Below are 144179 nucleotides of genomic sequence, written 5' to 3'. Positions count from 1 at the left end.
GCGTGCAAGGCAGCGGCTCAATGGGAGGAAAGCACAGGGCGGCTCGGGCTTGGCTTCATCAAGTAAGGTGACCACAGTTCCTGCAGCAGCAACAACAACGGGAGGCGGGTGAGCCACGAGGAACGAGGAGGCCACAGCGAGGCAAGACGACGGGGCGAGCAACCTGCGGGGCACCATGGAGAGACGAGCACGGCGGGGCGCCATGGGGAGCGGCGACGACCTAGGTGGAACGGTGCAGGCGACGCAGGAGATGCTGCTGCGGCTCGGGACGGCGAGCAGATGGAGGAGTGCAGGGACTGGAAGCTAGGGAGGAAGCTCCGGCGAGAGGAGGACCTCCGGCGGCAGGGGAGAGGCATGGGGCGGCGCGGGGACGAGGAGAGGTGGGATCGGGAGGAGAGGGAGGAGGCGCGGGGGGAGGACGAGATCGAGAGAAGGAGATGACGGCGCAACGCAGGGGAGGACAAGATTGGGGCTGGGCTCCCTAGCTCGCTAGGGTTTGGGGCCTGGTTGGCCTTGGGCCGGCTGGGCCTCTCTCCCTCTCTCTAATAGTTTTTTTAAACTTTTAAAACAGATAATTTTAAACAAAGAAAGCTTTTAAGAAAATATAAACTAAAATAAATGCTTTTGCTCCTTTGAAAATAAATATACCCAACTATAAAATAGCTTCACCATTTTTTAAAATGAATAAAAAATAAAAATAAAACCTTTTTAAGAATTAAAATAAAACCCTTTCTTTTTAAATAATAAATAAACCCCTTCTTTTTAAATAAAAGAGTCTCTAGTTTTAAAAAAAATAAAAGGAAAAATAAAGCAAACCCAAGGGGTTGCCCCCACATTTAATAAAAGGATTTTCTTTAAAAGAAGACAAACCCTTTTAAATAGGGGTTTAAACGAAGACTTTAACAAACCACAAAAACAAATAAAAGAGGAGAGGAGGGGAGAAGGTTTACGTCCTCGGTGCAACAGGGTTTTGAGGTGGCTATCACGCACCCACTCGCATCACTCCAACAAAACACCGCCACTCACTAGGCACTAACACCCAACAACACGGAGCAACAAGCAACACCGACAAAACACCGTTGACATGATGTCATGCATGATGCGATGATGCAAACTAAATGGCGATGCAACAAATAAAACTAATCACACGACAGAAACGGAAATAAAGGGGGAATCTTATGGGGCGTCGGCATCGGGCTGTCACACCCTTGCTACAAAAGGGATTGGGACACTTTGCTAAACCGTTGCTACTACTTGTCACTTGTTACTTTTCGCTTGCTACGTTTCACCTTACGACACCATCTCTTGTTACCGCTAATTTCAGTGCTTGCAGTTATTACCTTGCTGAAAACCGTTTATCAGAGCCTTCTTCTCCTCGTTGGGTTCGACACTCTTACTTATCGAAAGGACTACTATTGATCCCCTATACTTGTGGGTCATCAAGAGTCTTTTCTGGCGCCATTTCCGGGGAGGGAAGCGCCTTTGGTAAGTGGAATTTGGTAAGGAAACATTTATATACTGTGCTGAAATTTATTGTCACTTGTCACTATGGAAACTGTTCCTTTGAGGAATTTGTTCAGGGTATCTTCACCACAAACGGAAGCACGAGGAGTTGTTCCTCAACCTGAGGTACCTACTGAAAATATCTTTTATGAAATTCCTTCGGGTATGCTTGAGAAACTGCTGGCTAATCCTTTTACAGGAGATGGATCTTCACATCCAGACTTGCATCTAATCTATGTACAAGAAGTTTGTGGTTTATTTAAGCTTGCAGGTTTGCCCAATGATGAGGTAAAGAAGAAAGTCTTTCCTTTATCTTTGAAGGATAAGGCGTTGACGTGCTATAGGCTATGTGATGATACTGGATCATGGGACTACAATCGGTTGAAATTGGAATTTCATCAAAAGTTTTATCCTATGAATATAGTACATCGTGATCGGAATTATATTTATAACTTTTGGCCTCGTGACACGGAAAGCATAGCTCAAGCTTGGGGGAGGCTTAAATCAATGCTATATTCATGGCCCAATCATGAGCTCTCGAGAGAAATTATCACTCAAAACTTTTATGCTCGACTTTCTCATCAAGATTGTACCATGCTTGACACTTCTTGTACCGGTTCTTTTATGAAGAAGGATATTGACCACAAGTGGAATTTATTGGAAAGAATCAACGTAACTCTGAAGATTGGGAGCTTCAAGAAGGTAAGGAGTCAGGTATGAATTTCCAGTTTGATTGCGTTAAATCTTTTGTTGAAACAAACACTTCTAGAGATTTTAGCGCTAAGTATGGACTTGACTCTGAGATAGTAGCTTCTCTATGTGAATCTTTTGCTCCTCATGTTGATCTTCCCAAATTGGTTTAAGTATCATCCACCTGTAGAAGTCAACATAGTTAAACCCAATCTAGTTGAAGAGAAAGTCATTGCCTTTAGTGATCCTATTGTTCCTTGTGCCTACGCTGAGAAACCACCTTACCCTGCTAGGAAAAATGATTATTCTAAAGCTCCAACTGTGATACGTAGGGGTTACATTAGACAACTTGCACCCCCTGAGGAAATTAGAGTTGAACCTAGTTTGCTATTATCAAAGATCTCTAAGCCGAAGAGATAGACGGGCATGTTATCAAATTCTGTGAGGACTCCGCTAGAATTGTTAAACCTCACGCAAAAAACAAATACGGACCTGTAGTTGGCCTGCCCGTTGTTTCTGTCAAGATAGGAGATCAACGTTATCATGGTTTATGTGATATGGGTGCTAGTGTTAGTGCAATACCCCGGTCCCTATATGATGAAATCAAAGATGAGATTGCACCTGCTGAGTTAGAACCCATTGATGTCACTATTACGCTAGCTAATAGAGACACTATCTGCCCTCTAGGAATTGTGAGAGACGTAGAAGTCCTGTGTGGTAAGACGAAGTATCCTACTGATTTCCTCGTCCTTGCTACTGCACAAGATAGCTTTTGTCCCATCATATTTGGTAGACCCTTTCTCAACACTGTCAATGCTCACATTGATTGCATTAAACAGACTGTCACTGTTAGTTTCGAGGGTGTGTCTCATGAATTTAACTTCTCCAAGTTTGGAAGACAACCCCATGAAAAAGAGTCGTGTGGTAGGGATGAAATCATTGCTCTTGCCTCTATTGCCGTACCTCCTACGGATCCTTTAGAGCAATATCTGCTTTAGCATGAAAATGTTATCACTACTGGAATTCACAAATTTGTCGTCTTCCTATCCTTTGCCGTCTGCTGACACATGGCAAAGAGCTTCTTTGCCATCAGCTGGCGCAAAGAAGACGGCAAAGAGAACACCTAAGGCAAAAAAATTCTTTGGCGTCGGCCTTCCCTATGCCGTCGGCCAGCGGACGGCAAAGGTACCACAGGCGGACGGCAAAGGTGTGGTAGACGGCAAGGGAGGTGCCACGTACACCCCCTCCCACCCCATAACGGTTGCTCCCTTTGCCGTCTGCCCTCCTTCTCTTTGCCGTCGGGGGGCGGACGGCAAAGCGAGCCCCCCCCCTAACGGCCGTCTCCCTCTCCCTCTCACTCTCATCCGCTCCGACAGTCTCCTCCGCTCCGACAGTTACTCTCAGCCGCTCGTCCCCCGCCCGCCGGCCGCCTCCCCTCCCGCCGGCCGCCTCCTCCCCCGCCCCCTCCTCCCCTCCCGCGGCACCTCTCCTCCCCACCCGCCGACCGCCTCCCCTCCCGCCCCCTCCTTTCCGCGGCCTCCTCCCCGCGCCTGCCCGCGGCACCCCTCCTCCCCGCTCGCCGGCCGCCTCCCCTCCCACCCCCTCCTCCCCGCGCTCTCCTCCCCGCGCCCGCCCGTGGCAACCCTCCTCGCCGCCCGCCGCCCGCCTCTGCTCCCGCCTGCCGGCCGCCTCCACTCCCCCCCGCCGGCCGCTTGTCGCGCGCCCCCTGCCCCCCTGCCGTCATCCACCGCTGCCGTCGCTGCTCCCTACCGTCGTCCACCGCGATGAGTTGAGTTCTTCTTCTTTTTGTTTTTAAAAAAGTTAATTACTTTAGTTAGTTTATTAGGTTAGTTTTTTATTATATATAGGGTAATTTAGTTAGTTTATTTGGTTAGATTATTAGGCTAATTAGGTTAGTTAGTTAGGTTAGAAGAAAAAAAGAGGAAAAGAAGAAGGAAAAAAATGAAAAGGAAAAAAGGAAAAGAAGAAAATAATTAGAAGAAGAACAAAAAGAAGAAGGAGAAGAAGAAGAAGAAGATGAAGAAGAAGAGGAGGAGGAGGAGGAGAAAAAAGAAGAAGAAGAAGAAGAAGAAGAAGAAGAAGAAGAAGAAGAAGAAGAAGAAGAAGAAGAGGAGGAGGAGGAGGAGGAAGAGGAGGAGAAAGAAGAAGAAGAAGAAGAAGAAGAAGAAGAAGAAGAAAAAGAATAGGAGGAGAAAAAGAGGAGGGGGAGTAGCAGGAGAAAAAAGAAGAAGAAGAAGAAGAATAAAAGAAGAAGAAGTATAAAAAGAGGAGAGAGGAGAAGCAGAAACAAGAGGAAAAGGGAACCCCGACACCCCGAAACTGACCCCGACCCCTGACGCCCGACGCCACTGACCCCCGACCATCGACCCCCGAAGCCACTGACCCCCGGCGCCACTAACCCTCGACCCCCGACGCCACTGAACCCCGACACAGACCCTCGGCCCACGACTCCCGACCCCCGACGCTCGACGCCACCAACCCCCGACCCCCGACGCCACTGACACCCGACGTCACTGACCCTGGACCCCCGATGCCACTAACCCCCCACAACTGACGCCACTAACCCCCCGACCCCCGATGCCACCGACACCCGACACCACCAACCCTCGCCGCCACTAAGCCCCGACCTCCGACACCTCTTCTGCCTTCTTTTGAACGAGAAGGTGCTTTTCGTCCTTCCAGAGGCCCACGAGGTCATAGTTTTCTAAATTATGAGTTAGGTCACATATTTTCCGATTATGTTAATTATAAAATTATCGTATTTGTGTTGATCGTGTGAATTTCAATGTGCAGTTGTCCGACGACCTCCACGTGCGTTGGATGAGCTCCGCCCTTGCGTTTGTTGGTGAGCACAAATGACTTCTCCTCCTACCCCCTTAATTTTCTCTGTCCCGGTCTTCGTGCCGATGAAACTTGCTAGCTATAGGTTTCTTCAATCATGAGTATGCGTGACCAGTATGCGTCTCCCGTTCGAAAGGGCGACATCTAGAAATATGCATTTCTTTGCATATTTATAACCACCATCCTTTCGAATTGTCCAAAATTATCCATGGATAGCCCGAGTATGTGTAGATTGGGTTTGTTTTCCCGTATGCTGTGCTCCGGATCCGATGCATAATTTCGTCAGTGCCTCCCCTGTTGTTCTCCGGGTACACATCCTCTCTGCTTATTGCCGAGACGTGTATCTGGAGAACAGCGGGGAGGTGCTGCCGAAATTCTGCGTCGCATCTGGAGCAGAGCATGGGAAAACGAACCCAGTCTACACATACTCGGGTGGGATTAGGACCTATCTTTACCTATTAACCTATAGGTTGCATGGACGTAATAAAACTGACAAACTTGATTAGCGCATGAATATAAATGATGAATTATATATTTATTTCTTGTGCCCCCATAGGTAGCTAGGCAACATGAGTGATCGTGCTTGGATGTACACTGGTCACCCTAGTCAGAAAGACATGACCCATGAATGGTTAACAAAAACCAGGGGGTTTGTGAGAGCCGCATTTGCAAATGGCCAGCAAAAAACATGGTGCCCCTGTCCCTACTGCGACAACTGGAAAAAGCAGACAGAGTTTGAAATGGGTAAACACCTGCAGAAGATTTTCACTTTCTGTTTTATTTTCTTCGCATTTGAGTAATAGGAACACCGTACTGTTAAAGGGGGTCGAAGTTACACTATGGAATGAATTTCCTCATGATGCTCAACCCAAGCCTAATCCTACCAAACGCCTCAAGTGAGGAATACGAGTGACATGAGGACTCTCACAGTTGAGGGTTCCGACCGTTTCGATAGCCACGCCAAGTCATTGGTCTTATCCACTCCAACGGTCATATTATTTAAGGGCATTAGTGTCAAATCATGTCGGGATGCTCCCAAGCTATAAATAGCCACCCCCACAACCACTAGCTGGTTGGCTGCTCCGTTAGAAACTGACACTTGTCATAAGAGCAACCCAAATTCCTCAGAGCCTTCGAGAGTAATTCATCAGTGGGGAAATACACCATACACCGAAACCACAAACCAAACCTAGTGATTGAGCATCACTGAAGAAGTTGTTCCTGTGTGGGACTGAAGCCTTTTACCTTTGAGGATTGTGCATCCTCCAGACGGTTAGGCGTCCTGGTCTAGAGCTTTCCAGCAGTCAATTGTGGATCACCGGGTGACCAAGTTTGTGAGGGTTTGGAAGTCTGCCCTGAAGACTTACCACGAGTGTTGGGCGAGGATTGTGTGTCCTTAGCTCAAGGAGAATACGGTAGGGACTGTGTGTCCTTTCGTTTCAATACCAAGCCGCTCCAAACCAGATGTACGACTGTCACATCAGTTGGAACTGGGTCATCAATGACTGTCTTCACTGAGAATCGGGTTCTTATTCCTCAACTCCTTACTTTCCTTGTATTATGTGTTGATGACTTTCACTGCGACTCTTTGAAGAATTTTCTGAAGACTTTCTCTGAATTTCCTCAACCCCAAATTCTTCACGTCAGTTAATCCTCATCTCTATTCTGCGTGCCTCCTCACTGTGCAATCTGTTTTCACATTCTTCACTCTGAAAAACTGCTGTTGTGAAACTTTGCACTTCTGATCCTTTACTATTTCCGCTGTAAGTTAGTCATCAGTGAGGAATTTCCTCAAAAGGAATTTCCTCAGTGATGAAATTCTAAGAATCTCCTATTCACCCCCCTCTAGTCGATATAACGCACTTTCAATTGGTATCAGAGCAAGGTACTCCCTTGTTCTGTGTGATTTTGGTTTAACCACCTGGAGTTTTAGTTATGTCGACTGCAGGCATGTTTAAGGTGACGGCAGCTGTCCTACCAACGAAGGAAATAACTTTCCCTTCTGGAAGAACAAAATGCAAATGCATCTACAAGCTATTGATAATGATCTCTGGTATATTGTGGAACATGGCGTCCCCATCATCTCTGCCAGTGTCTCTGCTGCTGATGTGAAGAAATTCAAACAACTCGATTCTCAAGCGAAGAACATCATCTGTGGCCATCTGAGCCCAGGCCAGTTTGGAAGAGTAAGTGCTTTGGTCTCTACAACACTGATCTGGGAGAGACTGTGCAAGGTAAATGAAGGAGTATCAACCCAGCGTGACTCTCGTGTTGATATTCTTCGCAATCTCTTCAATCGCTTCAAGAGACATGACAATGAAAGCTGCCAAGACACCTTTGATCGCCTCACTGACATATCAAATGAACTGCAAGCACTGGGAGCTCGAGACATCACTGATCACGAAGTTGTGAAGAAACTACTGAGATCTTTGGATTCTTCATTTGATACTTTAGTTCTGATGATTCAAGAAAGACCAGACTACAAGATGCTTGATCCAGCTGATATACTTGAAAGGCTAAATACTCATGAATTCCAGCTAGAAGAAAAGAAAGATCTATATGGACCAAGCTATTCCAGACCACGTGCACTGAAGGCTAGAGAAATTTCCTCATCTGAAGACGAAGACACATATGACAACATTTGTGACCCTGAAGAATTTGGACAGGAGCTTGCAATGCTCTTGAGGAAATTCCAGAGATTTACACGACGTGGCCAGTTCGGAAAATCTTCAAGAAGAGACATGAGGAAATCAGAATCTTCATCTGAGGACTACAAGAAACAAACCTGCCACAAGTGCAAGAAATCAGGTCATTACATTGCTGATTGTCCCCGTTGGGCAAAGGAATCAAAGAAGAAGAAATACAAGGATGACAGTTCTGATGACTCGAAGAAGAAGAAGAAATCTTCAAAATCCTCATCTTCAAATCCCTCATCACAGAAGAGGACTAATTCCAGAAAGGCTCGGGCACTTATTTGCAAGGAAATGGACTCCGAGGCAGAATCAGAGGAATGTGATGAAGAAGAGGGTTCTGATGAAGACTCAGAATCCGGACAGGCTAGTCTTGCACTGGCAACCACTTTCGTCAGCAAGTCAATCTTCAATCTTGAAGAAAATGATTGCACCATCCATACTGATGACTATGCTGATGACTTCGCTCCAACCTATTGCTTCATGGCAAAAGGTTCAAAGGTACCAAATAATGCCTCCTCCTCTGGTTCAAGTGAGTGTGAACCTAATGATTATAAGAAACCCAGTTACAGTAAACTTGCTATCGTTGCCACTAAACAACAAACTGCTCTGGGAAAGCTTCAGAAACTGCTAGATAAAAGTGATGATCTGTTGAATCAAGAAATGAACCTTACCCAAATCCTCAATGAAGATGTGAAAAGTCTTCAGTCTAGATTTGATAATCTTCAGGATCGTTATGATACACTCCTCACTGATCATGAGAAGCTTTCCTATGAATTTCTTCAAAGGAAGCTTGATCTTGAGAAGCTGAGGATGTCTCATGATGAACTTCGTATGGAAAATGTTTCATTACTAGCTCAATAGATCAGCGATGGTCAAGTTGAATTTATTCCTCCATGTCTTAAATGCGTTGAACGCGAAACTGCTAATTCCTCACCAGAATCATCAAATGCTACCATTGCTACAAATTCTTCAACTGCACCTGCTATGTCTATTTCCTCACTTGAGGAAAACACAAATGTTACTGATGAAAATGCAGGGTATAAGGAATTGTACGTGACAGGATTATACAAAAGCCTCAAAGGACATCAAACCCTTTGTGATATGCTCAAAAAGCAGATCTTGAACAGGGACCCGAGGAAAGAAGGAATTGCCTTTGAGAGGAAATTAAATGTTGATGGATCTTATCGGAAACCTAAGCAGTATCCCAAAACCTCATGGGTTGCTGCTACCGGGCCTCCTTTTGATCCATCTAATATAAGTGGCTTTTCATGTGAATTACCCTATTCCTCAGATGAGTCATTTGAATCCAACTATAAACTGTTCAAAAATCAATCTGGTGAAGTATTTGCTCGATATGTTGGAACTAACTGCAGGAATGGCCCTCCTCTGAGGAAAATCTGGGTTCCAAAAAGCTGTCTTGAAAATCTTCAGGTGAATGTCCTCATGACAACACCACTGAAGAATCTGAACCCCAGATCAAATTCCTCAGGAGGACCAAAGTCTTCAAGAGGATCAAAGTCCTCAACTGGTCAAAACTATGCTCGCAGCCGTGTTAATGCGTCTAACATGCAGGGAAACTACAAGGAATATGAATATGAGCGTTACTCCTCAAATCATTATGTTCATAAATCCTCAAACCAGTTCTCTGCATATTCATATGAGTACTTTAATCCCCCTACTGTTAAGAGAAGTGCATTGGCTTCAATACCACCTTTCTCATATGGTGCTCGCAGGATGATGAATGCTTTGCCACCCCTTCAGATGTGGTTGGTGAAGAAATCGAACTAATCACTTCTGTAGGTCAGGTCTCCAGATGAAAATCATCATCTGAAGAATTTGGTGGAGACCTGAGGAAATGCTTGATAGGACGCAAGCTAATGATTGATGAAATAGAAATATTTCACACGTCCTTACATTTCTGTTATGATGAAATTACTGATCTGATGAAATTAGTATCATATTCTTCAAATCTGAAGCATATGAGATGGTAAGTTGTACTAATTCATCTGCAGGATGACAAACCCAAGAATTCTGAGTGGGTTCTTGATAGTGGCTGCACACATCACATGACTGGTGATAAAAGCTTACTGACGAATATGCCACGAACTCCATCACCTTTGAAGCAAATCACATATGCTGACAAAGGTAAAAGCAAGGTATTGGGACTTGGCAAAGTGGCTATTTCCAAGGATAGGCATATGGAGAAAGTGATGCTTGTTGAATCCCTTGGTTTTAACCTAATGTCAGTCTCGATGCTTTGTGATCTTGATATGATTCTCATCTTTGGTAGATATAGATGTGTAGTCATCATGGAATCTGACAGATCCAAAGTCTTCGAAGGTGTAAGAAGAGGGGATTTGTACATTGTTGATTTCTCTACAGGTCCTCAACCAGCCACTTTCTTACTAGCAAAAACCTCAGAAGGATGGTTGTGGCACCGAAGACTAGGTCATGCAGGCATAAGGAATTTGTACACGCTCGCGAAGAAGAAGTATGTCATCGGCATCGAATCAGTCAAATTCCTTAAGGATCATCTCTACAGTGCTTGTGAATCTGGGAAAATGACCAGATCCAAGCATCCCTCAAAGACTATCATGACCACTACACGTCCATTTGAATTGCTTCAGATGGATCTATTTGGACCTACTCACTATGCCACACTAACCAATGCAGCATCTTTATATGGCTTCGTCATAGTTGATGATTATTCCAGATATACTTGGGTGCATATCATAGTGTATAAAACTGAAGTGCAGGAAATCTTCAAACGATTTTCTTCAAGGGCCTCGACGAACTTTGGCATCAAGATCAAACATATCAGGAGTGATAATGGAACCAAGTTCAAAAACACTGGTCTTGATGATTATCTTGATGAACTTGGTATTACTCACGAATTATCTGCTCCTTGTACTCCTCAGCAGAATGGTGTTGTCGAAAGGAAGAATAGGACTCTGGTTGAAATGGCAAAACTATGCTTGAAGAATATCACACTCCTCGCAAGCACAACATCATCGGCACCAAGTGGATTTTCCGAAACAAGCAAGATGAGAATGGTCAAGTGGTGAGGAACAAGGCACGACTTGTAGCCCAAGGCTACACCCAGGCTGAAGGAATAGATTTCGATGAAACTTTTGCACCTGTTGCTAGACTTGAAGCTATTCGAATACTACTTTCTTATGCTAATCATCATAACATCATATTATATCAAATGGATGTGAAAAGTGCATTCCTCAATGGTAAGCTTGAGGAAGAAGTATATGTTGCTCAGCCCCCAGGTTTTGAGGATCCAAAGAATCCAGACAAAGTCTTCAGACTCAAAAAAGGCTCTTTATGGTCTCAAGCAAGCCCCTCGGGCATGGTATGATACATTGAAGGAATTCCTCATGAAGAAAGGCTTCAAACCTGGTTCACTCGATCCAACTCTTTTCACTAAATCCTATGATAATGAGTTATTTGTGTGTCACATATATGTTGATGATATCATATTTGGCTGTACTGACAAACGATACAGTGATGAATTTGCTTACATGATGAGTGAAGAATATCAGATGTCCATGATGGGGGAGCTGAAATTCTTCTTAGGTCTTCAAATTCGTCAATAAAGCAATGGAATCTTCATATCACAGGAGAAATACCTCAAGGATGTTCTGAGGAAATTCGACATGCATGAATGCAAAGGTGCCAAGACTCCAATGCCTACCAACGGCCACCTCAACACTGATAAAAATGGTAAAGATTTCGATCAGCAGGTATATCGTTCTATGATTGGCTCTTTATTGTATCTATGTGCATCTAGGCCACATATAATGCTTAGTGTTTGCATGTGTGCACGTTTTCAAGCTAAACCGAAGGAATCACACCATAAGGCTGTGAAACATATTCTTCGATACTTAGCTCACACACCAACACTAGGATTATGGTATCCCAAGGGCTCAAATCTTCATCTGGTAGGGTATGCTGATTCTGACTATGCTGGTGACCGTGTGGATCGCAAGTCAACTTCTGGCACATGCCATTTCCTCGGAAGATCACTAGTTTGCTGGTCCTCAAAGAAGGAGAACTGCGTATCACTCTCCATTGCCGAAGCTGAGTACATTGTTGCCGGTTCTTGCTGTTCTCAATTACTATGGATGAAGCAAACCCTCAAGGACTACGGCATCAACATGAAGAATGTGCCTCTCTACTGTGACAATGAGAGTGCTATCAAGATTGCATACAACCCAGTACAGCACTCGAAGACCAAGCACATCCAGATTCGTCATCATTTTCTTCGGGACCATGTCCTCAAGGGCAATATCCTCATCGACCATGTGAAGACTGATGATCAACTAGCAGATATCTTCACTAAGCCCTTGGACGAGAAAAGGTTTTGCAAGTTGCGGTGTGAGCTAAATATCTTAGAATCTTCAAATGTTTTGTAAAAACATGCACACATCCTAACACTTCTGCAAAGTTGATGACTTAGATGTGCAACACATGATGAATCGATTTTCTTCAACTAATGAAGAATGTCACTGTGAATGTGAAGAAATCAACGAAGAAATTGATTCTCAGGGCCCTACGACAATTGTACGCGGCGTCTGTAATCAACACTCTTATATGGTGGGTCACGCAACCACCCAATGTGAAATTCCTCAAGTTGATTTTCTTCAAATGTTCTATTTCCTCAAAATATGTTTTTCTTCAAAACAGCTATTCTTCATTGTGATGATTTATCACAAAATCTTCAAAAACACTTGATGACTTTCATTTGACTAGATAGACTATGATTTCAAGTCCTCAACAACATTCACTTATAGCTATTTCTTCAATTTGATATTTCGGCTAAGTGAATGTGATCGAACCCTACTTTCCCTCTATGCTATACTCATCCAGTCTATTCAATTCTTCATATGCGTTCTACTTGAAACTTTGTTCAAAATCCTCACTGCGTCCTTGTCAGCTGAAGATTTTGTAACGAAAATCCTCAAATCTTCAAAAAATTGTTTCTTTAATACACAGTAACTCAACCCCACTTCCCACGATCGGATAACCACGATCTCCACTATCTCCACCGCACTGTTCGGGAGCTACACGTGTCTTGCGGAGACGTAGAGGCAGGGGCTGTTTGGTCCGAAATTTTCGCGCCAACAGTAACTTTTGGCTATAAATATGTCCTTATCGCCCTCGGCATACTCTTCTTCGCTCCATCGCTCTTCTGCCACAGCAAACACCACCGAACCCTAGTGCCATCGCTGGTAGTCTCGTCGCCGGTGAGGAAGAGCTTCACTGCCTCGACTTCTCCGTCGACGAAACCACACCGGAGTCGGAGCATCTTCGTCCGCCGCCACCGTAGACGTCCTCTGTCGCCGGGTTAGGGTGCATTGGACACGCGACCGAAGAGCTTCTCCACACACACCTTTCTGTGTTCTTCGTGCGCACCTTCCAGGGTAAATAAATCCCATTTTTACCGCAAGTTAGATCTAAAATTTTACATCTTCTATGTGAAATCTGTTTTTCCTCAAGAAATGATAAGCACTTGATTCCTCAAACACTGCCTATCACCACATCATTGATGAACTATGCTAAGCATCTAAGATTTTCACGAGATTCCTCAATTGTGCGAATTTTCGGATCTGTACAACTCTGGAACCCAAGAACAGTATGCTTAGGCAAATTCCTCAACCACTGGTTATATTCCTCAAACTGTCAAACTTTTTCATTTTCTTCAAATCTGGAACGCATATGACCTCTCCAAATTCCTCGCAACTATACTCTGTTCACAGGTACACACATGTCAGCTGATGAATCTCTCGGTTCTCATCACATTAACTCATTTGCAGGGTTTCTGGAAGAAAATCTTCAAGTCTCATCAGAATCCTCAAGAGTTCAATCTCATCAGCAAAATCCTCAGCTGAAGAAAATGGAGGATGACAGAAAACAGAAGGGAGGAAAGAAACTTGAGCAAAACACAGTTGTGGATATCCCTGAGGATATTTACTTGGACTATTGCACGCCTGATGAAAATGAGACAATGGCCAAGAGAAAGATACGGCTGCAGAAGATAGAACGCCGATGGGCGAAGGAATGGAAGGAATAAAGGTTTGTGACTCCCAAGTATGCGAAGAAATTCGCTCTGAAGCCCCCTGGCAGACGGGCCCCACTTGAGGATCATCAAGTAGCACATCCTTCAAGCCTCATGACCATTGATGACTATCCAGATGAGAAGGACAAGCATCTCGCTAAGCTCAAGAAGTAGGCAGAAACTGCAGTGAGGAAATTCAATGAATCCTCAGCTGCTGCCTCAGCTGCTGCTACTTCCTCACCCGCAGAAACCTCTGGCTCAGAAATTCCTCAAATGCAGTCTGTGCCATCAAAGCCAAGGGCTCCAAAGCTTCAAGAGAAGTTTGCTCAGGCTTCAGTCACAAAAGCCTCAGCACCAAAACCTTCAACACCAAAACCATCAGCGCCAAAGCCCTTAGTACCAACCTCCTCAGCTCAAAAATCCTCAGCACCACCACCAAAGCCTCAAGAGAAAGCAGTACAGAAGCAAGTCATGAAGCCTATGACCGCCAGCTCCAGCTCTTCACTCCCAGCTGCAACCAACTCGGAGACAAAGTCTTCAGAATCTCCTGCGAAGACTCATGTACTTGCTGAACGTGCAACTCTGCCAAGCCCCAGCAAAATCATCACCATCCCGTCTGCATCAGAGGGTAGTGATGAATTTGATGATCAAACCCTGCAAGCAATCATCAGAAACAAGCAAGAAAGAGTAGCTCAAGCATCGGGTAGTACTTTTCCTCTGGCAATGGACCCCAAGGTCCTTCTTGACTACATCAACATCTGGTATGAGGACCCAAACACTCCGGTTGATGATTTGAAACTTCCCCCTGGCATCAGCCACATGGTGACCACTTTCATCAATGAAGCCAAGTGGAAAGAACAGTAGGCCAAAATTGCAAAGCTTAAAAAGGAGAAATTCCTCAAGCAGAATCTCCTCAACTTGACTCCTGATGCACTGGTATCAACACAGGCAGAGCTGAAGAAATTGACTGACAAGTACTCCAAGCTCTCAGATCGTAAAAGTCTCAAGAGAAATTTCATCAAGCTGGCCACTAGTGTTGTTGATGATTACAATAAGAAGGTTGCACCCCCAGCACCAACTTCTCAGCCCCTGATTGAGGAGCCAGCAGATGAATGTCCTCATGATGAGGAAACTCCTCAAGCTGAGGAAGTACACCAAGAACGCCGTGTGGATGAACCGGCTATTGAACAAATCATCATGGAAACTCCTGCTGATGAATTTGCTGCAGCTGATGAGACTGCCCCTGACCCAGCTGCTTCGCCAAAGCAAGCTGATGACTCTATTCCAGCTGGTTCCTCAATACCAGCTGAAGAATATGTCAAGAGAACCCCTTCACCAAAAGCTTCAACGGTGAAGAAGATGACTCCGTCTGCATCAGACGTGAAGAAAACCATGGCTGTTGAGAAGGAAGCCAAAAAGAGAAAGGCCTCCTCAGCAGAAGAAGAAACGGAGGCCAAGAGCCTCAAAGCACTTGAAGAAACTGCTCCTCTAGACCCTGTGCCCCTGAATGTCGCTCCTTCCTATGAAATGTTCATCATTGATGACCCAGCGAAAAAGGCACATGAGGAAATGAAGGATGCCGCCTCTGAGGAACACACTGACGAGGAAATTCATATAGATGACAGTCCTCGGCCTTTCATTCCTCAGAAAGACACTGTTCAAGCATGAGCTACACCAGCTGATGAAACTACATCTACCACCAAGCCAGTTGAGGAAGAACAAACTGAAAATCCTCAAGCTGATGAAAGTCAACGCTCTGAGAAGAATCCTCAAGATGAGGAACAGGCTGATCCAACTCCTCCAACTGAGCAAGAAGAAGCTATTCCTCAGCCTAATGCATAGCCACAGCAAGCCCCTCAACCTGACGCCCAGCCAGCACCATCTCCTCGGCCTGAAGAACCAGCTGCTGAAATTCCTCACCCTGAGGAAAATGCACCTGACCAAGAAAATGCATTCGTCGTGCTCAACCCAGAGACTGCCATTGTTGTCTCGCCTCCTGTTCCTCAGCAAAATTTGAAGCCAGTTCAGCGTTAGCCATTCTCCAAGCGTCCCAATTTTCAAAAGGAAAATTTCTTTGAAGAACGCATGTACTTCATTGGGGAGAACCCCTATGACAAGCCTCAAATGAGGCATCTGAAGTTTTGGACTAGGACTCAGATGAACTACTATGCCTCTGTGCTATGTGGACGAAACAACATATTCCAGCACAGGCATATACCTCATGTTGAACTTGAAGCAATACCGTGTCTGGAGCCAGTCGTCAGTGTACTCCATGATGCTGGTTTACTCCCAATGTGCTCCGACATCTCTGACTGGAACAGCGAGCTAATTCTTCAGTTCTATGCCACTCTTCACATATCTGGCAACCCTGAAGACATTGACACTTGGGTGTTTGATTGGATGTCACAAAACACTCACTACAAGGCTCCTGCTACTGAACTCCTCAGAGAACTGCCTATGCCAATTCCCTCAGATGAGGCTGTGAAGCTTTATGGTGAGCGTGAGCTGCCCAATAGGATGATGGAAGTCCTCATGAAGCCTTTGGCTGAAGGAAAACCTCCGAGAACAACCTTCCTCGTCCACGAGCTCAAGTACACACCCAGATCTATTTACAGAATCCTCTGCAGTGTGCTCGTGCCGATCAAAGGCCATGACGACGAAGAAGATGTTGTAGGCCTCATGAAGAATATCCTTTTCAACATCATTCATGGTATTCCTATCAACATCCATGATTCCTTCTTGAGGACTTTGGCCGAGAATGTTGTGTGTCCTTTTGATCACAAGATATATGCCCCATGGATCATGAGATTCATCAGGACAAGGACATGCATCAACTTCCACGCTGATTTCCAAAACCATGTTGGTTATATGCCTCCTATCCGGGTCAACAAGAAGACTTTCGAGTCCATTGAAGGAAAAGGCAAATCTGTGATTGAAGAAGGCAGTAGGCCCCTTGATGGCCAGTTCAGAGAGCCAGAAGCTTATTCTTCATGGGATGATACTGAGACTCGTCCGGCAAGCCCTGTTCCTCCTCGCGTGATGAATACAAGAGAGCTCCTCCTCGGTCTTCACCAGAAGGTGGATCGCAATCACAAGTGGGTCAAACGCTAGTTTGGTTCCATTGTGAAAACCCTCACTGAAACACAGAACTCTGTGAAGCTCAACCATCACTATCTGCATGAGGTTTTTGATCGCACCTGGGCTACACTTGCACATCTGAAGACTCAGACTGAGCTTGAAGAAATGGACTTTGAGCGAGACTTTGAATGGTCGTGGCCTCCCAAGAAGAAGTTCAGGCCTATTCCAGTGCCAGACCTTGAAGACAGCTCCTTTTCTTCATTCCGCACTGCTAAAACTGATGACGAACAGGTCGACACTGCTACCGGTCCAAGGAAGAAGACTACTCCCGAGAAGCATCACGGCTCTTCCTCAACTGCCACAAAGTGAAGTCTTCACGGACGTTAGTCCTCAGTTTGTCCCTTTTTGTCACTTGATGACAAAGGGGGAGAAACTTGAGAGTTAGTCTTCAAGCGGGATATTTTTGGGGCTTATGAACAATATTTAAGTTACAAACTCTTCGCTCTTCTGCAGTTTTTAAGTAATGAGTTGTAACTTAAGCCCGATGGTACTCTGACGCTTTTGAACGTTTTTCTTCGCATGCTTATTCCTCAAGTTTTAATGCACGCATGTTGGAATTCGTCAGATACCATCTGTCATCATGCATTTTCATTTTCTTCATATGATATATTATATGTATGCATGATTTACAAGACTCAGGGGGAGATCTCCATGATATAAATCATCAATGTGCATTAGCTGTCAAAAGCAAAATCCTCAAGATATGCACATCTATAGGGGGAGTCTCTCTGAATCTTGATTTCAAATTCCTCAAATGAGTATTTAAACTTCATATTTTTTATCCCTGTTGAAGACTTAGCCTAATTGTCATCAACCACCAAAAAGGGGGAGATTGTAAGTGCATCTAGTGCCCCTTAGTGATTTTGGTGGTTTGAAGACTTATAGGTTAAGTATCTAATGTGTTTGTCAGTGTACACAGGATCTATAAGTCATTGAGGAGTTTGAGATATTTGAAGAATATTGACCCCTAAAAATATATGTCTTCAGTTGAAGAAATTGGTCTGAAGCTGAAGAAATGAATCGCGAGGAATCTGCGATGAAATTGATATTCCTCATGAAGATACTGATATTGAGAAGTCCGGTGTGTCCTGAAGAAAATCACTCTGAAGAATTTGAAGCATGAAGATTTTCACTTTCTGTTTTATTTTCTTCACATTTGAGTAATAGGAACACCGTACTGTTAAAGGGGGTCGAAGTTACACTATGGAATGAATTTCCTCATGATGCTCAACCAAGCCTAATCCTACCAAAAGCCTCAAGTGAGGAATATGAGTGACATGAGAACTCTCATAGTTGAGGGTTCTGACCGTTTCGATAGCCACGCCAAGTCATTGGTCTTATCCACTCCAACGGTCATATTATTTAAGGGCATTAGTGACAAATCATGTCGGGATGCTTCCAGGCTATAAATAGCCACCCCCCACAACCACTAGCTGGTTGGCTGCTCCGCTAGAAACTGACACTTGTCATAAGAGCAACCCAAATTCCTCAGAGCCTTCGAGAGTAATTCATCAGTGGGGAAATACACCATACAACGAAACCACAAACCAAACCTAGTGATTGAGCATCACTGAAGAAGTTGTTCATGTGTGGGACTGAAGCCTTTTACCTTTGAGGACTGTGCATCCTCCAGACGGTTAGGCGTCATGGTCTAGAGCTTTCCAGCAGTCAATTGTGGATCGCCGGGTGACCAAGTTTGTGAGGGTTTGGAAGTCTGCCGTGAAGACTTACCACGAGTGTTGGGCGAGGACTGTGTGTCCTTAGCTCAAGGAGAATACGGTAGGGACTGTGTATCCCGGGACTGTGTGTCCTTTGGTTTCAATACAAGCCGCTCCAAACCAGATGTACGACTGTCACAGCAGTTGGAACTGGGTCATCAACGACTGTCTTCACTGAGAATCGGGTTCTAATACCTCAACTCCTTACTTTCCTTGTATTATGTGTTGATGACTTTCACTGCGACTGTTTGAAGAATTTGCTGAAGACTTTCTCTGAATTTCCTCAACCCCAAATTCTTCACGTCAGTTAATCCTCATATGTATTCTGCGTGCCTGCTCACTGTGCAATCTGTTTTCACATTCTTCACTGTGAAAAACTGCTGTTGTGAAACTTTGCACTTCCGATCCTTTACTGTTTCCGCTGTAAGTTAGTCATCAGTGAGTAATTTCCTCAAAAGGAATTTCCTCAGTGATGAAATTCTAAAAATCTCCTATTCACCCCCCTCTATTCGATATAACATACTTTCAGGACTCAACTATCTTTCCGCATTATGTTATGCGTTGGAACCAATATGATTACATTGCTAACAATGAGTTGTGTTGCAGGCTGTTATTCAGAAAGAGAGAGAGGCAATGCAGGTGGCTATGGCGGAGAAGGATAAGGAAATTAGGGAGCTGGAGGAGAGGACGACTGCATTGGTGGAGGCGGAGAGGGCACGGAATGATGCGTCTAACAGGGCCATATCCGAGCTCTTCGTTGTAAGTTTCTTCTTCATGTTATTTCAAATCTTGCATTTGAATGTCCATTTCATTAATAAATAAAAAGTTTGACTTGTCGAGACCAAATGTATAGTCTATGTGCGAGTAGAACGGCCAAGTCCCTCCGCCGATGCCAGTCATTAGCGTGGCGGGGGCGGTGAGTTTCATTTCAGTGGAGTGATATTAAGAGTGTCCTCATGCTAACTACACATTGCAAACTATGTTTGGTGCAGAATATCTCCCGAAACGCATCGCACGACCCTTCTACAATCGAGCCTTCTCTAGGGCAGCCTTCTCCAGGTGAAACAAGCCAGAGCCACCGTGCTTCACTACTGTGATGACGATAATGGTATGTTATTTCTAGTGTTTTAATAAAAAATAGCTAGACTTCCATCTAAATGACATAATTAGCTTAGTTAGCTCCAAGAAAGGCTAATTTGGCTAATTATCCTACGAAATGACATAATTAGCTTAGTTAGCTCCAAAATGACCTATTTAATAAAAAATGACCTACAGTTAGCTAAGTTCTCTCCTAAATGACATAATAAGGCTTACGTAGGTGCAAGATGACCTATTCCCGCTAACTTAGGAATTAAATGGCCTATAATTAGCCTAGCTAGATCCAAAATGGCTTAATAAGCATAGTTAGCTCCGGAATGACCTATTTTGCCAAAGTTAGCTCCGAAACGATCTATAGTTAACTAGGGTTCCACCTAGATGACATAATTAGCTTAGTTAGCTCCTAAATGGTTTATTTAATAAAACATGACCTATACTTAGCTAATTATCCTCGAAATGACATAATTATCTCCAAAAATGCATTCTTAGCAATTTTAGCCCGAAGAAGGGGACAAGAGGAGAAGAAAGAGGAAAAATGAAAGGAAGGAAGAAGAAGAAGAGGAGAAGAAGAAGGAGAAGGAGGAGGATAAGAAGAAGGAGAAGAAGGAGGAGAAGAAGGAGAAGGAGCTCCTCCTCCTTCTTCTTCCTCCTTCTTCATCCTTCTCCTTCTCCTTCTTCTTTTCTTCTTCTTCTCCTCTTCCTTCTCCTTCTCCTCCTCCTTCTCCTCCTACTTTTACTTCTTCTTCTCTTTCTCTTCATCTACGTAGCTTAGACTCATCCAAGAAAGGCTAAATTGGCTTATTATCCTGCGAAATGACATAATTAGCTTAGTTAGCTCCAAAATGACCTATTTAATAAAAAATGACCTACAGTTAGCTAAGTTCTCTCCTAAATGACATAATAAGGCTTACGTAGCTGCAATATGACCTATTCCCCTAACTTAGGTATTAAATGGCCTATAATTAGCCTAGCTAGATCCAAAATGGCTTAATAAGCATAGTTTGCTCCGGAATGACCTATTTTACCCAAATTAGCTCCGAAACAACGTATAGTTAGCTAGGGTTCCACCTAGATGACATAATTAGCTTAGTTAGCTCCTAAATGGTCTATTTAATAAAACATGACCTATACTTAGCTAATTATCCTCGAAATGACATAATTATCTCCAAAAAGGCATTCTAAGCCAATTTAGCCCGAAGAAGGGGACAAGAGGAGAAGAAATAGGAAAAATGAAAGGAAGGAAGAAGAAGAAGAGGAGAAGAAGAAGGAGAGGGAGGAGGATAAGAAGAAGGAGGAAGAAGGAGGAAGAAGAAGGAGAAGGAGAGAAGGAGCTCCTCGTTCTCCTTCTTCTTCCACCTTCTCCTTCTCCTTCTTCTTTTCTTCTTATTCTCCTCTTCCTTCTCCTTCTCCTCCTCCTCCTCCTCCTCCGCCTCCTCCTTCTTTTACTTCTTCTTCTCTTTCTCTTCTTCTACGTAGCTTAGATTCATCCAAGAAAGGCTAAATTGACTGATTATCCTACGAAATGACATAATTAGCTTAGTTAGCTCCAAAATGGCCTATTTAATAAAAAATGACCTACAGTTAGCTAAGTTCTCTCCTAAATGACATAATAAGGCTTACGTAGCTTCAAGATGACCTATTCCCCCTAACTTAGGTATTAAATGGCCTATAATTAGCCTAGCTAGATCCAAAATGGCTTAATAAGCATAGTTTGCTCCGGAATGACCTATTTTACCCAAGTTAGCTCCGAAACAACCTATAGTTAGCTAGGGTTCCACCTAGATGACATAATTAGCTTAGTTAGCTCCTAAATGGTTTATTTAATAAAACATGACCTATACTTAGCTAATTATCCTCGAAATGACAAAATTATCTCCAAAAAGGCATTCTTAGCAAATTTATCCCGAAGAAGGCTCCTCCTCCTTCTTCTTCCTCCTTCTTCCTCCTTCTCCTTCTCCTTCTCCTTCTTCTTCTCCTCTTCCTTCTCCTTCTCCTCCTCCTCCTCCTCCTTCTTTACTTCTTCTCTTTCTCTTCTTCTACGTAGCTTAGACTCATCCAAGAAAGGCTAAATTGGCTAATTATCCTACGAAATGACATAATTAGCTTAGTTAGCTCCAAAATGACCTATTTAATAAAAAATGACCTACGGTAAGCTAGCTCTCTCTTACATGACATAATAAGGCTTATGTAGCTGCAATATGACCTATTCCCCCTAACTTAGGTATTAAATGGCTTATAATTAGCCTAGCTAGATCCAAAATGGCTTAATAAGCATAGTTTGCTCCGGAATGACCTATTTAACCCAAATTAGCTCCGAAACAACGTATAGTTAGCTAGGGTTCCACCTAGATGACATAATTAGCTTAGTTATCTCTGAAATGGTCTGTTTAATAAAACATGACCTATACTTAGCTAATTATCCTCGAAATGACATAATTATCTCCAAAAAGGCATTATAAGCCAATTTAGCCCGAAGAAGGGGACAAGAGGAGAAGAAATAGGAAAAATGAAAGGAAGGAAGAAGAAGAAGAGGAGAAGAAGAAGAAGGAGAGGGAGGAGGATAAGAAGAAGGAGAAGAAGGAGGAGAAGAAGGAGAAGGAGCTCCTCCTTCTCCTTCTTCTTCCTCCTTCTTCCTACTTCTCCTTCTCCTTCTTCTTTTCTTCTTATTCTCCTCTTCCTTCTCCTTCTCCTCCTCCTCCTCCTCCTCCTCCTCCTCCTTCTTTTACTTCTTCTTCTCTTTCTCTTCTTCTACGTAGCTTAGATTCATCCAAGAAAGGCTAAATTGGCTAATTATCCTACGAAATGACCTAATTAGCTTAGTTAGCTCCAAAATGACCTATTTAATAAAAAATGACCTACAGTTAGCTAAGTTCTCTCCTAAATGACATAATAAGGCTTACGTAGCTGCAAGATGACCTATTCTCCCTAACTTAGGTATTAAATGGCCTATAATTAGCCTAGCTAGATCCAAAATGGCTTAATAAGCATAGTTTGCTCCGGAATGACCTATTTTACCCAAGTTAGCTCCGAAACGACCTATAGTTAGCTAGGGTTCCACCTAGATGACATAATTAGATTAGTTAGCTCCTAAATGGTCTATTTAATAAAACATGACCTATACTTAGATAATTATCCTCGAAATGACATAATTAGCTCCAAAAAGGCATTCTTAGCCAATTTAGCCCGAAGAAGGGGACAAGAGGAGAAGAAAGAGGGAAAATGAAAGGAAGGATGAAGAAGAAGAAGAGAAGAAGAAGAAGAAGGAGAAGGAGGAGGATAAGAAGAAGGAGAAGAAGGAGGAGAAGAAGGAGAAGGAGCTCCTCCTTCTCCTTCTTCTTCCTCCTTCTCCTTCTCCTTCTTCTTTTCTTCTTCTTCTCCTCTTCCTTCTCCTTCTCCTCCTCCTCCTCCTCCTTCTTATTTTACTTCTTCTTCTCTTTCTCTTCTTCTACGTAGGTTAGACTCATCCTAGAAAGGCTAAATTGGCTAATTATCATACGAAATGACATAATTAGCTTAGTTAGCTCCAAAATGACCTATTTAAAAAAAATGACCTACAATTAGCTAAGTTCTCTCCTAAATGACATAATAAGGCTTACGTATCTGCAAGATGACCTATCCCCCCTAACTTAGGTATTAAATGACCTATAATTGGCCTAGCTAGATCCAAAATTGCTTAATAAGCATAGTTTGCTCCGGAATGACCTATTTTACCCAAGTTAGCTCCGAAACGACCTATAGTTAGCTAGCGTTCCACCTAGATGACATAATTAGCTTAGTTAGCTCCTAAACGGTCTATTTAATAAAACATGACCTATACTTAGCTAATTATCCTCAAAATGACATAATTAGCTCCAAAAAGGCATTCTTAGCCAATTTAGCCCGAAGAAAGGGAGGAGAAGAAAGAGGAAAAATGAAAGGAAGGAAGAAGAAGAAGAAGAGAAGAACAAGAAGGAGAAGGAGGAGGATAAGAAGAAGGAGAAGAAGGAGGAGCAAGAGCTCCTCCTTCTCCTTCTTCTTCCTCCTTCTTCCTCCGTCTCCTTCTCCTTCTTCTTTTCTTCTTCTTCTCCTCTTCCTTCTCCTTCTCCTCCTCCTCCTCCTCCTTCTTTACTTCTTCTCTTTCTCTTCTTCTACGTAGCTTAGACTCATCCAAGAAAGGCTAAATTGGCTAATTATCCTACGAAATGACATAATTAGCTTAGTTAGCTCCAAAATGACCTATTTAATAAAAAATGACCTACGGTAAGCTAGCTCTCTCTTACATGACATAATAAGGCTTATGTAGCTGCAATATGACCTATTCCCCCTAACTTAGGTATTAAATGGCTTATAATTAGCCTAGCTAGATCCAAAATGGCTTAATAAGCATAGTTTGCTCCGGAATGACCTATTTAACCCAAATTAGCTCCGAAACAACGTATAGTTAGCTAGGGTTCCACCTAGATGACATAATTAGCTTAGTTATCTCTGAAATGGTCTATTTAATAAAACATGACCTATACTTAGCTAATTATCCTCGAAATGACATAATTCTCTTTAAAAAGGCATTCTAAGCCAATTTAGCCCGAAGAAGGGGACAAGAGGAGAAGAAATAGGAAAAATGAAAGGAAGGAAGAAGAAGAAGAGGAGAAGAAGAAGAAGGAGAGGGAGGAGGATAAGAAGAAGGAGAAGAAGGAGGAGAAGAAGGAGAAGGAGCTCCTCCTTCTCCTTCTTCTTCCTCCTTCTTCCTACTTCTCCTTCTCCTTCTTCTTTTCTTCTTATTCTCCTCTTCCTTCTCCTTCTCCTCCTCCTCCTCCTCCTCCTCCTCCTCCTCCTTCTTTTACTTCTTCTTCTCTTTCTCTTCTTCTACGTAGCTTAGATTCATCCAAGAAAGGCTAAATTGGCTAATTATCCTACGAAATGACCTAATTAGCTTAGTTAGCTCCAAAATGACCTATTTAATAAAAAATGACCTACAGTTAGCTAAGTTCTCTCCTAAATGACATAATAAGGCTTACGTAGCTACAAGATGACCTATTCTCCCTAACTTAGGTATTAAATGGCCTATAATTAGCCTAGCTAGATCCAAAATGGCTTAATAAGCATAGTTTGCTCCGGAATGACCTATTTTACCCAAGTTAGCTCCGAAACGACCTATAGTTAGCTAGGGTTCCACCTAGATGACATAATTAGATTAGTTAGCTCCTAAATGGTCTATTTAATAAAACATGACCTATACTTAGATAATTATCCTCGAAATGACATAATTAGCTCCAAAAAGGCATTCTTAGCCAATTTAGCCCGAAGAAGGGGACAAGAGGAGAAGAAAGAGGGAAAATGAAAGGAAGGATGAAGAAGAAGAAGAGAAGAAGAAGAAGAAGGAGAAGGAGGAGGATAAGAAGAAGGAGAAGAAGGAGGAGAAGAAGGAGAAGGAGCTCCTCCTTCTCCTTTTTCTTCCTCCTTCTCCTTCTCCTTCTTCTTTTCTTCTTCTTCTCCTCTTCCTTCTCCTTCTCCTCCTCCTCCTCCTTCTTATTTTACTTCTTCTTCTCTTTCTCTTCTTCTACGTAGGTTAGACTCATCCTAGAAAGGCTAAATTGGCTAATTATCATACGAAATGACATAATTAGCTTAGTTAGCTCCAAAATGACCTATTTAAAAAAAATGACCTACAATTAGCTAAGTTCTCTCCTAAATGACATAATAAGGCTTACGTAGCTGCAAGATGACCTATCCCCCCTAACTTAGGTATTAAATGACCTATAATTGGCCTAGCTAGATCCAAAATTGCTTAATAAGCATAGTTTGCTCCGGAATGACCTATTTTACCCAAGTTAGCTCCGAAACGACCTATAGTTAGCTAGTGTTCCACCTAGATGACATAATTAGCTTAGTTAGCTCCTAAACGGTCTATTTAATAAAACATGACCTATACTTAGCTAATTATCCTCAAAATGACATAATTAGCTCCAAAAAGGCATTCTTAGCCAATTTAGCCCGAAGAAAGGGAGGAGAAGAAAGAGGAAAAATGAAAGGAAGGAAGAAGAAGAAGAAGAGAAGAACAAGAAGGAGAAGGAGGAGGATAAGAAGAAGGAGAAGAAGGAGGAGCAAGAGCTCCTCCTTCTCCTTCTTCTTCCTCCTTCTTCCTCCATCTCCTTCTCCTTCTTCTTTTTTTCTTCTTCTCCTCTTCCTTCTCCTTCTCCTCCACCAACTCCTCCTCCTCCTCCTCCTCCTTCTTTTACTTCTTCTTCTCTTTCTCTTCTTCTACGTAGCTTAGACTCATCCAAGAAAGGCTAAATTGGCTAATTATCCTATGAAATGACATAATTAGCGTAGTTAGCTCCAAAATGACCTATTTAATAAAAAATGACCTACAATTAGCTAAGTTCTCTCCTAAATGACATAATAAGGCTTACGTATCTGCAAGATGACCTATTCCCCCTAACTTAGGTATTAAATGACCTATAATTGGCCTAGCTAGATCCAAAATTGCTTAATAAGCATAGTTTGCTCCGGAATGACCTATTTTACCCTAGTTAGCTCCGAAACGACCTATAGTTAGCTAGCGTTCCACCTAGATGACATAATTAGCTTAGTTAGCTCCTAAACGGTCTATTTAATAAAACATGACCTATACTTAGCTAATTATCCTCAAAATGACATAATTAGCTCCAAAAAGGCATTCTTAGCCAATTTAGCCCGAAGAAAGGGAGGAGAAGAAAGAGGAAAAATGAAAGGAAGGAAGAAGAAGAAGACGAGAAGAACAAGAAGGAGAAGGAGGAGGATAAGAAGAAGGAGAAGAAGGAGGAGCAAGAGCTCCTCCTTCTCCTTCTTCTTCCTCCTTCTTCCTCCGTCTCCTTCTCCTTCTTCTTTTCTTCTTCTTCTCCTCTTCCTTCTCCTTCTCCTCCTCCTCCTCCTCCTCCTCCTCCTTCTTTTACTTCTTCTTCTCTTTATCTTCTTCTACGTAGCTTAGACTCATCCAAGAAAGGCTAAATTGGCTAATTATCCTACGAAATGACATAATTAGCGTAGTTAGCTCCAAAATGACCTATTTAATAAAAAATGACCTACAATTAGCTAAGTTCTCTCCTAAATGACATAATAAGGCTTACGTATCTGCAAGATGACCTATTCCCCCTAACTTAGGTATTAAATGACCTATAATTGGCCTAGCTAGATCCAAAATTGCTTAATAAGCTTAGTTTGCTCCGGAATGACCTATTTTACCCAAGTTAGCTCCGAAACGACCTATAGTTAGCTAGCATTCCACCTAGATGACATAATTAGCTTAGTTAGCTCCTAAACGGTCTATTTAATAAAACATGACCTATACTTAGCTAATTATCCTCAAAATGACATAATTAGCTCCAAAAAGGCATTCTTAGCCAATTTAGCCCGAAGAAAGGGAGGAGAAGAAAGAGGAAAAATGAAAGGAAGGAAGAAGAAGAAGAAGAGAAGAACAAGAAGGAGAAGGAGGAGGATAAGAAGAAGGAGAAGAAGGAGGAGCAAGAGCTCCTCCTTCTCCTTCTTCTTCCTCCTTCTTCCTCCGTCTCCTTCTCCTTCTTCTTTTCTTCTTCTTCTCCTCTTCCTTCTCCTTCTCCTCCTCCTCCTCCTCCTCCTCCTCCTTCTTTTACTTCTTCTTCTCTTTCTCTTCTTCTACGTAGCTTAGACTCATCCAAGAAAGGCTAAATTGGCTAATTATCCTACGAAATGACATAATTAGCGTAGTTAGCTCCAAAATGACCTATTTAATAAAAAATGACCTACAATTAGCTAAGTTCTCTCCTAAATGACATAATAAGGCTTACGTATCTGCAAGATGACCTATTCCCCCTAACTTAGGTATTAAATGACCTATAATTGGCCTAGCTAGATCCAAAATTGCTTAATAAGCATAGTTTGCTCCGGAATGACCTATTTTACCCTAGTTAGCTCCGAAACGACCTATAGTTAGCTAGCGTTCCACCTAGATGACATAATTAGCTTAGTTAGCTCCTAAACGGTCTATTTAATAAAACATGACCTATACTTAGCTAATTATCCTCAAAATGACATAATTAGCTCCAAAAAGGCATTCTTAGCCAATTTAGCCCGAAGAAAGGGAGGAGAAGAAAGAGGAAAAATGAAAGGAAGGAAGAAGAAGAAGAAGAGAAGAACAAGAAGGAGAAGGAGGAGGATAAGAAGAAGGAGAAGAAGGAGGAGCAAGAGCTCCTCCTTCTCCTTCTTCTTCCTCCTTCTTCCTCCGTCTCCTTCTCCTTCTTCTTTTCTTCTTCTTCTCCTCTTCCTTCTCCTTCTCCTCCTCCTCCTCCTCCTCCTCCTCCTCCTTCTTTTACTTCTTCTTCTCTTTCTCTTCTTCTACGTAGCTTAGACTCATCCAAGAAAGGCTAAATTGGCTAATTATCCTACGAAATGACATAATTAGCGTAGTTAGCTCCAAAATGACCTATTTAATAAAAAATGACCTACAATTAGCTAAGTTCTCTCCTAAATGACATAATAAGGCTTACGTATCTGCAAGATGACCTATTCCCCCTAACTTAGGTATTAAATGACCTATAATTGGCCTAGCTAGATCCAAAATTGCTTAATAAGCTTAGTTTGCTCCGGAATGACCTATTTTACCCAAGTTAGCTCCGAAACGACCTATAGTTAGCTAGCATTCCACCTAGATGACATAATTAGCATAGTTAGCTCCTAAACGGTCTATTTAATAAAACATGACCTATACTTAGCTAATTATCCTCAAAATGACATAATTAGCTCCAAAAAGGCATTCTTAGCCAATTTAGCCCGAAGAAGGGGAGGAGAAGAAAGAGGAAAAATGAAAGGAAGGAAGAACAAGAAGGAGAAGGAGGAGGATAAGAAGAAGGAGAAGAAGGAGGAGAAAGAGCTCCTCCTTCTCCTTCTTCTTCCTCCTTCTTCCTCCGTCTCCATCTTCTTCTTCTTTTCTTCTTCTTCTCCTCTTCCTTCTCCTTCTCCTCCTCCTCCTCCTCCTCCTCCTCCTCCTCCTTCTTTTACTTCTTCTTCTCTTTCTCTTCTTCTACGTAGCTTAGACTCATCCAAGAAAGGCTAAATTTGCTAATTACCCTACGAAATGACATAATTAGCGTAGTTAGCTCCAAAATGACCTATTTAATAAAAAATGACCTACAATTAGCTAAGTTCTCTCCTAAATGACATAATAAGGCTTACGTATCTGCAAGATGACCTATTCCCCCTAACTTAGGTATTAAATGACCTATAATTGGCCTAGCTAGATCCAAAATTGCTTAATAAGCATAGTTTGCTCCGGAATGACCTATTTTACCCAAGTTAGCTCCGAAACGACCTATAGTTAGCTAGTGTTCCACCTAGATGACGTAATTAGCTTAGTTAGCTCCTAAACGGTCTATTTAATAAAACATGACCTATACTTAGCTAATTATCCTCAAAATGACATAATTAGCTCCAAAAAGGCATTCTTAGCCAATTTAGCCCGAAGAAGGGGAGGAGAAGAAAGAGGAAAAATGAAAGGAAGGAAGAAGAAGAAGAAGAGAAGAACAAGAAGGAGAAGGAGGAGGATAAGAAGAAGGAGAAGAAGGAGGAGAAAGAGCTCCTCCTTCTCCTTCTTCTTCCTCCTTCTTCCTCCGTCTCCATCTTCTTTTTCTTTTCTTCTTCTTCTCCTCTTCCTTCTCCTTCTCCTCCTCCTCCTCCTCCTCCTCCTTCTTTTACTTCTTCTTCTCTTTCTCTTCTTCTACGTAGCTTAGACTCATCCAAGAAAGGCTAAATTTGCTAATTATCCTACGAAATGACATAATTAGCGTAGTTAGCTCCAAAATGACCTATTTAATAAAAAATGACCTACAATTAGCTAAGTTCTCTCCTAAATGACATAATAAGGCTTACGTAGCTGCAAGATGACCTATTCCCCCTATCTTAGGTATTAAATGGCCTATAATTAGCCTAGCTAGATCCAAAATGGCTTAATAAGCATAGTTTGCTCCGGAATGACCTATTTTACCCAAGTTAGCTCCGAAACGACCTATAGTTAGCTAGGGTTCCACCTAGATGACATAATTAGCTTAGTTAGCTCCTAAATGGTTTATTTAATAAAACATGACCTATACTTAGCTAATTATCCTTGAAATGACAAAATTATCTCCAAAAAGGCATTCTTAGCAAATTTAGCCCGAAGAAGGCTCCTCCTCCTTCTTCTTCTTCCTCCTTCTTGCTCCTTCTCCTTTTCCTTCTCCTTCTTCTTCTCCTCTTCCTTCTCCTTCTCCTCCTCCTCCTCCTTCTTTACTTCTTCTTCTCTTTCTCTTCGTCTACGTAGCTTAGACTCATCCAAGAAAGGCTAAATTGGCTAATCATCCTACGAAATGACATAAATAGCTTAGTTAGCTCCAAAATGACATATTTAATAAAAAATGACCTATGGTTAGCTAAGTTCTCTCTTACATGACATAATAAGGCTTACGTAGCTGCAATATGACCTATTCCCCTTAACTTATGTATTAAATGGCCTATAATTAGCCTAGCTAGATCCAAAATTGCTTAATAAGCATAGGTTGCTCCGGAATGACCTATTTTACCCAAGTTAGCTCCGAAACGACCTATAATTAGCTAGGGTTCCACCTAAATGACATAATTAGCTTAGTTAGCTCCTAAATGGTCTATACTTAGCTAATTTCTCTCCGAAATAACCTATATATACACTTCTTCATCTAGTATTATTCTTCTAACTTTCTTATTTGTCATTTTGCAGATTACCTTCACTTCACGGGAAGCTTGGATTATATTGATGGAATGCTTGAAGATGATTTCTTGTACCATGGCTTGTATTGAAACTATTGTAGTATACAGATATATATGAAACTTTGTATGCATGTGGATGAAACTGGTGTAATATATGGTTTGGTACGGATACAACTTGCATAATATGTATGCACTATGGATGAGAGTTATTTTAATATGGTTATGAGTACGGAAAGAAATTTCTTTATGTTAAATATATATATATATATATCCTGATTATGTTTAAAAATGTTGGATATAATAAAAAATAAATTAAAAAGGGGCGGGTTCCCCCTTTTGCCGTCTGCCCCCACATGGCAAAGGGGGGAATCTGCCCCCTCTCTCTCCCCTCTTTGCCGTCTGCCCCCACATGGAAAAGGGGTGTAGGCAGACCACAAAGGGGGGGAATTTGCCCCCCCCCCTCTCACCCCTCTTTGCCGTCTTCTCCCACATGGCAAAGGGGGTGGGCAGACGGCAAAGGGGTGAATCAGCCCCCTCTCTCTCCCCTCTTTGCCGTCTGCCCTCACATGGCAAAGGGTGGGATGGCAGACGGCAAAGAGAGGAGGCCTGCCGTTAACACTTAACGGGGCCGTTGCAGTATATGCCGTCCCAGTTAATTTGTCGTCTGCCACCTCATGGAAAAGATTCTTTGCCGTCCGCTTTACAAAAGCAGACGACAAAGAACCTCTTCACCGGATTTTTTTTACCGTCTAGTTTGCCGTCTGCTAACCGACGACAAAGCCTTTGCCGTCCGTGATTCCCCCCTTTGCCGTCCGCCGTGGCAAACGGCAAAATTTCTGAATTTCAGTAGTGTATGCATATGGATGAAAGAGATGAGATAGATAAAATTATTTTATAACAATATCCTATTCTCAAGAATAATCTGCCTATTGAACTGCTTGGGGATCCTCCCCCACCAACGGGTGATCCTGTGTTCGAGCTAAAACAGTTATGAGATACTCTTAAGTATGCCTACCTTGATGAGAAGGAGATATATCCTGTTATTATTAGTGCTCACCTCTCGAATCACGAAGAGAAGAAGTTATTAAAAACTTTGAGGAAGCACCGTGCTGCTATTGGATATACTATTGATGATCTTAAGGGTATTAGTCCCACTCTATGTCAGCACAAGATTAAAACTGATCCTGATTCTAAGCGAGTTGCTGATCATCAACGGAGATTAAATCCGAGGATGAAAGAGGTCGTGAGAAAAGAAATATTAAAGCTTCTGGAAGTAGGAATCATTTATCATGTTGCTCATAGTGATTGGGTAAGTCCACTACATTGCGTACCTAAGAAGGGCGGTATCACCGTCGTTCCTAATGATAAGAAAGAACTAATCCCACACAAGATTATTAATGGCTATAGGATGGTGATAGACTTCCGGAAACTGAACAAGGCAACCAGGAAAGACCATTATCCTTTGTCGTTTATCGACCAAATGCTAGAAAGGCTATCTAAACACACACACTTCTGCTTTCTAGATGGTTATTCAAGTTTCCTAGGTCATGTTGGTTTCTATAGAAGGTTCATTAAAGACTTCTCTAAGATTTCTAGGCCTCTTACCAACCTCTTGCAGAAGGATGTTCCTTTTGTTTTCGATGAGGATTGTGAGGAAGCTTTCGAAATACTTAAGAAGGCCTTGATAACCGCACCTATTGTTCAACCACCTGATTGGAACTTGCCCTTTGAAATCATGTGCGATGCTAGTGATTATGCTGTTGGTGCTGTTCTAGGACAAAGAGTTGACAAGAAGTTGAATGTCATTCACTAGGCTAGTAAAACTCTAGACAGTGCCCAAAGAAACTATGCCACTACGGAGAAGGAGTTTTTAGCAGTCGTGTTTGCATGTGAAAAGTTCAGATCTTATATAGTTGACTCCAAAGTCACTATTCACTCTAATCATGCTGCTATTAAGTACCTTATGTAGAAGGACACTAAGCCTAGGCTAATCAGATGGGTTCTCCTGCTACAGTAATTTGATTTGCACGTTGTTGACCGAAAGGGTGCTGATAACCCTGTAGCAGATAACTTGTCTAGGCTAGAGAATGTCCTCGATGACCCACGACCTATTGATGACAGCTTTCCTGATGAGCAATTGAATGTCATCCGCACTTCACATAGTGCACCGTGATATGCTGATTACGCAAACTATATCGTAGCCAAATACATACCACCCAGCTTCACCTACCAGCAAAAGAAGAAATTATTCTTTGATTTGAGACACTACTTTTTGGATGATTCTCACCTTTATCAGGAAGGAGTAGATGGTGTTATTAGACGTTGTGTGCCTGAACATGAACAGGGACAGATCCTGCAGAAGTGTCATTCCGAAGCCTACGGAGGACACCATGCTGGAGACAAAACTGCTCAGAAGGTATTGCAATCAGGGTTCTATTGGCCCACTCTCTTCAAAGGATGCCTGTAAGTTTGTCTTGTCTTGTGACGAATGCCAAAGAATAGGGAATATCAGTAAGCGTCAGGAAATGCCTATGAACTATTCACTTGTCATTGAACCATTCGATGTCTGGGGCTTTGATTATATGGGACCGTTCCTGAGTTCCAATGGGTATACTCACATCTTAGTTGATGTGGATTATGTCACTAAGTGGGTAGAAGCTATCCCCACTAGAAATGCTGATCACCACACCTCTATTAAGATGCTTAAAGAAGTCATTTTCCAAAGATTTGGAGTCCCTAGATATCTGATGACTGATGGCGGTTCACACTTCATTCATGGTGTTTTCCGCAAGATGCTCGCTAAGTATGATGTCAACCATAGAGTTGCATGTCCTTATCATCCTCGGTCTAGTGGTCAAGTGGAGTTGAGTAATAGGGAGATCAAATTGATCTTACAAAAGACCATCAATAGATCTCGAAAGAATTGGTCTAGCAAACTTGACGATATACTATGGGCTTGTAGGACTGCTTATAAGAATCCCATGGGCATGTCGCTGTATAAAATGGTTTACAGTAAGGCATGTCATTTACCTCTTGAGCTGGAACACAAAGCTTATTGGGCAATCAAAGAGCTCAACTTCGATTTCAAACTTGCCGGTGAGAAGCGGTTGTTTGATATCAGCTCATTAGATGAATGGAGGGCCGAGGCATATGAGAATGCCAAGTTGTTCAAGGAAAAGGTTAAGAGATGGCATGATAAAATAATACAAAAAACGAGAGTTCAATGTAGGTGATTATGTCCTTCTATACAATTCTCGTTTAAGATTCTTCGCAGGCAAGCTTCTCTCTAAATGGGAAGGTCCCTACGTTGTCGAGGAAGTATATCGTTTCGGTGCCATCAAAATCAGTAACACGGAAGGTAATTTTCCTAGAGTGGTAAATGGGCAAAGAATCAAGCATTACATCACTGGTACTCCCATAAATGTTGAGACCAATATCATCAATATCATAACTCCAGAGGAGTACATAAGGGATGTTTATCGGCCTGTTTCAGACCATGAAAACGAATAGGTAGTGTTTCGGTAAGTAATTGGACTCCGAAACTTTTCCAATAGGAAATTTTCTCTGTTTTAGAATTGATGGAAAATTAGAAAATAAAAAGCGGTCCGGAGAGCGCAGGAGGCGGCCACAAGCTTGGTTACCGCGACCTCCCCCCTAGCCGCGACAACATGGCTTGTGGGTACCTCGTGTGCCCCCTGGACTCCGTTTTCTTGCGGAGCACTCCTTCTGGTCCAGAAAAATCATTATATATACGCCCGAGGGTTTTGATCTCCGTATCGCGCAGTTTTCCTCTGTTTTCGTTTCGAGCCTGTTGTCTGCCGCGGATTTAGAGCAAAGATGTCTCAGGAATTTGTTGGGGAGAATAATATCCCTCAAGTTCATGAAGAAGTAGATGCTGATCTGAAAAGAGTAGAAGTCACGGAAGCCAGGGACAAAGCTAAGGAGAAAACCCAAGCTAGGGAGGAAGTTCAACCTATGTTCAACATTGAAGACGCTGAAGGAGTAGATTTTCTCCAACCCTTCCTCCACATGCCGTCTCCATCCTTGATTGAACTCTTGAGGTTTTGTGAAACAACTCGTGCTCGCAATATTTCCCTTTCTCGTGAAGTTGTTTTGCTAGAAAACCATGTCGCAGATCTCAAAGGTATAAATCAAAGATTGATAGCTCTCTTGGAATCAAAGATGGAGGATCAAACTCATGTTAAAACTTCACCACGATCACCACCAAAGGAAGACAACTAAGCATTGGTATGGCAAGTCCCTTGGCTTATGCCAAGCTTGGGGGAGTTGCCCTGGTATCGTATCATCTTTTTATCTTTTGCTTTTACCTTTGTTTTAGTTCTTTCCTTTCAGTTTTATTTCTTCTCTTAGTGGAATAAGTCTTTAGTGTTTTTGTTTGAGTCTTTTGCCTTGTGTCTCCCCCGATGTATTCGAGCTTGCGAGCTATATAATAAAGAGGATCTTAGTCAAGGGCTTTGTTTTGTGCCATGCTCAAAAGTATGAAAAGAACGATAGCATGAAAGATCATGAGATGATCTTATGGAAAGTGATAGCTTCACATATAACAAGTATGATGATTGAAACCTGTTGAGAGTAGACCAACATAGACCTTAGTCATTGTTGCAATTAATAATAAGTAATAAGGAAAGAGAGGTTCACATATAAATATATCATCTTAGACACCTTCTATAATTGTGAGCACTCACCAAACTATTAGATGCTTAGAAGTAGATGTTGGACAAGGAAGACAACACAATGAATTGTGTTTGTTTGGTTCCAAACAATGTTATATGATTAGAGATCCCTTAGCATGTGACGATTGCTTCCTCCTCATATTAGCCAAAACTCCCGCACCAAGTAGAGATACTACTTGTGTATCCATAAACCTTCAACCTAGTTTTGCCATGAGTGTCCACCATACCTACCTATGGATTGAATAAGATCCCTCAAGTAAGTTGTCATCGGTGCAAGCAATAAAAATTGCTCTCTAATATGTATGATCTATTAATGTGTGGAAAATAAGCTTTGTACGGACCTGTGATGAGGAAGACATAAAAGCGACAGACTGCATAATAAAGTTCTTTATCACAGGAGGCAATATAAAGTGACGTTCCTCCGCACTAAGAGGACACACATCCAAACCTCAAAAGCGCATGACAACCTTTGCTTCCCTCTGCGAAGGGCCTATCTTGTACCTTTACTTTTTGCCTTTGTAAGAGTCATGGTGATCTTCACCAATTCCTTATTTAGCCTTTTTCTTGGTGGGCGTCATATGCTTGGGAAAGATCTATATTCATATATCAACTTGGAGCTGAGTACTTATGCTTTATTATTGTTGACTTTACCCTTGAGGTAAATGGTTGGGAGGCAAAATTATAAGCCCCTATCTTTCTTTATGTCCAACTAAAACTTTGATATCAGGAGTACCACGTGAGTTGTAACAATTGTGGAAAACAAACGAGATGATTGATTATGTGGATTTGCCTTACAAGCTCTTATTTGACTCTTCATACTTTGCTTTGTGAAGGAATTGCAATTTGATAAATTGCAATTTCTTCAATGACTATGGACTGTTGTTGGCTACTTCTCGGTAAGTTTTTTTTTGTTTCATACTTTGCTTTGTGAAGGAATTTTTAGTTTCCCATAAGAATCTCTATGATGTATTGTTGTTCTATGTGTGATCATGATGCCCTCATGTCCATATTATGTTTTATCGACACCTTCATCCCTAAACATGTGGACATGTTTTGGGTCTTGGTTTTCGCTTGAGGACAAGCGAGGTCTAAACTTGGGGGAGTTGATACGTCCATTTTGCATCATGCTTTCATGTTGATATTTATCGCTTTATAGACTGTTATTATACTTTGTGGAACCATACTTATGCCTTTTCTCTCTTATTTTGCAAGGTTTATTTGAAGAGGGAGAATACCGGCAACTGGAATTCTGGACTGGAAAAGGAGCAAGTCTGAGTCCTCTGTTCTGCGCAACTCCAAATGTCATGGAAATCAACGTGGAATTTTTTGGGAATATATAAAAAATACCGGGCGAAAGAAGTGTCAGAGGGGAGCTGCCAGGGGCCCACAAGCCTGGTTGCCGCGGCCTACCCCCCTGGCCACGGCAACAGGGCTTGTGGGCACCCTGGTGGCCCACGGGCCCCCTTCTTTTGCTATATGAAGGGTTCCATCCGAGAAAAAATCAAGGTGGAGCTTTTTCGTGGATTCGTCGCTGCCACGAGGCGGAACTTGAGTAGAACCAATCTAGGGCTCCGGCAGGACGATCCTTCCGGGGAAACTTCCCTCTCGGAGGGGGAAATCGTCGCCTTCGTCATCACCGACACTCCTCTCGTCGGAGGGGAGTCATCTCCATCAACATCTTCATCAGCACCACCTCCTCTCCAAAGCCTAGTTCATCTCTTGTAACCAATCTCCGTCTCGCAACTCCGATTGGTACTTGTAAGGTTGCTAGTAGTGTTGATTACTCTTTGTAGTTGATGCTAGTTGGATTACTTGGTGGAAGAGTTTATGTTCAGATCCTTGATGCTATTCATTACACCTCTGATCATGATTATGATTATGCTTTGTGAGTAGTTACTTTTGTTCCTGAGGACATGGGCTAAGTCATGCTAATAATAGTCAAGTGAATTTGGTATTCGTTCGGTATTTTGATATGTCGTATGTTGGTTTTCTTCTAGTGGTGTTATGTGAACGTCGACTACATAACTCTTCACCATATTTGGGCCTAGAGGAAGGCATTGGGGAGTAGTAAGTAGACGATGGGTTGCTAGAGTCACATAACCTTAAACCCCAGTCTATGTGTTGCTTCGTAAGGGGCTGATTTGGATCCAATAGTTTAATGCTATGGTTAGACGTCGTCTTAATTCTTCTTTCATAGTTGCGGATGCTTGCGAGAGGGGTTAATAATAAATGGGATGCTTGTCCAAGTAAGGGCAGTACCCAAGCGCCGGTCCACCGACATATCAAACTATCAAAGTAACGAACGCGAATCATATGAACATGGTGAAACTAGCATGACAGAAATTCCCGTGTGTCCTCGGGAACGTTTTTCCTCTTATAAGACTTTGGTCAGGCTTGTCCCTTGCTACAAAAGGGATTGGGCCACTTTGCTGCATCGTTGCTACTACTTGTCACTTGTTACTTTTCGCTTGCTACGTTTCACCTTACGACACCATCTCTTGTTACCTCTAGTTTGAGTGCTTGCAATTATTACCTTGCTGAAAACCGTTTATCAGAGCCTTCTTCTCCTCGTTGGGTTCGACACTCTTACTTATCGAAAGGACTACGATTGATCCCCTATACTTGTGGGTCATCACCTCACCAGCCCACTAAGGTCTGGTGCGCCACCCATGGGCCTATTAGGTTCTCTCCCGGGTGGGTGGCCCATCCCGGTAAAACCTCAGAACCCATTCGTCACTCCGGGTACTTTACCGGTAATGCCCAAAATCTTTCCGGAAGCCAAATGCAACAATACTATTTATCAATCTTCATTCCGGGCCCATTCCTGAGACAATCGTGACGTCCGGGATCTCATCTGGGACTCCAAACAACATTCGGTTACCAACATCAATAATTCAACTATACCGAAAACCTCACTGAACCTTAAGTGTGTTGACTCTGCGGGTTTGAGAACTATGTAGACATGACCGAGACACTCTCCGGTCAATATCCAATAGCGGGATCTAGACGTACATATTGGATCCTATATATTCTACGGAGATCTTACCGATTGAACCTCTATGTGCCAAGGATTCACACAATCCCGTATATCAATTCCTTTGTCCTTCGGTATGTTACTTGCCCGAGATTCGATCGTCCGTATCGCCATACCTATTTCAATCTCATTACCGGCAAGTCTCTTTACTCGTTCCGTAATACAAGATCCCGTGGCTAACTATTTAGTCACATTGCTTGCAAGGCTTGTTTGTGATGTTGCATTACCAAGTCGGCCCCGAGATACCTCTCCATCACACGGAGTGACAAATCCCATTCTTGATCCATGCTAACTCAACGGACACCTTCGAAGATGCATGCAGAGTACCTTTATAGTCACCCAGTAACATTGCGACGTTTGATACACACAAGGCATTCTTCCGGTGTCACTGAGTTACATGATCTCATGGTCATAGGAATGTATACTTGACATGAAGAAAACAATTGGAACAAAATGACACGATCATATGCTACGTTTATAGTTTCGGTCTTGTCCACCACATCATTCTCCTAATGATGCGATCCCATCATCAAGTGAAAACACCTGTCTATGGCTAGGAAACCTTAACCATCCTTGACCAATAGGTTAGTCAACTAGAGGCTAACTAGGGACATTGTTTTGTCTATATATCCACACATCATTTATGTTTCCATTCAATACAATTATAGCATGGATAATAAACGATTATTTTGAAACAGGAAATATAATAATAACTATTTTATTATTGCCTCTAGGGAATATTTCTAACAAGGGCATCTTAAGTACATGTACTATTTTGTCCGGATGTACAAGTTTGCAGGCATGACATGGCCTTAGGGTAGAAAGCGTCCAAATAGTGTCATCATCGCATCACAACATTCTCTTCCGAAGTTGAACTGAGACTTCAGAGCCTTAGGGTAAAGATAGGCGCTAATCCGACCCGAGTATGGGTAGAATGAGTACGTTCTCCATGATCTACCCCATTCTGACACAAAATTTCAGCAGCACCTCCCCACTGTTCTCCAAATATACGTCTTGGCAAAAAGGACAAGAGAATGTGCATCCGGAGAACAACGGGGAGGCATTGTCAAAATTTTGTCTTGGAATGGGGTAGAGCATGGACAACGTACCCTCGCTACACATCCTCATGCTGTTTGTGGAAATCGCTGGACAATCTGAATGAGTTATGGTGATAAATATGCAATTGAATGCATATTTATCGACAGAACCCTTTCGGACGGGAGACACCTAGGTTATGCGACTTAGAATGAAAATGAAATCTACTAACATGATAAAAAGAGCGTAGGAGGTGAAGGTGGATTCGTAGCTCACCCTCGGCTGTAAAGGAAGTAGTCGAACAACGATGATGACTCCAAAGCAGATGAAATAACAGAAAGCGTTAAAATTGTACCGAGTGAAAAAACTTTAGTACATCACGGCACATAAAGCATTGACAATTCAAACTACGAAAAAATTCATATTTCTAATGATATCTCCTTTTCTTCTCCTCTTCTTTTCATGCTTCTTCTTCTTCTTCTTCTTGCTCTTTCCTTCTCCTCTTCTTCTTCTCATCCTCCTATTCTTCTACTTCCTCTTCTTCTTCTTTCCTTCTCCTCTTCTTTTCTTCTTCTTCTTCTTCTTCTTCTTCTTCTTCTTCTTCCTTCTTTTCCTTTTTCCTCTTCTTTCTTCTCCTCTTCTCCTCCTCTTCTTCTTCTTATTCTCCTCCTCCTCCTCTTCTCCTCTTCTCCTCCTCTTCTTCTTCTTCTTCTTCTTCTTCTTCTTATTATTATTATTATTATTATTATTATTATTGTTATTATTATTATTCCTTCCTTCCTTCCTTCTGCTTCTTCTTCTTCTTCTTCTTTTTCATCTTTGAATTAACTAAACCTAGCACTAACCTACCACTAAATCTACTAACTAACTAAATCTACCAACTAAACTACCACTAAATCTACTAATTAACTAAAACTAGCCTAACCTACCACTAAATCTACCACTAATTAACAAAAACAACAAAAAACAGCAAAAAAAGAACAAAAAACCTAGAACTAATTAACTAAACCTAGCACTAACCTACCACTAAATCTACTAACTAACTAAATCTACCAACTAACCTACCACTAAATCTACTAACTAACTAAATATATGAAGTAACCTACCACTAAATACAGCAAAAAAAGGAAAATAACTCATTTGCAGGGCAGTGGGCGGCCGCGCAGCCGAGCAGTGGGGTGCAGGGGCCGGGAGGGGCACTAGCTGCGGTAGTGGTGCCGGGCATGGCAGGGGGCGCCAGCTCAGGGAGACGGGTGGATGTGGAGGAGGGGGCGGTGATGGGCGTAGAGGAGGAGGTGCGCGGGGATGAGGGGGGTGCGGGGAGGAGGTGGCGGCGGTGGAGTATGGGCAGCGTGGTGGTGGAGAAGGGGGTCGCGGCGGTGGTGCAGGAGGGGGCGCGGGGAGGAGGGGCGGTGCACGGCGAGACAACGAGAGCCGTTATGGGGAGATAAGGGTTTGGGGTGAGGCCGACGACCGTTAGGTCGCCACACTCTTTGTCGTGTGCCCCCGACGACAAAGAGGAGCACCTAACGACCAATTAAAAAGCGGTCTAGTGAGCCTCTTTGTCGTATTCCTAACTTCTCTTTGCCGTAAGCTGGCAGACGACAAAGAGTTCACTCATGGCAATTAGAACCTTTGTCAGCAGTCAGCTCTTTGTTGTCTGCTTTCCATCTTTGTGCCATCAGCTGGTAGAGAGCAAAGTGATCAATGATGGCAAATAGAACCTTTGCCATGAGTCTGTCCTTTTTGTCGTCTGGTTTTTGTCAGCTGGTGGCAAAGAGGCTCTTTGCCATCAGCCAGTAGACGACAAAGAACAAGCTGATGGCAAATTCTCTGATTCGAGTGGTGTATGCGTATGTTTGTACTCAGCGTGTTTCACTAGTTCTACTTTACTCAGTTTTTTGTATCGTTTTCGTCAGAACTTTTCAAGCATTTGTCGCAATTGAGCAAACGATATTATTTTGTTACTATTCTCGAACTAATGTCTTGGAGCGGGTGTACTGAGGTATTTTTAGAGTAATCTTGAATGGCTCCAAAAAGAAAGTACTTGAACTATTGGTCGTATGGGTATGTACTCAGCGTGTTTTTCCAGACTAGACTTTACTCTATTTTTTGACATGATTTTCCTCGTAACTTTTCCACATTTTTATGGTATCATCGTCCTTGAACTTGCATGGTTTATATTGTTGAACTAGATGATAATTGCTTTCAAAAACAAAATGTTACGTGCTTTTTAACATGTTTTTTGCTATAATGTTTTGGATTTCTCTCATTTTGTGACTCGAACTTCCGTGAGTGTCCAGATCAAACTGATCGTTGGATTCGCACGCGGCGCCATTGATGCAACCAAGAAGCTTCAGGAAAAAATAGCACTCTTGTTGGTGGTGGAGAGCCGCGAGAAGGGGAGGAAGCAACTGGTTGCACAAATGACGGATCCAGCGAGTAGGTCCAAGGAGGAGTGGTTGTCGCCAGAGACAACAGAACCAACGAGATTAACTCTGGTGAGGGGGCGACTGGTAGTGGAGATCTCGTGAGGAAGAGGCGGTGACGGTGGATTTGGCCGATGAGCAAGGAGACAGCGACGGTTGATCCGTCAGAACCCGTCATGGCGATGGAGACTCCCTCGCTTCGGCTGCCGCCATCACTCACTTGCCCGCAAGGGCTACCCCTGGTGAAAGCACAACTTCTTCATAGGTGGTTTTGGTAGTTAATAACAACATATATTTTAGTGGACTAATAATTCTACCAAGTATATTTCAGGAAAAGTTCAATGAATGGATTAGCTAAGGATTGTGAGGAGATCCCAAAGATGCACGGAACATCTATTGGAAACAAGCTTCAAGACTCTACATTTTGCTGTTATGTGAGAAATCACAATTGTCTCCATAGGAAAGCAAATACTATTAAAAGGGGATGAGGTGTCTATCATGATCCGGTTTCTCAACTGCTTAAAGATTAGGCACCAAAAATACTCATGAAATTCTCCCACAAATATTATGTCCAACCCCTAGGTCCAAATTCGATACCACCAATATTTCCAAATCGGCCCTACCGAGTTTTAACCAAGAATGAAACCACATCCAACCCAACAATCTCGGTACCATCAAGTTTGATTTCATCCTAACCGTAAAACATTTAGCGATTCCCTGGATATCCATTAAATAAAATCAGAATCTTCGAGTTTTTCAAAACGGTGTCACCGAGTTTGGGTAACTCTCTAGGCCACCCAAAATCGGACCCTTCGAGATTTATATATCGGTCCCTCCGAAAAGCCAAAATTTGCCCCATTTTTCACAAATCGGTGCAACCGAGTCTTTACTTTGGTTCCACCAAGTTGGGAAATAATGTTGTAACGGTTAGATTTTTGGAGATGCCTATATATACCCCTCCACCAGCCTCTGATTGTAGAGGAAGCACTTAGAATGAATCAACACTTTCCCGAGGCCTTTTCTAAGAGAGCGCCACCTACTCGTGTGTTGAGATCAAGATATTCCATTCCTACCATTTGAATATTGATTTCTAGCCTCCCAAAGTTGCTTTTTACCCAATCAATATCTTGTACCCAAGTCAAATATGTGAGAGAGTGGTTGAGTTTTGTGGCGACTATCTTTTGAAGCATAAGAGCAAGGAGTTCATCATACTGCCACATCTATTACCTTTTGGAGAGCGTTGTCTCCTAGATTGGTTAGGTGTCGTTTGGGAGCCCCCGACTTCGTGTGGCATTGAACCAAGAAGTTCGTAAGGGCAAGGAGATCACTTACTTCATGAAGATCTACCCCGAGTGAGGCTAGTCCTTCATGGATGTAAGCCATGATGGCATGGACAATGTTGCTTCTCCATGGACCCTTCGTGGGTGGAGCCCTCCATGGACTCTCACGGCCATTACCATCCCTGAGTTGAAGTCTACATCAAAATAGACGTACGATAGTACCACCTATCGGAACCATGCCAAAAATCAATATGTTGTCCTTGCTTTTGGTCTTCCTATCCCTACCCTCTACTTACTGTTGGGGAACGTTGCATGGGAAACAAAAAATTTCCTACGCACACGAATTCCTATCATGGTGATGTTCATCTACGAGGGGAGATTAGATCCGCATACCCTTGTCGATCGCTAAGCGGGAAGAGTTAAGAAACACGGTTGATGTAATGGTACAACTTCGTGAATCAAATCACCGTCGTCCCACGATCCGTCCCACGATCTATTCCGATCTAGCGTCGAACGGACGGCACCTCCGCGTTCAGCACACGTACAGCTCGATGACGATCTCAGCCTTCTTGATCCAGCAAGAGAGACGGAGAAGTAGATGAGTTCTCCAGCAGCGTGACAGCGCGCCGGTGGTGGTGATGATCTACTCCTGCAGGGCTCCACCCGAGCTCCGCAGAAATCTGATCTAGAGGAAGAACTACGTGGTATAGGTTTGAGTTGCACGTGGCAAAAGTTGTGTCTCAAAGGCCCTAAAACAACCAATATATATAGGAGGAGGGGAGGGGCTAGCCTTGGGGCTCAAGAGAGCCCCAAGGGCGCCGGCCGAAGGGAGAGGTGGACTCGCACCCTAATTCGGTTTGGGGGAACGAGTCCACTCCTTCCTTCACACCTCCCTCTTTCCTTTTTTTTTCTTTCCTTTAGTATATTTCCCTTGTAGCGTCATAGCCCTCTTGGGCTGGCCTCAACAGCCCACTAAGGGCTGGTGCGCAACCCTAGGGTTACTCGGCTCACTCTCGGGTGGGTGGGCCCTGCCCGGTGAACACCCAGAACCCATTCGTCACTCCCGATACACTGCCAGTAATGCCCGAAAACTTTCCGGTAAACAAATGAAACCATCCTATATATCAATCTTCGTTTTCTCACCATTCCAGAAAATATAATAATATCCCGGGACTCCGAACAACCTTCGGTTACCAACACATATAACGCAACTATACTAAAACATCATCGAACCTCAAGTGTGCAGACCCTGCGGGTTCGAGAACTATGTAGACATGACCCGAGATACTCCTCGGTCAACATCCAATAGCGGGACCTGGATGTCCATATTGGATCCTACATATTCTACGAAGGTCTTATTGGTCGAACCTTTGTGCCATGGATTCATATAATCCCGTATAACATTCCCTTTGTCCTTCGGTATGTTACTCGCCCGAGATTTGATCGTCGGTATCCGTATACCTATTTCAATCTCGTTACCGGCAAGTCTCTTTACTCATTCCGTAATACAATATCCCATGACTTACACTATGAGTCACATTGCTTGCAAGGCTTGTATGTGATCTTGTATTACCGAGTGGGCCCCGAAATACCTCTCCGTCACACGGAGTGACAAATCCCAATCTTGATCCATGCTAACTCAACGGACACCTTCGGAGATACCCGTAGAGCACCTTTATAGTCACCCAGTAACATTGTGACGTTTGATACACACAAGATGTTCCTCCATTGTCAGTGAGTTACATGATCTCATGGTCATAGGAATGAATACTTGACACGCAGAAAACAGTAGCAACAAAATGACAAGATCACATGCTACGTTTATAATTTGGGTCTTGTCCATCACATGATTCTCCAAATGATGTGATCCAGTTATCAAGTGACAACACTTGCATATGGTCTGAAAACCTTAACCATCCTTGATCAACTGGGTAGCCAACTACACGCTTGCTAGGGACATTGTTTTGTCCATGTATCCACACATGTATCTATGTTTTCATTCAGTACAATTATAGCATGGATGATAACCGATTATCTTGAAACAGGAAATATAATAATAACTATTTTATCATTGCCTCTAGGGCATATTTCCAACAGTATCCCTCTTGCACTAGAGTTAATAATCTAGTCTCACATCGCTATGCGATTTACATTGGAATGAATCTATGACCCATAAAGTTCTGGTGTTGATCATGCTTCACTCGTGGAAGAGGTTTAGTCAGCGTGTCTGCTACATTCAGATCCGTGTGCACTTTGCAAATATTTACGTCCTCTCCTTCGACGTAGTCGCGGATGAGGTTGAAGCGTCGTTTGATGTGTCTGGTCTTCTTGTGAAACCGAGGTTCCTTAGCTAAAGCAATGGCACCAGTGTTGTCACGGAACAGAGTTATTGGATTTAGTGCGCTCGGCACAACTCCAAGATCCGTCATGAACTGCTTCATCCAAACACCCTCCTTAGCTGCCTCCGAGGAAGCCATGTACTCTGCTTCACATGTAGAATCTGCTATGACGCTTTGCTTGGAACTGCACCAGCTTACCACACCTCGTTTAAGAATAAATATGTATCCGGTTTGAGACTTAGAGTCATCCGGATCAATGTCAAAGCTTGCGTCGATCTAATCATTTACGACGATTTCTTCGTCACCTCCATAAACGAGAAACATTTCCGTAGTCCTTTTCAGGTACTTCACAATATTCTTGACCGTCTTCCAGTGATCCACTCCTGGATTACTTTGAAACCTGCCTACCATACTTATGGCCAGGCTGACGTCCGGTCTAGTGCACAACATAGCATACATGATAGACCCTATGGCCGAAGCATAGGGGACGGTACTCATCTTTTCTCTATCTTCCGCAGTTACTCAACACTAAGTCTTACTCAACTTTATACCTTGTAATACTGGAAAGAACCCCTTCTTGGACTATTCCATTTTGAACTTCTTCAAAACTTTATCAAGGTGTGTGCTTTGTGAAAGTCCTATCACGCGCCTCGATCTATACCTATAGATCTTAATATCTAGTATGTAAGCAGCTTCTCCTAGGTCCTTCATAGAGAAACACTTGTTCAAGTAATCTTTTGCGCTCTCTAAAAACTCCACATTGTTTCCAATCAGCAATATATCATCCACATATAATATTAGAAACGCCAAAGAGCTCCCACTCACTTTCTTGTAAATACAAGATTCTCCAACAACTTGTTTAAACCCAAACGCTTTGATCACTTCATCAAAGCGCTTATTCCAACTCCGAGATGCTTGCACCAGTTCATAAATGGATCGCTGGAGCTTGCACACTTTGTTAGCATTCTTTGGATCGACAATACCTTCGGGTTGCATCATATACAAATCTTCCTTAAGAAAACCGTTAAGGAACGTCGTTTTGACATCCATCTGCCAGATTTCATAATCGAAAAATGCAGCTATTGCTAACATGACTCAGACGAACTTAAGCATCGCTACCTCTGAGAACGTCTCATCGTAGTGAACTCCTTGAACTTGTGAAAAACCCTTTGCCACAAGTCTTGCTTTATAAACGGTCACATTACCGTCCGCGTCTGTCTTCTTCTTAAAGATCCATTTGTTCTGAATAGCCTTGCGGCCTTCAGGTAATACTTCCAAAGTCCACACTTTGTTTTCATACATAGATCCTATCTCGTACTTCATGGCCTCCAGCCATTTGTTGGAATCCGGGCCCACCATTGCTTCTTCATAATTCGTAGGATCATTGTGGTCTAACAACATGATTGATAAGACATGATAATCGAACCACTCAAGAGCAGTACATGATCTTGTCGACCTGCGAGGTCCGATAGGAACTTGATCCCAAGTTTCATGATCATCATCATTAACTTCCTCCTCAACCGGTGTCGCTTCGACAGGAGCTTCCTCCTACCATGCGCCACCATCTAGAGGGAGTAGAGGTTCTACAACCTTATCTAGTTCTATCTTCCTCCCACTCAATTCTTTCGAGAGAAACTCCTTCTCAAGAAAAGCTATGTTCTTAGCAACAAACACTTTGCCCTCGGATCTGAGATAGAAGGTGTAGCCAACTGTCTCCTTTGCGTAACCTATGAAGACGCACTTTTCCGCTTTGGGGTCCAGCTTTTCAGGCTAAACCTTTTTGACATAATCATCACATCCCCAAACTTTAAGAAACGAGAACTTTGGCCTCTTTCCATACCACAGCTCGTATGGTGTCGTCTCAACTGATTTTGATGGTGCCCTATTTAAAGTGAATGCAGCTGTCTCTAATGCATAACCCCAGAATGATAATGGCAAATCGATAAGAGACATCATAGATCGCACCATATCTAACAAAGTACGATTACGATGTTCAGACACACCATTAGGCTGTGGTTTTCTAGGCGGTGTCAACTGTGAAACAATTCCACATTGTCTTAAGTGAGCACCAAACTCGAAACTCAGATACTTACCCCCACGATCAGAACATCGGAACTTTATCTTCTTGTTACAATGATTTTCAACTTCACTCTAAAATTGCTTGAACTTCTCAAACGTTTCAGACTTGTGCTTCATCAAGTACATATATCCATACCTACTCAAATCGTTAGTGAAGCTGAGAAAATAATGATATCCGCCAGGCGCCTCCACACTCATCGGACCGCACACATCTGTATGTACGATCTCGAACAAGTCACTTGCACGCTCCATTGTTCCGGAGAAAGGAGTCTTAGTCATCTTGCCCATGAGGCATGGTTCGCACGTGTCAAGTGATTCAAAATCAAGAGACTCCAAAAGCCCATCGGAATGGAGTTTCTTCATGCGATTTACACCAATATTACCTAAGCGGCAGTGCCATAAAAATGTGGCGCAATCAATGTTAACTCTACATCTTTTGGTCTCAATGTTATGTATATGTGTATCATCACAATCATGATTCAATATGAACAATCCTCTCACATTGGGTGCATGACCATAAAAGATATTACTCGTAGAAATAGAACAACCATTATTCTCTGACTTAAATGAGTAACCGTCAAGCAATAAACAAGATCCAGATATAATGTTCATACTTAACGAAGGCACTAAATAACAATTATTTAAGTTCGTAACTAATCCTGATGGTAACTGAAGTGAGACTGTGCCGACGGCGATTGCATCAATCTTGGAACCATTTCCCATGCGCATCGTCACTTCATCCTTTGCCAGCCTTCTCTTATTCCGCAGTTCCTGCTTCGAGTTGCAAATATGAGCAACAGAACCGGTATCAAATACCCAGGCACTACTATGAGAGTTGGTTAAGTACACATCAATAACAAGTATATCACATATACCTAATTTTTCTTTGGCCGCCTTCTTATCTGCCAAATACTTGGGGCAGTTACGCTTCCAGTGACCCATCCCCTTGCAATAATAACACTTTGTTTCTGGCTTAGGTCCAGCCTTGGGTTTCTTCGTCGGATTGGCAATAGGTTTGCCGCTCTTCTTGGAGTTACCCTTCTTGCCTTTGTGGTTTCTCTTGAAACCAGTGGTCTTATTGACCATCAACACTTGATGCTCTTTCCGGAGTTCTGACTCTGCGACTTTCAGCATCGCGAATAACTCGCCGGGTGACTTGTTCATCCCTTGCATGTTATAGTTCAACACAAAGCTCTTGTAGCTAGGTCGCAGTGATTGAAGAATTCTGTCAGTGATAGCTTCTTGCGGGAGTTCAATCCCCAGCTCAGCCAGATAGTTTGAGTACCTAGACATTTTGAGCACATGTTCACTGACACACGAATTCTCCTCCATCTTGCAAGCATAGAATTTATCGGAGGTATCACACCTCTTGATCCGGGCGTTCTTCTGAAAAATAAACTTCAAATCGTGGAACATCTCATATTCCCCATGATTCTCAAAGCGATGTTGAAGTCCCGGTTCCAAACCATACAAGACTGTACATTGAACTACTGAGTAGTCCTCCTTACGCGATTGTCAAGGATTAAACATCTTGGTCAGACGTAGCAGGTGGTTCATCTCCTAGCGCAGCATCAAGGACATAATTCTTTTTCCCAGCTTGTAGGATGAGCCTAAGATTACATGCCCAGTCTACAAAGTTGCTTCCATCATCTTTCAACATAGCTTTCTCTAGGAACATAGCTTTCTCTAGGAACGTATTGAGCCATTGATCTACAACATAAAATATTGCAAAGTGGACTTAGACTATGTTCAAGATAATTAGAGTTTAACTAATCAAATTACTAATAAACTCCCACTCAAAAAATACATCCATGTAGTCATTTGAGTGGTGCCTGATCCAAATTCACTAACTCAAGTCCGATCATCACGTGAGTTGAGTATAGTTTCAGTGGTAAACATCTCTATGCTAATCATATCTACTATACGATTCATGCTAGACCTTTCGGTCTCTTGTGTTCCGAGGCCATGTATGCACATGCTAGGCTCATCAAGTTTAACCCGAGAGTTCCGCGTGTGCAACTGTTTTGCACCCGTTGTATGTGAACATTGAGTCTACCACACCCGATCATCATGTGGTGTCTCGAAACGACGAACTCTCGCAACGGTGCACAGTCGGGAAGAACACAATTTCATCTTGAAATTTTAGTGAGGGATCACCTTATAATGCTACCGTCGTTCTAGGCAATATAAGGTGCATAAAAGGATTAACATGACATGCAATTAATAAATGACATGATATGGCCATGATCTTGTGCTTCTTGATCTCCATACCCAAAACACCGGCATGATCTTCTTGTCACCGTCGCCACACCATGATCCCCATCATCATGATATCCATCATCGTGCCGCCATCGAGGTTGTCGTGCTATCTATGCTGTTACTACTAAATCTGGAACCTAGCAATATCGTAAACGCATCTGCAAACACAAACTTTAGTTTAAAGACAATCCTATGGATCCTGCCGGTTGCCGTAGCATCGACGTGCAAGTCGATATTAACTATTACAACATGATCATTTCATACATCCAATATATCACATCATGTCTTTGGCCATATCACATCACAAGCATACCCTGCAAAAACAAGTTAGATGTCCTCTAATTTGTTGTTGCATGTTTTATGTGGCTGCTATGCGTATCTAGTATGATCGCATCTTACTTACGAAAAAACCACAACAAAGATGTGCAAATTGCTATTTCACATCTCTCCAAGGACCGCCTCGGTAAAATCCAATTCAACTAAAGTTGCAGAAACAGGCACCCGATAGTCATCTTTATGCAACAAGTTGCATGTTGGTCATTGAAACCAGTCTCTCGTAAGCGTACGAGTAATGTCGGTCCGGGCCGCTTCAATGCAACAATACCGCCAAATCGAGAAAAGACTAAGGAGGGCAGCAAATTGAGCATCAACGCCCACATAAACTTTTGTGTTCTACTCGAGATAGCATGTACGCATGAACCTAGCTCATGATGCCACTGTTGGGGTACGTTGCATGGGAAACAAAAAAATTCCTACGCACACGAAGACCTATCTTGGTGATGTTCATCTACGAGGGGAGATCAGATCCACATACCCTTGTAGATCTCTAAGCAGGAAGCGTTAAGAAACGCGCTTGATGTAGAGGTACATCTTCGTGATTCAAATCACCGTCGTCCCACGATCTGTCCCACGATCTATTCCGATCTAGCGCCGAACGGACGGCACCTCCATGTTCCGCACACGTACAGCTCGATGACGATCTCGGCCTTCTTGATCTAGCAAGAGAGATGGAGAATTAGATGAGTTCTCCAGCAGCTTGACGGCGCGCCGGTAGTGGTGATGATCTACTCCTGCAGGGCTCCGCCCGAGCTCCGCAGAAATCTGATCTAGAGGAAGAACTACGTGGTATAGGTTTGAGTTGCACGTGGCAAAAGTTGTGTCTCAAAAGCCCTAAAACCACCAATATTTATAGGAAGAGGGGAGGGGCTAGCCTTGGGGCTCAGGGGAGCCCCAAGTGCGCCGGCCGAAGGGAGAGGTGCACTCCCACCCCAATTCAGTTTGGGGGAAGGAGTCCACTCCTTCCTTCCCACCTCCCTCTTTCCTTTTTTCCTTTGGTATTTTTCCCTTGTGGTACCATAGCCCTCTTGGGATGGCCTCACCAGCCCACTAAGGGCTGGTGTGACACCCTAGGGTTACTAGGCTCACTCCTGGGTGGGTGGGCCCCTCCCTGTGAACACCCGGAACCCATTAGTCACTCCCGCTACACTGCCGGTAATGCCCGAAACCTTTCCGGTAAGCAAATGAAACCATCCTATATATCAATCTTCGTTTCCGGACCATTCTGGAAACCCTCGTGACGTCTGTGATCTCATCCTGGACTCCGAACAATCTAAGGTCACCAACAGATATAACTCAACTATACTAAAACATCATCGAACCTTAAGTGTGCAGACCCTGCGGATTCGAGAACTATGTAGACATGACCCGAGACACTCCTCGGTCAATATCCAATAGCGGGACCGAGATGTCCATATTGGATTCTACATATTATATGATGATCTTATCGGTTGAACCTTTGTGCCAAGGATTCATATAATCCCGTATAACATTCCCTTTGTCCTCCGGTATGTTACTTGCCCGAGATTTGATCGTCGGTATCCCTATACCTATTTCAATCTCGTTACCGGCAAGTCTCTTTACTTGTTCCGTAATACAAGATCTCGTGACTTAAACTTTGAGTCACATTGCTTGGAAGGCTTGTATGTGATGTTGTATTACCGAGTGGGCCCCAAGATACCTCTCCGTCACACGGAGTGACAAATCCCAGTCTTGATCCATGCTAACTCAACAGAAACCTTCGGAGATACCTGTAGAGCACCTTTATAGTCACCGAGTAACGTTGTGACGTTTGATAGACATAAGGTATTCCTCCCGTGTTAGTGAGTTGAGATCATAGGAATGAATACTTGACATGCAGAAAACAGTAGCAACAAAATGACACGATCACATGCTATGTTTATAATTTGGGTCTTGTCCATCACAGGATTCTCCTAATGATGTGATCCAGTTATCAAGTGACAACACTTGCATATGGTCAGAAAACCTTAACCATCCTTGATCAACTGGCTAGCCAACTAGAGGCTTGCTAGGGACATTGTTTTGTCTATGTATCCACACATGTATATATGATTTCATTCAATACAATTATAGCATGGATAATAACCGATTGTCTTGAAACAGGAAATATAATAATAACTATTTTATCATTGCCTCTAGGGCATATTTCGAACACTTACATGTTCATGTCTTTACTTTCCGCTCCTATACTCTTAGACTTGCATGTGTAGGGTGTGCTTGACTTGCTACAATTGCTAAAACTTGCCCAGAAGTAAAATTGGGAAAACGCTAAGTTTTTATTTGGTCAAGTAGTTAATCATCCCCCTCTAGACATAGTTTGGATCCTACAAGTGGTATTAGAGCTTTGGTCTTCATTGCATTGGCTTCACAACCTAGCAGAGTATGGCGTCGAGTGAGGGAAATTTTCACCATAGAGGTCCATATTTTGATGGTACAAAATTTGCTACTTGGAAGCATAAATTGCATATCTATATTCTTGGTCATAACCTCGCCATTTGGGTTGTTGTTCATGTTGGATTGCAAGGTGAATTCTTTGGTGATGGAAGGGAACCAGATTGTGAAGCGACCATGGAAGAATTAAAGGTATTGCAATACAATGCTGAAGAATGCGACATTCTATTTAACTGCCTATACCCCGAAGATTTCAACAAGATTAGCCCTCTTGAGAATCATAAGGGAAATTGGGATACTTTGGTTGATAATATGCACGAAGGTACCGAATATGTCAGGGAACCTAAGTTGGATGTGCTACAAAGTCAACTTGACAAGTTCAAGATGAAGGATGGTGAAGGAGTCACAGAAATGTACTCTAGGCTTGCTCTCATCATGAATGAGATTGCCGGCTTAGGAAGCGAAGAGATGACCAAATAGTTCATCATCAAGAAGTTCCTTAGAGCCTTGGATTAAAAGTACGACATTGTGTGCACATTGATCCAAATGATGCCAAACTACAAAGAACCCAAGCTAAAGGGAGTCATTGGAAGGATTGTTGCTCATGAGATGTCACTCCAAGCTAAAGAAGAGCTTCATAACAAGTCAAGTGTTGCATACAAAGCTTCAAGTGACATCCTGCTACCTCAAGTGACAACCTTGTTACCGGTCAAGAAATTCCACAAGATCTACGAGAGTAGAGGCAAAGAGATAAGATCCAACTCAAGATAAGCATTCATCTAGTCATTACCGGAATTATTACAATTGTGGAAGGCCCAGACACTACTCCAGCGACTGCACGCCCCCCCCACACACACACACAAATAAAGAAGAGAATAGTCACCTGGAAGAAGAAGCTCTAGATATGAGTCACCTCGTAGAGAGAGAAGGAGTAGAGAAGATCGTATGAACGAAGACCCACTCGGAGAAGAAGGACAAATACACCAGGAGACACTCAAGAAGAAGACATCAAGCTCATGTTGGTGAATGAGTATCTGGTTCCGAATCCGACAACTAATCCAAGAGAAGCTGCTAATGCAACTCTGACTATAGTCAGGATGAAGGTGTTGCCGGACTAGCACTATTATCCTCCAATTCCTATGACATATTTGATTCACCAAATGAAGTAAGTGGAAGTTACTTCATGCCTAAAGGCCCCAAGGTATCACACACCTAGTACTTTGAATGTAATAGTGTTGAGGATGACTCACCTAGACATGATGACTAGCTCTTTGATAAAAACTAGTAATGTTAGTCAAAATGAACTTGATTATAATCATACTAGTCAAGATAAGTCATGTGATGATGATAAGGAGATTGAGCGTCTAACTAAAGAATTAAACACTCTTAAGTTAGCTAATGAATTTACTCTAGAATATAATAGAGAGATTGTAAGAACTCGTGAGAAGTTACGCTTCAACAAGCTAAATTTAGAGCAAGAGCATGGATTTCTTAAAGCTATCAATGACGATCTTCGAAAGAAGAGTTCTTCTTATCTAGAAAAACGATTACTCTTGTCTACTTTTGTTCCACAATTTAAACCTAAGCAAATTAGTAACAACGACAAGAAAGGTTCTTCATCTAGTAACAACAACACTAATGCTAAATCCAATGATGTTGTTTCTAGTAGCTATATTGATTCCACTAATGATTCTCTTAAACAAGTTACACTTGAGCAAGAAAACGATTTATTGAAAGGAATTATAGAGAAAGGTGTCTGCAAGAGTCTTGACGGAAGTAAGCAATTTGAAGAGACTATGCGCAAGCAAGGAGGGCACCAGAAGAAACAAGGCATTGGATACTTCAATGCCAATGAAGTTGAATGGAAACAAGGTCAATACCCCAACACAAAGTTTGTTCCCCAAAAGGACAAGTATGATCCTACTGTCCCCAAGGGAACAAATGCTCTAGATGATCTTCCACCACAAGACCACAAGCTCAGGGACAAGGACAAGCTTCAAGAGGAGATTGACTCATTTGAAGAATAATCCCAAGCCATGGTCAAGTGGGTTCCCAAGGCCACCACTAGCTCTACTCATCAAGCACTACGTCAACTCCAAGGATCCCCATCAAGTTGATGTGGTTCCCCAAGATGAACTAGAGAAGTTCTTAAGGGGTGACTACACCAACAAAATTCACTCTCATTCATTTTGGCAAGAACTATTTGCAATCAACTCCAACCTTATGCATTAGTTAAAGGAGTCACATATTCCCTCAAAGGTAAGCAATGGACAAGGTAATTACTATATCAATGGACATCATCTTATATGCTCTTCACTCCATGTCCATAGATATCCTTCTATTTGTTCCCTGTGGGGGACTAACCCATGTAGGTGACAAGAGTATCAAACAAGGATAGCTCCCACGTTAAGATGATCTTCATCAAGAATGAGCATCCATCACTACAACACCTACATGAAGTCTTCAACAACAAAACGCAAGGTTAGTTTGTCCCTCTTTGGGGGGATGTCACATCAAGGGGAGGCTTTACTATAAGACTTGAGTCAAAGCATCTCACAAGATGTGAACACATTCAAAGCTTTATGTAAAAGTGGTAACCCCACTTGTGCTTAAACGATGTGTATAAACTAAGATCAAGTATTCTTACCTGGCTCCTATGTCAATATACTCGTATATAGAGGACTTCGTCATCACCAAAGTGCTTGGTAGATACTAGAGTGGTTGTGCATGTTTGACATGATTATTTGATATCTTATTGTGTGAGCATGTTGGTATGCATATTTTTTCCCATTGGAGGACATCCAATTATTGTTATTTAGCATTCATTTTCTTTGGTCAATTGGATATACAAGAATGCCTAACCACCCCTCTCTAGTTATATATGTTTTCCCATCTCAAATTCTATTCATGCTTCATCACAAAAATTTGAGCAAGCACTTTTCAGACCCTCTATGTGAGGAACACTCGAAGTTCCATTTCGACAAGGGCTGACTCCCAAAACCTCCCATGTGCCACTCGGTGTAACCAGATCCAAAAACTCAGTTTGAAGGAAGCACAAGGGTTGATTTGGTTTTTGCACTGTCAGTGTCAAAACCGACGGATCTCAGATAGGGGGTCCCGAGTTGTGGACCTTGGATTGATGGGTTGCAGGAGACGAATGGAACAATGTTTTACCCAGGTTCAGGCCCTCTTGAGGAGGTAAAACTCTATGTCCTTCTTGATTATATTGACGGAGTATGAGGATTACAGAATTGATCTACCTCGAGATCATATGAGCTAAACCCTAGATGAATCAACTTGTCTATTGATACGTCCATTTTGCATCATGCTTTCATGTTGATATTTATCGCTTTATGGGCTGTTATATTACCTTGTGGTACCATACTTATGCCTTTTCTTTCTTATTTTGCAAGGTTTATTTGAAGAGGGAGAATACCGGCAACTGGAATTCTAGAGTAGAAAAGGAGCAAGTGTGAGTCCTCTATTCTGCGCAACTCCAAATGCCCCGAAAATCAACGTGGAATTTTTTGGGAATATATAAAAACTACTGGGCGAAAGAAGTACCAGAGGGGAGCTACCAGGGCCCCAGAAGCCTGGTAGCCGCCGCCCCCTGGCGGCGGCTACAGGGTTTGTGGTCACCCTGACGGCCCACTGGCCCCCCTCTTTTGCTACATGAAGGGTTTCGTTCCAGAAAAAATCAGGGTGGAGCTTTTTCGTGGATTCTCCGCAGCCACGAGGCGGAACTTGAGAAGATCCAATCTAGAGCTCCGGTGGGAGGATCCTGCCTGGGAAACTTCCCTCCCGGAGGGGGAAATCGTTGCCATTGTCATCACCAATACTCCTCTCGTCGGAGGGGAGTCATCTCCATCAACATCTTCATCAGCACCATCTCCTCTCCAAACCCTAGTTCATCTCTTGTAACCAATCTCCGTCTCACGACTCCGATTGGCACTTGTAAGGTTGCTAGTAGTGTTGATTACTCTTTGTAGTTGATGCTAGTTGGATTACTTGGTGGAAGAGTTTATGTTCAGATCCTTGATGCTACTCATTACACCTCTGATCATGATTATGATTATGCTTTGTGAGTAGTTACTTTTGTTCCTGAGGACATGGGATAAGTCATGCTGATAATAGTCATGTGAATTTGGTATTCGTTCGGTATTTTGATATGATGTATGTTGTCTTTTCCTCTAGTGGTGTTATGTGAACGTGGACTACATAACACTTCACCATGTATGGGCCTGGAGGAAGGCATTGGGGAGTAGTAAGTAGATGATGGGTTGCTAGAGTGACAGAAGCTTAAACCCAAGTCTATGCGTTGCTTCGTAAGGGGCTGATTTGGATCCACTAGTTTAATGCTATGGTTAGACGTTGTCTTAATTCTTCTTTCATAGTTGCGGATGCTTGCGAGAGGGGTTAATTATAAGTGGGATGCTTGTCCAAGTAAGGGCAGTACCCAAGCGCTGGTCCACCCACATATCAAACTATCAAAGTAACGAACGCGAATCATATGAACATGATGAAACTAGCAGGATAGTAATTCATGTGTGTCCTCGGGAGCATTTTTCCTCCTATAAGACTTTGTTCAGGCTTGTCCCTTCCTACAAAAGGGATTGGGCCACTTTGCTGCACCGTTGCTACTACTTGTTACTTGTTACATTTCACTTGCTACGTTTCACCTCGCTACACCATCACTTGTTACCGCTACTTTCAGTGCTTGCAGTTATTACCTTGCTGAAAACTATTTATCAGAGCCTTTTGCTCCTCGTTGGGTTCGACTCTCTTACTTATAGAAAGGACTATGATTGATCCCCTATACTTGTGGGTCATCAAGACTCTTTTCTGGCGCATTATCAGAGCATTAAACAGACTGTCACTGTTAGTTTCGAGGGTGTGTCTCATGAATTTAACTTCTCCAAGTCTGGAAGACAACCCCATGAAAAAGAGTCGTCTGGTAGGGATGAAATCATTGCTCTTGCCTCTATTGCCGTACCTCCTACGGATCCTTTAGAGTAATATCTGCTTGAGCTTGAAAATGATATGCATATGGATGAAAGAGATGAGATAGATAAAAATGTCTTAGAACAATATCCTATTCTCAAGAATAATCTGCATGTTGAACTGCTTGGGGATCCTCCCCCACCGAAGGGTGATAATGTGTTCGAGCTTAAACAGTTGCCTAATACTCTTAAGTATGCCTATCTTAATGAGAAGAAGATATATCTTGTTATTATTAGTGCTCTCCTCTCGAATCACGAAGAGAAGAAGTTACTAAAAACTTTGAGGAAGCACCGTGCGGCTATTGGATATACTCTTGATGATCTTAAGGGTATTAGTCCCACTCTATGTCAGCACAAGATTAAAACTTATCCTAACTTCAAACCAGTTGCTGATCATCAAAGGAGATTAAATCCTAAGATGAAAGAGGTCGCGAGAAAAGAAATATTAAAGCTTCTGGAAGCAGGAATCATTTATCCTGTTGCTCATAGTGATTGGGTAAGTCGAGTACATTGCGTACCTAAGAAGGGAGGTATCACCGTTGTTCCTATTGATAAGAATGAATTAATCCCACAAAGGATTATTACTGGCTATAGGATGGTGATAGACTTTCGGAAACTGAAAAAGGCAACCAGGAAAGACCATTATCCTTTGTCGTTTATCGACCAAATGCTAGAAAGGCTATCCAAACACACACACTTCTGCTTTCTAGACGGTTATTCAGGTTTCTTGCAAATACCTGTTGCACAATCTGATCAGGAGAAAACGACTTTCACCTGCCCCTTCGGTACCTTTGCTTATAAATGTATGCCTTTTGGCTTATGCAATGCACCTCCACCTTTCAAAGATGAATGTTGGCTATATTCTCTGACTTTTGTGAAAATATTGTCGAGGTTTTCATGGATGACTTCTCCGTTTACTGGTCTTCCTTTGATGATTGCCTCTGCAACCTTGATCGAGTCTTACAGATATGCAAAGATACCAACCTCGTCTTGAATCGGGAGAAGTGCCATTTTATGGTTAATGAAGGCATCGTCTTAGGACATAAAATCTCTGAAAGAGGCATTGAAGTTGATAAGGCTAAGGTTGATGCAATTGAGGAAATGCCTTGCCCCACAGATATCAGAGGTATACAAAGTTTCCTAGGTCATGTTGGTTTCTATAGAAGATTCATTAAAGACTACTCTAAGATTTCTAGGTCTCTTACCAACCTCTTGCAGAAGGATGTTCCTTTTCTTTCTTATGAGGATTGTGAGGAAGCTTTTGAAATACTTAGGAAGGCCTTGATAACCGCACCTATTGTTCAACCACCTGACTGAAACTTGCCCTTTGAAATCATGTGCGATGCTAGTTATTATGCTGTTGGTGCTGTTCTAGGACAAAGAGTTGACAAGAAGTTGAATGTTATTCACTACGCTAGTAAAACTCTAGACAGTGCCCAAAGAAACTATGCCACTACGGAAAAGGAGTTTTTAGCAGTCGTGTTTGCATGTGAAAAGTTCAGATCTTATATAGTTGACTCCAAAGTCACTATTCACACTAATCATGCTGCTACGAAATACCTTATGGAGAAGAAGGACGCTAAGCCTAGGCTAATCAGATGGGTTCTCCTGCTACAGAAATTTGATTTGCACGTTGTTGACCGAAAGGGTGCTGATAACCCTGTAGCAGATAACTTGTCCAGGCTAGAGAATGTCCTTGATGACCCATGACCTATTGATGACAGCTTTCCTGATGAGCAATTAAATGTCATCCGCACTTCACATAGTGCACCATGGTATGCTGATTACGCAAATTATATCGTAGCCAAATACATACCATCCAGTTTCACCTACCAGCAAAAGAAGAAATTCTTCTTTGATTTGAGACACTACTTTTGGGATGATCCTCACCTTTATAAGGAAGGAGTAGATGGTTTTATTAGACGTTGTGTGCCTGAACATGAACATGGACAGATCCTGCAGAAGTGACATTCCGAAGCCTACGGAGGACACCATGCTGGAGATAGAACTGCTCTTAAGGTATTGCAATCAAGTTTCTATTGGCCCACTCTCTTCAAGGATGCCTGTAAGTTTGTCTTGTCTTGTAATGAATGCCAAAGAATAGGGAACATCAGTAAACGTCAGGAAATGCCTATGAACTATTCACTTGTCATTGAACCATTTGATGTCTGGGGCTTTGATTATATGGGACCCTTCCCGAGTTCCAATGGGTACACTCCCATCTTAGTCACTGTTGATTATGTCACTAAGTGGGTAGAAGCTATCCCCACTAGAAATGTTGATCATCACACCTCTATTAAGATGCTTAAAGAAGTCATTTTCCCAAGATTTGGAGTCCCTAGGTATTTAGTGACTGATGGAGGTTCACACTTCATTCATGGTGTTTTCCGCAAGATGCTTGCAAAGTATGATGTCAACCATAGAGTTGCATCTCCTTATCATCCTCGGTCTAGTGGTCAAGTGGAGTTGAGTAATAGGGATATCAAATTGATCTTACAAAAGACTGTCAATAGATCTCGAAAGAATTGGTCTAGTAAACTTGACGATGCACTATGGGCTTATAGGACTGCTTATAAGAATCCCATGGGCATGTCGCCGTATAAAATGGTTTACGGTAAGGCCTATCATTTACCTCTTGAGATAAAACACAAGGCTTATTGGGCAATCAAAGAGCTGAACGTCGATTTCAAACTTGCCGATGAGAAGCGGTTGTTTGATACCAGCTCATTAGATGAATGGAGGGCCCATGCATATGAGAATGCCAAGTTGTTCAAGGAAAAGGTTAAGAGATGGCACGATAGAAAAATACAGAAACGAGAATTCAATGTAGGTGATTATGTCCTGCTATACAATTCTCGCTAAGATTCTTCGCAGGAAAGCTTCTCTCCAAATGGGAAGATCCTTACATTGTCGAGGAAGTATATCGTTCCGATGCCATCAAAATCAATAACACGGAAGGAAATTTTCCTAGAGTGGTAAATGGGCAAAGAATCAAGCATTATATCTCTGGTACTCCCATAAATGTTGAGACCAATATCATCAATATCATAACTCCATAGGAGTACATAAGGGATGTTTATCAGCCTGTTTCAGACCTTGAAAACAAAGAGGTATGTGTTTTGGTAAGTAATTGGACTCCGAAGCTTTTCCAATAGGAAATTTTCTCCGTTTTCGAATTTTTGGAAAATTAGAAAAATAAAAAGCAATCCGGAGTGCGCACGAGGCAGCCACAAGCTTGGTAGCCACCACCTACCCCCCTGGCGGCGGCTACAAGGCTTGTGGGCACCTCGTGTGCCTCCTGGACTCCGTTTTCTTGCGGGGCACTCCTTCTGATCCAGAAAAAATCATTATATATATGCCTGAGGGTTTTGATCTCCGTATCGTGCAGTTTTCCTCTGTTTTCGTTTCGAGTCTGTTTCTGTTGCAGATCTAGATCATCATGACTTCCCCAAAAGCTCCTAAGGACAAGATCTTCGAGAAGGTCATCAATCCCTATCTCACGGAAGTGCTGAAACACCCTCAATCTATCAAGATGAGCGAGGGGATGTTGCACATACGTGATGTTGAGGGCCTAAGAAGATCGGAAGCATGGAGACGAGGATCGAAGCAATGGAGCAACAAGTCTTCAAGTGCCAAGGGATGGTGGAGCGTGGACTCAATGCCAACCACATGATGATCGCGGAGTTCACCAGCAAGCACAAGATGGATGCCATTGACATTGGGAAACACCTCTCCCGGCTCTATGATAGGGTTGATCAACTCCAGGGCCAGATCTATGACCTGCAGAACCAAAACTGTGAGTATGAGTATAGATTTAAATCAATACGGTTGGCTGCAGATTTGAGGATTCCGGCGACTCGTTCATCCTACCATGATGGAGCACCTATGCCTTGGAAGACGGAGGATTAGACTACATCAACAACACCGCCACCATCACCACCAAAGGAAGACAACTAAGCATTGGTATGGGCAATCCCCTTGGCTTTCGCCAAGCTTGGGGGTTGCATGGTATCGTATCACCTTTATATCTTTTGCTTTTACCTTTGTTTTAGTTCTTTCCTTTTCAGTTTTTATTTCTTCTGTTAGTGGAATATGTCTTTAGTTTTTTAGTTTGAGTCTTTTGCCTTGTGTCTCCCCCGATGTATTCGAGCTTGCGAGCTATATAATAAAGAGTATCTTAGTCAAGGGCTTTCTTTTGTGTCGTGATTAAAAGTATGAAAAGAACGATAGCATGAAAGATCATGGGATGATCTTATGGAAAGTGATAGCTTCACATATAACAAGTATGATGATTGAAATTTGTTGAGAATAGACCAACATAGACCCCAGTCATTGTTGCAATTAATAAGAAGTAATAAGGAAAGAGAGGTTCACATATAAATATATCATATTGGCCACTTTCTATAATTGTGAGCACTCACCAAACTATTACATGCTTAGAAGTAGATGTTGGACAAGGAAGACAACATAATGAATTTTGTTTGCTTGGTTCCAAACAATGTTATATGATTAGAGATCCCTTAGCATGTGACGATTGCTTCCACTCATTTTAGCCAAAACTCCCGCACCAAGTAGAGATACTACTTGTGCATCCATAAACCTTCAGACCAGTTTTGCCATGAGTGTCCACCATACCTACCTATGGATTGAATAAGATCCCTCAAGTAAGTTGTCATCGGTGCAAGCAATAAAAATTGGTCTCTAATATGTATGATCTATTAGTGTGTGGAAAATAAGCTTTGTACGAACATGTGATGAGGAAGACATAAAAGCGACAGACTGCATAATAAAGTTCTTTATCACAGGAGGCAATATAAAGTGACATTCCTCCGCACTAAGAGGACATGCATCCAAACCTCAAAAGCACATGACAACCTCTGCTTCCCTGTGTGAAAGGCCTATCTTGTACCTTTACTTTTTGCCCTTGTAAGAGTCATGGTGATCTTCACCAATTCCCTATTTTGCCTTTGTCTTGGCTACCGTCACATGCTTGGGAAAGATCTATATTCATATATCAAGTTGGAGATGAGTACTTATGCTTTATTATTGTTGACTTTACCCTTGAGGTAAATGGTTGGGAGGCAAAATTATAAGCCCCTATCTTTCTCTGTGTCCAACTGAAACTTTGATATCATGAGTACCACGTGAGTTGTAACAATTGTGGAAAACAAAAGAGATGATTGAGTATGTGGGTTTGCTTTACAAGCTCTTATTTGACTCTTTCTGATGTTATGATAAATTGCAATTGCTTCAATGACTATGGACTATTGTTGGCTACTTCTCGGTAAGGTTTTTGTTTCATACTTTGCCTTGTGAAGGAATTAGTACTTTCCCATAAGAATATTTATGATGTATTGCTGTTCTATGTGTGATCATGATGTCCTCATGTCTGTATTATGTTTTATCGACACCTTCATCCCTAAACATGTGGACATGTTTATGGAACTTGGTTTTCGCTTGAGGACAAGCGAGGTCTAAGCTTGGGAGATTTGATACGTCCATTTTGCATCATGCTTTCATGTTGAAATTTATCGCTTTATGGGCTGTTATATTACCTTGTGGTACCATCTTATGCCTTTTCTCTCTTATTTTGCAAGGTTTATTTGAAGAGGGAGAATACCGGCAGTTGTAATTCTGGACTGGAAAAGGAGCAAGTCTGAGTCCTCTATTCTGCGCAACTCCAAATGCCGTGAAAATCAACGTGGAATTTTTTGGGAATATATAAAAAATACTGGGCGAAAGAAGTACCAGAGGGGAGCTACTAGGGCCCCAGAAGCCTGGTAACCGCCGCCCCCCTGGTGGCGGCTACAGGGCTTGTGGGCACCCTGATGGCCCATTGGCCCCCTCTTTTGCTATATGAAGGGTTTCATTCCAGAAAAAATCAGGGTGGAGCTTTTTTGTGGATTCTCCGCCGCCACGAGGCGGAACTTGAGAAGATCCAATCTAGAGCTCCGGCAGGACGATCGTGCCGGGGAAACTTCCCTCCCGGAGGGGGAAATCGTCGCCATCGTCATCACCAACACTCCTCTCGTAGGACGGGAGTCATCTCCATCAACATCTTCATAAGCACCATATCCTCTCCAAACCCTAGTTCATCTCTTGTAACCATTCTCCGTCTCGCGACTCCGATTGGCACTTGTAAGGTTGCTAGTAGTGTTGATTACTCTTTGTAGTTGATGCTAGATGGATTACTTGGTGGAAGAGTTTATGTTCAGATCCTTGATGCTACTCATTACCTCTCTGGTCATGAATATGATTATGCTTTGTGAGTAGTTACTTTTGTTCCTGAGGACATGGGATAAGTCATGCTGATAATAGTCATGTAAATTTGGTATTCGTTCGGTATTTTGATATGTTGTATGTTATCTTTTCCTCTAGTGGTGTTATGTGAACGTCGACTACATAACACTTCACCATGTTTGGGCCTAGAGGAAGGCATTGGGCAGTAGTAAGTAGATGATGGGTTGCTAGGGTGACAGAAGCTTAAACCCCAGTCTATGTGTTGCTTCATAAGGGGCTGATTTGGATCCACTAGTTTAATGCTATGGTTAGACGTTGTCTTAATTCTTCTTTCGTAGTTGCGGATGCTTGCGAGAGGGGTTAATCATAAGTGGGATGCTTGTCCAAGTAATGGCAGTACCCAAGCGCCGGTCCACCCATATATCAAACTATCAAAGTAACGAACGCGAATCATATGAACATGATGAAACTAGCATGACAGAAATTCCCATGTGTCCTCGGGAGCGTTTTTCCTCCTATAAGACTTTGTTCAGGATTGTCCCTTGCTACAAAAGGGATTGGGATACTTTGCTGCACCGTTGCTACTACTTGTTACTTGTTACTTTTCACTTGCTACGTTTCACCTCGCTACACCATCACTTGTTACCGCTACTTTCAGTGCTTGTAGTTATTACCTTGCTGAAAACTATTTATCAGAGGCGTCTGCTCCTCGTTGGGTTCGACACTCTTACTTATCAAAAGGACTACGATTGATCCCCTATACTTGTGGGTCCATCATCTATGCAGATGAAACCATGTGGCTTATATAGACACCAGGTGTCCCTAGGGTTATACACAACCGACCTTTAGTCGGGGGCAGAGGTGCCAACCTAGACTACTAAACTTGGATGATACGCCAGACTTTGAAGCTTCCCTTCTTGAATAGAAAGTCGTCATGTAGTCCGGTCTTCGATAATACGGCCCATATGGTCGACCTGTAAAAGTTGGGCCGACCATCTAAGGACCCGTGTTTCCAGGACTCCCTCAGTAGCCCCCGAACTTGCATCCAACACCAATGTACATGGTCTTCGCCAGCTTCTTGCAACTAGGGTGATCGACTTGCGAGGTGAGTTCCTCCTTTTCCTCTTATCTGTGGAATGACGATCCTAGTCATTGACCAGATCTCGATTACCGAAGCATCACGGGGCCCACGGCCTCCGAACTTTCCACTCGAGAATCGATAGCAACACTCGATTTCTGTGCACATTAATGAAAACAAGCAATCTAGCAGGCCCACTCAGAACTATTTCTCGTAAGCGTGAGGGGGAAATACCCTTTACAAACAGATCCAATCTGTTCTTGGGAAACCGTCAACCCTCAGGAACCACCAAGAGAAAACCCTAGAGCTCCATCTCCCAGAGCTATGGTGGGTTCCTCCTCGCGTCCCTTTGGCCCCCTCCTAGGAGAATGGGCAAGCAGTTCTTTTCCCCTTCTCTAGCTGTGCAACCTTGAAGTACAAGGATATCTTCCCACGTCAGATTTCGCGCCTACCCGTGTTGGACTGACCTCGGCCAACAGCGCGCGCACCCCTTGTGACGCTACAACAGGACAAGCGAAACCACCCATTCCAGGCGACAGGGGCTGGATAATTAAGAGGCTTTGGCGGACATTTTGGCTACTTATCGTCAAGAGAATTCCGCCCACCTTATCGTCAGGGACGGCTACTTGCCATACAATCCTATTGAATGGGTAAGTGTGATTATAATTCCATAGTCCGGACACTTATGCTTGGTCTTGCCGATCAATAAAGAAATTATTGAAAACTCTAAGGAAGCTCCGTGCTGCTATTGGATATACTCTTGATAATCTTAGGGGCATTAGTCCCACTCTATGCCAGCACAAAATTAAAACTGATCCTGATTCCAAACCAGTTGCCGATCATCAACGAAGATGAAATCCTAAGATGAAAGAGGTAGTAAGAAAATAAATACTAAAGCTCCTGGAAACATGTATTATCTATACTGTTGCTCATAGTGATTGGTTAAGTCCGGTGCGTTGCGTCCCTAAGAAGGGAGGTATTACCATTGTCCCTAATGATAAAGATGAATTGATCCCACATAGCATTATTACTGGCTATAGGATGGTGATTGATTTTAGGAATTGAATAAAGCCACTAGGAAAGATCATTACCCTTTTCCTTTTATTGACCAAATGCTAGAAAGATTGTCTAAACACACACACTTCTGCTTTCTAGATGGTTATTCTGGTTTCTCCCAAATACCTGTTGCACAATCTGATCAGGAGAAAACCAATTATACCTGCCCTTACGGTACATTTGCTTACAGACGTATGCCTTTTGGCTTATGTAATGCACCTGCTACCTTTCAAAGATGTATGATGGGTATATTCTCTGACTTTTTTGAAAAGATAGTTGATGTTTTCATCGATGACTTCTCCGTTTACGGGTATTCTTTTGATGATTGCCTCAGCAACCTTGATCGAGTTTTGCAGAGATGTAAAGACACCAACATTGTCTTGAATTGGGAGAAGTGCCACTTTATGGTTAATGAAGGCATCATCTTAGGACATAAAATTTCTGAAAGAGGTATTGAAGTCGATAAGGCTAAGGTTGATGCGATAGAGAAAATGCCATGCCCTACAGACATCAAAGGTATAAGAAGTTTCCTTGGTCATGCTGGTTTCTATAGAAGGTTCATTAAGGACTTTTCTAAGATTTCTAGGCCTCTTACCAATCTCTAGCAAAAGGATATTCCTTTTGTTTTTTTACGATGATTGTGAGGTAGCCTTTGAAATACTTAAGAAGGCCTTAATAACTACACCTATTGTTCAACCACCTGATTGGAACCTACCTTTTGAAATAATGTGTGATGCTAGTGATTATGCAGTTGGTGTTGTTCTAGGACAAAGTGTTGATAAGAAGTTGAATGTTATTCACTATGCTAGTAAAACTCTAGACAGTGCCCAAAGAAACTATTGTACTACTGAAAAAGAATTTTTAGAAGTCGTGTTTCCATGTGAAAAGTTCAAATCTTACATTTTTTATTCCAAAGTTACTATTCACACTGATCATGGTGCTATTAAGTATCTCATGGAAAAGAAAGATGCTAAACCTAGACTTAACAGATGGGTTCTCTTGCTACAAGAATTTGATTTGCATGTTGTTGATAGGAAGGGTGCTGAGAACCCCGTAGCAGATAACTTGTCTAGGTTGGAGAATGTTCTTGATGACCCACAAGCTATTGATGATAGCTTTCCTGATGAGCAATTGAATGTCATCAATGCTTCACGTAGTACACCTTGGTATGCTGATTATGCAAATTATATCGTTTGGAAATATATACCACCTACTTTCACATACCAACAAAAGAAGAAATTCTTCTTTGATTTGAGACATTACTTTTGGGATGATCCTCACCTTTATAAAGAAGGAGTAGATGGTGTTATTAGACGTTGTGTACCTGAGCATGAACAAGGACAAATCCAAAGAAGTGTCACTCCCAGGCTTACGGATGACACCATGCGGGAGATAGAACTGCACACAAGGTATTGCAATCCGGTTTCTATTGGCCTACTCTCTTCAAGGATGCCCGTAAGTTTGTCTTGTCTTCTGATGAATGTCAAAGAATAGGTAATATCAGTAAACGTCAGGAAATACCTATGAATTATTTACTTGTCATTCAACCATTTTATGTTTCGGGTTTTGATTATATGGGACCTTGTCCAAAGTCCAACGGGTATACTCATATCCTAGTAGCTGTTGATTACATTACTAAGTGGGTAGAAGCTACCCCAACTAGTAGTGCTGATCACAACACCTCTATTAGGATGCTTAAAGAAGTTATTTCCCTAAATTTGGAGTCCCTAGATATCTAATGACTGATGGTGGCTCACATTTTATTCATGGTGCTTTCCGTAAAACGCTTGCTAAGTATGGTGTCAACCATAGAATCGCATCTCCCTATCATCCTCAGTCCAGTGGTCAAGTAGAGCTAAGTAATAGAGAGATTAAACTAATTCTGCAAAAGACTGTTAATAGGTCTAGAAATAATTGGTCTAAGAAGCTTGATGATGCACTGTGGGCTTCTAGAACTACTTATAAGAATCCCATGGGCATGTCTCCGTACAAAATGGCTTACGGTAAAGCATGTCATTTTCCTCTTGAGCTAGAGCATAAGGCTTATTGGGCAATCAAAGAGCTCAACTTTTATTTCCAACTTGCTGGTGAGAAGAGGTTATTTGATATTAGCTCACTTGATGAATGGAGAACTCGGGCATATGAAAATGCCAAGTTGTTCAAAGAAAAAGTTAAAAGGTGGCATGATAAAAGGATACAAAAACGTGAGTTCAATGTAGGTGATTATGTCTTGCTATACAATTCTCGTTTAAGATTTTTTGCAGGCAAGCTTCTCTCTAAATGGGAAGGTCCTTACATTGTTGAGGAAGTATATCATTCCGGTGCCATCAAGATCAACAACACAGAAGTTTTCCGAGAGTGGTAAATGGGCAAAGAATCAAGCATTATATCTCAGGTACTCCCATAAATGTTGAAAGCAATATTATTAATAGCATAACTCCGGAGAAGTACATAAGGGATATTTATCAGTCTGTTTCAGACTCCAAAAACGAAGAGGTATGTGATTCGGTAAGTAAACCGAGTCCAAAACTTTTCCAGTGGCAATTTTTCTCCGTTTTGGAATTTTTAGAAAAATAGAAAAATTTAAAGTAGTCCAGAAAGGGCACGAGGAGGCGACAAGCCTGCTAGGCGCGGCCTACCCTCTGGCCGCACGTGGGTGGCTTGTGGGCACCTCGTGTGCCTTCTGGACTCCGTTTTCTTGTGGAGTACTCCTTCTGGTCGGGAAAAATCATTATATATTCTCCCGGAAGGTATGACCCTCGTATCACACGAATATCCTCTGTTGTCGTTTCGAGCCTGTTTCTGTTGCAGATTTAGAGCAAGATGTCTTCTCAAGATTCAGAGGGGAGAGCTATGTGGCCGATTACCTTGCTAACCCCAAGGTCTATGGGGACTTGGATCATTATGGTTGGACCACTGATGAGGAAGAATATTATGATCCCAAGGGGAAGGAAGGAACATGTTCCGATGAAGAGGAGGCTCCTCTACCCCAATTTGGAAACACACATGTGGAGTTCAAGAAGTCAAGCCTCCCTGACTCAAGGAAGAAGCCTAAGATTTTTTTACCCCTTCTCGTCTTTTGCAGGAGAGTAAGCAAGAATTATGCCAAAGGGTGTTGAGGCTTGAAGAGGAAATTAACGATCTGAAGGAGCAGAATTTTGTGCTCAAGAGGAAATTAAACAAGTTCAAGAACTCTGCAACAACTCCACCACCATCACCTTCGAAGGAAGACAACTAAGCACGGGTATGGGCACTCCCCTTGGCTTGTGCCAAGCTTGGGGGAGTTTCCCCGGTATCGTATCACCATCACATCTTTTGCCTTTACCTTTTTCTTAGTTCGATCCTTTTTGGTTTTATCTTTCTCTAGTAGAATGAAGTTCTTAGTATGTTCTAGGCTTGAGTTTTGCTTTGTGTCACCCCCAATGTATTCGAGTTCGTGAGTCATATAATAAAGAGTGTTTTAGTTAAGGTCCTTGCCTCATGCAATGATCTAAAGAAAAAACAATAAAAGAACAAAAGCATGAAAGATCATGTAATGATCTTATGGGAAGTGATGGCTTCACATATAAAAAGAATGTTGATTGAAACTTGTTGTGGGTGGACAAACGTCGACCTTGGTCATTGTTGCAATTAATAGGAAGTAATAAAGAAAGATAGGTTCACATATAAATATATCATCTTTGGCACCGTCTATGATTGTGAACACTCATTAAACTATTACATGCTTAGAAGTAGATGTTGGACAAGGAAGACAACATAATTAATTATGTTTGCTTGGTTCCGAACAATGTTATATGACTAGAGATCCCTTAGCATGTGACGGTTGCTTCCACCTCATATCAGCCAAAACATCCGCACTAAGTAGAGACACTACTTGTGCATCCGTAAACCTTCAACCCTGATTTGCCTTGAGAGTCCACCATACCTACCTATGGATTAAATAAGATACCTCAAGTAAGTTGTCATCGGTGCAACCAATAAAAATTGCTCCCTAAATATGTATGATCTATTAGTGTGTGGAAAATAAGCTTTGTACGAACCTGTGATGAGGAAGACATAAAAGCGACAGACTGCATAATAAAGTTCTTTATCACGGGAGGCAATATCAAGTGACATTCCTTCACACTAAGAGGTCACACATCCAAACCTCAAAAGCGCATGACAACCTCTGCTTCCCTCTGCGAAGGGTCTATCTTGTACCTTTACTTTTCGTCCTTAAAAGAGTCATGGTGATCGACACCAATTCCTTATTTCGCCTTTATCTTGGCTAACGTCATGTGCTAGGGAAAGATCTATATTCATATATCAATTTGGAAGTAAGTATTCATGAGTTTTTATTGTTGACATTACACTTGAGGTAAGTGGCTGGGAGGCAAAACTATAAGCCCCTATCTTTCTCTGTGTCCAACTGAAACTTTGATCTCATGAGTACCACGTGAGTTTTAGCAATTGTAGAAGACGAAAGGATGATTGAGTATGTGGATTTGCTTTACAAGTTCTTATTTGACTCTTTCCGATGTTATGATAAATTGCAATTGCTTCAATGACTAAAGGCTATTGGTTGTTAATTCTCAATAAGGTTCTTGACCCATACTTTACTTTGTGAAGGAATTGTCACTTTAGCATAAGAGTTTATTTGACGCTATTGCTGTTCTAATTATGATCATGATGCCTGCGTGTCCGTATTTTGTTTTACCGACACCTCTATCTCTAAACATGTGGGCATATTTATTGATCTCGGCTTCCGCTTGAGGACAAGCAAGGTCTAAGCTTGGGGGAGTTGATACGTCAATTTTGCATCATGCTTTTATGTTGATATTTGTCACATTATGGGATGTTATTACACTTTTGTGGTACAATACTTATGCCTTTTCTCTCTTATTTTATAAGGTTTACATGAAGAGGGAGAAAGCCGGCAGCTGAAATTCTGGTCTAAAAAAGGAGCAAGTTTGAGATACCTATTCTGCACAACTCCAAAAGCCGTGAAAATCAATGAGGAATTATTTTGGATTTTATAAAAAATACTGGGCCAAAGAAGTAACACAGGGGAGCCACCAGGAGGCCACAAGCCTGCGAGGCGTGGCCTACCCCCCTAGTCGTGCCTGGGTGGCTTGTGGGCCCCATGTTGCCCCTCCGGCTCCCATCTTGTGCTATAAGGAGGGTTTCGTTCCAGAAAAAAACAGGAGGAGGCTTTCGGGAGAAATCGCCGCCGCCACGAGGCGGAACTTGAGAATAACCAATCTAGAGCTCCGACAGGGCCGTCCTGCCGGGGAAATCCCCCCCCCCCCCGGAGGGAGAAATCGTCGCCATCGTCATCACCAACACTCCTCTCATCGGAGGGGACTCATCACCATCAACATCTTCATCAACACCATCTCATCTCGAAACCCTAGTTCATCTCTTGTAACCAATCTCCGTCTCGCGACTCCGATTGGTACTTGTAAGGTTGCTAGTAGTGTTAATTACACTTTGTAGTTGATGCTAGTTGGATTACTTGGTGGAATATTATATGTTCACATCTCAAATTCTATTCAATACCTCTCTGGTCATGAACATAATTATAAATTGTGAGTAGTGCTACTTCTCAAACAACAGCGCCAGAAATTGACACGTTGACGGAGATTGGGCTTGCGTTGGTTTTTCCCTTGAAGAGGAAAGGGTGATGCAGCACAGGAGTAGTAAGTATTTCCCTTAGTTTGAGAACCAAGGTATCGATCCAGAAGGAGGGTCTCGTCAAGTCCAGAGTACCTGCGCAAACACAAACAAGCTTGCACCCAACGCTTCAAAGGGGTTGTCAATCCATTCAAGATTGTTTGCAAAGTGAGATCTGAAGGCGGAAAGTGCAACGAAGTAAAAAGGTGTAAGGCTGAAAATATGGTGTGGAGTAGACCCTGGGGGCCATAGTGTTCACTAGAGGCTTCTTTCAAAATAGCAAGTATTATGGTGGGTGAACAAATTACTGTCGAGCAATTGATAGAGTCGCGCAGAGTCATGGAGATATCTAAGGCAATGATCTAGCATATAGGCATCACGTCCGAGACAAGTAGACCGATACTTTCTGCATCTACTACTATTACTCCACACATCGACCGCTATCCAGCATGCATCAAGTGTATTGAGTTCATGACGAACAGAGTAACGCTTTAAGCAAGATGAGATGATGTAGAGGGATAATCTCAAACCAATGATGAAAACCACATCTTTTTACCCTTGATGGAAACAACACGATACGTGCCTCGCTACCCCTTCTGTCACTGGGTGAGGTCACCACACGGTATGAACCCAAACCAAGCACTTCTCCCACTGCAAGAATCATAGATCTAGTTGGCCAAACAAAACCCACAACTCGAAGAGAATTACAAGGATATGAAATCATGCATAAGAGAGATCAGAAGAAACTCAAATAAGATTCATGGATAATTTGATCATAAATCCACAATTCGTCGGATCTCGACAAACACACCGCAAAAGAAGATTACATCGGATAGATCTCCATGAAGATCATGGAGAACTTTGTATTGAAGATCCAAGAGAGAGAAGAAGCCATCTACTCCCTCTGTTCCTAAATATAAGTCTTTTAAGCGATTTCACTAAAGGACTACATACAGAGCAAAATGAGTGAATCTACACTCTAAAGTATGTCTATATACATCCGTATGTAGTCGTCTAGTGGAATCTCTAAAAAGACTTATATTATGAAACGGAGGGAGTAGTTACTAGCTTGGACCCGTAGGTCTATGGTGAACTACTCACGCATCATCGTAGAGGTCATGGTGTTGATGGAGAAGCCTTCCGTGTCCGAATCCCCTCTCCGGCAGGGCACGAGGACGTGCCCCAGATGGGATCTTGCGGAGACAGAAGCTTGCGGTGGCGGAAAAATGATTATGATGCTCCCCTGATTTTTTGGGAATATTTGGGAATTTATAGGTGCAAGATCTAGGTCATGGGACCTCCAGGGGGCCCACAAGCCTGCATGGCGCGCCCCCCTGGCCGCGGGGTGGGGGCTTGTGGGGCCCGTGGGGCTCTTCCGGCTTGGCCCCAAAGCTCTCCGATCTTCTTCCGATCCGGAAAAAATCTTTTCGGGGATTTTCTTCCGTTTGGATTCCGTTTCAAAATCTCCATTGAAAGGGGTCAAAAACATTGAAAAAACAGGAACTGACACTTGGCACTGAGTTAATAGGTTAGTCCCAGAAAATAAATAAAACGCATGCAAAACATCCAAAGTTTGACAAGATAACAGCATGAAACCATCAAAAATTATAGATACGTTGGAGACGTATCAAGCATCCCCAAGCTTAACTTCTTGCTCGTCCTTGAGTAGGGAAGTGATAAAGAATGAATTTTTGATGTGGAATGCTACCTAGCATAGTTGTCCTTCGCAACTTCTTTCACGTGGCATGAATATTCAGATCCGTATGATTCAAAACAATAGTTTTCTATTGACATGAAAACAGTAATACTTCAAGCAAACTAGCAAAGTAATCATGAACTTTCAAAATAACAAGGCCAAAGAAAGTTATCCCTACAAAATCCTCTTTGGGTACCTAGCACATGGGACAACTTTCATAGCATAAGCCAACTACCAAATCACGGACCGTCGTGCTCTAAAGATATAAGTGAAGCACAAGAGCAAAAGTATCTAGCTCAAAAGATATAAGTGAAGCACAACAGCAAAAGTATCTAGCTCAAAAGGTATAAGTGAAGCACAATGAGCATTCTAGCAAAATCACGATGAGTGCATGTCTCTGTCTCTCAAAAAGGTGTGCAGCAAGTATGATTGTGACACAACAAAAAGAAAAGACTCCTATGATACAAGATGCTTCAAGCAAAACACATATCATGTGGTGAATAAAAATATAGCTCCAAGTAATGTTATCGATGGATTGAAGACGAAAGAGGGGATGCCTTCTCGTGGCATCCCCAAGCTTAGGATTTTTGGTGTCCTTGAATTTGTCTTGGGGTGCCTTGGGCATACCCAAGCTTGAGCTCTTTCCACTCCTTATCTCTTTGTCCATGAGAACGTCACCCAAAACTTGAAAACTTCACAACACAAAACTTAAACAGAAACTTGTGATAACATTAGTACAAGAAAACACACTACCACTTCTTTTGGTACTGTAGCAAACTTGAATTCCATCTATATTGAGGACGGGCTACTGTATTCTCACTTTCACATGGCTAGTACCCCCGATACTAAACATAGTTTCATCAAAACAAGCAACCAACTCAACAAAAACAGAATCTGTCAAAAACAAACCAGTCTGTAGCAATTTGTATAGTTCGTATACTTCTCTTACCTCAAAACATCTGAACAATTACGACGGTGTGGGGAAAAAGCATATCAATCAGCATAAAAAAGAATCAACTCAAAATCTCTTTCTTAATAAAAATGAAAAATCATCTCGTGAGCGAAAAGTTTATGTGTTTTTCCAGCAAGATCAAACAACCATTACCAAGACCAATCATAAAGGTTTTGCTTGGCTCAAACACCAAAAGAAACACAAAAAACACAATCACAACAGAATTATGAAAGTGTGGACACAACAAAACAGAAAGAAAAATATAAATTCATTGGGTTAGCTCCCAACAAGCGCTATTGTTTAATGGTCTTAGTTAGGCATAGTAGCGATAGAATCACGTATCGTCGTCTTTGGTGCTCAAACCATAAGTGGCCCTCATCATGGATTCATAAGGCAATCTTATTTTCTTTCTAGGAAAGTGTTCCATGCCCTTCCTTAAAGGAAATTGGAATCTAATATTCCCTTCCTTCATATCGATGATAGCACCGTTAGTCCTTAGGAAAGGTCTACCAAGAATAATAGGGCATGTAGGATTGCAATCAATCTCAAGCACAATGAAATCCACAGGTACATAGTTCCTATTTGCAGTAATAAGAACATCATTGATCCTTCCCATGGGTTTCTTGATAGTAGAATCAGCAAGATGCAAATTAAGAGAACACTCTTCAATCTCATTAAAACCCAGAATATCACATAAAGACTTTGGAATCACCGAAACACGCACCCAAATCACACAAAGCATTGCACCCATATTTTTGATTTTGATTTTGATGGTAGGTTCCCACTCATCATGAAGCTTTCTAGGGATAGAGACTTCCAATTCAAGTTTCTCTTCAAGAGCTTTTATCATAGCTTCGACGATATGATCGGTAAAGGCTTTGTTTTGGCTATAAGCGTGCGGAGAGTTTAACATGGATTGCATCAAAGAAATGCATTCAATCAAGGAGCAACTATCATAATTGAATTCCTTGAAATCCACGGTAGTAATTTCATTACTACTCAAAGTTTGAACGTCTTCTACTCCACTTTTAATGCTTTTAGCATCAAGATAGATGGACTCCGAATCATTGGGGCACTTTTCAACCAAAGTGGATTCATATCCATCCCCATAATCATTAGGTTTGACACAAGAAAAAAAAGATTCAATGGGAGTCACACCAAGGACTTTAAAATCTTCGTGATTCTCATCACGAGAACATGCCTTTTTAAGCCATTCATGTCTAGCATGAATTTGGGTGGTTCTTTCTTGGCTCTCAATCATGGAAACACGCATAGCTTTCAAACTTTCATCCATGTTGATTTTCGGAGGAGCACATCTAACTTTCAAAGCATCAACATCACAAGAAATCCTATCAACGCTCTTAGCCAAATCGTCACTTTTGAGTAGTTTTTCCTCTATGGACGCATTGAAAATCTTTTGAGAGTTGATGAACTCTTTGATATTACTCTCTAGATCAGAGGGTAATCTATTGTAATTTCCATGGGTATTGTTGTAGGAGTTGCCAAAGTTATTAGAGGAGTTACTAGGAAAAGGCCTAGGAACATAGTTTCCTCTAAAAGCGTTGTTGTTGCCAAAGTTATTCCTACCAACAAAATTTACGTCCAAGCTAGCGTTGCTACTCTCAATCAAAGAAGACAAAGGCGAATCATTAGGATCCAAAGGAGCACTTCTACTAGCAACCAAATTCATTAACTCATCCATCTTAGCACTACAGGAAAAACCTAATTTGCCGACAGCTTTTGGCTTTGTCGTCAGCATTTTCACGGGGCTGCCCTCAGCCGAAAATAATGCTGACGGCATAGAAACTCTATGTCGTCCGCTCTATCTAAGCCATCAGCCAGCTGACGGCAAAGGAGCAAAAGACTGACGGCAAAGGGCGGCTAACGGCATAGGGAGGTTCTCGGTCCCACGTTCGACCACGGCTTAACAGGCGCCGTCTATGCCTACAGCCAGCTGACGGCAAAGCCTAACGACTGTCTTTGCCGACAGCCAGCTGACGGCATAGTCGGGTGGTTATCTCCGAGTGCAGGCCACGACCTAACGCCTCTTCTCTCTCACCTCTCCCACCCCGCTCTCCCAACCCGCCGCCATCGTCGACCCACGCCCGAGGCATCAGCCCCCGCGCGAGCCCCGCCCTGCGCCGCCCCGCGCCGCCCCTACTCGCCGGCGCCGCCCCGCTCCAGCCCCGCCATCGCCCCGCCCCGAGGCATCAGCCCCCGCGCCCGCCCGTACTCGCCGGCGCCGCCCCGCGTCGCCCCTACTCGTCTCTGCCCCGTGCCCGCCCCTACCTGCCTCTGCCCCGCACCGCCCCTACTCGCCTCTGCCCCTCGCCAGCCCCGCCCCACCGCCGCCTCGCGCCAGCCCCGCCCCTACTCGCCGGTGAGCTCCTCCTCCCCCTTATTTTTTTTATTTTTTTAGTTTATTTTTTCAATGTTAGGGCCTCTTAGATTTACAGGATCGCAAAAACATAGGAATAGGAAAAATGTAGGAAAACTATCGGAATGCATGTGTAAAACTGAGGATTGAAAAACAGAGGAAAAGTACAGGAATATGAAACAAATGAAACGTTTGAAATGGAGGAACTGAAAACGCGCCTTTTCATTAAAACTGAGGATTGAAAAACATTTGCACATGCCTTTTCATTAGAACACGCTCACGGAAAGCATTGCTTTAGTCACAAGAGCAATATGACATGCAACTTTGTCCCTCTTGCCTCGGTCTTCGTGTGAAAAAGAGGTCCGGCTCAATGCTCAACTTCCTGCAAAATCATAGGAAACCAACAGTGTTTCTCTGGATCGCAACAGTATTCCTCCGGACTGCTTCCTGCAAATCAAATGACGCTATAGTAGCAAATCCTATGGAATTTGCATTCCTGCGTTTTTCCTATGAAAAATCCTTCAAATCAAAGGAGGCCTTAGTTAGATATGTTAGTAGTGGATTTTTAGTTAAATTTAGTTAGCAATTACTTAGTGGTAAATTTTTAGTGGTAGATTTTTAGTTAGATTTAGTTAGCAATAGATGTTAGTACATGTAAGTATTAGTTAACTAGCTGTTAGTATTAGTCAGCTAGCTGTTAGTATTAGTTAGCTAGCTGTTAGCAATAGAAAGAAAATAATAAGAAGAAAAGAGATAGAAGAAGAGAAGAGTACCAAAACTTGAATAATAAATTATTAATAATAGATGTTAGTATTAGTTAGCTTAATTACTGCGAGTTCGTATTTGTGTTGATTGAGAGCATTTAAATGTGCAGTAGCTTCTCCACGAGGGTTTGGTTTTCGACGACCTCCCCTGCATTCGAAAGTGAGCACATTTGTTAACTCCTCCTCCACCCCCTTTATTTTGCTCTGTTCCGGCCTTTGTGTTGATGACACTATCTAGCTAGGTATTTTTAGTATTAAAATGCAAAGTTGTTGCGTAACCAATATGCGTCTCCCGTTCGAAAGGGTTCCTGTCATAAATATGCATGCATTTGCATATTTATAACGGTGATTCTTTCTAATTGTCCAACGTTATCCATGGACAGCCCGGGTATGTGTAGATTGGGTCGTTTCCCACGCTTTGCTCTGGATCCCATGCAGAGTTTCGACAGCTCCTCCTTGTTTTTCTCCGGGTACACATCCTCTCGGTTAGTTGCCGAGACTGTTGGGGAATGTCGCATGGGAAACAAAATTTTCCTACGCGCACGAAGACCTATCATGGTGATGTCCATCTACGAGAGGGGATGAGTGATCTACGTACCCTTGTAGACCGTACAACAGAAGCGTTAGAGAACTCGGTTGATGTAGTGGAACGTCCTCACGTCCCTCGATCCGCCCCGCGAACAATCCCGCGATCAGTCCCACGATCTAGTACCGAACGGACGGCACCTCCGCGTTCAGCACACGTACAGCTCGACGATGATCTCGGCCTTCTTGATCCAGCAAGAGAGACGGAGAGGTAGAAGAGTTCTCCGGCAGCATGACGGCGCTCCGGAGGTTGGTGATGACCTTGTCTCAGCAGGGCTCCGCCCGAGCTCCGCAGAAACGCGATCTAGAGGAAAAACCGTGGAGGTATGTGGTCGGGCTGCCGTGGAAAAGTCGTCTCAAATCAGCCCTAAAACCTCCGTATATATAGGTGGGAGGGAGGGGAGGAGGCAGCCTCAAAACCTAAAGGTTTGGCCGAAATTGGAGGTGGAGGAGTCCTACTCCAATCCTACTTGGAGTAGGATTCCACCTTCCCACTTGGAAACTCTTTCCACCTTGTGTTTTTTCCTTCTCAAACCTTATGGGCCTTAGTGGGAACTTATTCCAGCCCACTAGGGGATGGTTTATCTGTTACCATAGCCCATGAGACCCCTTGGGGCGTGACACCCCTCCCGATGGTCCCCGGGCACCCCTCCCGGCACTCCCGGTACACTACCGATGAGCCCGAAACTTTTCCGGTAATGCACGAAAACCTTCCGGTAACCAAATGAGGTCATCCTATATATCAATCTTCGTTTCCGGACCATTCCGGAAACCCTCGTGACGTCCGTGATCTCATCCGGGACTCCGAACAACATTCGGTAACCAACCATATAACTCAAATACGCATAAAACAACGTCGAACCTTAAGTGTGCAGACCCTGCGGGTTCGAGAACTATGTAGACATGACCCGAGAGACTCCTCGGTCAATATCCAATAGCGGGACCTGGATGCCCATATTGGATCCTACATATTCTACGAAGATCTTATCGTTTGAACCTCAGTGCCAAGGATTCGTATAATCCCGTATGTCATTCCGTTTGTCCTTCGGTATGTTACTTGCCCGTGATTTGATCGTCAGTATCCGCATACCTATTTCAATCTCGTTTTACCGGCAAGTCTCTTTACTCGTTCCATAATACAAGATCCCGCAACTTACACTAAGTTACATTGCTTGCAAGGCTTGTGTGTGATGTTGTATTACCGAGTGGGCCCCGAGATACCTCTCCGTCACACGGAGTGACAAATCCCAGTCTTGATCCATACTAACTCAACTAACACCTTCGGAGACACCTGTAGAGCATCTTTATAGTCACCCAGTTACGTTGCGACGTTTGATACACGCAAAGCATTCCTCCGGTGTCAGTGAGTTATATGATCTCATGGTCATCGGAATAAATACTTGACACGCAGAAAACAGTAGCAACAAAATGACACGATCAACATGCTACGTCTATTAATTTGGGTCTAGTCCATCACATGATTCTCCTAATGATGTGATCCCGTTATCAAGTGACAACACTTGCCTATGGCCAGGAAACCTTGACCATCTTTGATCAACGAGCTAGTCAACTAGAGGCTTGCTAGGGACAGTGTTTTGTCTATGTATCCACACAAGTATTGTGTTTCCAATCAATACAATTATAGCATGGATAATAAACGATTATCATGAACTAAGAAATATAATAATAACTAATTTATTATTGCCTCTAGGGCATATTTCCAACAGTCTCCCACTTGCACTAGAGTCAATAATCTAGTTCACATCACCATGTGATTCCAACGAATCCAACACCCATATAGTTATGGGGTCTGATCACGTCTTGCTCGTGAGAGAGGTTTTAATCAACGGTTCTGAAACTTTCAGATCCGTGCGTTCTTTACAAATCTTTATGTCATCTTATAGATGCTGCTACTACGTGCTATTCGGAAATGCTCCAAATATCTACTCTACTATACGAATCCGTTTCACTACTCATAGTTATTCGGATTAGTGTCAAAGCTTGCATCGACGTAACCCTTTACGACGAACTCTTTAACCACCTCCATAATCGAGAAAGATTCCTTAGTCCATTAGTTACTAAGGATAAATTTTGACCGCTGCTAGTGATTCAATCATGGATCACTCTCTGTACCTCTCAACAGATTTTGAGTCAAGGCACACATCAGGTGCGGTACACAGCATGGCATACTTTAGATTCTATGGCTAAGGCATAGAAGACGACCTTCGTCTATTCTCTTTATTCTGCCGTCGTCGGGTTTTGAGTCTTACTCAAATTCACACCTCACAACGCAACCAAGAACTCCTTTGCTGATCTATTTTGAACTCTTTCAAAAACTTGTCAAGGCATGCATCTTGTTGAAACTTCTATTAAGTGCTTTTGATCTATCTCCATAGATCTTTGATGCTCAACGTTCAAGTAGCGTAATCCAAGTACTCCTTTGAAAACTTCTTTCAAACAACCTTGTATGCTTTACAGAAATTCTACATTACTTCTGATCCACAATATGTCAATCACATATACCTATCAGAAATTCTATAATGCTCCCACTTACTTCTTTGGAAATACAAGTTTCTCATGAACCTTGTACAAACCCAAAATCTTTGATCATCTCATCAAAGTGTATATTCCAACTCCGAGATGCTTGCACCAGTCCATTGAAGGATCAATGGAGCTTGCATACTTGCTAGTATCTTTAGGATCGACAAAACCTTCTGGTTGTATCACATACAATGTTTGCTCAAGGAAACCGTCAAGGAGACAATGTTTTGACATCCTACATGCAATATTTCATAAATAATGCATCAACAACTAACATAATTCTAACAGACCTTTAGCATCGCTACGAGTGAGAAAGTCTCATCATAGTCAACTGTTTGATCTTGTCGAAAACATCTTTGCGACAAGTCGAGCTTTTCTTTATAGTGACTTATCACCATCATCGTCTGTCTTCTTTTAATGATCCATTTTACTCAATAGTCCTATGACCATCAAGTAGTTCTACCAAAGTCTACACTTTGTTTTCACACATGGATCCTCTCTCGGATTTCATGGCTTCCGGCCATTTGTCGGAATCCGGGCCCACCATTGCTTTCTTCATAACTCGTAGGTTCACTGTTGCTCAACAACATGACCTCCAAGACAGGGTTACCGTACCACTCTGCAGTAGTACGCGACCTTGTCGACCTACGAGGCTTGTAGTAACTTGATCCGATGCTTGATGTTCACCATCATCAGCTTCCACTTCAATTGGTGTAGGTGCCACAGGAACAACTTCCTGCGCCCTGCTACACACTGGTTGAAGTGATGGTTCAATAACCTCATCAAGTTCTACTACCCTCCCACTCAATTCTTTCGAGAGAAACCTTTCCTCGAGAAAGGATCCGTTTCTAGAAACAAACACTTTGCTTTCGGATCTGAGATAGGAGATGTACCCAACTGTTTTGGATATCCTATGAAGATGTATTTATCCGCTTTGGGTTCGAGTTTATCAGACTGAAACTTTTTCACATAAGTGTCGAAGCCCCAAACTTTCAAGAAACGACAGTTTAGATTTCTCTAAACCTCAGTCTATACTGTGTCATCTCAACGGAAATACGTGGTGCCCTATTTAAAGTGAATGCGGTTGTCTCTAATGCATAACCCATAAACGATAGTGGTAATTCGATAAGAGACATCTTAGTGTGCACCGTACCAAATTAGTGCGTGGCTATGATGTTCAGACACATCATCACACTATGATGTTCCAGGTGGCATGAACTGCGAAACAATTTCCACATTGTCTTAACTGCGTACCAAAACTCGTAACTCAGATATTCATTTCTATGATCACATCGTAGACAGTTTATCCTCTTGTTACGGCGAACTTCACTCCGAAACAGAATTGAACTTTTCAATATTTCAGACTTGTGATTCATTAAGTAAATACTCTAGTATCTACTCAAATCATCATTGAAGTAAGAACATAATGATATCCACTGCGTGCCTCAGCACCCATTGGACTGCATACATCAAAATGTATCACTTCCAACAAGTTACTATCTTGTTTCATCTCAATGAAAACAAGGCCTTGCTCATGTAGTATGATTTGCATGTCACTAGTGATTCGAAATCAGGTGAGTACAAAGATCCATCAGCATGGAGCCTCTTCATGCAATTTATACTAACATGACTCAAGCGGCAGTGCCACAAGTAAGTGGTACTATCATCATTAACTCGTATCTTTTGGCACCAATATTATGAACATGTGTAACACTACGATCGAGATTCAATAAACCATTGAAGGTGATTATTCAAGCAAATAGAGTAACCATTATTCTCTTTGAATGAATAATCGCATTGCAATAAACACGATCCAATCATGTTCATGCTTAACGCAAGCACCAAATAACAATTATTTAGGTTTAACACCAATCCCGATGGTAGAGGGAGCGTGCGACGTTTGATCATATCAACCTTGGAAACACTTCCAACACGTATCGTCACCTCGCCTTTAGCTAGTCTCCGTTTATGTCGTAGCTTACATTTCGTGTTACTAATCACTTAGCAACCGAACCGGTATCCAATACCCTCATGCTACTAGGAGTACTAGTAAAGTACACATCAACATCAGGTATATCAAATACACTTCTTTCGACTTTTGCCACCCTTCTTATCTACCAAGTATCTTGAGTTGCTCCGCCTCAGTGACTGTTCCCCTCATTACAAAAGCACTTAGTCTCGGGTTTGGGTTTAATCTTGGGTCTCTTCATTAGTGCAGCAACTGTTTTGCCGTTTCACGAAGTATCCCTTCTAGCCCTTGCCCTTCTTGAAACTTAGTGGTTTTACAAACCATCAACTATTGATGCTCCTTCTTGATTTCTACTTTCGCAGTGTCAAACATCGCGAATCGCTCAAGGATCATTGTATGTATCCTTGATATGTTATAGTTCATCACGAAGCTCTCACAGCTTGGTGGCAGTGACTTTGGAGAACTATCACTATCTCATCTGGAAGATTAACTCCCACTTGATTCAAGCGATTGTCGTACTCAGATAATCTGAGCACATGCTCAACGATTGAGCCTTTCTCCTTTACTTTGTGGACAAAGAATCTTGTCGGAGGTCTCGTACCTCTTAACAAGGGCACAAGCATGAAATCACAATTTCATCTCTTTAGAACATCACTTATGTTCCATGACGTTTTACAATGTTTTCGGCGCCTTGTTTCTAAGCCATTAAGTATTTTTGAACTGAACTATCGTGTAGTCATCAGAAATGTGTATGTCGGATGTTCACAGCATCCACAGACGACGCTCGAGGTGCAGCACACCGTGTGGTGCATTAAGGACATAACCCTTCTGCGCAGCAACGAGGACAATCCTCGGTTTTACAAACCCAGTCTGCAAAGTTTTGCTACTATCAATTTTCAACTAAATTTTCTCTAGGAACATATAAAAAACAGTAGAGCTATAGCGCAAGCTACATCGTAATTCGCAAAGACCATTAGACTATGTTCATGACAATTAGTTCAATTAATCATATTACTTAAGAACTCCCACTCAAAAAGTACATCTCTCTAGTCATTTGAGTGGTACATGATCCAAATCCACTATCTCAAGTCCGATCATCACGTGAGTCGAGAATAGTTTCAGTGGTAAGCATCTCTATGCTAATCATATCAACTATACGATTCATGCTCGACCTTTCGGTCTCATGTGTTCCGAGGCCATGTCTGCACATGCTAGGCTCGTCAAGCTTAACCCTAGTGTTCCGCGTGCGCAACTGTTTTGCACCCGTTGTATGTGAACGTTGAGTCTATCACACCCGATCATCACGTGGTGTCTCGAAACGACGAACTGTAGCAACGGTGCACAGTCGGGGAGAACACAATTTCGTCTTGAAATTTTAGTGAGAGATCACCTCATAATGCTACCGTCGTTCTAAGCAAAATAAGGTGCATAAAAGGATTAACATCACATGCAATTCATAAGTGACATGATATGGCCATCATCACGTGCTTCTTGATCTCCATCACCAAAGCACCGGGACGATCTTCTTGTCACCGGCGCCACACCATGATCATCCATCAACATGTTGCCATCGGGGTTGTCGTGCTACTCATGCTATTACTACCAAAGCTACATCCTAGCAAAATAGTAAACGCATCTGCAAGCACAAACGTTAGTATAAAGACAACCCTGTGGCTCCTGCCGGTTGCCGTACCATCGACGTGCAAGTCGATATGTCTATTACAACATGATCATCTCATACATCCAATATATCACATCACATCGTTGGCCATATCACATCACAATCATACCCTGAAAAACAAGTTAGACGTCCTCTAATTTTGTTGTTGCATGTTTTACGTGGTGACCAAGGGCATCTAGTAGGATCGCATCTTACTTACGCAAACACCACAACGGAGATATATGAGTTGCTATTTAACCTCATCCAAGGACCTCCTCGGTCAAATCCGATTCAACTAAAGTTGGAGAAACCGTCACTTGCCAGCCATCTTTGAGCAAAGGGGGTTACTCGTAACGATGAAACCAGTCTCTCGTAAGCGTACGAGTAATGTCGGTCCAAGCCGCTTCAATCCAACAATACCGCGGAATCAAGAAAAGACTAAGGAGGCAGCAAAACGCACATCACCGCCCACAAAAACTTTTGTGTTCTACTCGAGAAGACATCTACGCATGAACCTAGCTCATGATGCCACTGTTGGGGAATGTCGCATGGGAAACAAAATTTTCCTACGCGCACGAAGACCTATCATGGTGATGTCCATCTACGAGAGGGGATGAGTGATCTACGTACCCTTGTAGACCGTACAACAGAAGCGTTAGAGAACGCGGTTGATGTAGTGGAACGTCCTCACGTCCCTCGATCCGCCCCGCGAACAATCCCGCGATCAGTCCCACGATCTAGTACCGAACGGACGGCACCTCCGCGTTCAGCACACGTACAGCTCGACGATGATCTCGGCCTTCTTGATCCAGCAAGAGAGACGGAGAGGTAGAAGAGTTCTCCGGCAGCATGACGGCGCTCCGGAGGTTGGTGATGACCTTGTCTCAGCAGGGCTCCGCCCGAGCTCCGCAGAAACGCGATCTAGAGGAAAAACCGTGGAGGTATGTGGTCGGGCTGCCGTGGAAAAGTCGTCTCAAATCAGCCCTAAAACCTTCGTATATATAGGTGGGAGGGAGGGGAGGAGGCAGCCTCAAAACCTAAAGGTTTGGCCGAAATTGGAGGTGGAGGAGTCCTACTCCAATCCTACTTGGAGTAGGATTCCACCTTCCCACTTGGAAACTCTTTCCACCTTGTGTTTTTTCCTTCTCAAACCTTATGGGCCTTAGTGGGAACTTATTCCAGCCCACTAGGGGATGGTTTATCTGTTACCATAGCCCATGAGACCCCTTGGGGCGTGACACCCCTCCCGATGGTCCCCGGCACCCCTCCCGGCACTCCCGGTACACTACCGATGAGCCCGAAACTTTTCCGGTAATGCACGGAAACCTTCCGGTAACCAAATGAGGTCATCCTATATATCAATCTTCGTTTCCGGACCATTCCGGAAACCCTCGTGACGTCCGTGATCTCATCCGGGACTCCGAACAACATTCGGTAACCAACCATATAACTCAAATACGCATAAAACAACGTCGAACCTTAAGTGTGCAGACCCTGCGGGTTCGAGAACTATGTAGACATGACCCGAGAGACTCCTCGGTCAATATCCAATAGCGGGACCTGGATGCCCATATTGGATCCTACATATTCTACGAAGATCTTATCGTTTGAACCTCAGTGCCAAGGATTCGTATAATCCCGTATGTCATTCCGTTTGTCCTTCGGTATGTTATTTGCCCGTGATTTGATCGTCAGTATCCGCATACCTATTTCAATCTCGTTTTACCGGCAAGTCTCTTTACTCGTTCCGTAATACAAGATCCCGCAACTTACACTAAGTTACATTGCTTGCAAGGCTTGTGTGTGATGTTGTATTACCGAGTGGGCCCCGAGATACCTCTCCGTCACACGGAGTGACAAATCCCAGTCTTGATCCATACTAACTCAACTAACACCTTCGGAGACACCTGTAGAGCATCTTTATAGTCACCCAGTTACGTTGCGACGTTTGATACACGCAAAGCATTCCTCCGGTGTCAGTGAGTTATATGATCTCATGGTCATCGGTATAAATACTTGACACGCAGAAAACAGTAGCAACAAAATGACACGATCAACATGCTACGTCTATTAATTTGGGTCTAGTCCATCACATGATTCTCCTAATGATGTGATCCCGTTATCAAGTGACAACACTTGCCTATGGCCAGGAAACCTTGACCATCTTTGATCAACGAGCTAGTCAACTAGAGGCTTACTAGGGACAGTGTTTTGTCTATGTATCCACACAAGTATTGTGTTTCCAATCAATACAATTATAGCATGGATAATAAACGATTATCATGAACTAAGAAATATAATAATAACTAATTTATTATTGCCTCTAGGGCATATTTCCAACAGAGACGTATATCAGGAGAACAGCGGGGAGGTGCTGCCAAAATTTTGCGTTGGGTCGGGAGCAGAGCATGGGGAAATGACTGAATCTACACATACTCGGGTGGGATTAGGACCCATCTTTACCTAGTAGCTGGTAGGTGTGCATGCCGTGCATCCCCATGTATTAACCATGATTAAAAAATGGCCATAATTAATTTAACATACTTGATGAACTTATAATTTATATTGTTTTATATGTGGATACTATGTAGCTAGCTTGCCAGAATGACTGATCGTGAATGGATGTACACCGGTCACCATAGTCAGAGAGATATGACCGATGAATGGTTGAGCAAAACCAATGAATTCGTGGAAACGGCATTTTCTAAAGGCCAGCCAAAAACATGGTGCCCCTGCACTAAGTGCAAGAATTATTCGCGACAGACAAAGGATGTAATGGGTAAACACCTGCAGATGCGTGGTTTTACTCCCGGCTATACCTTGTGGACATTTCATGGTGAGTCGGCGCAACGTAACAGAGACGAGGTGTTGTGTCGACGCACCGATGATTATGGTACAGGGATTGAAGACATGGTGAATGACTTTGATGATGGTCGGAACAAGGAAGAAGAGATGGAGGAATCCGCAAAAGCCTTTTATGCCATGTTGGAGTCTTCAAAACGTCCTCTTCACGAGCACACTAAGATTTCTCAGCTAGATGCCATCGCACAAGTAATGGCTCTGAAAGCCCAATTCAACATTGGAAGAGACCTGTTTGACTCAGTGATGACCCTATTTGGGCACTTTCTACCAGAAGGTCATATTATGCCTTCAAACCTATATGAGTCAGACAAAATCCTTTGTGCACTCAAGATGCCGTATGAGTAGATACATGCTTGTGAGAAAGGATGTGCCTTATTTAGGAAAGAGTATGCGGACGAAACATATTGTCCATTTTGCAAGTCCTCCAGATATGTTGAGGTAGAAAACGGTGAAGGTGAGAAGAAGCAGAGCAAAATCCCCGTGAGGACACTACGGTATCCGTCGATCCTACCAAGACATCAACGACTTTACATGCTCGAAGAAACAGCAAAACAGATGACATGGCACAAACATGGAATTAGGAAAGAATTAGATGAACATGGAATTCCGATGTTGGTACACCCTTCAGATGGTGACGCATGAAAGGCATCCGATAGTATGCATAAGGAAAAAGCTAAAGAACCAAGGAATTGTCGAATCGCCATCAGCCTCGATGGGTTCAATCCTTTTGGTATGACGGCTACCCAATATATTTGCTGGCCTGTATTTGTCCTTCCCCTCAATCTTCCACCATCATCCATTATGCAAAGAAAGCACATATTTCTGACGTTGGTAGTTCCAGGGCCAAACTACCCGGGGAAGAATATGAGTGTGTACATGCAACCGCTGATGGATGAATGGAAAGAAGCTTGGGTGAATGGGGTCAACACATACGACGCAGCTAAGAAAGAGAACTTTCAAATGTATGTTTGGTACCAATACTCGTTGCATGATCTGCCGGCATTTGCTCTTTTCGTTGCCTGGTGTGTGCATGGAAGGTTCCCATGCCCACAATGCAAGGCAACTCTTAAGTTCCATTGGTTGCCGGCGGGTGGGATGTATTCCTGCTTTGACTTGCATAGACAGTTCTTGCCTATGGACCATCCATTCAGAAAAGACAAGAAGAATTTCATGAAAGGAAAAGTTGTCAAACACTCAGCACCACCTGCATTGACGGGGGCACAAATTAATGAACAGTTAAAATCTATGGAGCCTGATCCAAACCGTCCAGGGTATTTCTTGGGTTATAGTGAGGAACACGCCTGGACCCACACGCCATGCATCTGGGATCTCCCCTACTTCGAAGACCTCTTACTTCCACACAACATTGACATGATGCACACTGAAAAGAATATCACCGAGGCCCTCCTTGGCACATTTTTCGGCACTGATAAGGGCAAAGATAATACAAAGGCTAGAGTTGACCAGGAGACTCTGTGTGATAGGCCATCACTAAACATGCGAGAACCGAAAGGAAGAAAAAATTGGTCCAAACCACTTGCCTGGTACAATCTTGAGAAGGGAGCAATAAGGGAAATCCTCTTGTGGGTGCAAAAATAGTTGTTGTTCCCCGATGGGTATGCTGCGAATCTAGCGAGGGGAGCTAGCATTGAAAAAATGAAATTTTTTGGGCTCAAGAGTCATGATTGGCACATATGGCTTGAGCGGATAATGCCGGTGATGTTGAGCGGCTATATCCCCGAGGCTGAATGTCTAGTATTGGCCGAGTTGAGCTATTTCTTCAGTGTTCTTTGTGCTAAAGAGTTGTCACGTGCCTTGATAGATGACATGGAAGAGTTGGCGCCTGAGTTGCTCTGCAAGATAGAGAATATTTTTCCACTGGGCTTCTTTAATCCGATGCAACACATGATTTTGCATCTCCCAACCGAGGCAAGATTGGGTGGCCCTGTGCAAAATCGTTGGTGCTACGCAACTGAAAGAATGCAGAAGACACTTCGAGGAAAATGTAAAAATAAACGTAGAATTGAAGCATTGATGGCCGAGGCGTTCATTACCAAGGAGGCGGCAAACTTCTTAACAGCACACTATGATGCCACTATGCACAGCTTGCATAATCCAAAGCCTCGGTACAATCTGGGCGACCCCAAACGACATGAATCCAATCTCAGCCTCTTCAAAGGGAAGCTCGCACCTTCTGGTGTGGGAAAACCAAAGTTGTTGTGCATCGAGGAATGGCGCACACTAACTATGTATATATTGAACAAGTTAATAGAAGTTCGGCCATACATCGAGTAAGTGCTCTGTACATTGTTTTGCAACTTTTAACAAGTTTTATGTCTAACAACTATTATTAATTGATACAGTCGATACGTCGAACAATTCTCGAATGGTGTTGCAATCGAAAAAGAATCCATTCTCGAGTATGAACTTCTTGAAAAGACAGGAGTCGGCTATCCCGGTTTCATCTCTTGGTTCAAAAAAAGGGTACCTCCCTTATATATAATAAGTGATTTCCTTTGTTGCTATTACTCATGAGTAAGACACCAAATTCTATCTTTTCTTAACTTCTGGGCTAATTCAGATGAGCAAGTCGATGATGAATTGAGACAAATAGCTAATGGTTTTGACTTTAAGGTCCGTACATTTCAGAAGTACGACATCAACGGGTATCGCTTTCGTACTGCTAGCAAAGAGCATTCAATGCCCGGTCGAAAAACAAACAATTCCGGTGTCTCTGCTATAGGCGAGGGAGGTGTCGAGTATTATGGAAGACTTGAAGAAGTCTACGAACTTCATTATTATGGTGAAAATCCTCCGAACGTTGTTGTGTTCAAATGTCATTGGTTCGATCCTACTAAGACAAGACGGACTCATGAACATCTTGGGATTGTCGAAATTCGACAAGACAGGCAGTTAAGCGGTGCCGATGTCTATATTGTGGCTCAACAGGCCACCCAAGTTTTCTATCTGCCATACTGTCGTCAAAGTGTTAAGAACCTGGAAGGTTGGTATGTCGTGTTCGATGTGCTGCCACATCTTAGACTACCTCCCCCAAATGAAGACGATTATGAACGTCAAATTAAACCAAAAACATATGATGGAGACTTCTTCCAAGAATCACGTGGCGTCAGACGTCGTACCCGAAACTGCTCTACGTCCACCCTGAACACGGAGGAACAAGACTCACGTGATGATGAGGAAGAAGTGGAAGTAGAAGAAGTTACCAATGTCGATGAGCTATCAATGCTTGATCGGTTACAAAAAGGCCTTCCACATGATGTCCCTGAACCCGATGACTATATCAGTCATGATGACACCGCTGATACTGATGATGATTTTGCTTTAATTGACCCTGGAGAAGAGACAGATGATCCAGACTATTAGTACTTTGTATGCATCCAAACACTGTTGTTTAATTATTCAATTATTAGTTGAATTATTCATGTATTTATTATTGTTAATTTAATTATTGTCCTTTAATTTGTACTAATTATTTAACTATTTATCGTTACAGGTGGTGAGACATGGCAGGCGGGGATAAGTTGAGGATAGCACCTGGGTAGCTACGAAGAACTTTGTTGCAGAGCTTTGCCGAGGAGCCTCGTGGGAGAGGCGTAGGAAAGAAGAGAGGCAGAGGACGTGGTCGTGGGAGAGGGAGGCTGCATGATAGGAGCCAGTCGCCACCACCCTCGGCTACTTCTGTCTCAGCCACTTCACCCTTGCAGACGAGGGTGTCAACGGTGTTGGATCCTCCCGTCTAGGAGCAAACACCGATGCAGGGGGCTGAGGCGGAGGCTGAGGCGGAGGCTAAGGCGGAGGGTGCTGAGGCGGAGGCTGAGGCGGAGGGGCTGAGGCTGAGGCTGAGGGGGCTGCCAGCAAGTCGGTCTACCAACGTGGTATGACACGAGTTCCAGACCGATTGGAGTTGCAGCACGGGGTGTTCATTAAGCCAGATGGCGAGAAGTAAGTTGATATATATTGTGTACCTTATATCATTATATTTCACCAAGTAGCTAATGTCTTTGCCTTATCATTATGTAGGGGGTGGGATTACCCGAAGAATACCCGGAATCCAAACTGCCTCCTTGGTGCTTTACATAGGGAGCACTTCCCCGGGATAGTGCAGTTGCCCGGTGAGGGTATGGTTCCCGAGCCAGGACTTAAGTGGGAGCACTACCAAGCCGCTCTGCTCCCGGAAACACACATGTCAATGGTGTTGTTTGCGTGAGCGTGGCCGACAAGGTGTTGGCTGATTTTTGGGTAACTATTATTTTACCCAATAAAAAGTATACAATGTTATATATTGTTATTTCCTTCCAAATCATTTCCCTATTCATCTGTGCATCTATTTGGCATAATTGCAGAGTTACTTTAGGGTCGAGGAGGGGACGGAGGAGGCGGCCAAGAAGAACCTCGTGAAAGAGTGCAAGAGTTTATTGAATAACACGAGGCACGAGCTGCGTGTTCAAGCTGTTCGAGATTGGTACGCCAAGCAAGGGGAGCCGAAAACAAAGACTGAATGTTGAAAGATTTACCTTGAGAAGACCGAGTACATGGAGGTATGTACATTCCAAAGATCAATTTTTAGGGATAGTTAGGTCTATTTAGTTATAATACTTAGTTTCATTCTTCATTAACTTACATTCATAGGTTCCCCCGAGATGGTTGGCCGATAAGATGGATTGTTGGGAGATGATAGTGGACAGGTGGTGCACAGAGGCTTGGTTGAGCACCCACACTATGGCCAAGGACCGTCGTGCCCAATTGGTTGGTGTGCCACACCACCAAGGCAATGCCAACATCAAGCAATACGCCAAAAAATGGGTATGTGTGCCTTGTTTTGTTTCATCAATAATTCATTCGTTCATGATTTATGTTGTACTAATTATTTGTCTTTTCGTGTAGGCCAAACACAATAACCAGCCCGAGCCTCAGGGATACACCGCGTTTAGCATGGCCCATAAGGGCTCGTACAAGACGGCGAAGGCATATTCTGAGGGGGACGGGTCGTCGGCGTACACAAGCCTGTCCGCCTACAACAATATGACGTCTTATTCTGAGGTGGTCAAACAGTTGCGCAGGCCTGACTTTGACCCGAGCCAGAATCCTATCGATCCAGAGGTGTTGATGATCTCTGGTTCTGGTAAGAGTCATGGCACGCTGGCCATGTGTCAGGGCTTCGTCCCTATCACTGAGACTCTATCTCAGATCAGGGCGAGGCAAACGAGCTTCGCTCCTGTAATACGGCAACGCGCGAGGCCAGTTGATCTTGCCATCGAGGTTAGTTTTCTTCATTATTTCTTTCGTTCTTTTGTCCCTAGATGGATGATGAAAATTCCTTTTGAGGAGTGGTTGCAGGCTGCACTTATGAAGGAGAGGGAGGCCACCAGGCTCTTGTTGGAGGAGAGGGACCGGAATATGCAGAGGTTGCTTGAGGAGGAGAGGGCACCCAATAATGCCCATGCGAAGCCCATGCACGACTTCGTTGCGGTAAGTCAGTTGTGTGAGAAGCAAGGCTATGTGTGAGACACAACAAGGCTATTTCTTTGACTCCTTGAAAACTAATTTGCAGGCTATGTGTGAGAAGCAAGGTTTGCCGCCCCTCCGCTAATGCCTTCTCCGATGGGAACGGTGAGTTCTCTTTCAATGACCAACCTTGCACGGTCTTATACCATTGTCTGTCGCCGTGCTAACCACATATTTTAATTCTTGCCTTGTTCCAGCATCATTCCAAAGTTGAATCCCACGATCCCTTTACATCTCCTGGTGAGAGCCCTAGCAACCCAGCGACCAACGGAGATGGAGCTTGTCCTCCATTTCTTGGCATTCGGTAAGTTATTCCTCTCCTTCTTATTCTTCTTATTGTTTAGATCAACTTAGATTATGCCATGCTTTAGTTAGCTTAGTAAATTCTAGTTGATATTATCCATGCATTAGTTAGCTTAGTACATTCTAGTTGATATTAGAGCTCAAAAATGACATAATTAGTTTAGAATGTTTTAAAAGAAACCATAAGAGAAGAACAAACAAGAGATGAATAAATAAGAGAAGAAGAAAGAGGAGAAAAAGATAACTTCTCTTCTTTCTTTTTCTCCATCTTCTTCTTCTTCTTCTTCTTCTTCTTGTTCTTCTTGTTCTTCTTCTTCTTCTTCTTCTTCTTCCACTTCTTCTTCTTGTTCTTGTTCTTCTTCTTCTTCTTCTTCTTCCACTTCTTCTTCTAATTGCTTAGCTTAATTTAGATAACTTCTTTCTTATTGTATTCTTATTCTAACTTCTTTCTCATTATGCAGATTTTGATAAAGCAGTATGGCATATGGATGGATGCCCGAGGGACTATGTAATGCACTTGTGTAGTCTTAGATGAACTTTGTAATGCACTTGTATTTGCGGATGCACTTGTGATGCTTTGTAATACTTTGTGATCTTGTTTGCACTTTAATTACATATATTCGTGTTGTTTGCACTTGGTGATGAACTTCTGTTGTGCTGTTTGCACTTTGTGATGCACTTGTGGTGCTGTTTAGGGGCTGGGCAAATATATATATATATATATATATATATATATATATATATATATATGTTGCTGTTTGTATCTATGATTTGCAAATGGAGGGAATTAACAGAAAACAAATATGAGAAAAAAGCAGAGAGGGTCTTTGCCTACAGCTTACTAGCGGCAACGGCTTTGCAGTCGGTGGACTGACCGCAAAGAAGACACGTGGCGGCAGCCTGTGTATCCTAGCAAGTGTGGGAGTACCAAATTTTCCTAGATCTTCGGCTTTGCCGTCAGCTGTGCTCTAGCTGTCGGCAAAGAGGCAACCAAGGGGACCCAGGTTTTCGGCATTGCCATCAGCTTTGCTACGGCTGTGGGCAAAGAGGGGACCCAGGAGACCCAGGGTTTCGGCTTTGCCGTCAGCTTTGCTACGGCTGTCGGCAAAGCCTGCCGTTAACCTTCTAACGAGGCTCGGCCTGCGCCATTGCCGCCATTGCTCTTTGCCGTTAGCCCGTGCCACAAAGCTGATGGCAAAGTCTTTGCCGTCGGTCGACCTTCAGCTGACGGCAAAGAAGTTGATTGCCGATAAAATCTTGGCCGGTTCCTTTGCCGACAGCACACTGACGGCAAAGCCTTTGCCGTCCGTTAAACTGTCCTTTGCCATCAGCTCTGGCTGTCGGCAAACCAGCAGATTCCAGCAGTGTAGCACTCAACGAGTTAATTACTTCTATAGCGTGTACCTTCTTACTAGTAGGTGACCTTTCAGTGTGCCACTGAGAGTAGTTCGTCATGATGTTGTCTAAGAGCTTTGTAGCTTCTCCTAACGTGATTTCCATGAACGTTACACCTGAGGCGGAGTCCAAGATATTTCTAGAAGCAAAATTCAAGCGACTGTAAAAGATTTGAATAATCATCCAAAGGCTCAAGCCATGAGCGGGAAATTTTCTAATCATTAATTTGATTTTCTCCCAAGCTTGTGCAACATTCTCATGATCAAGTGGCTTGAAATTCATGATATCATTACGGAGAGATATGATCATAGAGGGCGGAAAATACTTGGATATATAAGCATCTTTGCACTTATCCCAAGAATCAATACTATTTTTGGGCAAAGAAGAAAACCAAGTTTTTGTGCGATCTCGCAACGAGAAAGGAAAAAAACTTCAATTTAATCACATCATTATCCACATCTCTTTTCTTTTGCATATCGCAAAGCTCAATGAAGGTATTGAGATGGGATGCGGAATCTTCACTAGGAAGGCCAGATAATTGCTCTTTCATAACAAGATTCAGCAAAGCGGCATTGATTTCGTATGACTCTGCACTAGTGGTGGGAGCAATCGGAGTACTAATAAAATCATTATTATTAGTATTCGAGAAGTCACGAAGTTTGGTGTTTTCGTTCATGGTGACTTCAGCAAACAAGTAAGTACACAAGCAAACAAAAAGCGGGCGAGAAAAAGGGCGAACGAAAAGGCGAATGAAAAGGCGAATGAAAAAGGCAAATTGTGAAGTGGGGGAGAGGAAAACGAGAGGCAATTGGCAAACAAAGTAAAATCAAGAGATGAGTTTGCGACACTTACTTGGATGAGTTCTTGACTTGATCTTCCTCCCCTGCAACGGCGCCAGAAATTCTTCTGTTATTTCTCAAACAACAGCGCCAGAAATTGACACGTTGACGGAGATTGGAATTGCATTAGTTTTTCCCTTGAAGAGGAAAGGGTGATGCAGCACAGGAGCAGTAAGTATTTCCCTCAGTTTGAGAACCAAGGTATCGATTCAGAAGGAGGGTCTCATCAAGTCTAGAGTACCTCCGCAAACACAAACAAGCTTTCACCCAACGCTTCAAAGGGGTTGTCAATCCCTTCAATGTTGTTTGCAAAGTGAGATCTGAAGGCGGAAAGTGCAACGAAGTAAAAAGGTGTAAGGCTGAATATATGGTGTGGAGTAGACCATGGGGATCATAGTGTTCACTAGAGGCTTCTCTCAAAATAGCAAGTATTACGGTGGGTGAACAAATTAATATCGAGCAATTGATAGAACCGCGCAAAGTCATGACAATATCTAAGGCAATGATCTAGCATATAGGCATCACGTCCGAGACAAGTAGACCGATACTTTCTGCATCTACTACTATTACTCCACACATCGACCGCTATCCAACATCCATCTAGTGTATTGAGTTCATGACGAACAGAGTAACGCTTTAAGCAAGATGACATGATGTAGAGGGATAATCTCAAACCAATGATGAAAACCACATCTTTTTACCTTTGATGGCAACAACACGATACGTGCCTTGCTACCCCTTCTGTCACTGGGTGAGGTCACCGCACGGTATGAACCCAAAACCAAGCACTTCTCCCATTGCAAGAATCATAGATCTAGTTGGCCAACCAAAACCCACAACTCGAAGAGAATTACAAGGATATTAAATCATGCATAAGAGAGATCAGAAGAAACTCAAATAAGATTCATAGATAATCTGATCATAAATCCACAATTCATTGGAACTCGACAAACACACCGCAAAAGAAGATTACATCGGATAGATCTCCATGAAGATCATGGAGAACTTTGTATTGAAGATCCAAGAGAGAAAAGAAGCCATCTAGTTACTAGCTATGGACCCGTAGGTCTATGGTGAACTACTCACGCATCATCGGAGAGGTCATGGTGTTGATGGAGAAGCCTTCCGTGTCCGAATCCCCCCTCCAGCAGGGCACCAGGACGTGCCCAGATGGGATCTTGAGGAGACGGAAGCTCGCTGCGGCGGAAAAGTGATTACGATGCTCCCCTAATTTTTTTGGGAATGTTTGGGAATTTATAGGCGCAAGATCTAGGTCAGGGGACCTCCAGGGGGCCCACAAGCCTGCATGTCGCGGCCCCCCTGGCCGCGGGGTGGGGGCTTGTGGGGCCCCTAGGGCTCTTCTGGCTTGGCCCCCAAGCTCTCCGATCTTCTTCCGTTCTAGAAAAAATCTTTTCGGGGATTTTCTATCGTTTGGACTCCGTTTCAAAATCTCCTCCGAAAGGGGTCAAAAACATGGAAAAAAACAGGAACTGGCACTTGGCACTGAGTTAATAGGTTAGTCCGAGAAAATAAATAAAAGGCACGCAAAACATCCAAAGTTTGACAAGATAACAGCATGAAACCATCAAAAATTATAGATACGTTGGAGCCGTATCGAGTAGTCACTTTTGTTCCTGAGGACATGGGATAAGTCTTGCTATAAGTAGTCATGTGAATTTGGTATTCGTTCGATATTTTGATACGTTGTACGTTGTCTTTCCTCTAGTGGTGTTATGTGAACGTCGACTACATAACACTTCACCATTATTTGGGCCTAGAGGAAGGCATTAGGAAGTAATAAGTAGATGATGGGTTGCTAGAGTGACAAAAGCTTGAACCCTAGTTTATGCGTTGCTTCGTAAGGGGCTGATTTGGATCCACTAGTTTAATGCTATGGTTAGACTTTGTCTTAATTCTTCTTTCGTAGTTGCGGATGCTTGCAAGAGGGGTTAATCATAAGTGGGATGTTTGTCCAAGTAAGGGCAGCAGCCAAGCACCGGTCCACCCGCATATCAAACTATCAAAGTAGCGAACGCGAATCATATAAACATGATGAAAACTAGCTTGACAAAAATTCCCATGTGTCCTCGGGAGTGCTTTACCTCATATAAGAGTTTTTCCAGGCTTGTCCCTTGCTACAAAAGGGATTGTGCCACTTTGCTGCACCTTTGTTACTTGCTACTTTCTACGAATCATCTTATCACACAACTATCTGTTACCGATAATTTCAGTGCTTGCAGAAAATACCTTGCTGAAAACCACTTGTCAGTTCCTTCTGCTCCTCGTTACGTCCGACACTCTTACTTATCGAAAGGACTAAGATAGATCCCCTACACTTGTGGGTCATTAGAGCTGTATTCCATCGGTTTGGCTCGAGGCGATTATATTCTAGGTTGCGCACGCGATAAGCTCCTCGTGTCAGGACTTCACTAAATATGAAAGGTCTCTCCCATTTAGGGTTAAGTTTATGCTTCTGCTTCTATGGGAGGCGTAGGACGAGTTCGCCCAGGTTGTATGCCTTTGCCCGGACTTCCCTGCTTTGATAATGCCAAGCTTGCTATTGATAAAAAGTAGAACGGACCCAAGCTATATTGTGCTTTCCTTCCAATGCATCCAAGTTGTCTTGCCGATCTAGATCGGCCTCTCTTTCCTCATACATGCGCACCCGAGGCACATCGTGAATGATATCGCAATGGAGGACCGCTTCGGCCCCATACACCATAAAAATGGTGTGTACCCTATTGAGGGATTTGGGGTGCTGCATAGACCACATAGCACGGAGTCGACCTCCTCCACCCAGTGGCAGTAGGATTCTGTGAGAGATCGGACCAGCCAAGATTTGATACCACTCATAATGAGCCCATTGGCTCCTTCGACTTGGTCATTTGTTTGAGGTTTACATACCGAAGCATAATCGCGCTTAATGCCTAAGTTTGCGCACTAGTCTTTGACCTCCTGGGCGATGAAGTTGGATCCATTATCTGTTATTATGCTGTGCGGGGAACCATAACGGTGTATGACACTCGATATGAATTCCATCATCGGCTTTGCTTTGGCAAAGCTTACGGGCTTGGCTTCAATCCCCGTAGTGAACTTGTCCACCATAACCAGAAGTTATTTCTTTTTCTAGGTCCCCCTTTAAGTGGCTCTACCATATTGAGACCCCATACCATAAAAGGCGAGGTCATCGGAATTGTATCAAGAGTCGTTGGGGGCATGTGGCTTTGAGTTGCAAAACTTTGACACCCTACACAATGTTGAACGAGTGTGTGGGCGTCTTCTCAGGCTGTTGGCCAGAAGAAACCGACTCTAAAAGCCTTGCTGACGTACGCATGTGAATCTGCATGGTGGCCGCCCATACCTGAGTGTACTTCGGCCAAGAGCCGCCTCCCTTCTTCTTCGGAGATGCATCATTGGAGCACTCCCGTGGTGCTTTCCTTATATAGCTCTCCCTCATGGACCTTGTATGCCTTTGATTGGTGGATCATACGTCTCGCCTCGGTCTGGTCGTCGGGGAGCTCTTTGTGAAGAAGGTAGGCAAGGAAGGGCATGGCGCAATTACTGCCATGACCTCGTGGGCCAAAGGTGTTTCCTCGATTGTGGATCCGCCGATGATCTCGTTGTCCGGCTCGGATGTGGGGGTGTAACCTGTGACACCCATCAGCTGTCGTGCAAGTGTTCTCGTGTTGCCACAGCACAGATGGCTTAAAAAGCCTCTCTAGGAAAGTGTTGTGGTGGACGGGATCACGCTTTGCGCCTAAGCGGACGATGACATTCGTGGTTTGGTTGTTATCCCTCAACATGTGACAAAACTCTAATCCCTTGAACTGTGCTAATATGTTGAGGGCGAAGTTTCTCTTTGATGCCATTTTTGGTTTTTTTGCATCAAATTCACCATTGATTTGTGAGATGGCGAGGTTGGAGTTACCCCCGTACCTCGAGTCATTGTATCCCCATTGAGGTTGCCATCCGAAGACCGTGTACTAGTGCTTCATATTCTACCGCATTATTCGAGTTGGCACACATGATTTGTAGCACATACCGGACGCTATCCCTGTTAGGGGATGTGACGATTACGCCAGCCCCCAGTCCGACGAGAATTTTGGACCCGTTGAAGTACATGGTCCAATTAGAATAAGAGTTTTGGACCCGTCGAAGTACATGGTCCACTCGGCAACGAAGTCGTCAAGCACTTGAGATTTGATGGCTCGTCATGGCTTGTAGTTAATCTCGAATGGCAGGAGTTCGATGGCCCATTTAGCTATTCAGCCCATGGCGTCCGTGTTGTTAATGATGTCATTCAGGGGGACCTCGGATGTTCCCTTGACCACGCAATATTGGACCTAGTGTCCGAGCTTACGTGATGCCATAAACACTGTGTACGCGATCTTTTGATAGTGTGGGTATCTGGTTTTGCATGGGGTAAGCACTTCGGACACGTAATAGACCGGCCTTTGTATCCGTAGTTGGTGCCCCTGGGCCTCCCATTATATGATGAGGACCACGCTGACCACTTGATTCGTGGCCGAGATATATAACAACATCAGTTCTCCTGGCGAGCAACGTTTCGATTTCCTCCAGAGCAGTCGCAGCTTTGTCGGTCCACTCGAAGTTATTGGTCTTTTTGAGCAACCTGCAAAGTGGGAGTTCTTTCTCTGCGAGCCGAGAGATAAAGCATCTTAAAGCCGCCACACAACCTACCAATTTTTGGACATGCTTTAGCTTTCTAGGAACCGCGAGTTGTGAGAGAGCTCGGATTTTGGCCGGATTGGCCTATATCCCTCTTTGCGGTACGATGAATCTGAGAAGTTTGCTGGCTGGGACTCCGAAGACACACTTGTCGAGGTTAAGCCGTATATTGTATTCTCGGAGGCGGGCAAAGGTATGTGTGAGGTCATCTACCAGCTGGTCCACGTGCTTGGTCTTGACGACCACATCGTCCACGTATGCCTCTACTATTTTTCCTATTTGTTTCTCCAAACATGTTTGGATCATGCGCTTGTAAGTGGCGCACGCGTTCTTTAACCCAAAAGGCATAGTGTTAAAGCACAATGGTCCATATGGTGTTATGAAGGCATTTGCAACCTGATCGGGTTCCCTCATTTTAATCTTATGGTATCTGGAGTAGGCATCAAGGAAACACAGAGAATCATGTGCAGCCATTGCATCGATGATTTGGCCTATTCGGGGTAAGGGGAAAGGATACTTGGGGAAGACCTTATTGAGGTCTTTGAAATCGACACATAGCCGCCAAGATTTGTCCTTCTTTGGTACCATAACCAAATTTGCCAACCAGTCGACATGTTTGATTACTCAGCAGAAGCTGGCTTCTAGTAGTTTGGCCAGCTCCTTGTCCGTGGCTTAATGCTTTGGTTCGGAGAATTGGCACAAGGAGTGTTTGACAGGTTTGAAGCCTGCTATTATATTCAGGGTGTGTTCGGCCAGCCCCCAAGGGATTTCTGGCATGCCTGAGGGGTGCTTGGCGAAGATGTGCCAATTTTCACGCAAAAAATTGTGCAACACCTGATCGATTGCAGGGTCCAGCTGAGCTCCGATGTACGTCATTCTGTTGGGGTCCGTTGGATGTACGTGAAATTTGATGATCTCGTCCATTGGTTTAAAGGATGTGGACTTGGGTCGTTTGCCAAGGATCATGCCGCCCTTTTCCACCATGGAGCGGAGTGTGGTGAGATCTTCCGTGGTGAGGGTTTCCGCTAGTACCTCAAGGGCTAGGGGTGCCATTTTATTTTCAGCTCTGAGTGCTCTGTTGGGGTCACTTATGATTGTGAACACACTATTCGGCCCTAGCATTTGGAGCTTCATGTACCCGTATTGTGGTATGGCTTGGAATCTTGTGAAGGCTTCGCGTCCTAACAAGGTATGGTAACATTGTGAAAGGGAACGATATGGAAAAGAAGTTGTTTGGATCGGTAGTTCTCGGGTGCGCCGAATACCACGCCGAGTGTTACTCATCTAATATAGCGTGCTTCTTTCCTGGGGATGATGCCTCTGAAGGTGGTGTTGCTACGTTCGATTCGAGATCTCTCGAACTGCATTTTTTCGAGTGTATCCTCGTAAATGAGGTTTAGACCACTACCACCGTCCATTAGCACCTTATTTAGTCGAAATCCATCAACTATAGGGTTTAGGACTGGGGCGGCAGGTGCTCGACCCGTACTGGTGATCGGCTGGTCGTCCTTGTCAAAAGTAATTGTAGTGTCCGACCATGGACCCGTCGTCGCGACGTGGTGAATTTGATGGAACTCTCAAAGAGCTCTCCTTATTCCATTCTTTGAGGAAAAATTTTTGTATATGGTTAAGATCTCCACGTTGCTTACCAGCAGAGGCCCTGATGACCCACAAGTATAGGGCATCAATCGTAGTCCTTTCGGTAAGTAAGAGTGTCGAACCCAACGAGGAGCAGAAGGATCTGACAAGTGGTTTTTAGCAAGGTAAAATTTGCGGGCACTGAAATTGTCGGTAACAAGTGATTGTCTGGGGAGATGATTCATAGCAAGCAACAAGTAACAAAAGTAGCAACGGTGCAGCAAAATGGCCCAATCCCTTTTGTAGCAAGGGACAAGCCTGGTCAAAGTCTTATAGGAGGAAAAACGCTCCCGAGGACACACGAGAATTAGTTTGATAGTTTGATATGTGGGTGGACCGGCGCTTGGGTACTGCCCTTACTTGGACAAGCATCCCACTTATGATTAACCCCTCTCGCAAGCATCCGCAACTACGAAAGAAGAATTAAGACAAAGTCTAACCATAGCATTAAACTAGTGGATCCAAATCAGCCCCTTACGAAGCAACGCATAAACTAGGGTTTAAGCTTCTGTCACTCTAGCAACCCATCATCTACTCACTACTTCCCAATGCCTTACTCTAGGCCCAAATAATGGTGAAGTGTTATGTAGTCGACGTTCACATAACACCACTAGAGGAAAAACAACATACAACATATCAAATTACCGAATGAATACCAAATTCACATGACTACTATTAGCATGACTTATCCCATGTCCTCGAGAACAAAAGTAACTACTCACAAAGCATAATCATATTCATGACCAGAGAGGTAATGAGTAGCATCAAGGATCTGAACATAAACTCTTCCACCAAGTAATCCAACTAGCATCAACTACAAAGAGTAATCAACACTACTAGTAACCTTACAAGTACCAATCGGAGTCGCGAGACGGAGATTGGTTACAAGCGAAGAACTAGGGTTTGGAGATGAGATGGTGTTGATGAAGATGTTGATGGTGATGAGTCCCCTCCGATGATAGGAGTGTTTGTGATGATGATGGCGATGATTTCCCCCTCCGGGAGGGAAGTTTCCCCGGCAGGATTGTCCTACCTGAGCTCTAGATTGGTTCTGCTCAAGTTCCGCCTTGTGGCGGCGGCGAATCCACGATAAAGCTCCTCCCTGATTTTTTTCCTGGATGAAACCCTTCATATAGCAAAAGAGGGGGCCAGTGGGCCAGCAGGCTGCCCACAAGCCCTCAGGGCGCGACCTTGGGGGTGGCCGCGCCGTGCAGGCTTGTGGCCACCTGCTGGCGCTCCTCTGGCGCTTCTTCGGCCCAGTATTTTTTATAAATCTGGAAAAAAATCCTCGTTGATTTTTACAGTGTTTGGAGTTGCGCAGAATAGGTATCTCAACTTTGCTCCACTTTCAGGCCAGAATTCCAGTTGCCGGCATTCTCCCTCTTCATGTAAACCTTGCAAAATAAGAGAGAAAAGCCATAAGTATTGTACCGTGAAGTGAAATAACAGCCCAAGAAGCGATAAATATCAACATGAAAACATGATGCAAAATGGACGTATCAACTCCCCCAAGCTTAGACCTCGCTTGTCCTCAAGCGAAAGAATAGCTCAATAAATATGTCCACATGTTTAGGGATAGAGGTGTCGACAAAACATGATACGAACATGCATGCATCATGATCATGATCAGAACAGCCGTACCAACATGTAATCTCTCATGCTAAAGTGATAATTCCTTCACAAAGTAAAGCATGGATCAAGAACCTTACCGAGAAGTAACAACCGATAGCCTTTAGTCATTGAAGCAATTGCAATTTATCACAACATCAGAAAGAGTCAAATAAGAACTTGTAAAGCAAATCCACATACTCAATCATTCTTTCGTTCTCTAAAAATTGCTACTACTCACGTGGTACTCATGAGATCAAAGTTTCAGCTATACACAGAGAAAGATAGGGGCTTACAGTTTTGCCTCCCAACTGCTTACCTCAAGGGTAATGTCAACAATAATAATTCATGAATACTTACCTCCAAGTTGACATATGAATATAGATCTTTCCCAAGCATATGACGTTAGCCAAGATAAAGGTGAAATAGGGAATTGTTGAAGATCACCATGACTCTTTCAATGGAAAAAAGTAAAGGTACAATATAGGCCCTTCGCACAGGGAAGTAGAGGTTTTCATGCGCTTTTGAGGTTTGGATGTGTGTCCTCTTAGTGCGGAAGAACGTCACTTTATATTGCCTCCTGTGATAAAGAACTTTATTATGCAGTCTCTCGCTTTTATGTCTTCCTCATCACAGGTTCGTACAAAGCTTATTTTCCACACACTAATAGATCGTACATATTAGAGAGCAATTTTTATTGCTTTCTATCGATGAAAACTTACTTGAGGGATCTTATTCAATCCATAGGTAGGTATTGTGGACACTCATGGCAAAACTGTTTTGATGGTTTATGGATGCACAAGTAGTATCTCTACTTAGTGCGGGAGGTTTGGCTAACGTGAGGTGGAAGAAATCGTCACATGCTAAGGGATCTCTAATCATATAACATTGTTCGGAGCCAAGCAAACACAATTCATTATGTTGTCTTCCTTGTCCAACATCTACTTCTAGGCATGCAATAGTTTAGTGAGTGTTCACAATCATAGATGGTGTCAGATATGATATATTTATATGTGAACCTCTCCTTCTTTATCACTTCCTATTAATTGCAAAAATGACCAAGATCTATGTTTGTCTACCCTCAACAAGTTTCAATCATCATTCTTTTTATATGTGAAGCCATTACTTCCCATAAGATCATTACATGATCTTTCATGCTTTTGTTCTATTCTCACTCTTTTGATCATGGCAAGAGGCAAAGCCCTTCAACTAAGACACTCTTTATTATATGGCTCACGATCTTGAATACATCGGGGGTGACACAAAGCAAAACTCAATACTAAAACACTAAGACTTTTAATCTACTAGAGAAAGAGAAAACTGAAAAGGAGAACTAAAACAAAGGTAAAGGCAAAAGATGTGATGGTGATACAATACCGGGGCAACTCCCCCAGGCTTGGCACAAGCCAAGGGCATTGCCCATACCAATGCTCAGTTGTCTTCCTTTGGTGGTGATGGTGGTGGAGTTGTTGCAGAGGTCTTGAGCTTGTTTAATTTCCACTTGAGCATAAAATTCTACTCCCTCAGATCATCATTTTCCTCTTCAAGCTTCAACACCCTTTGGCATAATTCCTGCTTACTCTCCTGCAAGAAACGAGAAGGGATAAACAAAGTCTTAAACTTCTTCCTTGAGTCAGGGAGACTCGACTTCTTGAACTCCACATGCGTGTATCTAGGTTGAGGTAGAGGAGCCTCCTCTTCATCGGAACTTGTTTGTTCCTTCCCCTTCGGATCATAATATTCTTCCTCATCAGTGGTCCAGCCATATGGATCCAAGTCCCCATAGACCTTGGGATTAGCAAGGTAATCTGCCACAAAGCTCTCCCCCTTTGAATCTTGAGAAGACATCTTGCCCTAAATCTGCGGCAGAAAACAGGCTCGAAACGAAAAACAGAAGAAATCTGCGTGATGCAGGGGCAGACCAAACGGGATTATATATAATGATTTTTTTCAGACCAGAAGGAGTACCCCGCATGAAAACGGAGTCCGGGAGGCGCACGAGGTGGCCACAAGCCCTCACGGCGCGGCCAGGGGGTGGGCCCGCGCCGTGCAGGCTTGTCGCCTCCTCGCGCACTTTTCGGACTACTTCCAATTTTTGTATTTTTTTCAAATATTCCAAAACAGAGAAAATTTCCTACTGGAAAAGTTTTGGACTTTGTTTTCTTACCAAATCACATACCTCTTTGTTCTCGGAGTCTGAAACAGGCTGATAAATATCCCTTAGGTATTCTTCCGGAGTGATGGTATTGATAATATCGCTTTCAACATTTGTAGGAGTACCTGAGATATAATGCTTGATTCTCTGCCCATTTACCACTCTCGGACAATTAACTTTCGTGTTGTTGATCTTGATAGCACCGGAACGATATACTTCCTCAACAACATAGGGACCTTCCCATTTAGAGAGAAGCTTGCCTGCAAAGAATCTTAAACGGGAGTTATATAGCAAGACATAATCACCTACATTGAACTCACGCTTTTGTATCCTCTTATCATGCCACCTCTTAACCTTCTCTTTGAACAGCTTGGCATTCTCATATGCCTAAGTTCTCCACTCATCAAGCGAGCTAATATCAAATAACCTCTTCTCACGGACAAGTTTGAAATCAAAGTTGAGCTCTTTGATTGCCCAATAAGCTTAATGCTCTATCTCAAGAGGTAAATGACATTCTTTACCGTACACCATTTTGTACGGAGACATGCCCATGGGATTCTTATAGGCAGTTCTATAAGCCCACAGTGCATCATCGAGCTTCTTAGACCAATTCTTTCTAAACCTGTTGATAGTCTTTTACAGAATCAGTTTAATCTCTCAATTACTTAGCTCTACTTGACCACTGGACTGAGGGTGATAGGGAGACGCAATTCTATAGTTGACATCGTACTTAGCAAGCGTTTAAGGAAAGCACCATGAATGAAGTGTGATCCACCGTCGGTCGTTAGATATCTAAGGACTCCAAATCTAGGGACGATAACTTCTTTCAGCATCCTGATAGAGGTGTTGTGATCAGCACTCCTAGTGGGGATAGCTTCTACCCACTTAGTGACGTAATCAACAGCAACTAGGATATGAGTATACCCGTTGGATTTTGGAAAAGGTCCCATATAATCAAAGCCCCAGACATGAAATGGTTCGATGACAAGTGAATAGTTCATAGGCATTTCCTGACGTTTGCTAATATTACCTATTCTTTGACATTCGTCACAAGACAAGACAAACTTACGGGCATCCTTGAAGAGAGTGGGCCAATAGAAACCTGATTGCAATACCTTGTGTGCAGTTCTATCCCCCGCATGTTGTCCTCCGTAGGCCTCGGAGTGACACTTTTGTAGGTTCTGTCCCTGTTCAAGTTCATGTACACAATGTCTAATAACACCATCTACTCCTTCCTTATAAAGGTGAGGACCATCCCAAAAATAATGTCTCAAGTCAAAGAAGAATTTCTTCTTTTGCTGGTACATGAAACTAGGTGGTATGTATTTGGCAACGATATAATTTGCATAATCAGCATACCACGGTGCACTACGTGAAGCATTGATGACATTCAATTGCTCATCGGGAAAGCTATAATCAATAGGTTGTGGGTCATCAAGAACATTTTCCAACCTAGACAAGTTATCTGCTACTGGGTTATCAGCACCCTTTCTGTCGACAACGTGCAAATCAAATTCTTGTAGCAAGAGAACCCATCTGATAAGTCTAGGTATAGCGTCTTTCTTCTCCATGAGGTACTTAATAGCAGCATGATCAGTGTGAATAGTGACTTTGGAATCAACTATGTAAGACCTGAACTTGTCACATGCAAACACGACTACTAAAAACTCCTTGTCCGTAGTAGCATAGTTTCTCTGGGTACTATCTAGAGTTTTACTAGCGTAGTGAATAACATTCAACTTCTTATCGACTCTTTGCCCTAGAACGGCACCAACAGCATAATCACTAGCGTCACACATGATCTCAAAAGGTAAGTTCCAATTAGGTGGTTGAACAATAGGTGCAGTTATCAAAGCCCTCTTAAGTATTTCGAAGGCTTCCTCACAATCATCGTCAAAAACAAAAGGAATATCCTTTTGTAAGAGATTGGTAAGAGGCATAGAAATCTTAGAGAAGTCTTTGATGAACATTCTATAGAAACCAGCATGACCAAGGAAACTTCTTATACCTTTGATATCTGTGGGGTATGTCATTTTCTCGATTGCATCAACCTTAGCCTTATCGACTTCAATACCTCTTTCAGAAATTTGATGTCCTAAGACGATGCCTTTTTTAACCATAAAGTGGCACTTCTCCCAATTCAAGACAAGATTGGTGTCTTTACATCTCTGTAAGACTCGATCAAGGTTGCGGATGCAATCATCAAAGGAAGACCCGTAAACAGAAAAGTCATCCATGAAAACCTCAAAAATCTTTTCACAAAAGTCAGAGAATATGGCCATCATACAACTTTGAAAGGTGGCAGGTGCATTGCATAAGCCAAAAGGCATACATTTATAAGCAAAGGTACCGAAAGGACAGGTGAAAGTGGTTTTCTCCTGATCAGATTGCGCAACTCGTATTTGGGAGAAACCAGAATAACCGTATAGAAAGCAGAAGTGTGTGTGTTTGGACATCCTTTCTAGCATTTGGTCGATAAAAGGCAAAGGGTAATGATCTTTCCTAGTGGCTTTATTCAGTCTCCTAAAATCGATCAGCATCCTATAGCCAGTAATAATCCTCTGTGGGATCAATTCATCCTTATCATTAGGGACAATGGTAATGCCTCCCTTCTTAGGGACGCAATGCACCGGACTTACCCAATCGCTATGAGCAACAGGATAGATAATACCCGCTTCCAGGAGCTTTAGTATTTCTATTCTTACTACCTCTTTCATCTTAGGATTTAATCTCCTTTCATGATCAGCAACTGGTTTTGAATCAGGATCGGTTTTAATCTTGTGCTGGCATAGGGTAGGACTAATGCCCTTAAGATCATCAAGAGTATATCCAATAGCAACACGGTGCTTCCTCAGAGTTTTTAGTAACTTCTTTTCTTCATGCTCTGAGAGGCTAACACTAATTATAACATGATATATCTCTTTTTCATCAAGATAAACATACTTAAGAGTATCAGGCAACTGTTTAAGCTCGAACACAGGATCACCCTTTGGTGGGGGTGGATCCCCAAGCAGTTCAACAGGCAAGTTATTCTTAAGGATAGGATATTGTTCTAATACAACTCTATGTATCTCATCCCTTTCATCCATATGCATATCATTTTCATGCTCAAGCAAGTATTGCTCTAAGGGATCAGTAGGAGGCATGGCAATAGAAGCTAAGGCAATAGTTTCATCCTTACTAGGCAACTCCTTTTCATGAGGTTGACTACCAAACTTGGAGAAATTGAACTCATGTGACACACCTTCGAAGCCAACAGTGACAGTTTGCTTCTCACAATCAATGTGAGCATTGACGGTATTGAGAAAAGTTCTGCCAAATATGATGGGACAAAAGCTATCTTGTGCGGTAGCAATAATGAGGAAATCAGTAGGATACTTCATTTTACCACACAAGACTTCAATATCCCTAACAATTCCCACAGGGTAGATAGTATCTCGATTGGCAAGCTGAATAGTGACATCAATAGGCTCTATCTCAACAGGTGCAATCTCATATTTGATTTCATCGTATAAGGATTGAGGTATTGCACTAACACTAGCACCCACGTCACATAAACCATGATAACAATGATCCCCTATCTTAACAGAAACCACACGCATGCCAACAACAGGCCTATGTTTGTCTCTAGCGTGAGGTTTAGCAATTCTAGCAGCATCTTCACATAAGTGAATATTTTGTTCTTCAACATCGTCGGACAGAAGATCTTTGATAATAGCATTGCTAGGTTCAACTCTAATTTTCTCAGGGGGTGTAGGTGTTCTAATATAGTCTCTACGTATCACAGTTGAAGGTTTAGAATGATCCTTTATCCTAACAGGGAAAGGTGGTTTCTCAATGTAAGCACTGGGAACAACAGGATCATTATAGGCAATGACTTTCTCTTCAACTAGAGTGGGTTTAACTACATTGACTTCTAAAGGAGGATGATATTTAAACCACTTCTCTTTGAGGAGATCAATATGATTAGCAAAGGATTCACACAATGAAGCTACTATCTCAGAGTCAATTCCATACTTAGTGCTAAAGTCAGAAAAAGTATTTGACTCAACAAAGGATTTAACGCAATCAAACGTGAAATTCATACCTGACTCCTTACCTTCTTCAAGCTCACAATCTTCAGAGTTGCGTTTAATTCTCTCCAATAAATTCCATTTGAAGTCAATATCTCTCTTCATAAAAGAACCGGTACAAGAAGTGTCAAGCATGGTGCGATCATCATGAGAAAGCCGAGCATAGAAGTTCTGAATGATATTTTCTCTCGAGAGCTCATGATTGGGGCATGAATATAACATTGATTTAAGCCTCCCCCAAGCTTGAGCGATGCTTTCTTTTTCACGAGGCCAAAAATTGTAAATATAATTCCGATCACGATGTACTAAATGCATAGGATAAAACTTTTGATGAAATTCCAATTTCAACCGATTGTAGTCCCATGATCCAGTATCATCACATAGCCTATACCACGTCAACGCCTTATCCTTCAAAGATAAAGGAAAGACCTTCTTCTTGACCTCATCCTCGGGCAAACCTGCAAGCTTAAATAAACCACAAACTTCATCTACATAGATTAGATGCAAGTATGGATGTGATGTTCCATCTCCTGTAAAAGGATTAGCCAGCAGTTTCTCAAGCATACCCGAAGGAAATTGAAAGCAAATATTTACAGTAGGTGCGGCAGGTTGAGGAGCAACCATTTGTGCTTCCGTTCGAGGTGAAGATACCCTGAACAAGCCCCTCAATGGATTAGTATCCATAGTGACAAGTGACAATAAATTTCAGCACACTATATGAATGTTTCCTTACCAAGTTCCACTTACCAAAGGCGCTTCACTCCCCGGCAACGGCGCCAGAAAAGAGTCTTGATGACCCACAATTATAGGGGATCAATCGTAGTCCTTTCGATAAGTAAGAGTGTCGAACCCAATGAGGAGCAGAAGGATCTCACAAGTGGTTTTCAGTAAGGTAAAATCTACACGCACTGAAATTGTCGGTAACAAGTGATTGTGTGGTGAGATGATTTGTAGCAAGCAACAAGTAACAAAAGTAGCAACGGTGCAGCAAAGTGTCCCAATCCCTTTTGTAGCAAGGGACAATCCTGGACAAAGTCTTATAGGAGGAAAAATGCTCCCGAGGACACACGGGAATTTCTGTCATGCTAGTTTTGATCATGTTCATATGATTCGCGTTCGTTACTTTGATAATTTGATATGTGGGTGGACCGGCGCTTGGGTACTGCCCTTACTTGGACAAGCATCCCACTTATTAATAACCCCTCTCCCAAGCATCCGCAACTAAGAAAGAAGAATTAAGACAAAGCCTAACCACAGCATTAAACTAGTGGATCCAAATCAGCCTCTTCCGAAGCAACACATAAACTAGGGTTTAAACTTCTGTCACTCTAGCAACCCATCATCTACTTACTACTTCCCAATGCCTTCCTCTAGGCCCAAATGATGGTGAAGTGTTATGTAGTCGACGCTCACATAACACCACTAGAGGAAAAACAACATACAACATATCAAATTACCGAACGAATACCAAATTCACATGACTACAATTAGCATGACTTATCCCATGTCCTCAGGAACAAAAGTAACTACTCACAAAGCATAATCATATTCATGACCAGAGAGGTAATGAGTAGCATAAAGGATCTGAACATAAACTCTTCCACCAAGTAATCCAACTAGCATCAACTACAAATAGTAACCAGCACTACTAGCAACCTTACAAGTACCAATCAGAGTCGCGAGACGGAGATTGGTTACAAGCGATGAACTAGGGTTTGGAGATGAGATGGTGCTAATGAAGATGTTGATTGTGATGAGTCCTCTCCGACGAGAGGAGTGTTGGTGATGATGATGGCGACGATTTCCCCCTCCGAGAGGGAAGTTTCCCCGGCAGGATCGTCCTGCCGGAGCTCTAGATTGGTTCTGCTCAAGTTCCGCCTCGTGGCGGCGGCGAATCCACGAAAAAGCTCCTCCCTGATTTTTTTTCCTGGACGAAACCCTTCACATAGCAGAAGAGGGGGGTCAGTGGGCGATCAGGCTGCCCACAAGCCTTCATGGCGCACCCTGGGGGGTGGCCGCGCCGTGCAGGCTTGTGGCCACCTGTTGGCGCCCCTTTGGCGCTTCTTCGGCCGAGTATTTTTTATAAATCTGAAAAAAATCCTCGTTGATTTTTACAGCGTTTGGAGTTGTGCAGAATAGGTATCTCAACTTTGCTCCACTTTCATGCCAGAATTCCAATTGCCGGCATTCTCCCTATTCATGTAAACCTTGCAAAATAAGAGAGAAAAGGCATAAGTATTGTACCGTGAAGTGAAATAACAGCCCAAGAAGCGATAAATATCAACATGAAAAATGATGCAAAATGGACGTATCAGGCCCCGACCTTTCCTATGCAAGTGGATCCCTTAAGATGACCTCTCCACTTTTTGCAACTTGCCTGACGACCCAACATGCTCGAAGTTTGTGGGTGGAGCTTGAATTATGCGGAGCCGAGTGTATGTGGCAAGGCTCGTCCAATAATGTGTTGATGACCAATCTGGTCCGCGTTTTGTTCCTCTTCTCCGCAGGCCCGGGTGTATTGGGCGTCGAGAATGGGGGAGCACGCCTTCTTCGGGTTCCTCTAGCTTGCTCGATGTGTCTTGGCTTTGTGCGCATTAGCTGCATTTGCCAAGTGCTTTCCATGGTGCAATATTTCAGCACCGGATTTGACAACTTGGGGAAGGTTTGGACTTGGCGACGACCGAGGGTTTTAAGGATGCCCTCGACATGGTAGCTAAGTCGGAAGTAGTGGATCACCTCCTGATCAACGAGGCCTTCTGCCCTACCATTATTGAGGAGGAATCTAGCCCAAATGGGGGAGCACGCCTTCTTCGGGTTCCTCTAGTTTACTGATTCCCCTGGCCATTGTTTGACCTTGTGTGGGTACGGTAGGTCAAACCCTACCATTTTCCCTAAAGGATGCTCGAGCTAGGTGGTGGGTGGGTTACAATTTTGTGTTCCCATGAGGTATGAGGCCGAGACTTCGGCAACCGCGTCCCACACTTTTTCGGGGTTTGGTATGGCAGGATCAGAATTAGTGACTGTGACGAGATCCTGCCGCACTGGTTTTGGGTCGCGTGCCTGATCGGCCCCTGGTCTCGAGTTTATCTCGGGGCGAGGTGTGGATTCTTGATTATCGAAGGAGTCCAAATATTCAGCAACAGAGACGTAGACCGTCCTTAACTACGGCAGCTGGCTTGGGGAGCCTTTAGTCGAGCACTCGACGGTAGCGACCAAACACATGATGGGTGGAACATGAATTTCGCTATCGTAGGGCCTAAGCCTGACTCGATCATCGATCGGAGATTGGTCGCCGATCATGGCCATAAACTGGATTCCGTCGAGTAACTCATGTAGGGATGGAGTATCGGTGGAGCCTGTATTGTTCAAGTGTTCGGGATCGGACCGCAATGCTAATCCATCGGGATCGTTTGAGGACGCTCCCGGGTCATGTTAGGCTGAGCCAAATCTGGGCATATGGACCACGTCGGGCTCTAAGACCGGGCCCAGGGTCAAAGTTGCCCCGGTAGCGAGATCCACGGCTACCGAAGTCAAGGCAACGGAACTTGTGGGCTCCTCGAAAGGATCTAGGAGCCTTGATAACACAAGATCTCCCCGAGGGCTAGGCGCCCGAACCTTACTTCCTACCCGTGGGTGAAGCTTCCCACGTGGCTAAGGTCGGCTAGATCGGCATGCAGAATGATGCTTCCGAACGTGAAGATCTGTCCAGGGACAAAGATGTACTTGTTGCAGATCTCTTCGCGGATGACTAGTTGTGCCATCAATCCTTCCTGCGATCCTACAGTGAAACTCTCAATGAAAGCACCAATGTCAGTGTCAAAACTGGCTAATCTTGGGCAAGGGGTCCCGAACTGTGGACCTTGGATCGATGGGTTGTAGGAGACAAAGGGGACAGTGTTTTACCCAAGTTTGGACCGTCTTGAGGAGGTAAAACCATATGTACTATTTTATTATATTGATGGGGTATGAGGATTACGGAGTTGATCTACCTCGAGATCGTATGAGCTAAACCCTAGATGAATCAACTTGTCTACATGGATGGAACACTATGGTTTATATAGACACCAGGGATCCCTAGGGTTACATATAATCGACCTTCAGTCGGCAGCAGAGGTGTCAACCTAGACTACTAAACTTGGACGATACGCTAGTCTTCGGAGCTTTCCTTCTTGAATATGAAGTCGTCATGTAGTCCAGTCTTCAATAATATAGCCCATATGCTCGACGTGTAAAAGATGGGCCGACCATCCGAGGACCCGTGTTTCCACGACTCCCTCATGCACCTTGGTACCACTGTATCTCGGCCTCACCGAGTTTCTCTATCCTCTAGTAGTTAAGTAACTAAATGGCGCCGAAATTTTGAGATCGGTGCTACCAACACCAGAAGGGTATATATACCGCCAGACCCGAAATTGAGAATTATTTAAATCTCTCAGTCTTCTGCAACCCTCTGATGTCGTGCTCGTAGTCCATGGATGTACCTTGTCACCCGTGCGCCCTAGCCACCGAAGTCCTTCATCGTCAATGGCAATCTGCCCCGTCGTCGCCATCGTAGCGAGTTCTTCACCACATTAGGGTAAGAACTCATCCCCTTCTGTGCTCCCACTCCGAGTCTTGCACAATAGATCATGTTTACTTTCATGCCATAGATTGAAATACATCTATCGATGAGAAAACTCCATTAGAATAGTCAAACAAAAAATTAGGTTTAGGGTTCTGCTATAGGCGTCTCTGTGTCACCTACTGCAAACGATTCGATACCATCGATTCGGGATTTAGGATTCTGAGAACGTTCTTGGTGAGACCGAGTCACTATTTTCGGTGAAACCGAAAAAGGTGACCAAGTCCCTATTATGGAGAAAGTCATTCTTGGAGCCTTCGAAAACCAAAACTCGGTGGAACCGAAACCTACGTAGCAGAATTCTGAAACTAAGATTTTGAGTTCAAATTTTGAAAAACAATTGTGTTTTGTGATGCTCAATTTTTCCACTCTTCTATATCTATTCACATGGTCAGCTTGTCAGTGCAACATGTCAGGTTCACAGGACAGTCAGAATCCTTTCAGAGAGCACAATGTTGATCTTGAGACTGGCACTAGTCCTGAAGTCAGTTGTTTAGACCAAGCCACCCCCAGCTCAAATGATCTGCTCAAGGTAGCCATTGGGGCAAGGAAGAACCTGAACTTCGATGAGGAAGATACAAATTTTGTACCTAACCATGGCATATCCCAGAAATAGAGTGAAAGGAAAGAAAGGGGAATAGCTAGAAAGATTCCAGAATCTGTTGCAACTAAGAGAGGGTTGTCCCTATCTTCAGAGAGGAATTGGAAGGACAAAAAATTTGGCAAAGAAGTGTAGGAAGAAGAGGCAGGGAACGAGGTTTGTTAAAGTTGTGGTGCACCCCTCCACTCCAGAGTATCTTGATGAAGAGGAAGAGGAAGAGGAGGTCCCTGATGCTAACCCACCTCCTTCCAATCAGAGGAAACTTATGAAAGATGATATGCCAAGCAAGCCTACATCTAAAGCTAAACCTTCTCCTCCCAAGGTAAAGAAGCCATCGGACACCAAGCCTAAGAAAACCACGAGACACATTCTAGCAGTTGATAAGAACAAAGGAACAACCTCTAGGGAAGCTGTTGTAGAAGAAGAGGAGATTGTTGTTTTGAGGAAGCCGAGACCTCATTTTCTAGAGCACAATGATGATCATCCTATAGCTGAGAACATCAAGGGGAGAAAGGATCAATGGCTCAGGAAGTGGAGAGTTGATGATCCCTACGGTTTCACAAGAAGGACTGTTGTAGATGCTCGCTTCCACACTAAGGAGCACCAAGATTTTTACGAGACTGTCTTGTTAGACAAGAGTCCATCTGTCAGTGACATGTGGTATGTTGACTCGAAGTACATCAAGGAGAATGAAGACTACTTCCCTCATGTGCAAGAGAACTTCTGGGCCATAGACATTGAGAACTTTGTTGGCACAAAGATGACAGCATGGAATGATGAGATGGTCATGCAATTTTACTCTACAGTTCATTTCTAACCAGATGGGAAAATTGTCTGGATGACTGAAGGCACCATATACCAACCTTCTATTGATGAGTGAGCGTGCATGATGGATATGTGGATGTTTATGCTGGGGCCAAGATGAACCACAACTCCATGGCCAGCATGTATAGGGCCAATTCCATTTCCCCCCAAACTTTGGCCCGATCTCATCTTTACCCCTAAAAAATAGTGCTCAACTTTGCCCCTCTTCCATTTGATGGCGTTATGGAAATACCCTTTTGTGTCATTTTCGTCCGGTCAAAGGGGTTTGACCGTTATTGATACGTTTCATGGACATAGTTTTTCCGTCCATGATTTAGTAGTCAAACCCCTTTGACCGGATGGAAATGGTACGGAAGGGTATTTCCATAACACCATCTAACAAAAGAGGGGAAAAGTTTAGCACTTTTTTAGGGGTAAAGATGAGCTCGGGCCAAAGTTAGTGGGGGGGGGGGAATGTAAATGTCCCTTAAACCGAATCTCCAAGGACCTCTATGTGTGTTATCCTATGAACTCTCTCAAACACATTAGTCCCTCAACCACATTTATCTTCAATACTCCAAAACCAACAAGGGATGGCACTAGATGCACTTACAAGAATGCGTCAAACTTATTCCTGTTACGCTTCATCTTGTCCATCTCCATTTTGAACCTCTTCCATTTCTATCGTCCACGTGTGGTGATAACAAGCGCAAGCTCTGAACAGAACTCGCCGCTGGTGTATGGGGGGCACCGAGCAGGGTCCAGGTAGGGCTTAAACCTGGTGGACCAGGTAAGATCCACAACCTCTATGTTGTAATATGGGGAGACCATAGTATCCCAACTAAAACCATGTTGCCTGAATGCCACCATCATATGCGAGTATGGATCATGGTAAACCCTCGTCCCATCGTTGTTGCAAGTTTTCTTCTCGAGGTTGAGCTCATGAACATGACTGCCCCATGGTTGCCCGACAGTGCTATGGCTGCCTGATAACCCATAATTATAGGGGATAACGACAATCTTCACTTGTAGTATTTCACCCTAATTTATTGATTTGACACAAGGGGAGCCAAAGAATATTTATCGGCCTTAACAATTGAGTTTTCAATTCAACCATACCTGGGATATCTCAATGCAGCAAAGGATTAGTAGCACGACAAACAATAGTAGTAGCAATAACATTGATAGCAGCAACTTTGTAACAGTAGTGGCAGTGATGGCAGCAATAGTAAATTAGGAAGATTCAGTATATGTAAAGCATAGGCCATGGTGCAGTGATGAAAACATATGGATGGCATCAATCATGTAACAGTTACACACTACAGCGACATAGAACTAGCTCAAATTCATCAATATAATGTAGGCATGTGTTTCGGATATAATAATGTGTGCTTGCGATAAGAATTTGCATGACATCTTTCGTCCTACCCTCCCATGGCAGTGGGGTCCTATTGGAAACTAATGGATATTAAGGCTTCCTTTTAATAGAGAACCGGAACAAATCATTAACAAATACGACAATCACCGGAAAGAATCCCAATATTGTCACCTTGGAGTATGCGGATCAAGACATGTAATAGGTGCATACAACTTTCCAGATAGGATCCAAATCACTCTTATATTCATGAAATTATAGGTTCAGATCTGAAATCATGGCACTCGGGCGCTAGTGACAAGCATTAAGCATATCAAAGTCATAACAACATCAATCTCAGAACATAGTGGATACTAGGGATCAAGCCCTATCAAATTAACTCGATTACATGATCAATTCTATCCACACCCATCACCGACCAGCAAGCCTACAAAGGAATTACTCACTCCCAGTGGTGAGCATCATGGAATAGTTGATGGAGAAGGGTTGGAGATGACAATGGTGAAGAATCCCCCTCTCCGGAGACCCAAATGGACTCCAAATCAGCCCTCCCGAGGAAGAACAGCAGGTGCCGGTGGCTCCATCTCGTATATTGTGATGGAAACTTCTCTCTATTTCTTTCTCTGAATATGTGAATTTACAGGACTGGAGATAGGGTCAGAGGAGTCTCGTGGGCCCCACCACACAACAGGGCGCGACCTAGGTGGTGGTCGTGCCGTGTTGCCTTGCGGGCCACAGGGACCCCCCTTCTGGTTGGTCTTTGCTTCATAAATAATTATAATTCCGAGAGAACATTCACAAAAGGTTTGTTCCAATTCTGGGACCATTGATTTCTACATGAAAATAACCCTAAGGTAGTTTTGGTGAAAACAACGTCAGTCTGGGTAGTTTCATTCAAATCATGCAAATTAGAGTCCAAAACAAGAGTAAAAGTGTTTGGCAAAGTAGATACGTTGGAGACGTATCAACTCCCCCAAGCTTAACTCATTGCTTATCCTCAAGCAATTCAGTTGATAAACTGAAAGTGATAAAGAAAACTTTTACAAACTCTTTTGTTCCCATCGTCATATATATGCTTAGCTAGTGTTCGAGTTTTCAGCATAAATCATAAATAACCATATCCATGATAACAATTAAACATCATATTAACTCATGGTAATACATAACCAACTAGTAAGCAATAATAAGATATACCACATGCCAACAATTTGTCAAATAAATCACGATATAATATGATGACATGGTATTTCTCTAGCCATTTCTAAAACCGCAAAGCATAAATGTAGAGCGCCTCTGAGATTCAAACATCGACTAAACATTATAACTCAGGGTAGAAGATATCCAGTCATACTCACATTCAACATTAACTAGACTCAATGCATAAAAATGACAATAGTGCTCTCTAGTGTGGTGCTTTTAATAAGAAGACGATGACTGAGGAACAACATAAAAGTAAATGGAAATGTCCTTCGCATAGGGAAGCATTGATTTGCAGAGCTGCGAGAGCTCAAGTTGTAAAACAGATTTGAAATTGTAATTTTGGGTGGTGCAGTTTTTCTCTCAATGTTTCGACAAATGTTTTCATTATCTTCCATGCTAAAGTCATTATTGGCGGTTCCCAAACAGAATTGTAAAGTTTACTCCTATCCACCATCCATACACAAACCATGGTTGTCAGAGTTAATTGTTGTCTGCCAACATATCAAACGACCCAAGGATTTTGTTTAATTAATTTTGATTTTTGTAGGATTTGGCATCATTTTTACCAGCCTCTCTCGTGCAATAGCGGCGAATAAACGAACGTCTCAAGAATAACTCACTTAGCATGGAATATATCGATCACCCCGTTGCTGCTGTAGGGGAACGTTGCATGGGAAACAAAAAAATTACTACGCACATGAAAGACCTATCATGGTGATGGTCATCTACGAGAGGGGAGATCGGATCCACATACCCTTGTAGATCTCTAAGCGGGAAGCGCTAAGAAACACAGTTGATGTAGTCGAACGTCTTCACGATTCGAATGGCAAGCGTCCCACGAACTCCGTCCCGATCTAGCAACGAACGGACGACACCTCCGCGTTCAGCACACGTATAGCTCAATGACGATCTCCACCTTCCTGGTCTAGCAAGAGAGACGAAGAGGTACCTGGATTCTCCAGCAGCACGAAGGCATGGCGGTGATGGTGGTGGAGCTACTCCGGCAGGGCTTCGTCGTGCCGTACGGAACTAGCTACGGGGCGTCACAAAGTGGTGGAGGGAGAGAGGGCTGCACAATGGCTTGGGGTGCAAAAAGCCTCTTGAACCTCCACTATATATGGGTGGAACAAGAGGGAGGGTTCGCTTGGCTCCTAATGCAAGGAGGAGCTTCGGCCGAGCCCAAGAGGGACGAGTCCTCCTCCAATTCGGTTTGGTGGAGGACTCCTTCCCTACTGTCCACCTCCTTCCTTTTTCCCTTTTCCTTTTATTTTTGCTTTGTCGAAATAGGTTTATTAGGTTGGCCTCACCAGCTCACTAAGAGCTAGTGCGGCACCCATGGGCCTATTATGTCCTCTCCCGCATGGGTGGCCCCTTCCGGTAAAACCCGAGAACCCATTCGGCACTCCCGATACTTTAACGGTAATGCCCACAATCTTTCCGAAAGCCAAATGCAACATTCCTATATATCAATCTTTGTTTCCGGACCATTCTGGGAACCCTCCTGACGTGTAGGATCTCATCTGGGACTTCTATCAAGGTTCGGTTACCAACATCAATAATTCAACTATACCGAAACGTAACTGAACCTTAACTGTGCAGACCCTGCGGGTTTGAGAACTATGTAGACATGACCGAGACACTCTCCAGTCAATATCCAATAGCGGTATCCGGATGCCCATATTGTGTCCAACATATTCTACGAAGATCTTATCGGTTAAACCTCTATGTCAAGGATTCAGTTAATCCCGTATAATGTTCCCTTTGTCCTTTGGTAAGTTACTTACCCGACATTCGATCGTTGGTATCTCTATACCTATTTCAATCTCATTATTGGCAACTCTCTTTACTCACTCCTTAATACAAGATCACGTGGTTAACACTTTAGCCACATTGCTTGCAAGGCTTGGAACTGCACCAGCTTACCGCACCCCCATTAAGAATACATACGTATCAGGTTTGTCACTTTGAGTCATCTGGATCAGTCTCGAAGATTGCATCGACGTAACCCTTTACGATGAGCTCTTTGTCACTTCCATAAACGAGAAACATTTCCTTAGTCCTTTTCAGGTACTTCAGAATATTCTTGACCGCTATCAAGTGCTCCACTCTTGGATTACTTTGAAACATGTCTGCCGTACTTATGGCAAGGCTGACATATGGTCTTGTGCACGGCATTGCATACATGATAGACCCTATGGTTGAAGCATAGGGGACGACACTCATCATTTCTCTATCTTGTGCAGTTACTGGGCATTGAGTCTTCCTCAACTTTATATCTTGTAACACACACAAGAACCCCTTCTTGGATTGTTCATTTGGAACTTCTTCAAAATCTTATCAAGGTGTGTGCTTTGTGAAAGTCCTATCACGTGTCTTGATCTATCTCAATAGACCTTAATGCCCAATAAGTAAGCAACATTTCCCAGGTCCTTCATTGAAAAACTTTTATTCAAGTAATCCTTTACGCTTTCCAAAAGTTCTACATTGTTTCCAATCAGCAATATGTCATCCACATACATTATTAGAAACGCTATAGACCTCCCACTCACTTTCTTGTAAATACATGCTTCTCCAAAAACTTGTATAAACCCGAACATCTTGAGCACCTCATCAAAGCGCTGATTCCAACTCCGAGATGCTTGCACCAGTCCATAAATGGATCGCTGGAGTTTGCACACTATGTCAGCATTCTCAGGATCGACAAAACCTTCCGATTGTATAATATACAACTCTTCCTTAAGAAACCCGTTAAGGAACGTTGTTTTGACACCCATCTGCCAAATTTCATAATCAAAAGTTGCAGCTATTGCTAACATGATTCTGACGGACTTAAGCATCGCTATGGGTGAGAACTTCTCATCGCACTACTAGAAAAATAGCTATAGCCAATATGGACACTAATGGCGTACTATACATGTGGTGCGCCATTACTAAATAGTAATGGCGCACCATGTGTAGGTGCGCCATTAGTAACCAAAACAGTAATGGCGCACCAGGTGAAAAGTGCGCCATTACTAAGTTTGATCAAGCTTTGACCTAATCATACACATAGTAATGAGGCACTTTGCATAGGTGCGCCATTACTAAGTTGACATAGTAATGGTGCACCTTTACAAAGTGCGCCATAACTATGTGTGTGACTGGGTCAAACCTTGGTCAAACATAGTAATGGCGCACTTTGCATAGGTGCGCCACTACTATGTCAAAGTTACTAATGGCGCACTTTGCATAGGTGCGCCATTACTAACTTTGACCAAGGTTTGACCAAGTCATACACATAGTAATGGCGCACTTTGTGAAGGTGCGCCATCACCAAATGCACCCCCCCCCTCATGGACTGCCTTTTCAGTTTTAAAAAAAAGAAAATGATGGAAATGTCAAAAAAATAAAAGGAAATAAGTTTCCCATGTGATATGTTGTCTAGTTGTTGGGAAAATTTACAAATATGAATTTCGACTTTATTTGCAAAATCTCTCTCGAATTTAGTAAAATGGGCATAACTTTTGCATATGAACTTGGATTAAAAAGTTTTTTATATGAAAAATCATCTACTCGAAAAGTTACAGCTGAATTTCCGAAATTTACCCCGTTGAAGATTTTTAGAATCCCCAAAAACCTAACAGAAGAAAAGATATGGGGCTTTTAAGATCTAGAGGGGGAAAAATGGAAAAGATTTCAAACTTAGTAATGGCCCACCATTTGCTAGGTGCGCCACTAGTAACAGGAAAAAAATTAGTTTCAATTTTTCTTTTTGGAAAAATGTTCAAAATATGATAAGTAATATTACCAGGAAGTTTGAAATATGTTTTCGAAATTTCATCACACTCATAACATGAACAAAGTCCTAGACATTAACAAGGTTTAATAGGATTGATATGATAGATATATCAACAAGTGCCTATTAAGTTAGCTGGTGCTGGTGTTGGATAGAACTGAGAAGTTAAGCCTGCTGGGGCTGGAGTAGTGTGAGGATGGGTGACCTTCCGGGAAGTTTGACCATGGAGTGCGATTTGACTTGAGATTAAGCATATTGACCTGAGATTAAGCCATAGTGACCCGAGATTAAGAAAAAAAGGAAAAAAAATTGAAAACAAGTTTTCTGAAGAAAAAAATTGAAAAACAATTGTTAGTAATGGCGCACTTCTATGAGGTGCGCCATTACTAGGTCAGATAGTAATGGCGCACTGTTGGACATAGTAATGGCGCACCAAATGTGCGCCATTACTAACAGTTACTAGTGGCGTGTTAATAGTGGCGCACCTATAGTGCCCCATTAATAGCAAAAATTGTTGCGCCACTAACAGCCTTTTTTCTAGTAGTGTCGTAGTCAACTCCTTGAACTTGTGAAAAACCCTTTGCCACAAGTCGAGCTTTATAGACGGTCACATTACCGTCGGTGTCCATCTTCTTCTTAAAGATCCATTTGTTCTGAATGGCCTTTCAGCCTTCAGGTAATACTCCCAAAGTCCATACTTTGCTTTCATACGTAGATCCTATCTCAGACTTCATGGCCTCTAACCATTTGTTGGAATCCGGGCCCACCATTGCTTATCCATAGCTCATAGGCTCATTGTTGTCTAACAACAAAATCAATAAGACAGGATTCACGTACCACTCTAGAGCAGTACGTGCCCTTGTCGACCTACGAGGTCCGATAGAAACTTGATCTGAAGTTTCATGATCATTATCATCACCTTCCTCTTCAAATGGTGTAGCTTCAACAAAAACTTCTTTCTGTCCCGCACCACCAACTAGTTGAAGCAAAGGTTCTACAACCTCATCAAGTTCTATCTTCCTGCCACTCAAATCATTCGAGAGAAACTCTTTCTCAAGAAAAGCTCTGTTTTTAGCGACAAAACTTTGCCTCGGATCTGAGATAGAAGGTATACCCAACTGTCTCTTTTGGGTAACCTATGAAGACGCACTTTTCCGCTTTGGGTTCCATCTTTTCACGCAGAAGCTTTTTGGCATAAGCATCACATCCCCAAACTTTAAGAAACGACAACTTTGGCTTCTTGCCATACCACAGTTCATATGGTGTCGTCTTAATGGATTTTGATGGTGCCCTATTTAAACTGAATGCAGCTGTCTCCAATGCATAGACCCAAAACGATAACGGCAAATTGGTAAGAGACGTCATAGAATGCACAATATCTAATAAAGTACGATTACAACGTTCGGACACGCCATTGCGATGTGGTGTTCCAGGCGGTGTCAACTGTGAAACAAATCCACATTGTCTCAAGTGAGTACCAGACTCGTAACTCAGATACTCACCTCCTCGATCATATTGTAGGAATTTGATCTTCTTGTTATGATGATTTTCAACTTCACTCTGAAATTTCTTGAACTTTTCAAACGTTTCAGACTTGTGCTTCATCAAGTAAATATAACCATACCTACTCAAATCATTAGTGAAGGTGAGAAAATAACGATATCCATCGCGCGCCTCTATGTTCATCGGTCCGCACACATCAATATGTATGATCTCCAACAAGTCACTTGCACGCTTCATTGTTTCGGAGAACGGAGTCTTAGTCATTTTCCCATGAGACATGGTTCGCATGTGTCAAGTGATTCAAAATCAAGTGACTCCAAAAGTCCATCAGCATGAGGTTTCTTCATGCGTTTTACACCAATATGACCAAAGCGGTAGTGCCACAAGAAATTGGCGCTATCATTATTAATTCTACATCTTTTGGTCTCAATGTTATGGATATGAGTGTCATCACTATCGAGATTCAACATGAACAGACCCCTCACATTGGGTGCATAACCATAAAAGATATTACTCGTATAAATAGAACAACCATTATTCTGTGACTTAAATGAATAATTGTCTCGCAATAAACAAGATCTAGATATAATGTCCATGCACAACGCAGGCACTAAATAACAATTATTTAAATTCATCACTAATCCCGATGGTAACTGAAGGGATATCGTGCCAACAGCGATCACATCAACCTTGAAACCATTACCCACGAGCATCGTCACTTCATCCTTTACCAACCTTTGTTTATTTTGCAGTTCCTGTTTCAAGTTGCAAATGTGAGCAAGAAAACCGTTATGAAATACCCACACACTACTACGAGAGCTGGTGAGGTACACATCAATGACATGTATATCAATTATACCTTGTTTGGCGTTGGCCGCCTTCTTATCGGCCAGATACTTGGGGCAGTTTCGCTTCGAGTGACCACTTCCCTTGCAATAATAACACTCAGTTTCCGGCTTAGTTCCAGCCTTGGGTTTCTTCGTCGGAGAGGCAACAGATTTGCCACTTGTCTTGGAGTTACCCTTCTTTAGTTTGCCGTTTTTCTTGAAACTGGTGGTCTTATTAACCATCAACACTTCATGCTCTTTCTGGATTTCTAACTCTCCGAATTTCAGCATCGCAAACAGCTCGGCGAGTGACTTATTCATCCATTGCATGTTATAGTTCGATAGGAAGCTCTCATAGCTAGGTGGCAGTGACTGAAGAACTCCATCAGTGATAGCCTCTTGCGGGAGATTAATCCCCACATCAGCTAGATGGTTAGAATACCCACACATTTTGAGTATGTGTTCACTAGCAGACTAGTTCTCCTCCATTTTGCAAGCATAGAACTTATCGGAGGTTTCATACCTCTTTATCTGGGCATTCTTCCCAAAGATAAATTTCACCTCCTGCAACAACTCATATGCTCCATGACGTTCAAAACGTCTTTGAAGTCCCAGTTCTAAGCCATACAAAACTGCGCATTAAACTATTGAGTAGTCATCCTTATGCGACTGCCAAGCCTTCAAAACATCCTGGGTCGCCATATCGGGTGGTGCATCACCTAGCGTTGCATCAAGGACGTATTGCTTTTGGCCAGCCGTGAGGATAAGCCTTAGATTACGAGACGAGTCAACAAAGTTGCTTCCATCATCTTTCAGCTTAGCTTTCTCTAGGAACGTATTAAAATTCAGGGTTGCTACAGCGCGAGCCATTGATCTACAACATGAAATTTTGGAAAGATTACTTAGACTATGTTCAAGATAATTAAGTTTAGCTAATCATATTACTAATAAACTCCCACTCAAATTGACATCCCTCTAGTCATTCGAGTGTCGCATGATCCAAATTCACTAACTCAAGTCCGATCATCACGTGAGTTGAGTATACTTTCAATGGTGAACATCTCCATGTTGATCATATCAACAATATGATTCATGCTCGACATTTCGGTCTCTTGTGTTCCGAGGCCATGTATGTACATGCTAGGCTTGTCAAGTTTAACCTGAGTCTTCCGCATGTGCAACTGTTTTGCAACTGTCGCAACGGTGCATAGTCGGGAAGAACACAATTTTATCTTGAAATTTTAGTGAGAGAACACCATATAGTGCATAAAAGGATTAACATCACATGCAAATAATAAGTGACATGATATCGCCATGAACTTGTGCTTCTTGATCTCCATCACCAAAGCACCGGCATGATCTCCGTTGTCACCGGCGCCACACCATGATCTCCATCATCGTGTTGCCATCGAGGTTGTCGCGCTAACTATGATGTTACTACTGAAGCTACTAGTAGCGACAAAGCAAAGCATCACCAAGTGCAAGAGTAATAAAAGACAACCCTCTGGCTCCTGCCGGTTGCCGTAGCATCGACGTGCAAGTTGATATTTAACTATTACAATATGATCATCTCATACATCCAATATACCATATCATGTCTTTGGCCATATCACATCACATGCATACCCTGCCAAAACAAGTTTGACGTCCTCTAATTTGTTGTTGCAAATTTTATGTGGCTGCTATGGGTATCTAGTATGATCACATCTTACTTATGCAAAGCCACAACGGTGATATGCAAATTGCTATTTAACCGTCTCCAAGGACCGCCTCGGTCAAATCCGATTCAGCTACAGTTGAAGAAACAGACACCCGTCTGTCATCTTTATGCAACAAGTTGCATGTTAGTCGATGAAACTGGTCTCCATAAGCATACGAGTAATGTTGGTCTAGGCTGCTTCAATCCAACAATACCGCTGCATCAAGAAAATACTAAGAAGGGTAGCAAATTGAACATCAACACCCACAAACTCTTCTATTCTACTCGAATATCATCTACGCATGAACCTAGCTCATGATGCCACTGTAGGGGAACGTTGCATGCGAAACAAAAAATTTCTACGCATAAGAAAGACCTATCATGGTGATGATCATCTACGAGAGGGGATCGGATCCACATACCCTTGTAGATTGCTAAGCGGGAAGCATTGAGAAACATGATTGATGTAGTCGAACGTCTTCGCGATCCAGATCGCAAGTGTCCCGCGAACTCCGTCCCGATCTAGCACCGAACGGACAGCACCTCCGCGTTCAGCACACGTACATCTCGATGACGATCTCCGCCTTCTTGGTCCAGCAAGAGAGATGAAGAGGTAGCTGAATTTTCCGGCAGCACGACAACGTGGCGGCGATGGTAGTGGAGCTACTCGGGCAGAGCTTCATCGTGTCGTACCGAACTAGCTACTGGGTGTCACGGAGTGGTGGAGGGGGAGAGGATTGCCCAATGGCTTGGGGTGCAAAAAGCCTCTCAAACCTCCACTATATATAGGAGGAACAAGAGGAAGGGCCGGCTTGGCTCCTACTCCAAGGAGGAGCTTAGGCCGAGCCCAAGAGGGAGGAGTCCTCCTCCAATTCGGTTTGGTGGAGGACTCCTTCCCTACGTGTCCACCTCCTTCCTTTTTTCCTTTTCCTTTTATTTTTGCTTTCAGCCGAAATAGGTTTATTGGGCTGGCCTCACCAGCCCACTAAGGGCTGGTGCGCCACCCATGGGACTATTAGGTCCTCTCCCGGGTGGTTGGCCCCTCCCGGTAAAACCCGGGAACCCATACGTCACTCCCGGTACTTTACCGGTAATGCCCGAAATCTTTCCGGAAGCCAAATGCAACATTCCTATATATCAATCTTCGTTTTCGGACCATTCCGGAAACCCTCGTGACGTCCGGGATCTCATCCAGGACTCCTAACAACATTTGGTTACCAACAACAATAATTCAACTATACCGGAATGTCACCGAACCTTAAGTGGGCAGACCATGCGGGTTTGAGAACTATGTAGACATGACCGAGACACTCCCCGGTCAATATCCAATAGCGGGACCTGGATGCCTATATTGGATCCTATATGTTCTACGAAGATCTTATCGGTTGAACCTCTATGTCAAGGATTCAATTAATCCCGTATAATGTTCCCTTTGTTCTTCGGTATGTTACTTGCCTGAGATTTGATCGTTGGTATCTCTATACCTATTTCAATCTTGTTAACCGAAAGTCTCTTTACTCATTCCTTAATACAAGATCCCGTGGTTAACTCTTTAACCACATGTCTTGCAAGGCTTGTTTGTGATGTTGTATTACCGAGTGGGCCCCGAGATACCTCTCCGTCATACGAAGTGACAAATCCCACTCTTGATCCTTGCTAACTCAACGGACACTGTCGGGGATACCTGTAGAGCACCTTTATAGTCACCCAGTAACGTTGCGATGTTTGATACACATAAGGCATTCCTCCGGTGTGAGTGAGTTACATGATCTCATGGTCATATGAAGTATACTTGACATGTAGAAAACAATAGCAACAAAATGACACTATCACATGCTACATTTATAGTTTGGGCCTTGTCCATCACATCATTCCCCTAATGATGTGATCCCATTATCAACTCACAACACTTGTCTATGGCTAGGAAATCTTAACCACCTTTGATCAACGAGCTAGTCAACTAGAGGCTCACTAGGGACATTGTTTTGTGTGTGTATCCACACATGCATTTGTGTTTCCATTCAATAAAATTATAGTATGGGTAATAAATTATTCTCTTGAAACAGGAAATATAATAATAAATATTTTATTATTGCCTCTAGGGCATATTTCCAACAGCTGCATGAGCGGTACGAGTGCACAAAAAAGATGTTTGTTTTAATATTAGAGGTGGAACACGCAAATTTACTTGGAACGACATGGTAATACCACATATAGGTAGGTTTGGTGGACTCATGTGGAACAACTTTGGTTTAGAAATTTGGATGCACAAGCAGCATTCCTGCTTAGTAGAGGTGAAGGCTAGCAATAGGTTGGGAAACGACTAGCTAGAGTGCATAAGCATACATTATGAATAATTAATATTGGACATTAGCATGAGTAGTATATAAACACTCTGAATTTAAACATCATGAAGGTTGCATTAGTTTTGAATCAACTACATGTTTGCACACGTGCCAAGTCAGGTCACTCGAATTACTTACAAGGAAATACCATACTACCATACCACATCATAACTATTTAAATGCATGTCGACATATAAGATAAATCATTATCAACTCCTATATATTTAAGCACGGCATGAGAAACTATAATCTATAATTGTCATCATAAAAATGTTCACTCATGATATACTGAATCAAGATCGAACGAGCGAAAGATATTCACAAAAAGAGAAAACAAGAAGAGTCCATTCTGGCTTTATTTCCCACAATCACTTCATCAAATGTCGTCATTATTGCATTTCACTTGCATGACTGAACAATGTGATAATAATAACAGTGGAGTAGTATCTTTGACTAAGCTGGAATCTGCAAGGTATTTGTGCAATCGAAAGACATGGTAATATTGGCTCTTGGTTAGATCAACATTAATGATTATAAAACCCACTCAACATTTTCATTGTGGTCTTCTCCTTTCAATGAATCAAACAAAAGAAAAGAAATTCAGAGAAACACACTGAAATAATTTGGGAGTTTTTTATTTTTCTTGAAAAAAGCAAACAAGCATAGGAAAAACAAAAACTACAAAAACTATTTACACAAAAAGGCTCCCAGCAAGTAAAGGAAATATTTTTTGGTTTTTATTTTAATACTATCACTAATTAAACGTGAAATAAAAACAAAAAAGAAGCGTGAAATATTTTTGTTTTTCTAAAGTTTTTCAAACACACAAGAACAAAGCAGAAAAATAAGACTAATACGGTTATACAATGAAAAGGGATGAACACCATCAGTTTATATGAAGTGTGTGAACATGAATGTAATGTCAGTGAGAAATACGTATTCCCCCAAGGTTAGGCTTTTGCCTAGCTTGGTGAACACCATTGATAATAGCCGTAAGGTCCGGGAAAGTATTGCTGCCGAGGCACCTCAGCATCTCATGCGTTAGCCTGAGCCTCCGATACAGCCAACTCGTTCTAGTAAGCAATTATACCCTCTAGCATGATGGTATATATGTGCCTCTCATAAAAGTTAAACAAGTGGATGCAACACAATAACATCAAGAGTATTCTAGATGTATACTAAGTTAACGAATGTGTTGTGGCGTTTAGGTTCCTCAGTGAACTAGTGATGAACATAGAATGATGATCGAGATAAACCTTAGGCAATAGGTAATCAGTTGGTCGTATGGCAACATTGGAACGCTTTGCTAGGCGGGTGGCATAAATACCACCATGGATTTTGTCCTTAATCTGATTAAGATGCAAAAGATGTGCAACGATAGCTCCTATGTTGTAGGTACCATCACCGTAAATTGTGCGGCATAAGATAGTGAGGGTGGGGGCACTGAGACCACCACCCTGAGTCATAGCAGTTAACCATTTCCCTATAAATGTAAGTGAAGTAGTGCACAAAAGGAAAATTTAAACTAGTGGCCCTAGCCTTCGACACGCCCCTCGTTTCTCCCAGGTCAAGGTGAGGAGAAATTCCTCGAACTCCCGTCAAAAGGAATCTTGAATATTTCACGTAATTTAGATAGTCGTATATCATGATGTTCAACATATAAATCAAAACAAAATGTGGGAACATCAGGTGTATTGTTGAAGTAAAAATTTGCACAAAGGAATTTGTAAGGCGGTAGTATTGCTCGCACTCATCTTCTAGGAAAATGGTCAACCCCGCATTTGTAATGAATTGCATGAACTCTTGATGAAAACCCACCTCACTCATGAAAGGTGTACGTGGACATTCACACAACCTAACCTCCGTGTTGCAAGGGATGTTGATATCTCGGTTTGGGGTCCTCACAACAACTCCTTTGGAGCTCCGGCTTGAAGAACCTCTCCCAAATAAATTCATCTTCTTATGAACAAATTTCTGAAATTTCTTGACCACAAAATTATATCACTAAAACTTTGCAAGAGTGATAACAACTACTCATATGGATGCTTAGCGGACATATCAAGCATTCCCACTACTTGGAACTCAATGAATTATACATGCAAGCTCGTTTCCAGTCGCACCACGTGCAAAATATGAAAAAAACAAAGCACTAAATCAAAAACTAATGGGAGGAATGCGGGAGTCACATACCAAGGAGCAATTCCTCAAAACAGTTTTAGAAATGGAGTCCCAAGCAAAGAGATCAAAAATTTCACTTTCGGGAGGAGGAACACGAGAGAGAGAGAGAGAGGGCTAGGGATTTTTTTTTCCTGGAGACAATGAATGACAAGAGCTCAAGAGATAAGCTAGATGCCCCTTGTGGTCCCCACCACACAACAGGGTGCGCCCTAGGGGGGTGGTCGCGCCTTGTTGCCTCGTGTCCCTTCCTGGTGTGTTTTCAGCACCAAAAATTCTTAAATATTCCAGAAATTTTTATGTTAAAATTTTGTGGCATTCTGAGACTTTTTATTTTTTGGGTCATTTTTTTATTGCACGAAAAACTAGGAAAACAGGATAATCATGGCGTTTTATCTTATTCAACTAAAAATAACACAGAGGAAACAAATAATACACAGAGTTGTGTCTACTAAATTCACCCATCACATGTCTTTCAGAACGGATCCATTAGTAAGGTTGATTAAGTCTTATTAATAACCGTTTCTCATTGACATGAAACAGTTTTTTTTGTATCACACTAAGTTACTTAAATGGGGATTTGCATATCCCCAACAATAAGAGTATACTTATTCTTGGCAATAGGAAGACTAATTTTACAACCTCCAATCGTGACTGTAGCAATTGGATAAATGACGTTAATATTATTAACCAAACTTTGCATCTTCGGAAAATTCATGGTATGTTGTTTGTCATTGACATGAAAAGTGACCTTGCTTTTGTTGCAATCAATAACAACCCTACAGTATTAACAAGGGTTCACCAAGGATGATCGACATGTTGTCATCCTTGGTCATATCAAGAATAACAACGTCTATCAATATATCAACATTCACAACCACAACAGGAGCATCCTCGTAGATTCCAATAGGTAAAGTTTTGGATTTATCAGTCATTTGTAAAGATATCTCAGTATGTGTAAGCTTATTCAAATCAAGTCTATTATAAAGATACAAAGGCATAACACTAACACCATCTCCTAAATCACATAAAACACTTTTAACATAATTTATTTTAATGGAGCAAGGTATTGTGGGTATACCCGGATCTCCCAACTTCGTAGGCACTCCACTATCAAAAGAATAATTAGCAAGCATAGTAGCAATTTCAGTTTTAGGTATTTTTCTTTTGTTGGTAATAATATCTTCATATACTTAGCATACGTGGGCATTTTCAAAATATCAGTCAACCGAGTGCGCAATAAGACAAGTCTAATCACTTCAACAAAGTGCTCAAAGTCTACCTCATTCTTACTCTTATAAGGCTTATGAGGGAGTGGCATGGGTATTTGAACCCATGGCTCTATTTCTTTCCCATGCTTTCTAGCAGCAAAATCTTTCTTCTCATAACGTTTAATTTTTAGGAGGTGGGTTATCAAGATCTTCAGCACGTTCTATTTCCACATCATTATCATGTTCTTTATTACTATCTGGTGAAACATCTACAGGAACATTATTATTCTCATCATGAGAATGTTCATTACCAGATTGTGTCTCAGCATCAAAAATAGAAACATCATTATGATTCTCAATGGATTTTTCTATAACAGGTTCACTAGAAGCATGCAAAGTTGTATCATTTTTCTTTTTCTTTTTCTTCATAGAAGGACTAGGTGTATCATCATTAATTATCTAAGAATTATGTTCTATTCTTTTAGGATGACCTTCATGATAAAGAGGTTCCTGGGTCATGTGACCTCCTCCAATCATTACTCTAACAACATGGTCATTCATATTATCATTTATCTCAACACTCAAATCATTTTGTGACTTGGCAACTTGGTCTAGTTAGGTGTGAACCATAGAAGCATGTTTACCTAGACCCTTAACATCATTAGCAATTCTAAACATCAAGTCACTCAAATGATCTATCGTCGTAGCATTACGTCTTATTTGATTTTTGACATACTTATTAAAATGTTCTTGCTCAAATGATCTATCGTCGTAGCATTGGCTGGGAGTCTTAGTGTAAGGTATATCACTTTCATTAAAGGTACGAAGAGAATTTCCCTTTAATACATGTGTCTGGGTGTCAAGTCCATGTATTTTTTCGATATGTGGTAATTTCCTCACATCTTCAGTTTTAATATCCTTTTCTTTAATAGATCTTTTGACTTGTTGCATATCTTCAGGACCGAGGAATGGAATACCTCTCTTCTTTTGCATAGGCTCCCGTGGTGGTTCGGGAAGTGCTCAATCATCGATATTTTGCAATATGTGATTTAATAGTTCTCTATCTTGTCCAACGGTTCTTTCCCTGAAAACACAACCAGCGCAACTATCTAGGTAATCCGTAGAGGCATCAGTTAGTCCATTATAAAAGATATCAAGTATTTCATTTTTCTTAAGGGGATGATCAGGCAGAGCTCTAAGTAACTGGAGAAGCCTCCCCCAAGTTTGAGGGAGATTCTCTTCTTAAATTTGCAGAAAGTTAAATATCTCATGTAAGGCAGCTTGTTTCTTATGAGTAGGAAAATATTTTTCAGAGAAGTAATAAACCATGTCATGGGGACTATGCACACAAACAGGAGCAAGAGAAAGGAACCATACATTAGCCTCGCCTTTTAGCGAGAAAGGAAAAATCTTAAGGATGTAATAGTAACATATGTTTTCCTCATTCGTAAACAAAGCAGCTGTATCATTCAATTCAGCGGGATGTCCAACAATAGTATCACTTTCATAACCATGGAAGGATCCTATTCTACTACAAGAATCAACTCAGGGTCTATGGAGAATTCATAATCCTTATCATTTACAAATATAGGATAAGTAGAAAATTTAGGATCACCTTTCATTTTCTCCATCATAAATTTTTCTTTCACTTTGCATAGTAGTTTCTTCAAGTCATCTCTATTTTCACAAGCTAGAAAGTCTGTAGCTACTTCTCCATCCATAACATAACTGATATGCCTCCGTAGTATCTACAATTTTTGATTGTTTCATGCCAATGGTCTACAACTTTCAAATACTTTTGACAACATTTCATATTATTTTTGGGACTAACTTACTTATCTAGTGCCCAGTGCCAGTTCCTATTTTTTTGTGTTTTTTGTTTCTCGCAAATTCCATATCAACCGAAGTCCAAATTCTATAATAATTTACGGATATTCTTTTTGGAATATATATGAATTTTGGGAAGAAGAATCAACACAACACGGTGTCTAAGGGACGCACAAGCCAATAGGGCGTGCCCACGGGGAGGCACCGTGCCCTCATGGCTTGTGGCTCCCCCTTATGTAGGTTTGGGCCCTACTTTCGCCGCAAGAAATATATTTTTGCGATAAAAATCCCCTAAAAATTTCAGCCTGATCGGAGTTACGGATCTTTGTATATTTAAGAAACGGTGCAGGGCGAGAAAACAGATGCGAAAAGAGAAGAGAAACGGAGAGAGAGATCCAATCCTGGGGGACTGCTGCCCTCCGGGAGCCATGGCGGCCATGGGCCAGAGGATAAACTGTCCTCCCACCTAGGGAGGAGGCCAAGGTAGAATAAGAAGGAGGGGGCTCTCTCCCCGACTCTCCCGGTGGTGCCGAGGCGCCGCTCGGGCAACCATCGTGACAGCGATCTACACAAACAACTTCTCCACCATCACCACCAACTCTCTGCCCCTCTATGAAACGATGTAAAACCTCTTCTCCCCACTGTAATCTCTACTTAAACATGGTTCTTAATGCTATATATTATTATCCAATGATGCTGGCTATCATGTGATGTTTGAGTAGATCTATTTTGTCCAAGGGGTTAATTTTGGTATGATGTTATTGATATGAGTTGTATGTTCATATGGTGTTGTCCTAAGGTGCCCTCCGTGAGGCACACATGTTAAGGATTCACAATAGACGGTTTGTAATATGTTCTTGATTCGCTTATACTGGGTGGCTAGAGTGACAAAAGCTTACACCCGAGTAAGGGAGTTTTTTGCGTATGGGAGTAAAGAGGACTTGATGTTTAATGCTATGGTTGGGTTGACCTTAATGATTTCTAGTAGTTGTGGATGCTTGCTAGAGGTCCGATCATAAGTGCATATGATTGAAATACAGAAAGTGTCTTAGCATATGCCTCTCCCTCATTGCATATGACAAGTATCTCTCATGTCATATTCAATTGCCTGTGGACAATTTTCTCTTGTGTTACACAAAAGAGCTTTCTACTAAAAACCTAACTAAAGTAATATTTGTCTAAAACAGTACCTAACTTTTATATCCATGGTCTATACTACCTTGCAAACTTATCTATTACACCTACTAAGTACTTCTAGTTTTATTCCCGCAAAGTAGTTTCATACTTGTTCTAGGTAAAGTAAGCAGTAGCGTGCATAGAGTTCCATCGGTGGTCGATGGAACTTGATAGAATTTTAATTCTACCTTTATCTCCTCGTTGGGTTCGATACTCTTACTTATCGAAAAAGGCTACAAATGATCCCCTACACTTGTGGGTTATCAAGACCTTTTTCTAGAGCAGTTGTTGGGGAGAAATTGTGTAGTGGTTGATATTCTCGTGTGTGCTTGTTTGCTCTATCACTAAGTAAATTTTACTTTCTATTCTAAGTTTTTTTCTATCTTTATTTATGGGTAGGAAACGCAAAATACCAAAAAAATTAGTTGTACTTGCTAACCCCATGGTTGAGGAACCACCCAAAATATACTATACTGATGAAGATTTTTACTTGGATCATCTTTGATCCCTTTGTGCTCACGCCAAAAACCCAACTAACTTAGTTGAGGGAAAATCATTAAATGAGCATGCTTATTATGTGCAACACTGCTTATCTCAAAAAGGTAAACTCTTGTAGCATCAAATTAATACTTTGTGTTGTTATGCTTGGAATTTATGTGAATTACATGATTTTACTTGTTGCTCTAAAGACACTAAAAAACACCTTCCCTATGAATATGTGTTCGATGATAATGACATATTATCTTCTTATGCCAATGATGCCTATTGTTATTATGGTGTTGAACAAATTGAAGAATTTGCCGATTTTAAGGGTGCTTATGAAATTGCTACTTTGATTGAAAAGTATGATGCTACTCTTTACAAATCTAAAATTTTTTGCGTACTTAAATATTGCTATGAAAACTATGCTTCTAATGCTTATGTTAAAGCACTTATTGAAAGAATGTTTGTTGCCTTGTAAGAGAATAATATTTTGCACGAATCTATGGAAGAAGAAATTGCTGAAATTGTGAGCTCATTAGAGGAAAAAGATGAGGAGGAGAGTGAAGAAAAAAAGGGGGAAGAGCGGATTAGCTACCCATGCCCACCTTCTAATGAGAGTAACTCTTCAAATCATACATTGTTTAATTCCCCTTCATGCTTACCGAAGGATGAATGCTATGATCCCTTGGATTCGTTTGAAATATCCCTTTTTGATGAACTTGATGCTTGATATGCTTGTGTCCATCATACCAATATGAATTATGCTTATGGAGATGAACTTTCTATAGTTACTCATGTTAAGCACAAAATTTTGGCTATTGCACCCACACATGATAGTCCTATTATCCTTTTGAATTCTCCCAACTACACTATATCGGAGAAGTTTGCACTTATCAGGGATTATGTTGATTGGTTGTGTTTTGCTATTACACATGATGATTTTTATGAATATAATATGCATGTGCTTGCTGCTCCTCCTTGCAACTATTATGAGAGAGGAACCAAATCTTCACCTATCTATGTTTCCAATACGATAAAATTGCAAGAAATTAATTATGCTATGTATTGGCCTTTACTTTGTATGACTGAATTGTTCTTTTATGACATATCAATGCATAGTAAGAGATTTAAACTTTGTTGTCACGTGATATATATCACTTTGTGCTCATTACTTAAGTACAAATCATTGTTAATTAAAATTGGCTTTGATATGCCTTTGGATCCGGGTGGATCAATTACTTGAGCACTATATGCCTAGCTTAATGTCTTTAAAGAAAGCGCTTACAGAGAGACAACCCAGAAGTTTTAGAGAGTAATTTATTTATTTTGTGTGCTTTTAAAATAATTAAAAACAAAAAAATAAAGTGGGGAACCTAAAACTTTTTTAAAAAGAAAAGTGAAAGTGAGAAGGACGAGCACCGTTGAAGTGGAGGCTAACCTTGAACTTTGTTCATGCCCATGGAAACTTTGTGAATCTTGATTACAACAATGTTTCAAAAAATATAATTATACCCTTTTAAAAATCCATTGTATTATAAAAATAATGTGCAAATATTTACCTTTAGGATGTTTAAATTACTTGTTTGATTTGTGTTGTGTAAAAATAGAAATTTCGACTGTAGTGTTTGATTTTTCCTATTTTACTAGAACATAAAAAAAATGAAATGTTTAAACATTACTAGTATACAAATGTTTTACCACTTACTATTTTTTCAAAAAAATTGGGGTTACAAAAGTATACGTTTCATCCGCATATTTACAAAGTGTCCTATTTTTCACAGATTGATGTTATAGTTGCTTTATGTGCTTATGTTTGAATTCATGTTGAGCCCCCATTGACATGGGAGCCATAGGGTTGTGATACCACATGGTAGGTAATGTTTTATCATAATTATACAATAATTTTATGGAAGGACATGATGAGATTTGATGTTATATGAACTAACCTCTCTAATGAAAGTTCTGTTAAATTTTGTGTGGATGAAGTGTTCAAAGATCGAGGGGGTATCAATATGTGAATAATAAGGAGAGACAAGAGTTCAAGATTGGGTATGCCCAAGGAGAGTCAAGCGTCTAAGCTTGGGGATGCCCCAGAAGGCAACCCATCTTTCTTCTTCAACAATTATCGGTATGTGTCGGTTTTTGTTTTGCTCACATGATATGCGTACATTCTTGGAGCATCATGTGCCTTTTATTTTACTTTCATCTATGAACCATGCTCATATGGGAAATTCCATGGTTGATTTATGGAATGCTATTTGTACTTCACTTGTACCTTTTGAGTATGGCTTTATAGAATGCTTCATGTTCTTCACTTTTATCATTTGAAGTTGGATGCCTGTTTCTCTACATATAGAGAATTTTTATTTGCAAAATACTCTTTTGCTTCACCTATATCTATTAGAGCGTGGTATATTTTAGAAAGAGTTAAAGTCGCATGGTTCAGTTATACCTATTTCGAGAGTCAACACGAATTATACATTTACATGGTTAGTCATAAAATCTCACATAAAACTTGTAGATCACTAAATATGATATGTTTGATTCCCTGCAATAGTTTTGCAACATTAAGATAGTAATATGTGAGTGCACTAGTGGATGATTGTGGATTATTAAGAATATTTATGTGAAGGTTTGTGATTCCATAAGCATGCACGTCTAGTCTCTAGTTATGCGATGAAGATTGGAGCATAATTTATCCTTGATTGGAATCCTCTGTGTTGTTGTAATTGGGGGCATGCGATGGTTAACTCCTACCCAACTCCTCCCTAGGGGCATGCAAGTAGTGCTTTGCTTCGAGAGAGCCCATAAAATCTTGCTATAAGTATGTGTGTTCTTTATGACTAATGTAAATCCATGGATATACGCACTCTCACCTCCACATATTTGCTAGCCTCTTTGGTACTGTGCATTGCCCATTCTCACCTTGAGGATCAGGGAAACTTTCACCGGTGCATCCAAACCCCATGACATATATATCTTCCCCAAAACAGCCACCATACCTACCTATCATGGCATTTTCATAGCCATTCTGAGATATATTTCCATGAACTTCCATCATCATCATATACATGACTTCAGCATTCATTATCATATTTCTTCGCATGATCGTAAGATATCTAGCATGATATTTCCATGGCTTGTCCATTTTTTATATCTTTTGCTACGCTAGATCATTGCACATCCTGGTACACTGCCAGAGGCATTCATATTGAGTCATATTATTTCAAAGGTTTTCATATCGACTTGTAAGTAATTAAAAGTGTGATGATCATCATTATTAGAGCATCGTCCAAGTGAGGAAAGTATGATGCAGACTATGATTCCCCTACAAGTCGGGATGAGATTCCGGACGAAAAATGAAAAAAAGGGGAGGCAAAATGAGCCCACCACAAAAAATGGGGGAGGTGAAACAAAGAAAAAAAGAGCCCACCATGAATATATATATATAATAAAATAAATAAATGAGAGAAAAAGAGAGAAGGGACTTTTCTACTATCCTTTACCACACTTGTGCCTCAAAGGGGCACCACGTTCTTCATATAGAGAGTCTGTTGTTTTGTCACTTCCATATGCTAGTGGGAATTTTTCATTATAGGACTTGGCTTGTATATTCCATTGATGGGCTTCCTAAAATGCCTGAGGTATTGATGAGAAATCAAGTTAGATGCACACCCACTTAGCTTCAATTGAGCTTTCATACACTTGTAGCTCTAGTGCATTTGTTGCATGGCAATCCCTACTCCTCACATTGATATCTATTGATGGGCATCTTCATACCCATTGATACGCCTAGTTGATGAGAGACTTTCTTCTCCACTTTCACCCCTTTGAAACCTACCACCATATTTTATGCCACCTTTCTGCTATATCCATGGTTCACGCTCATATATTGAGTGAGTAATAAAAAGCTGAAGCACATTAAAAAGTATGATCCAATTGTTTGGTTTGACACCGGGGTGCTCATGATTTATACCTTATGCTGGGAAGACCAAGCATGCCAGGCTATATGATTTTGGAGGGATAGCACTATTTAGCATTGTTGTTTTGAAAGGACATAATTGTTTGCTATTAAACCTGAGTATGGATGTCTTCTTGTCAAATGATATACTATTTCCCTGAATCACTTGTATCTTAATATTCATGCCACGATTAAACATTTGTTCAAGATTATGTTAGCTAGCATTCCACATAAAAAATTATCTTTTTATCATTCACCTACTCGACGAGGATCAGGAATTAAACTTGGGGATGTTGATACTTCTCCATCATATCTACCAATTTTGATTCTTTCATGCCAATGTTCTACAATTTTCATATACTTTTGGCAACCTTTTGTATTATTTTTGACTAACTTACTTATCCAGTGCCTAATGTCAGTTCGTGTTTTTTGTGTGTTTTTGTTTCACAGAAATTCTATATCAAATTAAGTCCAAACACGATAATAATTTACGTAGATTTTTTGGAATATATGTGAATTTTTGGAAGAAGAATCAACAAAACACGGTGCCCGAGGGATGCACAAGCCAACAAGGCGTGCCGAGGAATGTAGCGCGTCTTTGTGGCTTGTGGCTCCCCCTAAAGTTGGTTGGGGCCCTACTTTCACCGCAATAAATATATTTTCGTGATAAAAATCCCCTTAAAATTTCAGCATGATCGGAGTTAAATATCTATGGATATTTAAGAAATGATGAAGAGCCACAAATCAAACGCGAAAAGAGAAGAGAAACACAGAGAGTTCCAATATCAGAGGGTTTGCTGTCCTCCGGAAGCGATAGAGGCCATGGACCAGAGGGGAAACCCTCCTCCCACCTATGGAGGGGGGCAAGGAAGAATAAGAAGGATGGGGCTCTCTCCCCCACTCTCCCGGTGGCACCGGAGCGCCGCCGGGGCAACCATCGTGACGGTGATCTACACCAACAACTTCGCCGCCATCACCACCAACTCTCTCCCCCTCTATACAATGATGTAAATCCTCTTCTCCCCACTGCAATCTGTACTTAAACATGCTGATTAATGCTATATATTATTATCCAATGATGTGTGGCTATCATGTGATGTTCGAGTAGATCTATTTTGTCCTAGGGGTTAACTATGGTATGATGTTATTGATATGAGTTGTATGTTGATATGGTTTTGTCCTAAGGTGCCCTCCGTGATGCACACACATTAAGGATTCACGCTAGAGGGTTTGGAATATGTTCAGGGTCCACTTATAGTAGGTAGCTAGAGTGACAGAAGCTTACACCCGAGTAAGGTAGTTGTTTGCGTATGGGAGTAAAGAGGACTTGATTTTTAATGCTATGGTTGGGTTTACCTTAATGATTTCTAGCAATTGCGGATGCTTGCTAGAGGTCCAATCATGAGTGCATATGATCCAAGTACGGAAAGTGTGTTAGTGTATGGCTCTCCCTCATTGCATATGACAAGTATCTATCATGTTATATTCATTTGTCTGTGACAATATTTCTCTTGCGTTACACAAAAAAAACTTTCTACTAAACAACTAACTAAATTAATATTTGTCTAACAAAATACCTAAATTTTATTTCCACAATATTTATTACCTTGTAAACCTATCTATTACGCCTACTAAGTACTTCTAGTTTTATTCCCGCAAAGTAGTTTCATACTTGTTCTACGTAAATTAAGCATTAGCGTGCGTAGAGTTGTATCGGTGGTTGATAGAACTTGAGAGAATACTAATTCTACCTTTATATCCTCATTTGGTTCGACACTCTTATTTATCAAAAAGGCTACAAACGATCCCATACACTTGTGGGTTATCAATAACCTTCAGGTACGGAAGGCAATTCGTATTTATTGGGAGTGTGAGGTGTAGTAGGTGATTCGAAATCTTCATCAGTTTCTGCATTTTTTCGTTCTTTAGGTTTAGTGGTATGTGCATCAAGTAATTCATTTAGTAGCACAATTTCAGTTTCATCAAATATAGAAGTAGCATCATCATTAATTTCAGAAGTGGCATCATCATGTTCATGCGATATATCAGAACGAGCGACACGCGGTGGTGTAATAAGTTGATTCAAAATAGTAGGTTAATCAAAAGCAAAGGTAGATAATAGTTCCTTACCTCCTCTCGTACCAGAGGAGATGATCTTCATTCGAGTATCTTTCAGATTCTTCATACTATCAATTAGATATCTCACATTGCACCATGAATCTTGGTGTTTTGTGTGACTTGTGGTCGTGGTAAGGCCGTTATTTCTGCACTGCATACTCTTGTAGCCATATCTTCATATCTAGCATTGAGTTAAACACAAGCCCTGGATATATCAAAGGCTTCGATCTTGGATTTATCTTCTCCTCTTCGCCTACCTGATTCCTTGGCGCAACTAACGGCTCCATATCGCACATACCTTGGTCTTCTACAACTTCTAGGTCGGTGCCGCTTAAATCTATAAACTCATTGTGCTCATGTCTGTGTTGTATATGGTTTAGAAGAGTATCTTTGCAACAAGATGAACTCGTATTCGTCGGCCAGACCTTCGTCATCAGAGTCCTCTGCGTGTGCCCTCTGGTATTCCCACCAGTCTTCCTCCTCCTTTTAGGAAGCAACATAACATGCGTTGTTAAGTTCATCAGATGCAAAAGTTGCTTGCTAGGCGTGAAAATCCATTAAGATTTCAATAACCGGAAGCTCCCGGGCCATTGTTTCCAAACACGGCACCACCTCTATATCATCTCCATCCAAATCTACATCCACCTCCTCAATAACCTATTCTACCTTAGGGGCAATTGTAGGATCCTTATTTTGTCTAGAGGGAGCGGTGATTAGACTACTTGACCAAATAAAAAACTTAGCCCTTTTCCAATTTTAGTTGTGGGCTAGTTTTAGCAATTATGACTAGTCAATTTCACCCTACACACGCATATCTAAGAGTATAGCAGCAGAAAGCAAAGACATGCAAATGTAATGTAGAGGGTAGGGAAGGAAGATCAAATATAAAGGTTGACATGGCGAGTTTTTGGCATGGTTCCGATAGGTGGCGTTATGTATGTCCACTTTAGTGGAGACTTCAACCCACAGAGGGTAATGGCTGCGGGAGTCCATGGAGGGCTCCACACACAAGGGGTCCACAAAGAAGCGGCCTTGTCTATTCCACCATTGTCGTGGAACAACACGAACACCTACGGAACCTACGGGCTCCTGACGGTTCAGCGGGGGAGGCGGATGCGCGAAGGGCATACCTAAGGATCGGGGCACAATCATTTTACCCAGGTTCGAGCCGCTCAGAGGCGTAAAACCCTACTCTTGCTTTGTGTTAGTGATGTAGAGGTAATCGGATGCTTAGTGTCAATCGTCCAACTGGCTAACCTCCCCAAATGCATGCCCAGGGCCTCCTTTTATAGGTGGAAGGGGACTCCCTCACGGGCTGCATAGGCTTTTCACGAGATGCACAGAAGCACGGTGCACCCACAAGTTGTATAGTAAGCTACAGCGGTTCTAGCGTCTTAGCAGACGCATTAATGGCTTAGTCAGGTGCCCCAGAGATGGGACAAGCGTGCGTCCAATTGTCACTGTGCCCCCCAGGTTTCGCTCGACACGCGTCGATCGGAACAACACGTATCAAGTGGCTAGGGGGTAGCTGGCCGTTGCGCTAGCACACTACGCTTTGGGACCCAGTCGGGCTTGATGTGCGTTGGAGCGTTGGTAGCTCCCCGGCCAAGGAGCTTGTCGGGGTCCTGCTGCCTTCCTCCCGGTGAAGGGGCTTGCCGGGGTCTTGCGTCTGGTCATTGGTCTTCAGGCTCGGGGGCCTTCAAAGTAACCTTGGCGTGGCACTTTGGGAAAGTGCTCTTGCCGGGGTCGTCCTGTCAGGGGCTTTGCTAGCCCCTGCTCTGGTTTCCGCTGGTTCTTTGCCAGCCTCCCCCGGCAGAACTGGCTTGCCGGGGTTGGAGCCTTGCCATGTGCCTGAGAGGTTCTTGTGGGCTTCGCCCCTGCCCCTTGTTGCCCCTGGCAAGGCCCGCCGAGGGCTACCACTGCCCGTGCACAAGTCAGGGTTACTAATGGACCCATTCTTTAGTGCACCAACGGGAGCCCCCGGGCCTGGGCCATACACGCGCGCGAGGCGTTGTTGGGCTAGGCCCAAACAATGCACGTGCACGTGCGGTTGAGACTCATGGCCTAGTTAGGGCTTCAGCTTCACCTGCCAATTTTTTTGTTACACGCTCTTGAATGCGCGTTGTGGGAGTCGTCTCGGGGTGGCCGAGTAACCTGCATGGGGGCGGGCCTACCACGATTGTCCGTTTCCGCCATGCATGCAACATGCACAACTATGGCTAGGCATGCGTCGTCCTGTTCTTAAAGTTTTGTCGAACGCCGCACCCCTGATTGGAGGAGTGGGGCGGCCGCCTGCTCGCCCGTGATCGTGGGCGAGTGGATTGGTGGGAGTGGGAGGTGGCTCTTGGAAGTGGGAAAGGGCCAGCTTTGCATCCCGCCCTATAAATATGCGGGATTGTAGGAGGTGACACTCATCCTTCTCCCTAGAGCATCTCCATCCAACTCCCATTCTTCATCTCTGGCTTGAGTAGTTCTGGCCCTCGACGATGACCAGGGGAAGAGGGCGGCCTCCGCTCTGTGCCTCAAAAACCAGGGGGCTCGCTCGGGACATGCCACCGCTTCAGCCGCAGATGCAGAAGGTGGCCCGAGCGCCCGAGGCGGAGGAGGAGCGAGGGGTCGCGGTCACCGCGGCAGTCGTGGACGGGGGAGACGGGGCGCTTCTCCAGCACCTCCGTCGCCGGTGCTAACTTCTTCGTTAGCGGAGGGCCATGCAGACGGGGCATCATTGGAATTTGTCGTATAGTTGCACGGTCCTCCCCGAGGCCATAGTCACTTCCCTCGCTGCTTTGCTAGGGCAATGGAGGTTGACAAGCCTCCTGTATTGTGGCTATGGGTGCATGGATGCTCACACGGTACCATGCGGGTAGACATGGAGTACCCGAAGCGCCACGCCATGCTCCTTGGGTGTGCCTGGTAGACCTTCGCCCGTGCCCATGGCCTCGTAGACGGGCATGTCCTCCGCTTCAAAATTGTGGAGGCCGACATGCTCTCCGTCAAGTTTTATGGGCGCTAAGGCACGCGTCTTGGCTGTTGCAAAGACAGTTCAAGCGGTGCAGAATGCTCCTCCTCGAGCGACAGTGATGAGGAGGACAGTGATGGTGATGGCGGTGGAGACGAGTCAGGATCTCGGGGCGTCAAGTCAGAGCACGATACCCCGAGCTCAGACTAACCGTCGTCCGCACCATCACGGTCAGCTCACCCCTCTCCCCCATCCCTGTGGGATTAGTCTGTCGGGAGCCCCAATGCTGCCTCATATTCCAGGAGGAGGCCCGCTCGTGGGCCCCGACTTTTTCATCCCTTCAGGTTGTCCTGTCCTCTACAGCAGGTGCAGAGAGACCCGGTTGGGCCTGTTGAGGGCCCCCCTGCTCTTTGTCTTCTTGTAGCCACCATCCCTCGTCAAAGACAATAGCATCCTTAGTTAGAGCAATGGTGATTATTTATGTAATATCT

Source organism: Hordeum vulgare, chromosome 5H (assembly GCF_904849725.1).
Source record: "Hordeum vulgare subsp. vulgare chromosome 5H, MorexV3_pseudomolecules_assembly, whole genome shotgun sequence".
NCBI lineage: Eukaryota > Viridiplantae > Streptophyta > Magnoliopsida > Poales > Poaceae > Hordeum > Hordeum vulgare.
Note: the sequence above shows the minus strand (reverse complement) of the source record.